Raw genomic sequence first — 144,179 nt, 5'->3', positions numbered from 1 at the left:
TGTAAGCTAACGTCAACAACAATGGCGTCGATACTTTTTCTAACAGGAGTGAGTGAAGGAGGAGGAGTGAAGCCTGAACATGATATCACAGGTTCACCCTTCTCATTGGTTGAACATGGCCTTCATGTTTGTACATCGCCATCTGTTGCTTTGGCATTGTACTGCATGTATATTATTACATCAGTGTTAAACCACTGTGAGCGGCCTGGAGTGGATTGGAGCGGAGGAGAACTCTCGCTCCGGACGTCGCGCCGACTCATTTTAAAACCCACTCCTCGCTCACGTCAAAACCGGCCGCTCCGCGCCCCGCGCCGCTCACGCTCCGATCCGCTCACATGCACTGATAGCGACCAAACAATTTTCAGAGAAAACTGCACTACTCCCTAAGCAAGAGCACAACCCCAGCAGTAGCTGAGGGTTTACACCGTATCCCCAAAAATATAGTGAATCAACACACGTTTTGTAAACAAAATCATATTTGAGGGGGGGGGGGGGGGGGGGGGGGTAGGGGCAAACCGGGGAATAATTTCACCCACCCCCTCACCACCTCACCCCTGATACGACGCCAAAAGAAAAACAGAGCCGTGACACCAGGTGCATGGCGCACCAGATGAGGCACATACTCACCTGTAGAGTAAAAGCTTTACATCATGCACGCCAGCCACAGCCTATAACCTCGTTTGAAAACAGGTTTTATCCACGACACTGCTTTTTTTTTAAACTCAATTTTTATTTGCATTTTTGTATTACAAGCATACAAACAACATCATATTTGAATATTATCCTCTCAGTCGGTCTTCCAGGTACATATTATATAGACATAATGTACAACACCGTTAAACAGACAAATTATAAAGAAAAAAAATAAAATCTTTTTTTTTAATACCCAAAAACAGAAATAATAAATACCGACTTAAGCAAAATTTCCACAGACATAAATAATAAATTGAAAAAACATAAAGCAATCGTCCTACCCAAATGATAGAGATCGAGAATACTAACTAAAGCAAAAATGTGTGACATGGGTTCAGAGACCCTCCTTGAACCTCTTTCCTCCTTTACCCTTCTCCCTCTTGTGTTGCATTTGTTTTTTCCTCTGTGATGTCGTTTTCGTTCCTCTTATAGTCCTCCCACTTTCCCCATCTTTCCCCAAATTTCTCTTCCTGTAACCTCAGCATGTGTGTTATCCTCTCCATATCCTGTATCTCTTCCACTATTCCTACCCATTGTGCTATTGTCGGTGGGTCTTCCTTGTACCACAGTCTCGTTATTGCTTTTCTGGCCGCTATCAACATTATCTTTATTAAATATTTGTCCCCCCCTTGTATTCCCTCGTGTGTCAGGTCTCCTAAGTAAAGCACCAGTCCTGTTTGTGGTAATCCGTATCCTAGTATTCTGATCATTGCCTCCCCTATCTCCTCCCAATACCCCTTCAGCTTCTGACATCCCCAGAATATGTGTGTGTGATTTGCCCCCTCCTTCCCACACATCCTCCAGCAAGCTCTTTGTGTTGGTGCATATTTTCCCTTCAGTTCTGGGGTTATAAAGAATCTGATTATGTTTTTCCATCCAAACTCTTTCCATATCCTCGATCCTGTTGTTGAATGTTGTACCTCGCATATGTTCCCCCATTCCTTCCCTGTTATTTCTATCTCTAGCTCTCTCTCCCATTTCTCCCTTATATAATCGGTCGTGTGTCCCTTGCTGTTCATTATAGCCCGGTATATTGCTGATATTACTCTTCCTTGCCCCCCTTCGTATGCCCATACTATCATCTTTATTATTCCATTCTGTTCTTCGTCTTTGGCCCCCCTTATTTCTTTGTTGTAGTAGTCTCTAACCTGTAGATATCTGAAGTGGTCCCTGTTTTCTAGTCTAAATTTCTCCTTTAATTTTTGTAGTGTCTGCATTTCCCCCTTCTCTATCATTTTGCATATCGCTGTTGCCCCCCCCCCCTCTCCCACCTTCTGAACCCATGGTCTAACCTCCCTGGTTTGAATCTCTTGTCATGTGCTACCCATCTCAGGACCCCTGACTGCTTCTCCAATTTGTGTGTTTTTATTACTCTGTTCCATATGGTCAAGGTGTATTTGGTGATTGGATCTAATAGTCCCTCTTTTTCTTTAAATAGTTCCCTATCTCCCACCAGAGCTTGTATCTTGTATCCCTCCCCTTCTTTTTCAATGTCTTTCCATCTTGCCTCATATCTGTCGTTACACCAGCATGTCACTGCTCTCAGTTGTGCTGCATAGTAATAATCTTGTAGGCTGGGTACTGCCATCCCTCCCTCTTCCTTTGGTAGTTGTAGTGTTTTATATCTAACCCGTGGTCTTCTCCCCGCCCATATGAACCTCGATATCAGTCTGTCCCACTCCCTGAATTGGTTCTGTGGTATTTGTATTGGTAGTGACTGGAATAGGTACAGTAACCTTGATAGTATGTTCATTTTAATGACCTCTATTCTTGAATTGAAGTCCAAGGGTATTACTGTCCATCTCTCTAAGTCTCTCTTGATGTTCTGATTTATCTGTGTATAGTTCGCCTCATATAGTTTCTCCACCCCTCTCGTGATGTTCACCCCTAAGTATTTAATCTTGTCCATGTCCCATCTTATCCCGTACTGTTCCCTAATTTCCGTCGTTGGGGTATAGTTCCATGCTAAGGTCTGTGTCTTTGTCACGTTTAGTTTGTAACCTGAGTAGTGGCCATATTCCTTCAGTAGATCCATCAGTGCCGGGAAGCTCTCGTCTGGTTGCCTCATGTATACTATCACGTCGTCCGCAAATAGGCCTAGTTTATATTCCGTTCCCTTTATCCTTACTCCCTTAATTTAAAAGACAGCTTAAAACCTATCTCTTTGCTCAGGCATTTCACTGATAGATATCTGCTACCACCTAGTGGCAAGAGGAAACATCAGGGATATCCTGACACAACTTGTATTTATTCTTACCCTGCCTACTCTTTTACACTGCCTATCAAATTCATGTGTCGGTTATTGCACTTTTTACTTCTTACTGATGACTATTTTTAAACTGAATCATTTTAAACTATTCTTATTTATTGCTAGATCCAAATGTGAAACACTGCGGGTTGTGACGCACACACACACAGTCACACACACACAGTCACACACACACACACACACACAATCACACACAAACACACACACACACCGACATACACACATACACACACACACACACACAGACACACACACCGACATACACACACACACACACACACACACACACACACACACACACACAGTCACACACAGACACACACACACCGAGTTGTAGTAGCGTTGTAGTTGTAGATCTAGGTTAACTGTGTCCTGGTAGATCTAGGTTAACTGTGTCCTGGGGTAGAGTAGTAGTAGATCTAGGTTAACTGTGTCCTGGAGTGGTAGTTGTAGCTGTAGTAGTAGTAGATCTAGGTTAACTGTGTCCTGGAGTGGTAGTTGTAGAGTAGCGTTGTAGTTGTAGATCTAGGTTAACTGTGTCCTGGAGTAGATCTAGGTTAACTGTGTCCTGGAGTGGTAGTTGTAGAGTAGTAGTAGCTGAAGTACAACCACACACACACACACACAACACAATAAACACACATACACACTAAACAACGATGCATACAGGATTATTTATGACTATTTTTAAACTGAATCATTTTATTCTTATTATTTGCTAGATCCAAATGTGAAACACTCTGATTATTTGTTCATGAACTACAGGAGTATTACTGAATAGAGAGCCTATTAGGATGCTAGATCCTAATGTGAAACACTGTGATTTGCCATATCTTGCTATGCTCGCTCATGCCTGTATTTTTTATGTCCGTTCTATTTTATAATTTTTTGACTATTTTTAAACTGAATCATTTTAAACTATTTTTACTATTTGTGTTACTGAAAACTGTAAGCGGAGAGCCTATTGGGATGCTAGATCCTAATGTGAAACACTGTGATTCTACCCGTCTATCTTTTTATGCTCGCTTATGCCTGTATTTTTTACTGTTGTGAAGCACTTTGAACTGCAACCTCTGTATGAAAAGTGCTATACAAATAAAGTTATTATTATTATTATTAATGTCCTCGGTCTGTCTGATCAGTTGTGCCAGTGGTTCTATGAAAACGGCGAAGAGCGTCGGTGAGAGACAACATCCCTGTCTGGTAGCCCTCTCTAATCTGATTCTATCTGTCAAGCTGCCATTCACCTTAACCCTTGCTGTCGGTTCTTGATATAGCGCCTTGATCATCTTCATCGCCCTCCCGTTCAGTCCGAACCTCATCAATGTTTTATATAAAAATGTCCAGCTCACACTGTCGAATGCTTTTTCTGCATCTAGGCTAATCAGTACCGCGCTACCTCCTTGTTTTTGTATCTCCTCTACTATGTGTAATGTCTTTCTCACGTTGTCCTGTGTCTGTCTCCCTTTAATAAATCCAGTTTGATCTTCATCTATAATGTCTGGCATAAACGTCTCAAATCTCTTTGATATTATCGATGTATACATCTTGTAATCCACGTTGAGTATGGACACAGGTCTGAAACTACTACATAATTCTCTATCCTTTCCTTCCTTCGGTATCGTGGTGATTATGGCTTCCTTCCACGAGGGGGGCATTTTCCCCTCTTCCATCGTGTGTCTGAACGCCGCCCCTAACATGGGTGCTAATTCAGTTCTAAATGTCTTGTAGAATTCCGATGGGAATCCGTCGCTCCCCGGAGACTTGTTGTTTTTAGCTCTACTAATTGCATCTTCCAGTTCTCGTTCCGTAATTATTTTATTTAATTCTTCATTCTGTTCTTTCCCTATCGATGGTAGCTCTAGCTTCTCCAGATATGCTTCTATTTCCTCTTCTCCCGCTGCTTTTGGCTGTGTGTATAGTTTCTCATAGTATTCTCTAAATGTCCTCTATATTTCCGCTGGGTCTCTCAATATTTCATTAGTCTTTGTATCCCTTATTGTGTGTATCGTGTTCAACTTCTGTTGCGTCCTAATTCTCCTAGCCAACAGTCTGGTCGCTTTTGGTCCCCCTTCATAGTACGTTTGTTTCATGAACCTCGCTTTCTTTTCTATTTCCGTCAATAATTCCCTATTTATCCTGGCCTTTACTTCTTTGATTTCTCCGAGCGTTCCCTGTTCTTTTGATATCTGGTGTCTCCCCTCTAGATCCTTCAGCTTCCCTATCAGATTGTGATATGTCTCCGTTCTGGCTTTCTTCAGCATTGCTGTCTTCTCCATCAATTTCCCCCTTATCACCACCTTCAGTGTGTCCCATAGAATGTTCGGGTCTACCGTCCCGTTGTCATTTTCCTCCTTATACCTGGCTATCTCCTCCTTGATCTGACTCACCACCCCCTTGTTATTTAGTATTCCTACATTTAGTCTCCAGATCGTGTTCCTCCGTCTCCCTTCTAGATCTACTGTCAGATATATGGCACTGTGATCCGATATGTCCGCTACTCCTATTCTGCTCTCCCTTACCCTGTAACTGTCCCCCATCGTCATCAAAAAATAGTCTATTCTCGCATATGTCACGTGTGGGTGTGAGTAATGTGTGTATTCCCTGTCCATGGCGTGCATCCCCCTCCACACATCTGTAATTCCCATTTCCATCATCTGAATATTCATATATCTACTGATGGGTGCTCGTCCTTTTCTAGTACTCGTGGTGTCTAGGTTGTGATTCAGTACTACATTAAAATCTCCCGCGCATATCAATATACCTTCTAGTTCCATCACTATCATATCAAAAATGGTCTCATATAAATCCCTCTCACTCTCTGGGGGTGCATAAACATTCACTAACGTAACCATTTGGCCCTCCATTTTCCCCTTCACCAGAACAAACCTTCCCTCCTTGTCTCTTACTTCCTTGATCAATTCAAATTTGACTGTGTTTTTGATTAACGTGATTACTCCTCTCCTCGGGTTCCGTTTAAAGGAACTATAGTATGCATTTTCATATCCAAATCTCTTCAGTTTCTCATGATCCTGTGCTACCAAATGTGTCTCCAGCAGAAAAATCACTTCCATCTCACTTTTTTTACATTTCAACATCACTTTGCCCCTCTTTATCGCATTATTCATTCCATTAACGTTTAACGACATCATTTTTATACCTTTAACCATTGTCATCTTTCTTCTTCTTTCATCTGTCAGTCCCCCCCATGTCACATTCATTCCCCCCTCCGGTTGGAGCCTCCGCTCTCTTCACCGAATACATATAATGATTAACATAAATAAAAAACATAAACTTTACATAAAGTGCTCCCAAGGCGTTCGGGGGGTCCCTGTGTCCCCCCCTATCCCCTGCTGGTGGGTGAGGAGTAATTGCTCTCCTAGTGAGAGGCCTCCTCCTGACGGCTTGGGGGTTTGAAGCCTTTACCCCCAACCGCTCGTCATATTTGTCCAGCTTTCTTACTGTTTTTTTTGCTGTCGAGCTCCTGGTCAAAAACGCTCTGTCCTTCATTCTGACCAAAGACCCTCATTTCCTAGGTCCCTCTCAATGTGTCTCATATGTTCCAATGTCCCTCCTTCCTCCCAAACCTGTGTGTGGTGTCTCCTGTGTACCCCTTTTTACTTTCTTTTCCTCCCCTCTATTTTCTATGTGATGTCCATGTATCCCCTTAATCCCTTCCAACTGTGTTACTCGCAGCGTGTGTCTATGTATTTGTTTCAGTATGTTCTGTGTCCCGTCTATCATACCTAGTTATATTTCCATTTATTTCCTCCATCAGCATGTGTATTATGTGTCCATGTATACGTTATGTTCATTCCTATATCCTGCCTCTACCTGGGAATGTGTGTTTATGCATATGTTATTTCAGTTTCTATATTTTGTCTCTATTTGGATAGTTTTTTCAATCTCTTGTGCGTGTACTCATCCGTTCGCCTCCTCCCGCCTCCTCTCCCCTCCTTCTCCGTCACTGGCCTCCTCGTCCGTCTCCGCCCTCGGTCTGTCACGTCTCACCTCGGCCTTCTCCTCTCTCCTCCCTCCTCTCCCTGGTTTCGGTCTCCTACTCTGGTCCATCTGCGTGCCCCCTCCAATCTCTGCTGCAGGCTCCGCGTCTGGTCCTCCTGTCTCCTTCCTTCTCCGTCCTCCGCCATCTGCATCCCCCGTCGTCTCATCTCCTGCGCCGCCTCCCGCGCCGTCGCGTACGTCACCGTCCCTTCCTCCCAGTGAATCCTTAGCGAGGTCATGGGTGATTGGAATCTCATTCCGTTTTCTTTCAGAATTCTCTTCAGTCGCGCGTAGGATCTGCGTGTTATTGCTACCGCTGTCAAGTAATCATGATCAAACGATAGTCTTTTCCCTTCGATTTCTATCTTCTTGTTCCACGCGGTTCTGAGTATCAGTTCCTTAATCTCAAATCTCAGAAAGTTAATAATCACCGCTCTCGGAGGTCTGTCCGGTTTCGGTCTCGGAGCCAACGCCCTGTGGGCCCTCTGAATCTCCATTTCTTCCAGTCCCGTCTCCTTCAATTGCTCTTTGATAAGCTTTTCTACATATTGGGTCACCAATTCCCCTTCGACTCCTTCTTTCAATCCCCATATTCTGATGTTATTTCTCCGTGACCTCCCCTCCATGTCCGATATCTTTGTCTCCATCTGTTCTTGTTTTTGTATCGCACATGTTAATACCTTGTGTATCTCTGTGTTCCATTCCTCCGCTTGCGCCGTTTTAGTCTGTAACTCGGTCACGTTTCTGTCCTGTTCCGCCATCTTCTCATCCACCCTTTTGAGTTCTGTATTCATTTCACCTCTGAAGTCCTCCTGTTCCTTCCTCAATTCCTCCCGTAACTTCCCAATATCATTCCTTATCGTGTCCGTGTTCAGTTTTATCGCCGCTGTTATGTTCTCCAATATCCCGGCCTGCATGACCACGGCCCATCCTGGCATTCCCGTGTCTGCCTCAGCGGGACCTCCCCCTTCTTCCGCCTGTCTCTTCTCGGCTTCGCTTCGGGGACTCTGTTTCTTCAAATTCTCCTCTTCTCGTGTGTTCTCCATTTCTCTTTCCTTCACAATCGTTGTCTCTTCCTTACTTCTTGTGTGCATTTTCATTTTTAATCACTTTTCGGGTCCTTTTTTATCCGTTTTTTTGCTCATTTGACCAGGAGCTCTCCCGTCTGCTCTCATACCGGAAGTCTCCACGACACTGCTTATGTGTGAAAACTTGCCACTCGTTATTTTTACCATTACCCTTAAGCAAAGAAAATAACAAGCTAAGAGAGGGACTCAGGCCCTTGATCACATGCCACTATGTACAGCGCTGTAGGTTAACACCCAGCCAGTTGTGGACTCAACCACGTTGTCTAAACGTTACATGAACAAACACACAACTTCTCATCATACAACAAAAAACCCCAGTTCATTTTTACTCACGTAAAAATAACGCTGTTTTTAGGTAGAGAGAAAGACATAAGCCTTGGCCAATGCTAGAACCTAAACTATACAAAATAACGACCAAGACAATTTTCACACAGCACACGCCGTATCTCCAAATGCAGTGAAGTAACATATGTTTTTTTTTTTTTTTTACTATCTTTTTCCCCCCTCCTTTTTTCCGATTTTTCTCCCATCCCACTGTTAGTCGTTATGCCAATTCCCAACCCCCTTTCTGGTTGTTGCGCACCCCCCCTACTGTTGGTTCGGGAGGCCGGAGACTGTCACATGCTTTCCTCCGACACATGTGAAGCCAGCTGGCAGCCAGCCTGGCAGTGCAGATTCTCACCGGGAGAGTGTAACGTGTGGAAGGTCACACTACCTTTCTCCAGATCCTACCCTCGCTGTGCAGGCGCCCCGACCAAACTGTAGGGGTCGCTGTCCACAACGCCCAGGACCCACCCATCAGCTTTCCCACCCCTAACACTGCCAATTGTGTTAGTATGAGCGACCAGCCAAGCTGATAGCAACGGCGAGAGCTGGGCTCGAACCCAGCGTCTCCAGCGTTGGTGGCGAGCGACTTGCCCACTACACCACCTAGCCACCCTAACATATGTTTTGTTAAACAAAGACATCGTTATTAACCAAAAACATTCAGGAGGGGGAGGAAGGAAGAGTGGGGCAATGTCCTTCGGACACCTACCTGCACCTCGTACGCAGGACGAAATGGCCGCAAACACAGGTTGGTCTACCACGTTGACGAGGCCTCTCGCTGGCGGGGCCAGAAGCGGCGACGGCTGGAGCCTTGCTCCGGCGCGACGCCCCCATCCTGCGGCCGGTCATGGCGCAGGCCCGACTACATCTTCTGCCAGAGATGATGCCGTAGTCAGAGTGCCAGGGCCCGCTACCTCCTCACGGCTAGCGCCAATGGTTGTAGCACAAGCTAACAGCTAACTCCAGGCTAACTGATAGCATCAAGCTAACGTTTCTAGCCGAGCGTAGCCGCCAGCTAACGACTTAGCCTAACAGCTAACTGGCTAACAGTTAGCTTCTATCGGCTATCGATAGCCACCAGCTAACGCAGTAGCAAGCTAAGCGGCTACTACTGAAGCTGTATAACGTGAGAAATAGCGATACAGGCCAACACTTCTGACAGCTTCTGTCTCTTCCTCTTTTTATCCAAAAGAAAAAGGGAAAAAGGCAACACACGTCCCTCTCACAGAACGGTGTTTACCAGACACAGCGGCATCGGCAGTAAGCCCCGTTGTACGCGGGCTGCAGCCGACTTGAGCTCGGAGATATTCTCATAATGAAACACCAAGCTCGCATCCTTCGTGCCAGGTATTTTCGTCTTGAAAAACGGGGCCAGCGCGGTGGCAGAGGGTATCCGTTTTTCAGAGACCCGGGGAATTGAACCGCAGACTCGGAGTCACGGCCCCAGGAAAACAAAGCTACGACTTCACTGAGGACTGTGTTATCGTGGGGCATCAAACTAGAACCCCCTCCACGCCGCTATGAGGGGCAACGAAGGGATTCTAGTCTGGAGCCGACCTTACGCAAGCTGCACAGTTGTCCCCTCACAACTGACACACGCAAAAACATCACCCGCCCAGGGAGACCGTCAGCTCTCACACAGCCGACCGCCTCCCGAGGCATAGTATCTGTTGAATCTTCTTACCACTACTCGATTATGGTGACTTACTCTACATGTATGCACCTGATCAGTACCTTAGAAAGCTTGATACTGTGTACCATTCTGCCTTACGCTTTGTCACGGGATGTGGAAATCGAGTGCACCATTGCACCCTATATACCATTGCAAGTTACCCATCTCTACAAATACGGCGATTTTCTCGATGGCTCTCTCTTGTGCACAAAGCTCTGCCTAAACTGGTTCCCTCGTACCTAAGTGTGCTTCTGTGCACAAAGCAATATAAGTATGCCCTTCGTTCTCAAGCTGCTCTAACACTGGAAGTTCCCCATATAAGAACTGAATTGGGAAAAAGGGCTTTTAAATATGCTGCTCCTTCATCTTGGAACAAGATACAGGAGGACCTAAAATTACCAGTACTGGTCGCGTCTATATTAAAGGCAGCACAAGAGTGCTTCCACATTGGCGTTTTTGCGCTCTGATTGGCGAGGACGAGCGCACGTCCGTGGGGTAGACGGCCGGTGAGAGAGCGTGCTCGTCCTCGGCATCGCCATCGGTCAACCGCCGCCGCCGCCACCGGAGCACCGCGCGCCCCAGCCCAGCCCCACCGTTCGCTGTAAACAATGATGCATGTAGTTACTAGTTACTGTGTGCGATTTTTTATTGGATTGTCATGACAAACCAATTCTCTAATCCAACATATATGTAAGGAAACAACATACTCCAGTTAACGGTATATTTTTTTAATGATTCGTTGCGGCGTAATCAATACTTAATTGCATTCGGGACCTCCATATTTTGGGGGTATTCATCAGAAAACTCGGATCCGGGATTCGGCTCCATCAGTGGGGCAAGAACTGTGGATTTTCAGCCTCGCTCTCTGGAGCTAAAACGGAGTTTTGATTCCTGGCTAGAGTTGCGCGTCGCGGCTCATGCGCATGCGCGCGCTCAGCCAATCAGAGCGCAAAGCGCCAATGCGGAAGCACTCTTGGGCTGCCTTTAATATAGACGCGGACTGGTCACCCTCGGAGAATTCAAAGCCATTTTAAAATCCTACGAACTCAGTTCCCTCGGACAGTGCAACTGTGTTTGATCATTTGCCTGTTTGATAACTTGCCTGAAATTGGAGCTTGATGTAAATGTTTTATCTGTATTTTATTGTGATGTTTTTTTTTATGTTGAAACTTTCTGCTGCCTTGCTTGGCCAGATCGCTCTTGAAAAAGAGATTTTAATCTCAATGATGCTTATCTGGTTAAATAAAGCATTTGATTGATTGATTGAAGACTTGGCTCCCTTCTACTTTGTCTTCTTCCCACAAATGCCTCTCCCGGAGAGGAGCACACATGAGCTGTTGTGGTATGAGTCAATGTGAATAAAACGCTGCCAGCAGAGCAAGGCCACAGACGGAAACCATGCCTCATGTACATATTATTGTCGCCCCATAGCCATTTCTGTTAACAGGTTATGGGCCCAGATCTCGCAGGGGCGAAATAATAAGGGTAGCTAGCTTAGCTGACGTGTAGGCCAGAGTAGCACCGGGAGTACCGCGTGGCTAGCGTACTAGGCCAACGAAGCTTAAGCTACACCAACCACCAACCACCAAGAAAGAGGATGGCGACCAAGGGAAGAAGCAAATGGCCCTCATTTAATGGGAAAGCGGAGGGATATGAGCTCTGGGAAGAGCGCATGCTATGTTGCATGCACGGCGCGGGACTCAAGGCGGTGATCTTGGCGGCCCCCGCGGGACCACTGACGGCGGAGGAACAAGCCCAAGACGACAAGCTTAATGCGGACGCATACTGTGAGTTGGCGCCGCTGCTCGACGATACAAGTTTGGGGCTGATATTCCGCGACACGAAGGCCAAAGGCCGAGAAAGCCTGGGAGTGTTGAGGGAGCATTACTGAGCAGATCATGACGGTGCTGTTAAGCACCGGTCGTAAACCGAGGTCAGATTGATTATCCCATAACTCATTAGTCCGAATCCCAGCTTCAAGCAGCGTCCCGCGAAGTGTGGGACATCTAGGACTCAATTTGTCTATAACGTTCAGGGCTTAAACTCAGCAGACCTCGGCTCACACACAGGCACCCCCCGTCCCCTCCAGTAATACAGTTGATTGATTGGAGTTGCGGGGTATATTTACTTTTCTTTATTTCACTTTAATCTACTCGGTTCGCCGTAGAGTTTACTGTATGGCATTACTTGATAAAACCAGGCTTGCCGAACCCACCTTTCTCCTTGATCACAATAATCCTATTTCTCCTCCTCCTCCTTAGGGATAAAGCCATACTTCTAAAGTTTTTACATCATTAATACTCCGTCTGGCTAAAGCCTTACTCAGGAGGTTTTTTACATCATAAATCAAGCACATTACAGGCACATTATTATTATTATTATTATTATTATTATTATTATTATTATTACTGGTAAAGTTACAATGCAAAAATACATCTTCATGCTTACCCGTCTTTTTAATCAAAATGCAAAGGGTGAGGTTACAAGGCAAAACACATTTCATGCTTACCCGGCCGTCCGGCCGTCTGGTGAGAAGAAAGGATACAAAGGATATTTATAAAGAGGTATTTTTAATTAGAAAAAGCTAGTTACAAGAAGAGACTGAAGTGGAAAGTGTCCATTTCAGTTAAAATATGCACAGAACAAAACATCTCATCTGGTTCGGCTTGTGCCCCGTGTCTGGCAGCAGGATCTCCATCTCTCAAAAAAGTCTGATCTGGCACGGCTTGTGCCTCTTCCTATCTCTCCAGCTTAGTGTAAAAATCTGCTTGTGATCTCGCCAGTTGGCCCTTATAAAGGGCCCCATGGTCTCTTCTGCTTATTGGTCCAAATACAGCGCTGTCACCGTGATGTCATTTCACCAGCCAGTCAATGCACGGCTCGTGGGGACTGGCTCTACTCCCATTTTACTCCACTAGGCCGTAACTCGAAAAAGTAATTGTAACGTTTTCGCTGGAACAGACTCCCTTTGTTCTCTGCTGTGGAAAGTCCCCTCCATCCCCATCTCACTCAGACCCCACAAAGGGTTAACCAGTTTAATGCGTCTGCCGGCCGGAGAGCTCCGGAAACTCCCTACTGCAGGCTCAGAGATTGCATTCCGAAGGGCCCCCCCCCCCCCCCCCCCCTTCGTTCTCACTCGCCCCAACTCAAGGGGATGCAGACGAGGGAGACTGCTGGCTATATTCTATGCAGACCGGACAGGGTTAAACTGTGCCGACTTGCTCTCAGCTCAGGCCCGCTCTTCACTCCGACTGCACATTAACTGTAACATAGTTTTATAAGTGTATAAAGAGTATACAGGTCATATACATAGCTCCAATCATATATAATAAACATAAGAATATTATACAAAGTGTCACTCGTTGACTTGTGGCACTTTAACATGTGTTTACACATAACGTGTTTCTATTCCATTGTCCAGGAAGAATCTACAGACATTCCCCATAATCATATATAAGATCAGGATGTCATACCACCCAGTGTTACTTAGTTGGCTGTGACACTTTACACCCCCTCTGTCATCCTGGTCGGTCATTTTCCATTGTCTTAATAGCGTCTGTACTGGGGGACGAGATGGCGATTGTGGGGTCACGTGGCTGTGACTCTCCACACCCCCTCTGCCATCTTGGTACCTTGTTACCCTGGTAGCCGGCGGGAAGACTTTGCATCTGTTGTTCCCTGGCTGGACGGCTCGACAGGATAGGGGTCACATTGTTGCTTGGTATCCGGTGGGAAGACTTGCATCTGTTGTTCCCGGCCGATGCACCCAGGTTGTTGTCGTCTTCGTCATCTTGGTCATCTTGGTCATCTTGGTCATCTTGGGGTCACCCCCTCTGACCTCTTGGATCTCTCCCATAGTTTGAGGTAGGTTGATTTGTCACTTCTCGGGCGACCCCCACGGGTTCCCGAGAATTGTAGCAGCAGTCCTCTATTGAAGTGTGGTTGGCCTGGTCGTGTGACCCTGTCCGTAGGCCTCGCAGGACATCACAGATACAGTCCACAGAGGACTCATTTCTTTTCTCTCTTTCAGGTCCATTCAGGGCTCTCGTCGCCCTGTAACCTGGGTCCAGGCCGATGTCTCTCTGTCTGGTCTGGGAGGTCTAGGAGGTCTGGGAGGTCTGGGAGGTCTAGATGAGGACCTTGAGGATGCTCTGGAGCTTGACCTATCGTGTGACCCTGTCCGTAGGCCTCGCAGGACATCACAGATACAGTCCACAGAGGACTCATTTCTTTTCTCTCTTTCAGGTCCATTCAGGGCTCTCGTCGCCCTGTAACCTGGGTCCAGGCCGATGTCTCTCTGTCCGGTCTGGGAGGTCTAGGAGGTCTGGGAGGTCTGGGAGGTCTGGGAGGTCTAGATGAGGACCCTGAGGATGCTCTGTAGCTTGACCTATCCCGGTCTTCCTCCATTTCCGATTTCTGACCTGAGTCAGTATATTCCTTCTTGCCATTCGCTGCGTCGTCCACTGACTCCGGGGGACAGCCCCCCCCCCCCCCCCCCGTCTAAGAGTGTGGAACTGGTTCAGGTTTTGTCCCCCTTACCAGCGCACATTGTTCACAGATCTTTCGGACTGTTGTTTCCGTCCACTTCCTTCTTGCACAGGGGGTCTACCCTGTGTTGTGCTTGTCTCGGTCCAGACTGGGTAGTTAGTTACTTTTTATGTCTGGTATTAGCTCCGGCTAGTTAGCCAGCTTGTAGATTCAGGCTATGTAGCCTCTTATAGACTCAGCTCCTGCTGATAACACCAGCCTGTGTTATTACGCCGGTTCCACTTCCGTCACAGTAGCAGGACTTATGCAGGACTTATTTTGAACTTATGTTCTTAGCCCCGGAACCTCCAATCCGTTTTGACAGACCTATAAACCAGTGACTTGGCCGCCCAAGCATCACAGCGTCCTGTGCCAGGTTGCACTTGCTTGAGTGTCATGTGTCAGGGCCCCAGAAGGTAATTTCTCCCTTTGTTGCCCTTATCTCTGCTTGCTGCTCGGGGGTCAGTTTCTCCACCATCTTATCCCCTGGATCTTGACCGGGGGTCCTTACTTCTCTTTCCATCATTTGGGCCATTGAAGCCCCTTTGGTGAGCTAGCGTCTCCTTGTGCTAGCTTCTCTTGAGCTATTACTCAATATGTTGAGTAATCAGAACTGTGTTCAGTTTCAGAGGTATTTAGCTCCCCATCTTGCTCAGACTCAGTTTCACCTAAGGGTGTCATCTGTGGCCTCGGGTTCTGATCCTTGATCTGAATGTCGCCATCCTCCTCTTCTGAGCCATAGAAAATGGAACAGTGCTCATAATTGATGTTTTTGGCCTTTAGGTACTCGTCTAGAGAGTTGAACGCCTCTATGTCAGTGGAGGGAGATACTCGTTTTGAGGTGGAGCCTGGCGCCTCATAAAGAGGAAGAATGACTACATCGTCTTCTTGGTTTTTTCCATTTCCACACTCGTCTTTGATAGTGCGTCGCAGTGTTCTTGAGCGAGACACATCACCCCTTACTGCCCCCGTTAAGCAGGTTGGCACCTTGCATGGCTGCCTCCGCCGTCTGTGTCTCTTAAGCCCTTGCAGGTTCCGGAAGCTCACGTAACACTGGTCACAGTAGTATGGTTTCTCTTGTGTGTGTACCATGTGGTGTAGTGTAAGGTTACGCTTCGCCTTGAAGCTCTTTCCACACTGGTCACAGCAGTAATGTTTCTCTTCTGTGTGTACCGTGTGGTGAATTTTAAGCTCTCCCTTCGTCTTGAAGGCCTTCTCACACTGGACGCAACCGTAAGGTTTATTTTCTGTGTGTACCACGTGGTGACGTCTAAGGTGATCCTTCGTCTTGAAGCTCCTTCCACACTGGTCACAGCAGTAAGGTTTCTCCTCTGTGTGTACCGTGTGGTGTTGTTTAAGTTCTGCCTTCGTCTTGAAGGTCTTCCCACACTGGTCACAGCAGTAAGGTTTCTCTTCTGTGTGTACCACGTGGTGTCGTTCAAGATCTGCCTTTCTCTTGAAGCTAATGTCACACTGGTTACAGCAGTAAGGTCTCTCTCCTGTGTGTACCACGTGGTGACTTTTAAGATCCCCCTTCGTTTTGAAGGTCTTTCCACACTGGGCACAGCAGTAAGGTTTCCCTTCTGTGTGTACCATGTGGTGTATTTTAAGATGTGTCTTCGTCTTGAAGCTCATGTCACACTGGTCACAACAGTAAGGTCTCTCTCCTGTGTGTACCATGTGGTGACGTTTAAGATCCGTCTTCGTCTTGAAGCTCATGTCACACTGGGCACAACAGTAAGGTTTCTCTCCTGTGTGTACCAAGTGGTGTCGTTTAAGCTCTCCCTTCGTCTTGAAGGTCTTCCCACACTGTGCACAGCAGTAAGGTTTCTCTCCTGTGTGTAACACGTGGTGACGTTTAAGGTGATCCTTCGTCTTGAAGCTCCTTCCACACTGGTCACAGCAGTAAGGTTTCCCTTCTGTGTGTATTAGGTGGTGATGTTTAAGGTAACGCTTCGCCTTGAAGCTCTTTCCACACTGGTCACAGCAGTAAGGTTTCTCTCCTGTGTGTACCATGTGGTGACCTTTACACTCCCTCTTCGTCTTGAAGCTCCTTTCACACTGGCCACAGCTGTAGGGTCTCTCTCGTGTGTGTACCGTACAGTGATTTTTAAGCTCTCCCTTCGTCTTGAAGGCCTTTCCACACTGGGCACAACAGTAAGGTTTCTCTCCTGTGTGTACCAAGTGGTGTCGTTTAAGCTCTCCCTTCGTCTTGAAGGTCTTCTTACACTGGGCACAACAGTAAGGTTTCTCTCCTGTGCCAATTACTGCTTGCTGTACAGCCGGCAGCTCTGGATATTGTGATTTGCTTGGTTCTGTGAATTCCTCACTTCCCGCAAACGTTTCAGGGGACTCTGGGTGTTCCTCCCGTTCTCCTAGGTAGTCTAGACCCAGGTCGGGTATGGACACTCCCAATCCCTCATCCGAGGGTGATTCCTCCTCTATGATGTGGGAATGATTGTGAGACATCGTGTTAGCACTGGTTTGTTAGCCGATGGTGAGCTAGTTAGCTTCCGTCTGGCTTCGTGTCACGTAGCCTCGGGCTAGGTAGCCATCGGGTTAGCATTCAGTTCACTCCTGGCTTGTTGGCGGATGGCGAGCTAGTTAGCTTCCGTCTGGCTAGGGCCAGCTCATGGGTGTTAGCACTGGCTTGTTAGCCGATGTCGTGCTAGTTAGCTTCCGTCTGGCTAGGGCCAGCTCATGGGTGTTAGCACTGGCTTGTTAGCCGATGGTGAGCTAGTTAGCTTGCAGTTCTGTGAACGGTCTTTTTGACTGCGCTTCACATCCAGTCTCTCCTCCTTACAAACAGTGTCTCTGGGCTAGGGAGCCCTCGCTTTTCTGTGAACGGTCGTTTTGACTTCGCTTCACATCCACACTCCCCTCCTTACAAACAGTGTCTCTGGGCTAGGGAGCCCTCGCTTTTCTGTGAACGGTCGTTTTGACTTCGCTTCACATCCACACTCCCCTCCTTACAAACAGTGTCTCTGGGCTAGGGAGCCCTCGCTTTTCTGTGAACGGTCGTTTTGACTTCGCTTCACATCCACACTCCCCTCCTTACAAACAGTGTCTCTGGGCTAGGGAGCCCTCGCTTTTCTGTGAACGGTCGTTTTGACTTCGCTTCATATCCACACTCCCCTCCTTACAAACAGTGTCTCTGGGCTAGGGAGCCCTCGCTTTTCTGTGAACGGTCGTTTTGACTTCGCTTCACATCCACACTCCCCTCCTTACAAACAGTGTCTCTGGGCTAGGGAGCCCTCGCTTTTCTGTGAACGGTCGTTTTGACTTCGCTTCACATCCACACTCCCCTCCTTACAAACAGTGTCTCTGGGCTAGGGAGCCCTCGCTTTTCTGTGAACGGTCGTTTTGACTTCGCTTCACATCCACACTCCCCTCCTTACAAACAGTGTCTCTGGGCTAGGGAGCCCTCGCTTTTCTGTGAACGGTCGTTTTGACTTCGCTTCACATCCACACTCCCCTCCTTACAAACAGTGTCTCTGGGCTAGGGAGCCCTCGCTTTTCTGTGAACGGTCGTTTTGACTTCGCTTCACATCCACACTCCCCTCCTTACAAACAGTGTCTCTGGGCTAGGGAGCCCTCGCTTTTCTGTGAACGGTCGTTTTGACTTCGCTTCACATCCACACTCCCCTCCTTACAAACAGTGTCTCTGGGCTAGGGAGCCCTCGCTTTTCTGTGAACGGTCGTTTTGACTTCGCTTCACATCCACACTCCCCTCCTTACAAACAGTGTCTCTGGGCTAGGGAGCCCTCGCTTTTCTGTGAACGGTCGTTTTGACTTCGCTTCACATCCACACTCCCCTCCTTACAAACAGTGTCTCTGGGCTAGGGAGCCCTCGCTTTTCTGTGAACGGTCGTTTTGACTTCGCTTCACATCCACACTCCCCTCCTTACAAACAGTGTCTCTGGGCTAGGGAGCCCTCGCTTTTCTGTGAACGGTCGTTTTGACTTCGCTTCACATCCACACTCCCCTCCTTACAAACAGTGTCTCTGGGCTAGGGAGCCCTCGCTTTTCTGTGAACGGTCGTTTTGACTTCGCTTCACATCCACACTCCCCTCCTTACAAACAGTGTCTCTGGGCTAGGGAGCCCTCGCTTTTCTGTGAACGGTCGTTTTGACTTCGCTTCACATCCACACTCCCCTCCTTACAAACAGTGTCTCTGGGCTAGGGAGCCCTCGCTTTTCTGTGAACGGTCGTTTTGACTTCGATTCACATCCACACTCCCCTCCTTACAAACAGTGTCTCTGGGCTAGGGAGCCCTCGCTTTTCTGTGAACGGTCGTTTTGACTTTGCTTCACATCCACACTCCCCTCCTTACAAACAGTGTCTCTGGGCTAGGGAGCCCTCGCTTTTCTGTGAACGGTCGTTTTGACTTCGCTTCACATCCACACTCCCCTCCTTACAAACAGTGTCTCTGGGCTAGGGAGCCCTCGCTTTTCTGTGAACGGTCGTTTTGACTTCGCTTCACATCCACACTCCCCTCCTTACAAACAGTGTCTCTGGGCTAGAGAGCCCTCGCTTTTCTGTGAACGGTCATTTTGACTTCGCTTCACATCCACACTCCCCTCCTTACAAACAGTGTCTCTGGGCTAGGGAGCCCTCGCTTTTCTGTGAACGGTCGTTTTGACTTCGCTTCACATCCACACTCCCCTCCTTACAAACAGTGTCTCTGGGCTAGGGAGCCCTCGCTTTTCTGTGAACGGTCGTTTTGACTTCGCTTCACATCCACACTCCCCACCTTACAAACAGTGTCTCTGGGCTAGGGAGCCCTCGCTTTTCTGTGAACAAAGCAGGAAAGTGATTTTTGCATTGCAACTTCACCCAGCAGAATTTTCACAGTAATCACAAATATATACTCTAAATGCGACTCTTTCTTCGAGTAGAACCTTCTACAATTTTGACTTTAAGAAAACATTACGTAACTTTTTAGTCATGAGTAAACCTTTTTACCGTAATCACAAAAATATACTTTAAGCGTGATCCTTTCTTTAAGTAGAACCTTCTACTTTTTTGACTGTAAGAAAACATTACGTAACTTTTTAGTCATGAGTAAACCTTTTTACCGTAATCACAAAAATATACTTTAAGCGTGATCCTTTCTTTAAGTAGAACCTTCTACTTTTTTGATTTTGCCAAATCTGTAATTTAATTTTACTCCAGAGGCTTTTGACAGTAGTCCTGTCTTCTTCGGCCGTTTAGCACCTATTTTGGTTAGTATAAATGCCCACCCAGGGACGCCATGTTAAGCACCGGTCGTAAACCGAGGTCAGATTGATTATCCCATAACTCATTAGTCCGAATCCCAGCTTCAAGCAGCGTCCCGCGAAGTGTGGGACATCTAGGACTCAATTTGTCTATAACGTTCAGGGCTTAAACTCAGCAGACCTCGGCTCACACACAGGCACCCCCCGTCCCCTCCAGTAATACAGTTGATTGATTGGAGTTGCGGGGTATATTTACTTTTCTTTATTTCGCTTTAATCTACTCGGTTCGCCGTAGAGTTTACTGTATGGCATTACTTGATAAAACCAGGCTTGCCGAACCCACCTTTCTCCTTGATCACAATAATCCTATTTCTCCTCCTCCTCCTTAGGGATAAAGCCATACTTCTAAAGTTTTTACATCATTAATACTCCGTCTGGCTAAAGCCTTACTCAGGAGGTTTTTTACATCATAAATCAAGCACATTACAGGCACATTATTATTATTATTATTATTATTATTATTATTATTATTATTATTATTACTGGTAAAGTTACAATGCAAAAATACATCTTCATGCTTACCCGTCTTTTTAATCAAAATGCAAAGGGTGAGGTTACAAGGCAAAACACATTTCATGCTTACCCGGCCGTCCGGCCGTCTGGTGAGAAGAAAGGATACAAAGGATATTTATAAAGAGGTATTTTTAATTAGAAAAAGCTAGTTACAAGAAGAGACTGAAGTGGAAAGTGTCCATTTCAGTTAAAATATGCACAGAACAAAACATCTCATCTGGTTCGGCTTGTGCCCCGTGTCTGGCAGCAGGATCTCCATCTCTCAAAAAAGTCTGATCTGGCACGGCTTGTGCCTCTTCCTATCTCTCCAGCTCAGTGTAAAAATCTGCTTGTGATCTCGCCAGTTGGCCCTTATAAAGGGCCCCATGGTCTCTTCTGCTTATTGGTCCAAATACAGCGCTGTCACCGTGATGTCATTTCACCAGCCAGTCAATGCACGGCTCGTGGGGACTGGCTCTACTCCCATTTTACTCCACTAGGCCGTAACTCGAAAAAGTAATTGTAACGTTTTCGCTGGAACAGACTCCCTTTATTCTCTGCTGTGGAAAGTCCCCTCCATCCCCATCTCACTCAGACCCCACAAAGGGTTAACCAGTTTAATGCGTCTGCCGGCCGGAGAGCTCCGGAAACTCCCTACTGCAGGCTCAGAGATTGCATTCCGAAGGGGCCCCCCCCCCCCCCCCCCCTTCGTTCTCACTCGCCCCAACTCAAGGGGATGCAGACGAGGGAGACTGCTGGCTATATTCTATGCAGACCGGACAGGGTTAAACTGTGCCGACTTGCTCTCAGCTCAGGCCCGCTCTTCACTCCGACTGCACATTAACTGTAACATAGTTTTATAAGTGTATAAAGAGTATACAGGTCATATACATAGCTCCAATCATATATAATAAACATAAGAATATTATACAAAGTGTCACTCGTTGACTTGTGGCACTTTAACATGTGTTTACACATAACGTGTTTCTATTCCATTGTCCAGGAAGAATCTACAGACATTCCCCATAATCATATATAAGATCAGGATGTCATACCACCCAGTGTTACTTAGTTGGCTGTGACACTTTACAGTGCTCAAGAGTGCGGGAGAGGCACCCGGCGAGGGGTTAGTGATGGCAATGGTGATGAGAGGACTACCGGAGTTGTACAGGCCGTTCACGCTACTGGTTACCCACGGTTCAACGGACATGACATTGGGGCAGTTCAAAGCCAAGCTGCGGAACTTTGAGGCCTCAGAGGATATCCACCCAGATGCCGCGGAAGCGGGGGGGATAGCACTGAAAGCCCGAGCGACACCGAGGGAGACGGCCAGGCCCGCGACGGAGGTGACGTGTTGGCGATGGGGAGAGAATGGGCATCGGAGGGATAACTGCAACAAGACGGTCTGGTGCAACTTCTGCAGATCATCGGGGCACACAGACAAAGAGTGCCCAAAGAAACGAGACCAGAGCGCCCAATACGCACATGGGCAAGATGTCGGCCAGAGACGAGGCGGCGCCTATGGACAAGATGGTGGCGACGGACGAGGTTGCGGCCACAAACAAGATGGCGGCGATGGACGAGATCGCGGCTATGGTCAAGATGGCGGCTGTGGACGAGATAACGACTACAGACAAGATGGCGGCAACGGTGACCGTGAGGCGAGTCGAGATGACGCCCGGAGAGCGGCAGGACGAGAGGACTTCGTTTTCGGGGCGCGGACTACGGGCGTCGCCCGGCCAACGCAGCACCAGCTGTTCCCGAGGAGGGGACTGATCGTGGACACAGGTGTGTCGTCCCACATCATCAACGACAGGAATAGTTTCAAGAACTTTGATAAGTCCTTCGAGCCGGAGGGAAACAGCATGGAGCTGGCGGACAGGAAACGCACCTACGGGTTGGCGCAGGGGAGAGGAGACGCACAGGTATGCCTCATAGACAGTGGGGGGCGCCGGTGTACAGTGACGTTAAAGAACGCTCTCTACATACCCTCGTTCCCACAATAACTATTCTCTGTAAAATCCGCTACTGCTAACGGTGCTGAAGTGTTCTTCAGTGAAGGTAAAGATGTTCTTGTAGAAAAAGATGGTACACGGTTTAACATTGACGTATATGGAAGAATGTATTACCTACAAACGGAGTGTAATAATAATGATAAATGTAATGTGACTGTTAGTCATGACATCCAGACGTGGCATGAAATTATGGGTCATTGTAATCACGAGGATTTACTAAAGCTACAAGCAGTAACAGACGGTATGCACATTAAGGGTGAAAAGCATAGACCTGACAAAGAATGTGAAGTTTGCATAAGGGTGAAGTTTACTCAAACAAGGAACAGGGACCCCACAGATAAGGTAAAGAGACCACTGGAGCTAGTTAACACCGACCTAGCCGGTCCAGTAAGGAACGAGTCCATAGGTGGCTTTAACTATGTACAGTCCATTACAGGCGTAGTGTTCGTCTATTTCCTTAAAGCAAAGAGTGATGCACTCCAAGCCACGGAGAAGTTCCTTGCCGATGTCTCCCCCTATGGGGACGTAAAATGTTTGAGGTCAGACAACGGGACCGAGTTTACAAACAGAGAGTTCCAATCACTGTTGAGAAAAAACAGGATCAGACACGAGACATCATGTCCCTACTCCCCACATCAAAATGGGGTAGCCGAGAGGGAATGGCGCACTCTTTTTGAAATGGCCAGGTGTAAGCTAGACGATAGTAACATACCGAAGAGCCTGTGGCATTATGCGGTACAAGAAGCTGTTTACACCAGAAACAGGTGTTTTAACAAACATACTGTGAGGTTCGCCTCTCCCTGGACCTTTAATTCCCTGTCTCCTCACTTCTCCAGCCCCCACCCTCGCGCTCGTTTAGCCTGGTCTGCTCTTCAGCAGCCCACACCCTTGGACTATCTGTCATTATCTGTTTGATTGGTTCGTGCCGAACACACTCTTCTAGTTCAAGTATCAATTACCTTCACGCACCTGATGTGTATTCTAATTAGCTCCCCTGTGGGCTTTAAGTACCTCGCTCTTCCCCTCTGTCCTTGTCGGGTCGTTCCGTATCATATCTCTATCACCAAACTCCTTCGGGAGGTTCTCTGTCTGTAGGCTCCTACGGGAGTTTCTGTTTCTGTCTGTATGCTGTTTTATCTCCGGCGTGAGACGAGGTGCAAGCTTTGGCCACCTGTCGCCATTTGCCTGGAGGGAGACATTGTACTGCGCTCTCTAATCCTCTACGGGAGGTATTCCAGTGTTCCACTCCAGACCTCCGCGCCAGATGCGCTCAAGCCTTCGCCACCTGTCGCCGTTTGCCTGGAGGGAGACACTGTACTGCGCTCTCTAATCCTCTACGGGAGGTATTCCAGTGTTCCACTCCAGACCTCCGCGCCAGATGCGCTCAAGCCTTCGCCACCTGTCGCCGTTTGCCTGGAGGGAGACACTGTACTGCGCTCTCTAATCCTCTACGGGAGGTATTCCAGTGTTCCACTTCAGACCTCCGCGCAGCAGACGCGCACCACTCAGACCTCCGCGCAGCAGACGCGCACCACTCAGACCTCCGCGCCAGATGCGCTCTCCGTACCGGCGCGTACTCCAAGCAGACGCGCACCACTCAGACCTCCGCGCCAGATGCGCTCTCCGTACCGGCGCGTACTCCAAGCAGACGCGCACCACTCAGACCTCCGCGCCAGATGCGTTCTCCGTACCGGCGCGTACTCCAAGCAGACGCGCACCACTCAGACCTCCGCGCCAGATGCGCTCTCCGTACCGGCGCGTACTCCAAGCAGACGTGCACCACTCAGACCTCCGCGCCAGATGCGCTCTCCGTACCGGCGCGTACTCCAAGCAGACGCGCACCACTCAGACCTCCGCGCCAGATGCGCTCTCCGTACCGGCGCGTACTCCAAGCAGACGCGCACCACTCAGACCTCCGCGCCAGATGCGCCCTCCGTACCGGCGCGTACTCCAAGCAGACGCGCACCACTCAGACCTCCGCGCCAGATGCGCTCTCCGTACCGGCGCGTACTCCAAGCAGACGCGCACCACTCAGACCTCCGCGCCAGATGCGCCCTCCGTACCGGCGCGTACTCCAAGCAGACGCGCACCACTCAGACCTCCGCGCCAGATGCGCTATCCTCCAGACGTCTAGCCTGCGCGCTCCTACTCCATCCCTGTAAGCAGCTCTGACCCTCGCCCAGTTCCAAGGCCCGAACCCTGTTTTCGCTGTCCCTGTTTCCCCTCTCTAGTCCTCCTAGTCCTCCCTGTCCAGTCCTTCTAGTCCTCCTAGTCCTACCTGTCCCCAGCCCGCCTCCGCGAGCCTCTGTCCCTGTTTCCCCTCTCTAGTCCTCCTAGTCCTCCCTGTCCAGTCCTTCTAGTCCTCCTAGTCCTCCTTGTCCAGTCCTCCTAGTCCTCCCTGTCCAGTCCTTCTAGTCCTCCTAGTCCTACCTGTCCCCAGCCCGCCTCCGCGAGCCTCTGTCCCTGTTTCCCCTCTCTAGTCCTCCTAGTCCTCCCTGTCCAGTCCTTCTAGTCCTCCTAGTCCTCCTTGTCCAGTCCTCCTAGTCCTCCCTGTCCAGTCCTTCTAGTCCTCCTAGTCCTCCCTGTCCCCAGCCCGCCTCCGCGAGCCTCTGTCCCTGTTTCCCCTCCCTTGTCCTCCTAGTCCTCCCTGTCCAGTCCTTCTAGTCCTCCTAGTCCTCCCTGTCCAGTCCTTCTAGTCCTCCTAGTCCTACCTGTCCCCAGCCCGCCTCCGCGAGCCTCTGTCCCTGTTTCCCCTCTCTAGTCCTCCTAGTCCTCCCTGTCCAGTCCTTCTAGTCCTCCTAGTCCTCCTTGTCCAGTCCTCCTAGTCCTCCCTGTCCAGTCATCCTAGTCCTCCTAGTCATCCCTTTCCAGTCCTCCTAGTCCTCCCTGTTCCTGCCCTGTTCCCTTGCCCTGGCCCTGTCCATTAGCCTTTCCCTTAGCCTTCCCCTTAGCCAGCTCGCCTCTTAAAGGCACTGGCCTTTTTCCCAATTCTTGTTTTCCTGTGATTTGTGTTCTCCCTTAAAGGGACAGTGCCATTTTCTGTTGTTTTCAATAAATGCCCAGTTCTTGGCTTACTCTCATACCTGTCTTGTGTTGTGTGATTGGGGTCGGTTACAAACCATAACACATACAGTCCTTTACAGGCGTAGTGTTCGTCTATTTCCTTAAAGCAAAGAGTGATGCACTCCAAGCCACGGAGAAGTTCCTTGCCGATGTCGCCCCCTATGGGGACATAAAATGTTTGAGGTCAGACAACGGGACCAAGTTTACAGAGAGTTCCAATCACTTGTTGAGAAAAAACAGGATCAGACACGAGACATCATGTCCCTACTCCCCACATCAGAATGGGGTAGCCGAGAGGGAATGGCGCACTCTTTTTGAAATGGCCAGGTGTAAGCTAGACGATAGTAACATACCGAAGAGCCTGTGGCATTATGCGGTACAAGAAGCCGTTTACACCAGAAACAGGTGTTTTAACAAACATACGGGCACCACCCCATATACAGCAATGACAGGGAAAAGATGTAATCCAGCCAGAATGCACAAATTCGGATCAGTGTGCTATGCTTACCAGCAGGACAGAGGCAAGCTTGAGTCCAGATGTGAAAAAGGACTCTTTGTAGGACACGACAGAGGGAGCCCCGCACTCCTAGTCTACTATCCCGGTAAAGGGAAGGTGCAAAAGCACAGACTAGTGAAATTTGTCACCAAGACAACGTGCGAAATCGAGACACAGACAGAGGAGCCATGGCTGGACTCCGGGGTAAGGTATGGAGGGACAGAGACACCACAGCCTAGTGTACTGAGCACAGGCGTGCAGGCAGACCTCCAGACACCCCCAGAGGGCGATGACGAGGAGCACCCGAGGGTGACGTCAAGTGCCCCATGCAGTGGGAGATATCCCTCAAGGGAACACAATCCACCAAGATATCTGAAAGATTATGCCCGGAGGGGTAGTGACGAGGATGACAGTACACTCGCCAGTATTGAATACTGCTACAGAGCGGTGTGTGGCGTGCCTCAGTCCTTTAAGGAAGCCATAGTGTCCCCAGAGTCGAGTAAGTGGGAGAGAGCGATGGACGAGGAGATGAGGTCCTTAGAGGACAACCACACCTTTACCCTCACAAAATTGCCAGAGGGCAGACAGACAGTGGGAGGGAAGTGGGTGTACTCAATCAAGGAAGGGATCGAAGGCCACGAAAAGTACAAAGCGAGATTTGTAGCGAAGGGTTTCAGTCAGAGGGAGGGGATAGACTATGGTGAAACATTCTCCCCCACAGCCAACCTGACCAGTGTAAGGGTAGTGGTTCAGAAAGCAGCTGAGGACAATCTGATTTTACATCAGATGGATGTGAAGACAGCCTATCTGCATGCACCCATAGATAGGGAGATATATATGGAACAACCTGAAGGTTTACGAAAAGAAAGGGGGAAAGCTAGAAAAATCCATTTACGGCCTGACACAGTCTGGGCGAAATTGGAACGAGATGCTTCACACATGCCTCATCGAGGATCACTTCCTACAGAATCCAGTAGACCCCTGTGTTTACTCAAGGGAGTCAAAAGAGTCAGGCAAAGTGATAATAGTCATTTGGGTAGATGATTTGATCATCGCAGCAGACAACTCTAGGAACCTAGATCAGGTGAAAGGTATGCTCTCCACCAGATTCAAAATGAAAGACCTTGGCAGGTTAAAGCATTTCCTAGGCATGGACTTTGAGCAGTCAGAAAATTGTGTAACAGTATCCCAGAAGAGATATGCGAAAAAGATCCTGAAACGTTTTGACATGCAGGAATGTAGAACACCATGTGATCAGAAACTTCAATATCAGGAGGATGCTCAGAAACTGACAGATGTAAAAATTTACAGGGAAGCCGTGGGTAGCCTCATCTACTTAACAACATGTACCCGCCCTGACCTATGTTTTGTAGTGAGTAAGTTGTCACAGCACTTTGCTGATCCCACAGAGGAACACTGGATCACGGTAAAACATGTTTTTCGTTATCTCAAAGGTACAGTAGATAAACTACTTTGTTTCAGAAAGAGCAGCGGAGGCTTAGGGCTTAAAGCCTACAGTGATGCAGACTGGGCTGCTGACATCACAGATAGAAGGAGTACGACTGGATACTGTGTTAGTTTAAACACAAACAGCTCACTGGTTTCATGGAAAACAAAGAAGCAGCCCACAGTGGCACTGTCAACTTGTGAAGCCGAATACATGGCCCTGGCCATGACGATACAGGAGTGTATTTATCTAGAACAACTGCTCGGAGGGATGGATAACTATGTATATAAGAAAACTGTTGTTTATGAGGACAACCAGGGTACTATTGCCATTGCGAGAAACCCTGTATGTCGACAGAGGTGTAAGCATATGGATATAAAGTACCATTTCATCAGATCTGTCATCAGAGAAGAAAGGATGACACTGGTTTATTGTCCAACAGATGACATGGTAGCAGACGCTATGACGAAGCCTGCTTCAAAATTGAAACTGAGGAGATTTGTAGAGGTCATGTTTGGTGTGTAAATATTGACTGGCATACTCTTTTTGATGTTCTAAGACTGTATTATTTTCTTTGTAAATTGTTTTGAAGAGTTCATACAGTGTACTAAGTAACCATAAGTGGGAGTGTTGAATCTAGAGGGTGTATGTATGGTTGTAACTAACTGTAACTGTCCTCTACTGCTCCCATGACTGCATATATATCTGTGTCCACTGGAGGGCACTATAGGCAGAGCTTCTACAGTCTACGCCAGGTTGGGAGTATATAAGACTTGGCTCCCTCCTACTTTTTCTTCTTCCCACAAATGCCTCTCCCGGAGAGGAGCACACATGAGCTGCTGTGGTATGAGTCAATGTGAATAAAACACTGCCAGCAGAGCAAGGCCACAGACGGAAACCATGCCTCATGTACATATTATTGTCGCCCCATAGCCATTTCTGTTAACAGTATCCAGCTGCAGAGCCGGAGACAATGCCGGGGGGATTGCTCAGCGACGCGCGCCCCAATGCGAAGCGCCGGTGGAGGTCAGAATGATCATCATCTTCTAGACTCTCCGGTGGTGAAGACATTATCGCTTTATTTTCTCGAAAAATAGTGAGAGAGAAAAAACAAAGATACAATGTCAACGCAGCTCCTTTTCTCTTCTTTCCTTTACTAACTAACTACTTTTGGCACTAAACTTAAAGTGGTGTATACAGACACGTTCAGTGGTGAAAGTAGGGAAGGAGCTGATTGTGTGGCCACGACCTCGCTTATATAGGAGCGGATGTGGGTGTGGCCAGGCGGAGGTAAATAGGTGTTTTTTGATTGATTGATTGAATACTTTATTTTGACACAATCGTAGGACAAACATTTAAAAGACAAACAATAACAGTGTCAACACGCTGGTCAAAAATGGATAAAACACAATAAAGCCAAGGCTTGTTTCCATTGTGGTCCATACATGGAACATAAAAGGCACAAAAACACAAATGGACATGTACACTAGACAGGACACATCCTAAAAATGTGTATAAAAACACCTAACCTGACAACTCATACAGTCAACTAATGTTAAAAGAAAATCCGCAAACCCTTAAAAGCAACTCATGATAAAGAGAAATAAAAGCCAAGTTAAGATAAAAGAGATAAAAAACATATTAAGACCAATTTGAGTTGCTGCTGAGCCATGTTTTTAGGGCGGATTTAAATCCGAGAGGGGAGTTCAGGAGTTTTATGAATGTTGGCAGGGCATTCCACATTACCGTAGCAGAGTAAAAAAATCTTTCCCATGCATGTCCTGACTCTCGGCGGGACCAGGTCCGTGGGACTTCCTCTTGTGGCGTGTTTGTGGACATCTCCTACTTTATTAAAATAATTTACTAGGTACTTGGGGACCGTTTCTTGCAGTACTTTAAAAACCAGTAGCATTTTAAGCTGGTGTACCCTTTCCTCAACCCTAAGCCATCCCAGACTGCTAAAGTGGGCTGGCGTTAGGTGAGTCCTAAAGTGAAGGTTGTGCAGGAGTCTCACTAGTTTGTTTTGGGAGGTCTGGAGCTTTGTCTTCATTTGTTTGGATATGTTGCTGTACCATGAAGTGCAAGCATAGTCAAAGTGACCTTGGATGAGGGCTCCAGCTAGGGTCCTCAGAGCTTTCCTATTTATGAACGAGGAAATTCTAAATAAAAATCTGTTTTGTCACTGAGCCAAGAGCAGATCTTTTTCATTTCACTGCTCAGGACACTTTCCACTTTAGACTTATCCCTGTCAGAGACCAGGAGTGCAGAGTCGTCAGCAAACAGGAACAGGTTGCAATCGCATGCCGATTTCATATCATTGATATATATTAAAAACAGTTGAGGCCCCAAAATGCTTCCCTGGGGGACCCCACATGTCACTGGAAGGGACGAGGACAAGGTGCCATTGATGTCTACCACCTGTTCTCTTCCCTCCAGGTAGGACTTGACCCATTTGGCTGACTTGCTATCAAAGCCTATCGCTCTCAATTTTTCTAGTAGGATGGAGTGGTTGACTGTGTCAAACGCCTTTTGCAGGTCCAACACAACCATCCCGCAGTAGTTCCCCTTGTCCATCTCACGTTTTATATAATCGGTCAGGTACAGTAAACAGGTGTCAGGGGAGTGTGATTTTCTGAAACCTGATTGGCACTGGTACAGCAGTCTATGTTCAGTCAGGTAGTTGTCTATCTGCTCATATACCAGCCTCTCAATTACCTTTGATATGGAACAAAGAATAGAAACGGGGCGGTAGTTACCTGGATCCAGTTTGCTTCCTTTTTTAAATAGAGGGGTTACCCTAGCAAGCTTGAGTTCTTGCGGGATGTGACCCTGGTTGATGGAGAGGTTGGTGATATGGGCTACAATGGGAGCTATGATGGAAGCAGAGTCTCTGAGAAATCTGGTGGGAATATTGTCTTGGCCTGTGGCTTTTGTTGGCTGCAGCATACTGAGCTTTTTCATAACCTGTGTACATGTGGAGAAAGTTTTTCATTGTTAGAATGGATAAAGGGATAGTTCCAATAGAGCAGAGCGTAAAGCTATACGATCTGTAACTGAAATTCAGTTGGATCTGGTGGTCAGATGGTTTGAAAAAATCAAATATTGTTAAATGATTGTGCATATTGTATTGTGTGAGATGATGACTGAATAAACTACTACTAAGTGAGATTAAGTGTCCACCAAAGTTTGAATGAAAAGTTATAGGTCTATTTTAAGGTGAGAAGACTAACAGTCTAACAGTTCCGACAGTCACTGAATTAAGTAATCTGTCCTCGACCATATCCTGTCCCTGGAAACGTCCCAGATTTGTTCTTCTTACAGTAAAAGAAAACCTTATAATGGCGTTTTAGAAGGCAGAAAGGGAAATGTAGATTGTAAATGAATCATACTCGGTGCAATGGTTGCCATGTCGGATACAAATAACTAACCAGCTCTTCTGGGAATGTGTGTGTGGCAGAACAAGTATGTGTCTATTAACACAATGGGGACCGACCACGTAAAAGGCTTTCGGTGCCATGCGTTGTGGACCAGAGGCACGTATATAGCCGTGGCAAGTTGTTATTGTTTTATTCCATATTAATAACCGGATCAAGATCCCAGATCGACTCTGCAGATCTACCCTCCTCTGTGGAATCGGCAACATGCAATACCGGCCAGATCCTCTTAGGGGCGCCATCGCGCCACTGCAGTATCATTGTGGGCGAATGGATTTTTTTACCCTCCAACGGAGTATCATATTACTCTGATCCCAAACAAACAGCATGCACCGTGTATCACGTTTCGAAGCGGAGATTTCACCATGGAATAAGGGGATTTATCATCAACCAATGGACATATCGATCTACCAGATGCCGATCAATAACGGGGAAATGCTGCCGGTTATCACACGGGCTGACGGTAAGACATTTATCACCTAATTTATAGCCGGATCGGAGCTTGCTGTGCAACGCAAGCAATCGATCTGTGAATGTGGCTACTTACACGGACACTGTATTGGTAATCAATAATACTAATTGACGTCCCCCGCTGCCCCCCTTTCATCCATAGATGCTCTGGGATAGTCCGGATAAAAAGCAGTTTGTGTTATTTCATTAGCATATATAAAACGGAAATGCCGTTTAATATATAACGTTAGTAGCCTTTAGCTCTATAACTAGCTTTCCAGAAAATAGATGATACGAAATCTGCGATAAAGCTTATATTCACGGCGCTATAAAATGACAACCTACCGATGGATTTTTTTTCTTTCTTTAAGCCATTTTGAAGGGACGGTTTATGCACTCAATTGACAATGAGAATGGACAGATAGCAACACTATAAAGTATAGATATAGCTGTTAGAAAACCCACATGTTTGTTTACATTCCCCGGTCCTCTAGCCACTAATTAGACTAAGCCCATCGTCGTCAAAGTGTTAAAGATCAAAATATGTCAACGTTATGTCATCCCCATAACGCTGATGCTTTTATCCAAAGCGACTTACAAGTTCTGTATGACAAGTCAACAGTCAACAACTCTTTCAGCTGAGTAATAATGTTCATCAAACAGTGTTGAAACTTGGGTGCTGCAGTGTTGAGTGCATAGTAGTAAAGACATATTAGTATTACTGTATGTAGTAATATAGACAAGGACGATTAATTAGTGGAAGAGTGCATGATAGTAGAAGACAGTAAGAAGGTTATTTTTTATTTTCCTTGCTATAGATTATTAGAACAAACTGCAAGTAACACATCACTTCCTGTTTACCATGTCTTACATAACTGAAATTCAGTTGGATCTGGTGGTCAGATGGTTTGAAAAAATCAAATATTGTTAAATGATTGTGCATATTGTATTGTGTGAGATGATGACTGAATAAACTACTACTACTACTACTACTACTACTACTACTACTACTACTACTACTACTACTACTACTACTACTACTACTACTACTACTACTACTACACAGTGGTGTAGACTAGCCTTTTGTTGGGGGTACAGTACACTGTGATTATTGTGGGACTTAAATCCCTTGTGTCTAATAATATAATAATAATAATAATAATAATAATAATAATAATAATAATAATAATAATAATAATAATAATAATAATAATAATAATAATAATAATAATAATAATAATAATAAAATCCCTTTATTCGCCAAGGACGAGTTTCCACGTCATTCTCCGCCATGCGTAATCTGCCAATGACGCCGTAAGGCGTCTTTGAGATCAATATTTAAAAAATCTGTGATGGCAATCATATTTTACCCACGGAGACTTGGGATCTCCTATTGATCTCCTCTCAACTCTCCAACGGTTCAAGAGCGCCATCTGGTGGCCGATCGGCGGATCGCCCAAACCGGAAGTGACGCGCCGGAAGTGGTGCTCATCCATATTTGGTCCGGGCACTCGCTATCGTTAGCGGGACTCTAGCTCGACACACTGGACAGCGATCAGTTGCCAATAACTCGATAAACAACATGATTTGGACGTATTATACAACCTGGAAATGGATCGCATATATCAACATCCCATAATCGAGAACTTTATGCGCCACGCTGACCACCCAACGGTCAGAGGAAGATGCGGTAAGTTTCAGCTTGTTTGATTATTATTAAACGTATAATCTGCTCTGATATATATATCGCCCATACTAAATAAATGATTTAACGTCGGCCACGGATTTATAAACCCCCCCCCCCCCTCCGGTCACCAGCAGATGATGAGGCAGGACGTTTAGGACCTTGTACAATTGAAAGTTTTAATATGACGTCAATCGGTATCAAACTACATTTGATGATGTAATATATGTATTTATAGCTATAATTCGCGTTCTGCAGAATGCTGCAGAAAACGATAAAAACATATTTATACTTTAGACCGTATTTTAGTATGAATATGTGAATGAAAAAGTAGAACGTTGCTACATCCTAAACGATAGATACTTGACGTTGAATGGGCCATAGTAGTAATGTCAATTTAGCAATACAATTTAAAAAGTTATAGCCCTGCAAAGAAGGGGAACATCTCCATAGACTTATAGTGGTGGCAAAGAGGGGATTAAGATCAGAATAATCCCTGGCAGATAAAGGGCAATAATAATAATAACAATAATAATTATATTATATATATATATATATATATATATATATATATATATATATATATATATATATATATATATATATATATATATATATATATATATATATATATATATAATCTCAATATAATAATATCCACACATAACTGAGCACATTCAGTAATGGGTATATGAAAGACATTTACATTTACAACTTTTACAGCTGGGGAGATTTAAATGCTTTGGACTGATTTCTTATTTAACTTTCAATGAAAGGCATTGATTATTATGATTTAATAGTGCAAGTATTGTTAGAAATAAATGCTGATTATGCTTATCAGTTAGAATAGCAGTATTAACAGTGAACATTCTTGAAGTTCTGTCACAATTCAAGCACTCATTTATTACAGAATATTATGAACTTGGCAGTGAAGATACAAACAGGATGAATCTATTACAGAATATTATGAATTTGGCAGTGAGACACAAACAGGATTAATCTATTACATAATATTATGAACTTGGCAGTGAGACACAAACAGGATTAATATATTACAGAATAGTATGAACTTTTTCGTTTGTTTATTAAAAAAATTCGAAAAATGATTTGTTTATGTTTATTTATTTGTATGTGTAAACATTTGAAATAAAATAATTCATTCATTCATCAGTCATTAACCAATCAAAAATTGTGTCTAACTATTGCATCCCTTATTGCACTGTCCAGTCAGTCCCTCATTCTGACAAAACGCCGGAGGTTGGTAAGAGTCTCCAACGCCGTCCAACGGGCTCAGGTGCATCACAAATGTCATTTGTCAATGTCAAAGAAAAAAGTTGCGCTTGGCCTGGGAAATCTGGTCATCCTTTATAAATTAAACAAATTCATTGACATTCCTAATAGATAGTGTGTATATAAATCAAAATGTATGTGTCTGATATAAAGAGATAGGGATATACGTAGATGAAAAGGTATGTGTCTGATATATATTATTAGAAGATTGTATAATTGTTGGTATGAACATAGATAATGTACAGTATGTAAAAGCTAAATAGTATTCTTACATATCTCGATGTGATTTATCAAGAAATATCTACAGCAAGAATTTTGGGTCTCAATGAATCCAAAATGACAATGTGGTTAGAAGTGGTGGAGAGAATAAAAGCTAGCATATAATGGTAGTGTATGGTTAGGAACAAGTTATAATGGTTGGATTATCCAATGGGGGGTCCGGGAGGGGGGGGGGGGGGGGGGGGGGTACGAGCTAGAGCATATGTGTATAGGTTTTTAGATAACAGGTATTAGGGGTATATCCTGTATAAGACAATTAACTAAATGGTGATTTCATTGGATGTGCACTGTCAACTAATGCTTGTATATCTTATCGTGTGTTGTCATGTTTGTTTATGTGTTTGTTTAAAAAATAATAAAAAAATAAAATACAAAAAAGCTAAATAGTATATTATAGTAGGTATTGTTGTATTGTATTATGAATTTATTAGGAGTATGTATTGTTGTATTGTATTATGAATTTGATTAGGAGTATTTATTGTTGTTTTAATTGTCTGTATGACATGTGAATGTTGTGAGTGTATAAAGTCTGTAACTGTATTTTACGTGTTATGGACCCCAGGAAGAATAGCCACAGCACTGCTGTTGCTAATGGGGATCCAAATAAACTTAAACTTAAACCAGGCTGGCCAGTGTGATTGACACAGCTTTCACCACATCACACACAGTTGATTTTTCCACTCCCATAGTCACCAACAACTTGGTAGAAAGTCCCACATGCATAGAAGCGTAGAGCAATGAGGACCTGTTCTTCCACAAACAGACCGTGACTTCTTCGGGTTCTGTGTTGAAGTTTTGGCCTGAGAAGGTCCACAATGTACTTAAAGGGGAACTATCTTATAAATGGCCTTTTTCAGTGTTTAGCATTGTTTCCTAGCTATGTGGACTTATATTAATATGATCTATGTCTCTAATTCTCATATTGGCGCATTCTGCCAATTCTCCTCTCACAATATTCACCCTCACTGAACTGAGTCATCTGAAAATGTGCTGATTTGTGATGTCAGAGAGACACCGCTGCATGATAATGTGGCTGTGTGGCATCCGGTACATGATGAGCTGCACACAGTGGTTGGAGCCCAGGCTCAAAACGGCTTAAGATCTTGAGGTAGAAAAATGCTGTTTTTGAGTACTTGATTAGAAATACAAAACAATGAATTAAAAAAAAAAAAAATTACAGAGGTGTTCCATAAACTCACAGGAATTGTGTAAAAGTGCCCAAATAGTGAAAGAAATAGTAAAATAGTTCTCCTTTAATATCAGCCTTCCCAAAGAGAAACCGTGCATACAGCTCCTCAGTGGTGTATTTCTCCAGTGGTTTGGTATGCTCAACATATACACCCTTTGATGGTATCCTCTCCTACCAAAATGGTGGTGGCGGTGGACAACACCTGCCATGTCACAGCCTCTCTGTGACCTGTGAGTCCTCTGAGAAAGGATGAATAAGATGGCTGTGTAATTGGTCTTTTCAAACACACCCATTATAGCTCATTTACTTTGGCTTGTGTTAAATTTTAAGGCAATCATACCCAATGCCTATAAATGATGAACTATGTTCACTACACCAAAGCAATGGTACCATGGACTCAAAAGGCCCTAATTTCACTGTTGCCGAAACCTGTGCGCTATTAGATGGTGTTAGGTGCCATTTAGGCTCAATAGGAGGGAGTTTTAGTTCTGCTAAGGGTGGAGAACTTACCAACAAAAATAAAAATTATATTTGGGTTGAAATCACCCAGAATGTGAATGCCATGGGGTCTGGCCAGAAGACGACCACAGAGCAAGTGACATTTATGGAAAAAGGACCATGCTTGAAAGAACCGAGGCATGGTCATTGATTGCTGCAACGGTGGACAAAGGTTGAATACACACACAGGTGGTTAGATATAATTATAAGATTGAGATGAAGTCAGATTTCAGAATATAACAATAGATGAGTTCATTCTAAGTCACACAAGTAAGGGATTCCACTGCAAGTGGTCTCACGCAGGAGGTCCACAGATGGAATAATGAGCCGTGACTGACAGCAGATTTTAAACACGTAAAACTCCTCCCATAAAGTAGTTTTACCTTTGATACGTACTGCCTGGTGATTGATCAATAAAGTGGTGAGGTAATAGTTCACGCGCTAAGAGGGTGGGGACGTAGCGGTTGAGTATATTACAGAGTACAGATTACAAAGTACTCTAGTATAAGAGTACGAGTCCTTCTTGTTCTGGTATTTACGCTACATTTAATAATGTCGTCATGTCTTTAAACAATGGTGCTTTATAGGATATCAGCTTATCAGCAATAGGAGATGTTTCTGCACTCCCTGCGAGAATACACATAGATAACGTGTTCTCAGCAGAGTTCCAATGAATGGGATTTGTCCAACAAGCACTATGAGTTCTGTACAACAAGCACTATGAGTTCTGTACAACAAGCACTATGAGTTCTGTACAACAAGGCCTTCACTCCTTGGCACAATGGATACTTTACTTGGTTAGATTCACTCAAGAGGTGCTTTTAAACAATGGCATGCCACTAGGCATATAATTTTATACCAATACCTTCATGCTGAAGCCAAAAACTGTACTGTGGTCCTTGACATTATTGGATTATGTTACAAACCGTAACATTCAAGATTTGAAGTCTCCCCTGCTGTCAAGAATATAAATACATTTAAAGATGTTTTTTCCCTACATGCCACACGGAAAGTATCGTGAGAGTCAGGTGAATAACCCAGGAGCAGTAGGGAAGAAAGTTATTAGCAAAAAACCTAATGGTAGAAAAGAGGGCGGGGTTTGATGACAGTGGTTGGAAACAGCACACGATTTGTTTTATTTACACCCATTGCATGCAAAATGCTGGCGAGGGGGTGTCGGCATGGACTCCTGTCACACATTTTAAACAACAAGTATTTCATTTGAATTAATTTCCACCGTTGTCCATTGAAATCAATATAGCTGACGTCACCCAGGTGGGCGAGAGCAACACTTGCAGGCTTTGCCCCCTCATGCACAGTGACATTCTTGTTTTGTTTTACACTGCGTAGTATTCCTGACCTGTGGCCGAGATTAACTCTTTTAGTAAAATATAGATCCATAATATCTGTCATGAAGGCAGTGTTGAACTGTCCCTTTAATTCCCCTCCGTGGTGAGACCATCTACAGTAAGTGCTGAACAACAGTAATAATTACGTGTAAATAAGTAGGTAAGTACAGAGAAACTACAGCTGAAATACAAAGAAAAACCTCCACTATTACCCATCAACTCAACGAAGTACTGTGTAGTTCTGACCAGTTTATTTTGGTAATAACTCAGATAATTGTGTACTTCCTGGGAAAGTAGGCAACCAATTATATTACCCATCAATTCAAGTTACAGTTGTAATTATCCAAGGTGTATGACTCTATTCTTGTTTTGTACTTGTGTTTGGCAGAACAAGTATGTGTCTATTAAAGATCAAAATATGTGAACATTATGTCATCTCCATAGGAGGGGTTAAAAGGCTGTTATTCTGCCATTATAAGACACTATAAAAAAGAAAACTATAGATACCATCAGTAGGACGTCACAAAATGACATAGATGGAAATGAACTTCTTGCTAAACCTGCTGCACCCATCTTCTTATTTACCACAAATGATTAATGTAAATTCACACACTGTCCTTTTCATAAACCAAACAAACAAATAAACATTATCAGTATTGTCACTCAGAGATACTTTTGTAGTCTGGCACTGAGGTGACTGATTGTATATGATGTTATGAAAAATAATATATAGTTATTATTTCTTTTCAGGTTAAGCTGAGACTCTCCAAATCCAAAATCCAAATCTTACCCCAAAAACAAAAGAAGCTGAGCTCATTATTTCCATATGCGTTCGCTAGAGCTGGAGATTCCCGGAGTAAGTGATCCATCGTGTAACTTTCCTATTCCATGTAATGTGCTACGTCATGTATTTGTGCTGCTTGTGTTTAGCCACTTCCGTCTTATTGATTTCGTCTCTGTTAAGTAATCGATGTGTGTGTGTGTGTGCATGCCTTCACAAGGTTGGGTAGTAACAACATTCACATTTACATTTAGTAATTTACCATTTAACAAGTTCTATACAACAAGTCAGCAGGAAGGGTACAACTCTGGCAGCTAAAGGTCAGTAACATTGTGTTGAACTTGAGGTCTACACTCTTGAATGCATAGTAGTATAGACGTATTAGCATAGTAGGTGGTAATATACCGCAGGCACGTGCACACATAGAGGCCAAGGGGTGCCTGAGCACCTGCCTTTTTGAGCATCATCAAAAAAGTGCCATTTTTGAAGAAAAAAAACGTTTTATTTTTATTTTTTTATTTTTTTTATCGTTACGCATATAGACTGCCCTTCCAACTGAAAAATTTCAGGATAGAATCAAAATATTAGGTAAAGAGAGAGAGATGCCCCATATTCCATTGCAGTTTGCACGGCCTCCTCAGCGTGCCTCTCCGCGGACCTATATATTTTATGCATAGCGTGGGTGGTGATGATGATGATGATGATAGAAACCGCTGTTGAATGCTGGTATTACACTCATTGAGGGACACGAAGAAGTCAAGTCCGATGGGATTTGGGAATCTCAAATACAAATCGGGATTGGAATAAAAAATGCATTTATATTAAACAATACAGAATATACAGCACTTCTTGGGGTCTGTAGGGTAAGCACTTATTCCCTCCCCCCTGAACATTTATGGAGATATATGGGCCTTTTAAGTCAGTGATAAAAGTGTCTTTCAAGGATAAGTGAGCTCCTGCACTGATTATTATAGTTCAATATTCAATATTTGATCACCAAAACCCCCCAAAAAGCATAAAAAGGGGGCCCCCCACCAGAAAAGGGCCCTTAAAAATTGCGCTCGCGCGCTACGCGCGCTCGGTTGTTATATACACACAAGTGTAGTGCCCTTTTTAGCCTTTGAGCACCTGCCCCTCTAAAGTCCTGTGCACGTCCCTGATATACCGTATAGGCAAGGTAGTGTGATGGTAATTGTTATATGTTACATCATTTGTACAGCTTATTGGACATTTCCTAGCTCTGTGTTAAAATACATATTCTCTTACAGACTAGTTTAATATGGGTCAACTAGTATATAAACACTCAAGACACTAGGGCGACAGTCTGGCAGATGTTCTTAAAACAACCTCAAGGGCCAGGACAGATTGACTTAGATAGACATTTCCAAGTAAATCACATCTTGTTCTTTTCTTGTTTAATCTTGACTCCAGTCTGGGGCGCCCTCGTGGCGCACCGCATAGTGCCTTGCACACCTACGAGGCCGTCCAGGGTTCGCCTCCCGCATTTGTCGCATGTCTTCCCCGCCTCTTCTCCCGTTCATCCTCTCCTCCTCTGTCGGTCATGTCTGACCATGAAAAAGCAATAAATGCTAAAAAATACACCTAAAAAAACTCTGTCAGGGACGACAAACCCCTAGACCCATCTTTTGTTTTTTATTTTCTCTTCTATGTTTACCTGTCTTGTCATCATGTTCAGTTATGTATTTAATTGTAAGTCTGACCAGGGTTCTTTCTCCTGGTCAGACGCTTGTGTACACTTGTCTCTGATTTGTAACTGAGAACTTTTCTGTGATCACAGAAATAAATCTACGTACATTTTTACAACACGACTCATCTGAATTCCTACAGCTCATCGTCTCGACTCTTAGAATGATTCCACAACAGTTCATTCCTTAGTGGCAGAGTGCATAATAGTAAAACACAGTACAAAGGTTAGTAATTTTTTTAATTTCAGATATTGATTGAAGAAGTGTGTTTTTAGTCGAAGATGTAATAATAATAATAATAACTTTATTTGTATAGCACTTTTCATACAGAGGTTGCAGTTCAAAGTGCTTCACAACAGTAAAAAATACAGGCATAAGCGAGCATAAAAAGATAGACGGGTAGAATCACAGTGTTTCACATTAGGATCTAGCATCCCAATAGGCTCTCCGCTTACAGTTTTCAGTAACACAAATAGTAAAAATAGTTTAAAATGATTCAGTTTAAAAATAGTCAAAAAATTATAAAATAGAACGGACATAAAAAATACAGGCATGAGCGAGCATAGCAAGATATGGCAAATCACAGTGTTTCACATTAGGATCTAGCATCCTAATAGGCTCTCTATTCAGTAATACTCCTGTAGTTCATGAACAAATAATCACAGTGTTTCACATTTGGATCTAGCAAATAATAAGAATAAAATGATTCAGTTTAAAAATAGTCATAAATAATCAGTGTTTCACATTTGGATCTAGCAAATAATAAGAATAGTTTAAAATGATTCAGTTTAAAAATAGTCATCAGTAAGAAGTAAAAAGTGCAATAACCGACACATGAATTTGATAGGCAGTGTAAAAGAGTAGGCAGGGTAAGAATAAATACAAGTTGTGTCAGGATATCCCTGATGTTTCCTCTTGCCACTAGGTGGTAGCAGATATCTATCAGTGAAATGCCTGAGCAAAGAGATAGGTTTTAAGCTGTCTTTTAAAGATGTCTAGCGAGTTGGCTTCCCTGATGTTTTGGGGTAGTTTGTTCCATAGTTTTGGGGCATAGTTGATAAAGGCTGCATTACCGATCCTCTTTTGACTGCTTCTGGGAGCCTCTAGTAGTCCAGCAGCTGATGATCGCAGTGTTCTTGCTGGTGTGTAATTTATTAGAGTGTTGGCGATGTAGCTAGGTCCCTGTCCATTTAGAGCTTTGTATGTAAGGAGAAGGACCTTAAAGTCAATTCTAAATGTTACAGGAAGCCAGTGTAAAGCGGCTAGGACTGGACTAATGTGCTCTCTCCTTTTGGTTCTAGTTAGCAGTCGGGCTGCAGAGTTTTGGATTAGCTGAAGCCTCTCTGTGGTTTTCTTAGGGAGACCTGTGAAAAGTGCATTACAGTAGTCTAACCGGCTAGATATGAATGCATGAATTCGCTTCTCAGCATCGTTCTGATTAATAAATGGTCGTACTTTTGCTATATTTCTGAGATGGAAGAACGATGTTTTCGTCACTTTGCTAATATGAGAATTGAAGTTCAGTTCTGAATCTATGATAACCCCAAGACTAGTGACCTCAGATTTGATCCAAGGGGTTAGTCCCCCCAGGTTCTTTATTAATGTTTCTTTTTTAGTTTTGGAGCCGATAATTAGAATTTCAGTTTTGTTCTCGTTTAGTTTCAGGAAGTTCTTACTCATCCATTTATTTATTGCCAGTAAGCAGTCTGTAATGGAGCTAATCGCTGTATCATTTGGTTCAGCAGATATGTACAGTTGTGTATCATCCGCATAGCTATGGAAATCTACATTATGTTCTCTGATGATATCACCCAGCGGTAACATGTAAAGGGAGAAGAGTAAAGGACCTAAGCAACTCCCTTGTGCAACTCCATAGTTGTTGTCGTATATATCAGACATGTGATCTCCTAGTTTAACATAGAATTTCCTCCCTCTGATGTATGTTTTAAACCAGCCCAGCACATGGTCTGAGAAACCGACATGGTTTTCAAGACGATCGATTAGAATATCGTGATCGATTGTATCAAATGCTGCACTGAGATCTAACAGGATAAGGATGGAGATCTTATTCTCGTCAGAGTTTAGTCTGAGGTCACTGATTATTTTGGTGAGGGCAGTTTCAGTGCTGTGATATTTTCTGAATCCTGACTGAAATTCTTCTAAGATGTTGTTTTCTTCAAGAAAGGAATTTATTTGAACTGAAACTATCTTTTCAAGTACTTTACTAATGAATGGTAGGTTGGATATTGGACGATAATTTGCCATTTCATTACTATCCAAGTTAGGTTTTTTTAGTAATGGCTTTACAACTGCTGTTTTAAAGGCATCCGGGAAAATACCAGTCCTAAGGGAAGTGTTTATGATATCTAGCACAGGGCTTGAAACACTATTAAATACCCGTTTGAAGAAAGCTGTAGGTATAGGGTCAATGTCTGAGGTGGAGGAGTTACATTCTGAGACAGTTTTGCAGAGTACATCTAATGTGATGCATGTGAAACTTCTCATGGTTACATTGTACGGTTTGCCGCAATCAACTTTATTTCCATCATGAGTAATGCTGGCCCTGATCAAGGTTATTTTGTTGTTAAAGAATAGTGCAAGTTCTTCACACCGTTGATGACTGAGGAGGTGTAGGGGCAGTGTTGAGTAGTACATTAATAGTGGAAAAGAGGATTCTGGAGTTTCCAGCATTTTCTGTAATGATTTTAGAGAAGTAATCTTTCCTTGCTAAGACAGATGTAGAGCGTAGGGGTTTTGGAGGGGTGTATTAGAGACCATTGACCGGAGGTAGGAGGGAGCAGTTCCCCTTGCTGCACGGTATGCCAGGTCAAGGACCTTTAAGCGGATTCGTGTGGCAACGGGAAGCCAGTGCAGCTCTCTGAGAAGTGGGGTGACGCAGGCTGACTTTGGTAAATTGGAGATTGTGTAACTGGATGACAGTAATTAAATTACAACTATTTGCTAATTGTAATCAGATTACAGAAACATTTAAAAAAACTAGTCATTACTTGTGTCTGCGGATTACTCAGATGCAAGTGGAAAAGGCCTTCTGATGGTGAGATTAAGGACACAAACATTGTTTTACACCATTAATAATGTTAATCATAGACGATAATATAATCCAAATGATGTCTGTAAACTGGACTAAATCTTTTTTTAAATTGTCCTCCAATTAAAGTAATCCTGAAGTAAGCTAATGTAATCACTAATCAGGTTATAGGTACAGTACATTTCGCTGAGTAAATTTTACTCAAACTGAGTAAAATTTTACTCACTTGGGCTCATTTGTGTAAAATTTACTCTGCGAAATTTACTATAGTTACTTCAATCTGTAACGTCCATGCATGTGTGTTGTTGCTGTTGTTGTATGTGTGTGTGTGTGTGTGTGTGTGTGTGTGTGTGTGTGTGTATGTGTGTGTGTGTGCGTGTGTGTGTGTGTGTGTGCGTGTGTGTGTGGTTCCTTGTTATTTTTTATGTTGAATTTTTTTTTTGAAGTTTCTCTATTCGCCATGCAATGTTATAAGAGGACCTTGAGGAGGAACTCTGAGTCACTCTGCCCTTCTACTGCATGGGAGGCGAGTGACATGGAGACACCTATGGACACTCTGAGCGATCGGGTCTCCTACAGCCAGACAAACCCCCTGTTTGACATGTCACTCAGCAGGAGCGACAGATACAGTTTCCAGAATGACGGTAAGTTGTGTATAGAGGCTTGAAATAAGGGCTGTCACAAACCAAACTCTTTGGTTGTAGCTATACATGTCTTATTTTAGTCTCATCTTGACTTTACTTATTTGTCTTTATTTATTTATCTATTTATTTATTTATTTATTTATTTAGGTAATTATTTATTTACTTATTTATTGTTATTTAACCTTTACAGACAATTAAGACAGACAATTAAGAACACATTCTGATTCACAATGACAGTCTAAAGGTACAAAATACCTCTTGGAGGACGAGGGGAAAGGGGTTGAAATAAAATAAAATTTTAGTATAAACACGAACAACAACAGAGAGGGCCAGTGACATCAAATGTTCAGTTGCTATCGCTATCAGCTCTATCTTTAATCTTTCAAAATTTTCAGTTGCTATTGCATGCACTCATCTGTGTTTCACTACACACTTGAGTGCATGCTTACCAACTGTTAGTCTGCAACACTACTATCACCGACATCTAAGAAGGGAGATCCCCCCTTGAATGGCCCTTCTAAGGTTTCTCTCCTCCACACTGCCTGTGGAGCATTATTCCCTATTGTTAGGTTTTAGTGAGTTTTTCCTTACCTTCGCGTGGGGTATGTCTGGGAGTGCTTGCATTCATTTATTTATTTGCATTTATTTTAAATGTATTGGACCTTATGGTGTTCTTGTTCTGTTCTTGACTTATTGTTATGTTTCTTCTTGACTTGTTTAAAGAAGACGTGTACGGCCCATGGGGACATTAACGTGTGTTGTCGGGCCTTACAAATACATTTGATTTGATCATCATCATCATTAGAATGTTCTCTAAATTTTAATCTCACACGGGAGATCTTGCGGTGCACCTGAAAGGGTTAAACAACCGACTTGGGCAGTAGGTGGCAGCCATGTTTCAGGATAACCCTTCCATGAAGCTGTAGGAAAACGATTAGGCATGAGTCCACAGCAGGCTTTCAGCAACACTGCTATGGATATGGGTTGCCTATAAGATCCAGGTCAAACTACATATTATAATAATAATAATAATAATAATAATTATTATTATTATTATTATTATTATTATTATTATTATTATTATTATTATTATTATTATTATTATTATTATTATTATTATTATTATTATTATTATTATTATTATTATTATTATTATTATTATTATTATTATTATTATTATTATTATTATTATTATTATTATTATTATTATTATTATTATTATTATTATTATTATTATTATTATTATTATTATTATTATTATTATTATTATTATTATTATTATTATTATTATTATTATTATTATTATTATTATTATTATTATTATTATTATTATTATTATTATTATTATTATTATTAATAATAATAATAATAATAATAATAATAATAATAATAATAATAATAATAATAATAATAATAATAATAATAATAATAATAATAATAATAATAATAATAATAATAATAATAATAATAATAATAATAATAATAATAATAATAATAATAATAATAATATCTGATTGCCCAACGTCTTTTAGACTTTGAGAAACCACAGAAAAGGTCCCCCAGCCTGGGACCACTAAGTAATTTCTGACCTCCTGAAGATCTTTCTTTTCTTTTCATTTTGACATATAGCAACATCAGTATGACACGAAAGATGCAAAGATTTGAATCTGCTTCAATTATTGTTATATATTTAACAGAATACTGACAGAAAGACTCTAAATTATCACATGAGCTGCATACACACAAAAGCACCTTAAGTGACTTACAGACCACAGTACTTACACTGTATAATTGATTGTTTATATTTTATCTACAGTTTTTTTTTTTTTTTACCTTGTACTGTATCATTGGGCCTCATTCACGAAGCATTATAAGAACAGATTTCCTCTTATTTTGTTCTTAATTAGCATTTTTTCTTATTTTGTTCTTACCTGGGATTCAGCAATGTTTTCTTATTTTTGCTTTTCTCTTAGGCAAGAGTGGTTGAGAGCACTCTTACCCAGATAAGAAACTCTTACCCAAAAAATAAAGCCTACCATTGGTCAATTGACCCCAAATCCGAAAAAGAAAAAAAACAGAACTTATTGCGTTAACGCTTATTGCGTTATTGTGCTGTCTGCTTCTGAAATGGATTATATATTGCTGTTAGAACAGTTAGATGCTCTGGCCGGCCCAGGCCGTACGCATAGAACGCATATTTAGAGATCTTCTAGATCTATTTGCAGAGCCAGATTAGTGGCTGCTTAGCCATTTCAGATTCCCAGGAGCGGTTCTTTTAGATGCAATACTCTGGAGCCTCAACTCAGACACAACACACGCCGGTCAAATCCTGTGCCTCCAGACCTACAAGTTCTGAGCGCACTCAGGGTTTTAGCCACAGGGACCTTTCAGAGAGATAGGTGACAGGTCCGGTATTTCCCAATCTACTGCACAATTGGCTCGTGACAAGCGGTCGTTCAGTATTGACAAAGCCTACTTTGCTGGAACGATTAATTTCGCACGTATACAGTACGTGTGTGTGTGTGTGCGCTCATGTGCTGAGAGGCTGTCTCACTAAGTTGTTTTTATTTATTTATTTATATTTATTTATTTATGGAGCATTTATTTATCCACTCTGGTTGGATGGTGTATTGTACTTGTGCTGTATAATAACAACATTTGAATCTAATCTCATTTCGAGATCAGTCGCAAATCGCTTCCTGTTGAATGGATCGGCATGCACACCGCCCTCACCGTTTTGCACACGCCTCATTCACCTTATAAGGAGCAGGCGGGGCATGTCTGTATGCAAATGTTTTGACGGGAACGTGCATTTTAGTTTAAGAATGAGTGGGATTCATCATTCAACACACCTGGGTAAGAACAGATTTGGACGTTAAGAACGGGTTGATGAATGAATGGGTGGCTTTTCTTATTTTTCTCTTAACAGACAGTTAAGAACAAATATAAGAAAAATAAAGAAGAAGGGCGGCTAGGTGGCGCAATGGGCAAGGCGCTCGCCACCAACGCAGGAGATGCTGGGTTCGAGCCCAGCTCTTGGCGTTGCTACCAGCTTGGCTGGTCGTTCATACAAATACAATTGGCAGTATTAGGGGGTGGGAAGCTGGTGGGTGGGGATTGGACGTTGTGGACAGCGACTCCTACAGGTCGGTTGGTGCGCCTGCGCAGTGGAATCAGGAAGCGACGAGGGCGGCGTGTCCATCCCACGCAGACCCTCGCCGCTGAGAGATCGCGCTGTGCAGGTGAAAAGATGCGACGGCTGCCTCCTCGAGTACCGGAGGGGACACGTGATGCAAGGCTTCGTCCACATTGCAGCCGGCTTGTGGGAGGCATGGCCTAACAGCATTCGAGACAGGGGGAAAAATGGGGAGAAAAAGTAGACACAAAAAAAAATATATATATAGAAGAGAGTATTGGTGAATGAGGCCCATTGTGTATTGTTGTCTACAAAACTACTATGGTTGAGGAGCCGGGGGAAACAACATCTCACGTTTTTCTGAATGTATGTAATAAAATAATCTGAATCTGAAAAATCTTAATCTGAATCTATATCTACAGTATTAGGACCACAGGAAATCAATATCCAATCAAAACACAACAGATATTGAATCAATCACCTCTGGTTTGCAGCGTCTCGTGTTTCATGTCCCAGTATTTATTTTGCCTGCATTTGCCTTCATCTCCTCATCTTTGAAAGCTGTGTGTCTAATGTCATTGCTGTGATGTTTCAGATGTGAGGCCAGCTAAGCCCAGAGCGCCGTGGTGTTTGAACGTGATTATTGTTTATCTCATCTTGCTGACTGGAGTCAACGCCTTCCTCCTCTACAAAGGTAGGTCACCTAACCACCAACCAACAGAACACCTGTCTCTATTCAGCTCCTCCCATGTTTTGATTCAGTCAAATAGTACTCAAATGTACACACATCAAATCAAATTGATTTATTTTCATAAAGATACACTTCGATTTATGTGAAAAAAAAGTTAATTCAAGTTGTCCATTCTTGTCTTGTCTTGTCTTGTCTTGTCTTCTCCTCTCCTCTCTTCTCTTCTCTTCTATTCTCTTCTCTTCTCTTCTCTTCTCTTCTCTTCTCTTCTCTTCTCTTCTCTTCTCTTCTCTTCTCTTCTCTTCTCTTCTCTTCTCTTCTCTTCTCTTCTCTTCTCTTCTCTTCTCTTCTCTTCTCCGTCCGAAGTCTTCACTCTGGAGTCCTCGTCTTCTGATTCCAAGTCAGAGAAACAATCATCGTCCAATCACATTCCCCTTGGTGATGACGGCGACCTGCCCACGCTGATAAGGAACAACAGCCAGGAGACCAAGTCACTGAGGGGCCGTCTAGGGACACTGCAGAGTCAGGTCTTTATGAATTTTATATAATCAGGTCCAATTTGTTTGTTTGTTTAGCCTGTTATTTCAGTTCCCCTGGACTTCATAGGCCCACATTATGATGGAACGATTACAAACACCCCTGAGCTGAACTCTCATTGAGATAAGGAATCACTACCACAGTTATTGGGGGGGGGGGGGGGGGGGGGGGGGGGGGGGGTGGAACAAACCCCAGGGGCAAATCAAACAATGATCCACCCTTATCAAGATGGTCACACATGCAATTGACCAATCTCAAACCTTGCCCTCCTTCCTTGATCCTCCAATCACAACTGTAGCTTTCCTCAGACAACGTTCGAGGGTGGAGCTTGAGATGGGACAATAGGTGCTGAGGTACTGATGATTAGCAACAACAATATATGGAGAAGTACAGACATGACATGCAGTAAGCAGAGGAAACGGAGCACCAGTGACATCATTTCATTGAGCCTTTATGTGTCTTGTGCTATAATCTTCTATCACATTGACCCCCCCTCTTTATACATTTATAGTTATACTTGAAAGGAGGAGGAGGACAGGTGTTTTTTGTATTTGAATTTTTTGGCTTTTAACTTTTTCTCCAATTTAGTCGTTATGCCAATTATCTTCCTGGCCGTGAAGGGGGTAGACTATCACATGTTGCCCTACTGTCATTCTGGGGAGGGTGTAGACTATCACTGCCCTACTGTCATTCTGGGGAGGGTGTAGACTACCACATGCTGCCCTAGTGTCATTCTGGGGAGGGTGTAGACTACCACATGCTGCCCTAGTGTCGTTCTGGTTAGGGTGTAGACTACCACATGCTGCCTTTGTGTCGTTCTGGTGAGGGTGTAGACTATACCACATGCTGCCCTACTGTCATTCTGGGGAGGGTGTAGACCAGGGGTTCCCAAAGTTTTCAGGCCGCGACCCCCAAAATAACGGTGTCAGAGAGCCGCGACCCCCACTATTATAGGAGGAAAAAATAATAATAAAAAAAAAAAAATGTATAATATTAATTTTTTTTATTTTTATGGAAATGTATGGTTGAAACATGCAAACGTTCAAACGCACACACACTAATAAGCATTGGAGGCTTTTAACCAGGGCCGGACTGGGGAAATCATTCAGGCCAGGAAATATAGTGCGAAATATAGCCCCAGTCAGGCCACTTTTTAAGCTGGGGGTCCCCCACCAGGAAATTGTTTGTTACAAAGACTTAATTTCCTGCATTCTGGTGCAAGGATTTTTTTATTTGTACCCTTTAAATGCCAGTGTTTGTGATGGCATCACAAATTATTGTTAAAAAACAGGCTAGCATATATGATTAGCAATAATGGATGTTCTGTTTTTTTGTAATGTCAGATTGAAAATAATACAACCTTTTATTCAACTTCAGCCATGATCATAACACCACATATTCATTTTATAATTCTAACCCTTTACCTGTTCCAGCCCAGGTGAAAATCCGCATAAAATGTATACCTAGGTAAATGGAATATTGCTCCACTTCTACAAGGGCTATTTGCATATTCTTGGTATCTAGGTACATCTATGGACCTCAGTGAATGTATTCAGTGTCAGAAATATTGTGTCTATTACTAGGCTTGCTTAAATTGTGATGAAACAAAAGGAAAATATGAATTATGATTTTTCTTTGGATCTTTGACAGTGAATAACACCATGATAATAATGACCAAACTTAAAAAACTGCCACTGACCTCGTTCAGTACCCTCTTGAGATCATGTGTACAAAAAATCTAAGGAAATTAATAAAGGGAAGATGATAAAACCAAAGGTTCTGTAGATACAGTACTGAATTCTCCCATCCGGACCAATGCAATTTGAAATATTATTATAGAATATAGAATATATGCTTATACATTACCTTATTATAGCCAATTCGCACATTTATATATATATACATATAGTATCTTTCAAATGCCCGAGTTCAATTTGGATTTAGTATCACCAGGCGTGCATAATAACAGATAATGATATCTACTGTAATTTACTGTATTTTTTTCCCCCTCACAGTGCAACCATTTTGAAACTAATTTCAGATCTAATTGTTCCTACATGCTAACAATAGGGAGGAGAAACTAACTGCGTTTCAATATTTGTCAAAAACGTTACCTTTTGTGGCTTATTATCGCGAATTATTATCGTTATTGACATATTCATAATTCAACTCTGAACTTTGAACCCCCATAGAACTTGAAGGGAAATGTAGTTCGGAAAAATGTCAACGCTGATCCACAGCTATGCATGCGCTCGACAAAAAACTACAATTCCCATGGTTCAACATTTTCAAAATGATCGCCGTCTCGGATTATACTTCAGCAAATAGAGAAGGTAAAACGATATAATGACACTAACCTATTGCTAAACTAACGTATTGATGATAATATACATTCTACATGCTTTTGTGACATGTTAGTGATGTTAATACTTGAAAACGTTTGATTTTAAAATCGCAAATTTATTGCATCACTAAATATGAATATATGATCATAATGTCAAAAGGGGTCGGTACCGACCCCGTCGGGGGGAACAGGTTAAATGCCAGTGTGTGTGATGGTATATATTTGCAATAATATCAAATGCAAAGTAGATTTTTCTGGGGGGGGTTATTACAGGCTAGCATGTGTCAATGATTAGCAATAACACTGATTTTGATGGATTTTTTGTTTTTTGTAAGGGTCCCGCCTCCACCAATCACATGTATAATTTAGGACCTGCTCCGAGGTCATCAATTGGCACACATGCGATGCATGCATGCAATTCGTATCTGCGATTAACCCATCCCGTCGTCCTTCCCCCCCAAGGGCAGCCGGGAGCAGACAGGCGTCAACGTGAGCCGCGCCAGGGGACCAATCCATGTGCTCCTGTCCGTCTTCGTCAAGGACGCCACAGCGTTAGCGATCTTGTTGTTGTGCATGTTTTTCCATTGGGTTTATCTTATCGGGGGGAAACCCTTGCGAGCACGGGGAGAACATGCAAACTCCACACAGAAAGGCCTGGGAGATACCCCACCTGGGTAACTGGCATCATGGAAACCTGGTCCCCAAGCGGGAATCAAACCCTGGACCTTCTTGCTGTGAGGCGACAGTGTTAACCACTACACCACCGTGCCGCTAATATGTGGCTCCCTTTGTGTGCGTGTGTGAGCAAGAGAGAGAGATAGTTCTCCAACTTGTGTGAGTTGCAGTGATCTCCTGGTTGTTCCCCACCTAGGTTATCTAACTATTGCGCCGCTGCAACTAGAAACACTGGCCTGGCCTGCTTGGGATCATCCGTTCCCCGGGTCCTATGTTCCCCGGGTTCTATGTTCCCCGCTTTGATTGATTAATAGATTGAACATTTTATAAATTTTTATTATTTTATTAATTATTAATGTCCGCCTTGTTTCGAACGGTTAAGCTTAGGCCCTCTTTCGAACTGGTTATGGTTAGAGTTTGGAATCAGGGCTGGTGGTCTTACATTTTCAATCAATCAATCAACATAGGACCCGGGGAACATAGGGATGATCCCAAGCAGGCCAGTCCAGCTCCCGCCTGCTTCTAAGTTCAGTGGCCTGACTGCAAAATGTTTTTTTTTGGGGGCATTTTTTTTTCTTCTTTTTTTGAAAACATCTGGCGACCCCCCTGCGGCGGCCAGTGGTTCCCCCACTTTGGGAACCACTGGTGTAGACTACCTATGCCTCCTCCGATACATGTGGATTCGCTAGCCGCTTCTTTTCACCTGATAGCGAGGGGTTTCACTGGGAGAGGTTCACACTATCTCCCCCAGATCCCCTCCCTGCTGAACAGGTATCCCGATCAACCAGTAGGAGTCACTGTTTGCTCACCTCACCGGCTTTCTACCGGCGAACACTGACAATAATATTGTGTTGGTAGAGGCGGCTGACCAAGCCAGAGGTACCGCTGCTGGGAATTGAACCCTAGACTCTGTGGTGGTAGGTGAGTGCTTAGACCTCTACAGGACCTCTGCAGACAACGTGAACACCCACAAAAGCCGCTCATTCGTGATCCAATTTTTGGTTGGAATTGATCAGTATGGAGAAAGACACATACTATTCATCAATATCTGTACAGGTCATCAGCCTCTGTGGGGAGGAAGGCCAGCTGACTAGGCTGAAGGCTGATCTGGGGCTGGTCAATGCCAGCACCTACTTCCTGGAGGGCAAGCTGGCAACTATCAGTCTCACACCAGGTAAGATACAGCAGAGGTCATGGTTGAGAGGACTCTTTCTGTGTGTGTGTGTGTGTGTGTGTGTGTGTGTGTGTGTGTGTGTGTGTGTGTGTGTGTGTGTGTGTGTGTGTGTGTGTGTGTGTGTGCGTGTGTGCGTGCGTGCGTGCGTGCGTGCGTGCGTGCGTGCGTGCGTGCGTGCGTGCGTGCGTGCGTGCGTGCGTGCGTGTGTGTGTGTGTGTGTGTGTGTGTGCGTGCGTGCATGTCCTAATTTCCCAGCAGCTTTTGTAAGGGAAATAGGTGTGTATGTCATGCAAATAACTCTGTTGAACATTGTTCTCTGCAGGTCCTCCTGGTCAGCCTGGGATGAAAGGAACCTCAGGTGAGTAGAGAAGCCATCACCCACGTAGAACATTTAGAAGAAATCTACCATGGGTTCTCCTATGCCAGGGGTGGCCAACCCGCGGCTCGCGAGCCGCATGCGGCTCTTTGCCTGTCAATGTGCGGCTCTTCCATCCAAAAAAATATTATAATATTATAATTTTTTTTTTTTTTTTACTTTTTTTTTTTTTTTTTTTATGTTACTCATTCCACAAGGACGTAGAATAAACATTTAGTTTCTTTTTTAAATGGTCCATTTGCATGTTCTTGGTATCTGAATCTAGGGAATTTCTCCACCATTTTTCATCATATTGCAACACCGTTTTTTGCAAGACGTTCACAGAAAGGTAGAGAAACTAACTGCGTTCTGTTTTATGGCAATAATGTTCAGGTTTGTGGGAGATAATCCCAAAAAATAAGAGAAATAAAAAAGTTAATCCAGAAGTCAGATGATTGACAGGGGCTGGTGTGAGCTGGGTAGGGTCGTTTTTCAAAATTTGAAAGCCCTGAGTCTCTTCCTTCAAAAGACTACACTCACTTTTGGATGTGCCACTTCCTCCTGTCAATATGCGCCGGTTTCCGACTCAATGCCCTGAGATTTCTATAATCTTATATTTCACTAATAACAGTTAAAATAATTGGTAAACAAACGTAATGCTGAAAATATACACTTTTACTGTATATCTCGGGCTTAAGAGGTTAACCCTGTGAGGCCCAAATTAAAAAGACATTAGCAACTTCAGAGGCCAGAGGGTGGGACATATAAACACATTTACTATCAAATAGCATTGGGAGGCTGAACAACAGGACCAATTGACTATACATGTGCTTAAATGGGAACTATCTTATAAATGGCCTTTTTCAGTGTTTACCATTGTTTCTTAGCTATGTGGATTTATATTAATAGGATCTATGTCTCTAATTCTCATATTGGCGCATTCTTCCAATTCTCCTCTCACAATATTCACCCTCACTGAACTGAGTCATCTGAAAATGTGCATATCTGTGATGTCAGAGATTTCTCAGCTGCATAATAATGTGGCAGTTGATGTGGCAGTTGGCACCAGGCCACACAGTGGTTGGAGCCCAGCCTCAAAACGGCTTAAGATCTTGAGATAGAAAAATGCGGTTTTTTAGTACTTGATTAGAAATACAAACCGTACGTTAAATCTAGAGGAAGGAAGGACGTGGTACTTACCTCACCATTTGAAAAAAACCTAGGTGTTCCATAGACTCACAGGAATTGTGTAAAAGTGCCCAAATAGTGAAAGAAATAGTAAAATAGTTCCCCTTTAAACATTTTTAAATAAGCATTATTTTTTTAAATGGCTAAAAGTGATTTTGTAATTTTGCAACCGTGGGTCTCACAGGGTACTTTTAACCCCGTGAGGCCCAAATAAAAAAGACATTAGCAACTTCAGAGGCCAGAGGGTGAGACCTATAAACACATGAAGGGTGCCGTGACTGAAAAAAAAGGTTGAGAAACGCTGGTATATGGTGTGGCTCTTTGTGGTACCACAGTAATTTTTGTGGCTCTTAGTCTCTGACTGGTTGGCCACCCCTGTCCTATGCCTTCTATAGTAATTATAAGTCAGTTGATAGGCCTGTCATGTCATATACCAGAGCTGCTTTTAAAGAGTAAACTAAACACCTGGTCATTTTGCTGACCACTCTGTCCCGCCCCAATCTGTGATGTCAGATATGTCAACTACTGTATATTTTTAAGTTGATAAAAAAACAACAACAGTGCAAGACCCCAGAATAATATGGATGTCGGTAAAGGGAATGATCAAAGACTTCACGGATAGCTTTTCCTCCAAAATGCGCAAGAATCAAAGCACAAAACTGGATGAGCTGGAAACGCTTTACTCAACGTTATTTAATTCTCTGAAATACAACAACTCAACTCGACTAGAAAATCAAGTTAACGTACTAAAAATAGAGATCAATGCCATATACAGACAACAATCGGAAATACAAATACGCAGCACAAGACAACAGCAGTACTCCCATGGTTCCAAACCCAGCCACCTATTAGCCATGCGATTAAGAATTAATGCAACATTTGCAGATATAACTACCATTAGAGCACAACAAGTACTTGTAACAGATCCTGTAAAAATAAACGATACATTCAAAGTATTCTACTCCGACTTATATAAATCAGAAATGACCTTCGATCAAAACAAAATGGACACATTTCTTAATCAAATTATTCTCCCTAAACTTTCAGAGGATGACGCTAAACAGTTAGAAATACCGATCACACTAGAGGAACTCAAGAAGGCCATAACCGCAATGAAAAGTGGTAAGGCTCCAGGAAGAGACGGTTTCCCATCAGAAATGTACCTTTCTTGTTGGGACATAATTGGCCCCTTATTACTAAATATGATCTTATACTCAGTCAAGGAGGGGAACTTCCATAAAATTGACAATATTGCACTCATAACAGTCCTCCTTAAAAAAGACAAAGACCCCAACGAGTGCGGTAGTTATAGACCTTTAAGCCTCCTCGGAACAGATATCAAACTGTACTCTAAGGTATTAGCCATCAGATTACAAAAGCATATGACGTCTTTAGTTCACCCGGACCAAACTGGCTTCATAGGAGGCCGCCTGATCACTGAGAACATAAGACGTATACTGCACGTACTTGATGCCGACAAGGAGGACACCATACCTAAGGCGATGCTGTCCCTGGATGCTATGAAGGCCTTTGACAGGCTGGAATGGTCGTATCTGTGGGCAGTGCTAGAAAGGATGGGGTTAGGAAAAGGATTCATCGATATGATTAAAGTATTATACAAAGACCCATCGGCCATGATTACAACAGGCACAATCATCTCTGAAATATTTCCGGTATCACGCTCTGCCAGACAGGGTTGTCCTCTTAGTCCCGGACTGTTCAATCTATCATTAGAGCCTTTAGCACAATATATAAGACAATCCCAATCCATAGAACCTATCGTAATCAAGGGCACACAACAAAAAATTTGTTTATATGCGGACGATGTAATATTGTTCATGAAAAACCCCAACACCACATTGCCTCATCTGCTCAAGTTGATTGAGGACTTTGGTGATTTATCGGGATTTAAGATAAATTGGCCGAAGTCGGCTTTCCTTCCACTTAACACCCCTGCAAAAAAAGATACAACCCTCCCAGGACAGATACCGATGGTAAAACATTTCAGATGCTTGGGAGTGGAAATATTCCCTACCATAAGACAAACGGTGAAGCACAACTACACAAAAATCCAAAACAAAATCAAAGACGACCTTGATAGATGGGCAAAACTTAAAAACACAGTACAAGCACGGATATCAATAGTTAAGATGGATGTACTACCTAAAATCAACTTCTTCTGTTCAATGCTACCGTTACCCCCTCCAGAGGGTTACTGGAAAAGATTACACTCCTCCACATACAAATTTATTTGGAATAACAAACCACCACGTATAAAAAGATCCACCGCACAGAGAAATAAAGCAGATGGTGGCATGGCATTTCCAGATTTTTTCCTATATTTTAAGGCGTACTCATTAAGTCCATTGACAACATGGTTTGACTCCCAAGCATTAGCATCTTGGAGAAAAATAGAAGAAAACATAGTAGCCCCACATAGACTGAAGGACATAGCATACACTAAACTACCAATCAAGCACTGTGAACGAAAATTTGGCCCCATAATTACTCATGCGATCCGGATATGGCGTGAATCACAAAAAAAAATCCTAACCCACAAGAATGGCACAATCATACTCCCTTATTCAATAACAATGCTCTCTTAATTGGAAAACGACCTATAAGATTCCCTATATGGGAAGAGCAAGGCATACACTCATTAGGGGATGTTTTTAACAAACAGGGTTTTTGTAGTGATAAAGAAATACGCAAAAAATTTAATCTCACCAAGTCCACATGGCTTTTTCACAAACAGTTAGAGCTATGTTTGAAGTCTCACGGTGTTCCATTAGACAGACCAATTGAACACCACAGATACCACAAATTCTTCTACTCAAGAGAGACATCGAGAGGTTTTGTTTCAGAATTGTATCATCAATTACTAACGTCCTCGTATGAAACCCTCCAACTTGACTCTGTCTGGAGGAGGGATATACCAGACCTGGAAAATGACTTTGATTGGCAAGGAGCCTGGGCAAATGTCCGACTTACATCAAGGAACCCGGATCATCAACAAATCAATCTTAACTATATTCACAGGACATACTTGACTCCTATAAGACTGTGCCGAATGGGGCTCAAACAAGATTCCAAATGCACCCAATGTACAAATGGGGACGAAGGGACATTTATGCACATGTATTGGGACTGCTCACCAGTTAAGGCATTCTGGAAAGATGTGACCCAACAAATATCAAAACTCGTATCTTGGAATATACCTGTACACCCCTCCGTATTGCTGTTGAATGATGTTTTTGAGTTTGCAGTGAATCCACAGCTAAAGAGATTGGTTTTATCGGGTATCACAGTAGCCAAAAAGCTGATCGCATCACGCTGGTTTCAACCGGAAAAAATTTGCCGTAAAGTTTGGTTTCTTACATATCTCGATGTAATTTACCATGAAATATCTACAGCAAGAATTCTGGGTCTCAATGAATCCAAAATGTCAATGTGGTTAGAAGTGGTGGAGAGAATAAAAGCTAGCTTATAATGGTAGTGTCTGGTTAGGTGTGAGGGATAGTGGAGGTACTTCTCAAGGTGGGGTCCGGGAGGGGGGGGTTCGAGCTGAGCATATGTGTGTAGGTTTTTTTTTTAGATAACAGGTATTATGGGTATATCTTATATAAAACAACTAACTAAAAGGTGATCTCATTGGATGTGCCCTGACAATTAATGCTTGTATATCTTATCGTGTGTTGTCTTGTTTGTTTATATGTTTGTTTAAAAAATAATAAAAAAATAAAATACAAAAAAAAAAAACAACAGTATGTTCCACCCCACGGGGACGGTACCGACCCCTTTTTGACATTATTATCATATATTAATATTTTTATGAGTGATGCAATAAATTAACGTTTTTAAAATCAAACGTTTTCAAGTATTATTATCACTACTATGTCACAAATACATGTAGAATGTAAAACGTTAGGTTGGCAATAGTTTAGCAATAGGTTAAAAGTGAGTTTATATCATTTTAAGTTTTAATTTTTCACTCGCGTTTTTGACGCGGAAGCGGAAATGGAAATGTTGAACCATGGGAATTGTAGTTTTTTTGCGGCCATTTTGAATTTCTCAAAACTACACTTCCTGTGGTCCGCTATGGTCGTTCAAAGTTCGGCGTTCTGAATGAATCATATCAATAATTGTTATGATTCGCGATAATAAGCTACAAAAGGTAACATTTTTGACAAATATTGAAACACAGTCAGTTTCTCCACACTATTGTAATCATGTAGGAATAATTAGATCTGAAATTAGTTACAAAATGATTACACTGTGGGAGAAATAAAAAAGTACAGTCGATTACATTAAATATCTGTATATGTTATTATGCATGCCTGGTGATACTATATCCAAATTGAACTTGGCCATTTGAAAGATACTATATGTATATATATATAAATGTGCGAATTGGCTATAATAAGGTAATGTATAAGCATATATTCTATATTCTATAATAATATTTCAAATTGCATTGGTCCGGATGGGAGAATTCAGTACTGTATATACAAAACCTTCAATTTTATCATCTTCCCTTTATTAATTTCCTTAGATATTTTGTACACATGATCTCAAGAGGGTACTGAATTAGCTCAGTGGCAGTTTTTTAAGTTTGGTCATTATTATCATGGTTTTATTCACTGTCAAAGATGAAAAGAAAAATCATAATTCATATTTTCCTTTGTTTCATCAGAATTTAAGCAAGCCTAGTAATAGACACAATATTTCTGACACTGAGAATACATTCATTGAGGTCCATAAATGTTCCTAGATACCAAGAATATGCAAATAGCCCTTGTAGAAGTGGAGCAATATTCCATTTACCTAGGTATACATTTTATGCAGATTTCACCTGGGGTGGAACAGGTTTGAATTATGACAACCTCAGTCAGGATTTCCCCCCCATGTGTTATCATTGCTCTTGGAGCATGAAAAACAAGATTTTTCATGCATTTATAGTTTTCAACTGAAAATATACTGCATTAATAATGATATGGTATAACATAGTAATACTGTGTGTATTAACAAAACCAATCAAGAAAATTATATAAAATGAAAAGTCCATTGTGATTCACATATTTACAACAGATGTACAGTATACATACAGACATACAGTATACACACAGACGTACAGTATACACACACATACAGTATACACACATACATACAGTATACACACATACATACAGTATACACACAGACATACAGTATACACACAGCCGTACAGTATACACACATACATACAGTATACACACAGATGTACAGTATACACACACATACAGTATACACACATACATACAGTATACACACATACATACAGTATACACACAGACATACAGTATACACACAGACGTACAGTATACACACACATACAGTATACACACATACATACAGTATACACACATACATACAGTATACACACAGACATACAGTATACACACAGCCGTACAGTATACACACAGACATCCAGTATACACACATACATACAGTATACACACAGATGTACAGTATACACACAGACATACAGTATACACACAGATGTACAGTATACACACAGCACACAGTCGTACAGTATACACACAGCACACAGATATAAAGTATACACACAGACGTGCAGTATACACACAGGCGTACAGTATACATACAGACGTACAATATACACAGAAATACAGTATACACACAGCTCAGACGTACAGTATACACACATACGTACAGTATAAACAGAAATACAGTATACACACAGACATACAACAGTCACAGTAATAAGTATGTATGGTAGTCAAAATATAGCTAGTGACGCATGATGTCCACTTGAGTGGACAGATGATTAATTGTGATTTCCTCCCAATCTAAAATCAATACGTAGAAGATTTAACAATGACATGACTCCTTAGATGTTACTTGATGCAACATGCAAGGTATTCCTAGAATAGAAGGAATTAGTTGATACTCAGTCAGCCATCATGGTTTGAAGGGGGGGGGAATTCAGATACAATGGCTTGCCACTAGATGACAGTGTAAATAACATTGCACTAGTAGTAGTGTCTACTGTAGTGGATTATGTGCAGAGCTGTATGCCAACAAAACCCATGCATATTCAAGAGAATGGCTTTTGAATAGCGGTCTACTGTAGTATCCTCTATGCGTGAGAAAGTTAAATATTTTGAAAAACATATAATAAAAGGTATATTAAAAAGTACATTATCTTTTATATAAAAAATATTATAAAGTCAAATAACAAAGTTTAAAAATTATATACAATTTTTAATGAAATAAGACCATGATAATTGTATTTCTAGATATAAAGACATAACAAAAAGATGTCATATCACATTGTAATTTGTACTGGAAAACTATGCTGTCACATATCGTTATACCATCAAACTATGGTGATATGATATTTTGGGCATATTGCCCAAGAAGGGGGTAAGAGCACGTGAGACTAGCGTCCAAGCAGCCTTTTCCACCTAAGCAAATAATGCACTGGCAAGAAAAACAATTCTACTGTATGTTGATTATTTTGGGCAAATCTTTCCTAATTACAATCTAACCCGTGTGTCATCTCATTTTATATTCATAAATGTTGTGTCCTCAGGTTTTCATGGTGAAACAGGCAAGCCAGGCAACAAGGGTGACAACGGTGAGTGGACTTGAAACAATTGAACAATTTAAATAGTATCTTGACACCAGAATTCTTTAGGACTAGGACTTTTGTACACGTCTCCCTTTCCTGTTCTATTGGTGTTTGTAATTGTTTGTCTGTTGTTTGTTTTGAAGAATACGGGTTGCCCTCAAACTAATTGCCGCCATGGGGTATTATAATAAAGTTGTATTGTATTTTACTGTGTGTTATGTTATGATGGGCCAGGGGTTTCAAAGCTTCTTCAAGAACCCAAATAGACCCTCATTTGATATGTTTTGGTCCTAGTCATTAGATTGTATGTAACGAAAATACATTTGTCATCCAATCAGGGTGCAATAGTAATATACAATGTATAGGTGATTAAACTGGATATAAAATATATAAATGAGTACTATTGAGTAATAGTGCTAATCAGATGTATGTACAGTGTTATAGTATTGGTATGTATAATGATACAGGTATAAAGACATTATGGTAGTAAGTCATATTGGCCAGCGGTATAACTAGTAAGAGTAAGTAAGGGATATATACAGCTATAGATATAGTATCTACAGATATGTAAAAAGGATTATATGCAGGTATATATAGACATAGTAGATACTATATCTATATCTGATATGTCTAGATACCTTGAACTATTTTTGGAATTGCATAACTATTATACTAGGTGGATAAATGATTGGCTAGAATTGATGATCAGCATTCATACACATTCTCTCACATGCTACCTTCTTTAATGATAGTGAAATCAAACTTCTAATTTGACTGTGAAGTGCCTGAAACCACCGTAAGGATACGTCGGGCCCCCCAGAGCCTTCTAGTAGAATAACTGGTCTAGGGGCCCCCCAGAGCCTTCTAGTAGAATAACTGGGCTAGTGGGGGCCCCCCAGAGCCTTCTAGAGTCTAGAAGAACCAATGGGCTAGTGGGCCCCCCAGAGCCTTCTAGAAGAATAACTGGTCTAGTGGGGGCCCCCCAGAGCCTTCTAGAATAATAACTGGTCTAGTGGGGGCCCTCCAGAGCCTTCTAGAAGAATAACTGGTCTAGTGGGGGCCCCCCAGAGCCTTCTAGAATAATAACTGGTCTAGTGGGGGCCCCCCAGAGCCTTCTAGAATAATAACTGGTCTAGTGGGGGCCCTCCAGAGCCTTCTAGAAGAATAACTGGGCTAGTGGGGGCCCTCCAGAGCCTTCTAGTAGAATAACTGGGCTAGTGGCCCCCCCCCCAGAGCCTTCTAGTAGAATAACTGGGCTAGTGGGGGCCCTCCAGAGCCCTCTAGAGTCTAGAAGAACCAATGGGCTAGTGGGGGCCCTCCAGAGCCTTCTAGTAGAATAACTGGGCTAGTGGGGGCCCCCCAGAGCCTTCTAGTAGAATAACTGGGCTAGTGGGGCCCCCCAGAGCCTTCTAGTAGAATAACTGGGCTAGTGGGGGCCCCCCAGAGCCTTCTAGAATAATAACTGGTCTAGTGGGGGCCCTCCAGAGCCTTCTAGAATAATAACTGGTCTAGTGGGCCCCCCCCCAGAGCCTTCTAGAATAATAACTGGGCTAGTGGGGGCCCTCCAGAGCCTTCTAGAATAATAACTGGTCTAGTGGCCCCCCCCCCAGAGCCTTCTAGAATAATAACTGGGCTAGTGGGGGCCCTCCAGAGCCTTCTAGAATAATAACTGGTCTAGTGGGCCCCCCCCCAGAGCCTTCTAGTAGAATAACTGGGCTAGTGGGGGCCCTCCAGAGCCTTCTAGAATAATAACTGGTCTAGTGGCCCCCCCCCCAGAGCCTTCTAGTAGAATAACTGGGCTAGTGGGGGCCCTCCAGAGCCCTCTAGAGTCTAGAAGAACCAATGGGCTAGTGGGCCCCCCAGAGCCTTCTAGAAGAATAACTGGGCTAGTGGGCCCCCCCCCCCCAGAGCCTTCTAGAAGAATAACTGGGCTAGTGGGGCCCCCCCAGAGCCTTCTAGAAGAATAACTGGGCTAGTGGGGGCCCCCCAGAGCCTTCTAGAAGAATAACTGGGCTAGTGGGCCCCCCCAGAGCCTTCTAGAAGAATAACTGGGCTAGTGGGCCCCCCCAGAGCCTTCTAGAAGAATAACTGGGCTAGTGGCCCCCCCCCCCAGAGCCTTCTAGAATAATACCTGGTCTAGTGGCCCCCCCCCCAGAGCCTTCTAGAAGAATAACTGGGCTAGTGGGCCCCCCCCCCCCAGAGCCTTCTAGAAGAATAACTGGGCTAGTGGGCCCCCCCCCAGAGCCCTCTAGAATAATAACTGGTCTAGTGGCCCCCCCCCCAGAGCCTTCTAGAAGAATAACTGGGCTAGTGGGGCCCCCCAGAGCCTTCTAGAAGAATAACTGGGCTAGTGGGGGCCCCCCAGAGCCTTCTAGAAGAATAACTGGGCTAGTGGCCCCCCCCCCAGAGCCTTCTAGAATAATACCTGGTCTAGTGGGCCCCCCCCCCCAGAGCCTTCTAGAAGAATAACTGGGCTAGTGGCCCCCCCCCCAGAGCCTTCTAGAAGAATAACTGGGCTAGTGGCCCCCCCCCAGAGCCTTCTAGAAGAATAACTGGGCTAGTGGCCCCCCCCCAGAGCCTTCTAGAAGAATAACGATAGGTTATGTATATAACCTAGTTATATTAGTATTGGCTGAGCGTCCCGCTCTTAGCCTTATGAGATATCCCTTATCTCCTAGTACCTAATGTACTCCAATACGAACAACTTTAATGCACCCCACCTGATCGGGCCCCGCCCCTATGGAGGCGTAGCCTATATAACCATAGCTATGGTCACCAACACACTCTTCCTCGCCAAATCTCGTTCCAGCAAAAGATCCCTCAAAAGGGAACTCAGGGCCGCGTAGAGCGGGACGCTCAGCCAATACTAATATAACTAGGTTATATACATAACCTATCGTTATATGATGTATGGCTATCGTGTCCCGCTCTTAGCCTTATGAGATATGGGTTGGAGCGGACGCGAGACCCGACAGATGTACCCCCTGAGGACCCGTAAGCCCACATCAAGGGGTGCGGGGAGCCCTGTCACCCCATCCTTCCTAATGAAGGGGGGGCGCAGTCAACTCCACCTGAATGCGAACAAGAGGAAACTAGAACCCCTTGAACACACCGCACAGGCGGAACCACGTGTGACTCAACACACCGTGGCCCATACCCACACACTCCTGCTACCCTACCAAAGGACGGGAAGCAGGAAAGGCCACAGACCCCAGAACCGCCTGGGAGACAGAACCCCCGGTCATGTCCATGAGGTAAAACCTTACAAAGGGGCCCGGGGAGGACCATGAAGCTGCAGCACAGATGTCCTCCACCGAGGCCCCACCCAGGAGAGCGGCAGAGGCAGCCACCCCACGAGTGGAATGCGCCCTGACGCCCCCAGGGGGATCCTGCCCAGCCAACGTGTAGCAGAGGGCAATGCCCTCGCACAACCAATGGGACAGGCGCTGTTCGATAGTGCCGGCATGAGAATCACCATGACAGACAAAAAGCTGAACGGTGACCCCGAGGTCCTGAGTACGGCTGAGGCAATTCCCAAAGCACGGACCGGACATGACAGGTGAAGGCCCGCATCTAACTCACCACCGTGAGGAGGCGGATGAAACGCCTGAACCACAATATCCCTGGAGCGGAAGAACTCCGGATATTTACAGGCACGAAGGCAGGATTAGGCCGCAGAGTGGCACCGCAATCGGAACGAAAGACAGGCACTCTGGTCGTACCGAGAGAGCACAAAGCACACCCACGCGTCAGCGGAGGCGACGGCCAGCAAGAATGCGGTCTTGAACGACAGCTGTTCCAACGGCGCCTGCTCGAGCGGCTCAAACGGGGCCAAGGACAACCGACCGAGGACCAGTTGAAGATCCCAAGTCGGAGCCCAGGAGCGTTGCACCGGCTTAACGCGTCGAGCGCCAAGCAGGAAACGCTTCACAAGAGGGTGGCTGAACAAGACATCCCCTCAAACCCCTCATGATAGGAGGATATAGCTGCTGCATATACCCTCACCGTCGAAGCCGACAGTCTATCAAGGAGAGACTGGAGGTAACTAAGGACAGCATCCAGGGGGCAGGAGACTGAGTCCCGGCCCCCTGCCTTACACCACACTTGGAACATACGTCATCTGCCCGCGTAAGCGCGACAGTGGAGGGAGCATGCGCATTCCGGATGGTAACACCATCAGGATCAAGAACCTGCGCCCCTCAACGTACCCATCCCAACAACTGACCTAACAGATGTATGGGGAAGAATCCCAGGCGGCACGGCATCGGTCCCAGACCTGCCTGGCTATGTCCAGACGTAATCCCCACCCGTCAGGATGAGGACCGCCCCGCGACAGTACACCTGCACCCACATTCTCCCTGCCGGGGATGTGGGGAGCCCTCAGGCCGCGCAGATGGAGGATGCCCATAGCCAGCCGCCCGCCGCCTGGTGCGGACAGGGGGAACGTACTCCTCCCTGTCTGTCGATACACGCCACTGACGTCGTATCGTCCGTCCTGATCAACACCATTTGTGGACCAGAAGGACCGCTTTCAACACCAACACATTGAACGTAGCGCAGACCGGGCAGCATGGTTTGCCAGCTGCCCCCTACTGCGTTGGCCCGACGCGTCACCAGCGAGGGAGGCGTTGGTGAAAACGCGACGTGAGACAGCGCCGTAACCGTCCTAGGACGGAACCTCCCGAGCGTGTTGACAACACGCTCTGAGAGGGATGCCCATAGCCCTCCACCCGTTGACTGGGAAGAGGAGTACTCTACATCCAGTCTACAGCAACCCCAGGCTGGTAGAGACCTGCCTGGTACGAGACCTGACGATCCACCTTGACCGCGAAGGACCAGAACGTCGTCAGGGCAGAACACTCCAGAGAAAACCGAACGGCAGCCTCTGGTACTCATACGCTAACCCTGCAAGGGAAGCGTAGGTAAGCCCTAGGATGGAAAATCGGAGATGCGCATACGCATCCTACAGGTCTATGGAGGAGAACCAGACCCCCACCTGACAGTGTTCAACAGGCAGGAGACAATCCAAAAAATGCTGAACCTTCCCGTGGGACAGGTCCAGCCTGGGACTGACACCCCCCCTCCCGATTTCTCAGGCAGAGAACACCGGGAGGAGAGCGCCACGACGATGGCTTGCTTCGTCCACAGAGATTGGATCTCGTTGACCAGAGCTGTCACTGCTGGAGACCCTGACAATAGGGTCTGTACCAAACCTGAAAACGGGTGGGGTTGTGTAAACACAAGTCCCCGCCTCAGCGTTCTCTCCATCCACCTCGACATATGGTACTGCCGTAGTCATATGTGATGACACTCCCAACGCACCCGCCGCCATGTGGCGCAGGTCCGCCAGGAACTGTAGATAGTTGGCCCGGTCCCCCCGCTGTGCGTAGCCAACCCTGGAACCGTGCGAGCAGAGCGTTCCGTGTCGGGACATCTGACCCTGACACCACCCACGAGGCAATCGCACCCAAGGGGGGACCCCGACAGAAAGGGCCGGTTTGATACGGGGGGCTTCCTAGGTGAAAAAAGCCCCCCCACTGAACACCCCTCCAGAACATGCTGAGGAGTTGTTCTGCAGCCGGACATGCAAGGTGTAAGGACCCCATGGGTTCCTACACACCGTAGCCCTGCAGTGATATTACTACCACCCCAAATCACGCGTGCCTGCGAGACCACTGCCAATATTTCAGGAGTGGGAGGCACCAACATGATACCTGGCCTGGCGAAGGCAAGGCCGGGGAAGCCCGCACTGTGTGCCTCAAAAGGTTTCGAGCCCCCCTGCTGACAACACTTAAGTTGACAGACGTAACACCAGGCTCAACCAACACAGCTTATGGTGTGGGAGCCGCTTGACAGCACAACATTCTCACGGACAGACCCAGGCTCAGCCATCAACTGGGTGTCAGCCCCTGTCCCCATGAGAAGCGAAAGTGGGGCCGCCCGCGCTTCAACGAAGGCACGTGGCCCGCAGCCAAAGGAAACAATCAGAGCCCACTTTTTCCGCTGGTGTTGGGGAAGGGAGTGATCGGAGAGCGGGCTGCTCGCGGCAGGACGGTGACGGCTTGTTTGTTCAAGCCGAACCCATCCTACATGGCCGATCCCTCGGCCGCCAAGGCTGTCGGCCTTGTGGACACCTGTCGAATCAACGCCCAGGATACCTCCGGCGGGGGAAAACATGGCTGCCTGTCGAGGGCCTCGTCATCGCCGCTGACGAGGCCGTGCTCTCTCTTCTTCTGGCTGCGCGGTGTGAGGCGGTGTGGGGCCAAGGACAATACCGCCCACGCTCCAGCAGAAGACCAAAATCCCCTGCGGAGCGGGGAACCCTGAGCGGTTATAGCTTGCGGCTGGGTCAAAGCTAATAACGTCAACAACCTCGCGCGATGTGTCGACGTCGGCTGGCCCTCAAAGCCCCGCCACCAGACACCATTTTTTTAATAGAAAAAAACAGCAATTCGAACACAGTTCTAATCGCTGCCAATTCCATACCGTGGCGGTACAGGCTTTAGCAGCCCACCAGCCACTCGCCAGGCCGACCCACCCATGGCGTCGGCCGGGCGGGGCACTGTTTCAATATGTCAAAAACAAAGAACTGATGTTAACATGGAGCACCAGTGGTGGTTGCAAACAGCAACCTCCACTGTGGTGTGCACCATGAAAGGGTTAAATGAATAAAAGAACTAACCCACAAAATACTGTAGAATGAGCAAACCCATATACACAACATTAAGGGGAGGCGGACCAGAGCGAACTAGTCCTGCCTTCATTCAAAATATTCACAACAGCACACCAGCCCTAGCTTAGCCCATTTACCAAAAAAGGTAAACAAAGCCCCCCCCCGCACTACTCCCCCAGTAGACACCGATTGACCGTCAGCATAAATGGTTGAGAGGAGAGAAAGCTGTAGCAAAGACAGACCTTCTCATAGGGCCTCACATTTCTCCCAGGCGGCCCTGCCCCTACACTACTACAGCCTAGCGTGAGGCGATGTGGGACCCAGATCAACAACCGCCTGCGCACAGACACGCAACATGTTTACCATGTCGGCTGGACCCATAGCCCCACTACCCGATGCCAATGTGGATAGGAACTAGCCAGCTGAGCCATAACCCGCCGTTAAGTCCCATCCTGCAGTAGTATAGCTCTACTGCTACACCGCCGAGCTCACGCATCGGCCCCATGGGGACACCGTTCCACAGACCCCGCCGGAACACAAAGGTAACGTATCTGGCTAGGCTACCTAGCCACGGCCTACCCTGTTGTCAACCCATTTACCCGTAAAAAAGGTAATAGGACTCAGCAAAAAAAAAACACAACAGCTACCGACTGACCTTCATTGATGAACCGGGCAAGAGGAGGGAGAAGTGACAACATCTCACGGCGGAGACATTAGAACAGCGTAGCAGTTAGCATGTAGCAGTAGTGGTAGCATGTAGCATTAGCGATAGCATGTAGCATAGCATTAGATGTTTAACAGCACGTCCAAGACCGTTTGGAAACCGTTCACTGCAGTGAAACGTTCACCAAACCATCCTGCCCCCGGTGCCAACACACAACATGGTTGTGTAACAAAACAAACCAGCATTACTAACACTAATACCCATGCCTGAAGACACAGGGCCTACCTGGGTACAAGCTGGCCCGACAGCCAATCTTGCACAGCTGAACCTTGGTCTGCTGCCATCAGACGAGGAACATCAACATAGGCCCGTCGTGTCGCTGAAAACATGCTTCGAAGATGCCAGGGGCCAGCAACCTCCGGTAAGCTTCCAACATTATGAATCTTCTCTGATCTTTTCATCCTACTAGTTACATACGGTGCACGCAGCCGTTATGATGGAACGAAAATAGAGGAAGAGTGTGTTGGTGACCATAGCTATGGTTATATAGGCTACGCCTCCATAGGGGCGGGGCCCCGATCAGGTGGGGTGCATTAAAGTTGTTCGTATTGGAGTACATTAGGTACTAGGAGATAAGGGATATCTCATAAGGCTAAGAGCGGGACGCGATAGCCATACGTCATATAACTGGGCTAGTGGGCCCCCCCCCCCCCCAGAGCCTTCTAGAAGAATAACTGGGCTAGTGGGGCCCCCCAGAGCCTTCTAGAAGAATAACTGGGCTAGTGGGGCCCCCCAGAGCCTTCTAGAAGAATAACTGGGCTAGTGGGCTCCCCAGAGCCTTCTAGAATAATAACTGGGCTAGTGGGCCCCCCCAGAGCCTTCTAGAAGAATAACTGGGCTAGTAGGGTCCCCTGAGCCCTCTAGTCTAGAAGAACCAATAGTCCTGCATGTGTATCTCAGATGAGATTAATTGTATTGTTGAGTAGTTGGTATTTTTTTATAGTTGTGATATAATTCCCTCAGTCAAGTGAACAAAACTAAACTAAACAAAACTAAACTGATTGTATTACCAAACATAGCTTCACAATACTGACACGTTAATCTGTCAGTTTGTCACCTAAAACAAAGGATTTGATGGAATAGCAGCATGAATCCATAGTGGGGGAGGGTTTAATTTTCTCCATGGGGCAGAAAGAGGTGTGTCTAGTAGCATTAGCTTTCAGTTGGGGGTCCAGAGATGATCCCCTCACTGATGACCTGTCATCTCCTGTCAAAGGCAGATGAAAAGCAGGATGGATAGGCCGCAGCCATTCTCTCTCATCCTCGCGCCGCTTAGTCAATGCACTGACATTTTCCTGTATGAAATCTCAATCAGGGATGGACTTTTACACAAGCTAACAAATTACCCGGTGACTCCGGCTCAGGCGTTTTCCAATAGGTCACCCCCCCCCCCAACCCCCCCTCCTCTCGTGAAAATATCATCCTTCATCACATTACCATCTGACCGCTAGTGTTAGCTGTTTTAGTCTGCTAATATGGATGAGTGTCCACTATCAAGGTGATAATTGCCCTAAGAACATGATTATCCATCAAAAGGAAAACAGTTGATTCCAACTCCTACTTGCTGAATGTCTGTACTGCCTTGTGGTGTCCTCCTCAGTTAATTACTTTCTATTTCAGTGCATGTGTGTGTGTGTGTGTGTGTGTGTGTGTGTGTGTGTGTGTTGTAGTAGTAGTAGTAGTGTGCATACCTTATATTTTTATTTATTTATTTAACCTTTATGGGTGTTAACAGAATTCGGCTATAGGGCGACAATAATGTGGTCAAGAGGCATGGTTTCCAGTCTTTGGCCTTTAACTGGCTTGATGTGTTTATTCACAGAGTGGGAGCATTTACACATGAGTCCTCTCTTACTGAGGGAATGGGGGAAGAGAGAGAAAGGGGGAGGATACACAAATACTTATACTCGTCATCTAGTAGTACCCCAGAGTACCTCCGCCTAGAACGCCCTCCAGTGGACACAGATATGCATGCAGTTAGATAGGCACTAGTGTGAACAGTTACATATGCAGTTAGACATTTACTAACAATCCCACACAGAGTCTCTAGCTTCAACACTCCCACTTTTTAGTATACTGGCTGACTTCTTGGAAAAACATTTTACAAAGGAAATAATATAATCACAAAAACATCAGCAGAACATGTCATTCAACATCTACACACCAAACATGGCATTTGCAAATCTCTTCAATTTTAATTTGGAGGTAGGTTTCGTCATTGCATCTGCCACCATGTCGTCCGTGGGACAATATATCAGTGTCATCCTTTCTTCCCTGATGACAGATCTAATGAAATTATATTTTATATCGACATGTTTGCATCTCTGCCGACACACAGGGTTTCTAGCAATCGCAATGGTTCCCTGGTTGTCCTCATAAACAACAGTCTTCTGGTATACATAGGTGTCTATCCCTTCAAGCAGTTGTTCCAGGTAGATGCACTCCTGTATGGTCATAGCTAGAGCCATATATTCGGCTTCACAAGTTGATAAAGCCACGGTGGGCTGTTCTTTGTTTTCCACGAAACCAATGAGCTGTTTGGGTTCAAACTCACACAGTATCCGGTCGTACTCCTTCTATCTGTGGTGTCCGCTGCCCAGTCTGCATCACTGTAGGCTTTAAGCCCCAGGCCCTCGCTGCTCTTTCTGAAACACAGTTGTCTGTCGGTTGTACCTTTAAGATAATGGAAAACATGTTTTACCGTAATCCAGTGCTCCTCTGTGGGATCAGCAAAATGCTGTGACAACTTACTCACTACAAAACATAGGTCAGGGCGAGTACATGTCGTCAAGTAAATGAGGCTACCCACTGCTTCCCTGTACATTTTCACATCTGTCAGTTTTTGAGCATCTTCCTGGTAGTCCAGCTTTTGATCACATGGTGTGTCCCTTGTCCTACATTCCTGCATGTCAAAACGTTTCAGAATCTTTTCCACATATACCTTCTGGGATACTGTCACACAATTGGCAGCCTGCTCAAAATCCATACCTAGAAAGTGTTTTAACCTCCCAAGGTCTTTCATCTTAAATCTATTGGAAAGCATCTCCTTCACCTGAGCTAGGCTCCAGGGCCCTCATGTATCAACGTGGCGTACGCACAGATATGTGCGTAACCCGTGCGTACGACCATTTCTAAGCAAAGTGTGGGATTTATCAATTTGAACGTGAACTTGACTTTGTGCTTATATTTACGCACAACTCGGAGCATGCTTAGCTGACGCCCCGTGGTAGAAGATCGTTACTGCAGACGGACGGCATATGAGCTCCTCAGTTCATGCATTAGTTTCAACGCGGAAATAAGCTTTCGTGCATTACTCCCGACACTTGGGCGTGTTCTGTATGAACCGTAATTCATTATAGTTCATTGTAAAATAGCGACAGTAGTGTAATTATAACGGGCTCATGCGGGAACAAGAGGTTGGCTTGCTTGTTTGGCACGGGGGGCAGACGCAGAACACCCACCTCCAAACGCCATTAAATATTGTTTAAAATAAAAAGCGACATACTATTATTTTGTGTCATGTTTCCAAATAAGATTGGCCACAACAGAATGCTTTCTACTTCAATTTATTGGTTAGAATAGATTACCTCGCTCAGTTGAAACTTCACTGAGCTCCACACACAGACATGATAATAATAATAACAACAACAATAATAACAATAGCTTCATTTTATATAGCGCCTTTCAAGAGACCCATGCAAGGTCGCTTTACATAGGGGGGGGGGGGATAACAAAGTAATAAACATAGTGGACAGACTATGTAAATATGATGATGGGATTCAAGTTCGCGTTTTTATTGATCACATAGGCATGCTGTCAGAGTATGATGTCATAATCAAACATTCTAGAACATTTGTCGTCACAGATCATGTCATAATAGAACATAGGCTACATGGCATGGTCCATCGCGATATTGTAGACTGTTATTACTGTACCACCCATTGTGACAACAGCCTTGTGAGCTCCCGCACACAAACATGATGGAATTCAAGTTCATGTTTGTATTGATCACATAGGCATGCTACACATGGCGTATAGGCTACATCATACATGGCAGTGAGATTCCTTGTTCTTGTATATGCTCTCATATTATTGTTTATATAGGCTACCCAATACTGACATAAAAATAGATTGTATGCCTCTATAAATCATATGCAGCAGGTAGAAAATTTACGGAAAATCCGTCGCGATTTGGAATAAAATTGAGGAGAACTTTAATCCCTGGGTATTAATCGAACAAAACGGAAAAAGGCAGTCATTCCAGCACGGTCTTTATTAGTGTTTGTGCTGCCCAGGCAGCAATGGTTAATAGATATCATATCCGACATCACCGTACGTGTACATGTCTGTCAACCTGTCTCATATTTCTCCATAGCACGCTTCCCTCGGCTTAGTCCATTTTTCCACATTTCATGGGGGTGTTCCATTACCGTATATGGTTAATCGTGGCGGTTTTGGTATGCAAATACGTGAAAGTGTGCACGAGCCTCAGCGTAGGAGCAAGGTGATATTTATCATGACAGGTGTGCGTAGGACCTGTGTACGCACGTGTGATAAATCCCGTTTTTTTTGTGCGTGCACACATTCTAAATTCTGTGCTTGTGGAAATAGAACATTTTCTAAGAAAACTTGATAAATGAGGGCCCTGGTGTTGTCTGCCGCTATGATCAAATCGTCTACCCAGATGACGATGATCACTTTCCCTGACTCCTTCGATTCCCTCGAGTAAACACAGGGGTCTACTGGGTTCTGCAGGAAGTGATCTTTGATAAGGCACGTGTGAAGCATCTCGTTCCAATTTCGCCCAGGCTGTTTTAGGCCGTAAATGGACTTTTCCAGCTTACACACCAACTTCTCTCCTTCCTTTTCGTAACCCTCGGGTTGTTCCATATAGATCTCCCTATCTATGGGTGCGTGCAGATAGGCAGTCTTCACAGCCATCTGATGTAAAATCAGATTGTCCTCAGCTGCTTTCTGAACCACTACCCTTACACTGGTCAGATTGGCTGTGGGGGAGAATGTTTCACCATAGTCTATCCCCTCCCTCTGGCTGAAACCCTTAGCTACAAACCTAGCTTTGTATTTATCGTGGCCTTCAATTCCCTCCTTGATTGAATACACCCATTTTCCTCCCACTGTCTGTCTGCCCTCTGGTAATTTGGTGAGAGTGAAGGTGTGGTTGTCCTCTAGGGACCTTATCTCCTCGTCCATCGCCCTCTCCCATTTACTTGCTTCAGGGGACATTATTGCCTCTTTAAAGGTCTGCAGGACCCCACTGACTACCCTGTAGCAGTAATCAACGGTGATGGGTGTACTGTCCTCCTTGTCACTCCCTTTCCGAGCATAGTCTGTCAGATACTTTGGGGGTCTGTGTTCCCTCGAGGGATACCTCCCACTGCTTGGGGCACTCGGCGCCACCCTCGGGTGCTCCTCGTCACCGCCCTCTGGGGGTGGCTGACTGTCTGCCTGCACGCCCGTGTCAAGTACACTGGGCTGATGTGTCTCGGTTTCTACACACCTTACTCTGGAGTCCAGCTCTGGCTCCTCCGTCTGTGTCTCGCCCTCACATGTTGTCTTTGTGACAAATTTGACCAGCCTGTGTTTCTGCACTATCCCTTTACCGGGATAATAGACCAGGAAAGCAGGGCTTCCCTTGTCGTGCCCTACAAAGAGCCCTTTCACACACCTGGGCCCTCATTTATCAATTTTTCTTAGAAAGTATTCTATTTTCATACGTAAGCACAGAATTTAGAATGTGTGCACGCACAAAAAAAACGGGATTTATCAACCGTGTGTACACAGGTCCTACGCTCCTCTGCGTTGATAAATACCTCTTTGTTCTACCGTCAATGCTCGTGCATGATTATCCATATAATGGTCATGAAAGTGATGAAACACCCCCCATGGGATGTGAAATAATGGACTGACCCGAGCGGAACTCTGAGAAACTTCACGGGAGATTGTTCACTGAGGCGCTGCCGAACCAAGAAGACACAACGCGTGTTATGGGATAAATAAAAGGCTGACTTGTAAATGGTGATGTCAGATATCAACGGCTCCCTAAGACCATTGCTGCAATTCTGCCTGGACGCGTGTTGCTTTTTAACAGCGGAGGAGTGCAAGAATGTGACAATGTGACCATGTGACCGCGGCAGCGCGAGAGAGCGGCAGTGCGGAAATAGGCTGTCTATTGCCATTCTCTAAGACAAACGCTAACCTTAACCAGCTCCTTAACAGCGCCTAAACGTAACCCTTCTAACCTTAACCAACTCCGAAACAATGCCTAACCTTAACCTTAACCATGCCTAACCTTAACCTTAACCATAGAAAGAATATTGCCATTCTCTAAGACAAACTCTAACCTTAACCAGCTCCTTAACAGCGCCTAAACTTAACCCTTCTAACCTTAACCAACTCCGAAACAATGCCTAACCTTAACCTTAACCTTAACCATGCCTAACCTTAACCGGCGAAAGAATACACGTAAAAAAAAAAAAAAAAAAAATTGATGGGATACGAACTTGTCACCAACAGACCGCAGGATCACAGGACAGCAGCGCTGCCAGGTGAGCTAAGCTTCGAATGAAAATCGTGGCGGATTACGGCTACATAATGCCGCAAGCTCTGCCGCTCCGCTCTGCGGCTGCCGCGCCTGCCGCAGGGCGTGTCGCAGCCAATCAGGGAAAACGCGGAAGCACTCGGCAGCACTCCGCTGTTAATAAGCAATAGGCTGCCTGGACAGCTCAAAATACTAATAAAGACCGTTCGTTGACCACTGTTTGGCGTTGGTGGTTTGATTGATTGATTGATTGATTGAAAAGTTTATTAACAGATTGCAGAATGGGTACAACAATACAGTACAGCTCAATACATACAATTGTTAAGGGGATGCAGACCAGAGAAAGACTTTCGTCTTGTTTACATCAGGGTCCCCCATTTTCAATTCATCATGTGTGTGTCATTATAACCGTGCTGTAATATGAATGCCTTTATTAGTTGTGTTCGATTGGCTATAATATGATTTTTAGAGGCATCTATTTTGAATGAATGAATGAATGAAAACTTTATTTAACAGATTACAGAATGGGTACAATACAGTACGGCTCAATACACACAATTGTTAAGGGGATGCAGACCAGAGAAAGACGTTTGTCTTGTTTACATCAGGGTCCCCCCCATGTTGTTGTCGGTATTAGCCTAATACCGACAACAAAATAGATGCCTCTAAAAATCATATACTATTAGGTAGCCTATATGAATTACATATAATAGCAGCCATAGCCTACATTATGCAACAGTAACTTGCGCATACCAGTGTATGCGACGGACCAGTGTATACCTTACATCATATCATAATCATATTTATATAATAGTTTACTCTATCAGCATACCAGCATGTAATAGGTTCTGAGTGTGTATCTACCTCAACTCCTTATTATTTTGCGCATAGATTGCAGAAATACGGGAACGTTTTGATTTATATTAAAATATATATATTCTCATATTGGCGCATTCTTCCAATTCTCCTCTCACAATATTCACCCTCACTGAACTGAGTCATTTGAAAATGTGATGATTTGTGATGTCAGAGAGACACCGCTGCATGTTAATGTTGAGATACAAGATGAGCTGCACACAGTGGCTGGACCTGGACCTGGAGCCCAGGCTCAAAACGGCTCGAGATCTTGAGGTAGAAAAATGCTGTTTTTGAGGACTTGATTAGAAATACAAAACAATGAATAAAAAAAAATATATATATTACAGAGGTGTTCCATAGACTCACAGGAATTGTGTAAAAGTGCCCAAATAGTGAAAGAAATAGTAAAATAGTTCCCCTTTAAGACACATTATTGCAAGGGTTTTGTAATACACATATACACCCTGGTCTCATTGCAATGCGTTTTTTTATTCTTTCTTATACAGTAGGAAGGGGGAAGAAGAACACTATATCGTGGGTGTTCATATGACTTGTATTCTGCTTACAGCTTCGAAATTCCACTTGTTTCGTTTAAGTAAAGCCTTTTAAATATAATCAAAATGTTCCAGTGTTTCTGCGGTCTGTGCGCAAAATAATAACGAGTGCAGTCAGTCAGTACACCCCGTATATTCCGATAACGCTATATAAACCATGCTGCATTCATTCTGAGAGAAAATACCTATTATTCCAAATGCTATTTATAGGGTTTTGACCATAATTACACTACTGTTGCTATTTTACAATGAACTATAATGAATTATGGTTCATACAGAACATGCCAGTGTTGAAACTAATGCACAGAAGCTTATTTCCTTGTTGTAATAATATATTCTACCAACGGGCGCCAGCTACGCATGGTCCGACCTGTGCTTAAATATACGCACAAAGTCAAGCACAAGTTCAAATTGATAAATCCCACACTTTGCTTAGAAATGATCGTACGCATGGGTTACGCACATATCTGTGCTTACGCCACGTTGATAAATGAGGGCCCTGGACTCTAGCTTTCCTCTGTCCTGCAGGTACGCATAACACTCTGATCCAAAACGGTGCATTCTGGCTAGACTACACTTCTTTCCTGTCAGTGCTGTGTATGGGGTGGTGCCCGTGTGCTTATTGAAGCACTTATTTCTGGTGTAGGCGGCTTCTTGTACCGCATAGTGCCATAGGCTCTTAGGTAAGTTACTGCCTACTGGCTTACACCTAGCCATCTCGAAAAGGGTGCGCCATTCTCTCTCTGCCACTCCGTTCTGGTGTGGGGAGTATGGGCATGACGTCTCGTGTCTTATCCTGTTCTTCCTCAACAGTGATTGAAACTCTCTGTTTGTGAATTCGGTCCCGTTGTCAGACCTCAAACATCGTACTGTTCCATAAGGGGCTATGTCCGCCAGGAATTTTTCCGTGGCCTGGAGTGTGTAACTTTTTGCTTTAAGGAAGTAAACAAACACTGCCCCTGTGCACACGTCTGTAAAAGACTGTACATATCTAAAACCTCCTATGGACTCGCTCCTTACTGGACCGGCAAGGTCTGTGTTGACCAACGCAAGTGGTACTTTTACTTTTTCCGTGGAGTTCCTGTTTCTCGATTGAGTAAACTTCCCCTTTATGCACACGATACATTCTTTATCAGGTCTACGCTTATCGCCTTCAATGTGCATGCCTTCTGTCACCGTTTGCAGTTTCAGTAAATCCTCGTAATTACAATGACCCATAATCTCATGCCACGTCTGAATATCGTGGCTGACGGTTACTTTACACATGTTATTGTCATTACATTCTGTTTTCAGGTAATACATTCTCTGATACACGTCTATGTCAAATTGTATACCGTTGGGCTCTACAAGAACGTTTTTACCTTCCATGAAGGACACTCTGGCTCCGTTCACAGAAGCAGCCATTACAGAGAATAGTCCTTGTGGGAACGATGGCACATAGAGAGCGTTTCTTCAACGTCACTGTACGTCGACGCCCCCCGCTGTCCGTGAGGTATACCCGTGCGTCCCCTCTTCCTCTCGCCAACCCGTGGATGCGCCTTCCGTCTGCCAGCTCCATGCTGTGTCCCTCCGGGCGGAAGGTTCTGTCAAAGTTCTTGAACAGACTCCTGTCGTTGATGACGTGGCACGACGCACCTGTGTCCACGATCAGTCCCCTCCTTTGGGCCTGTTGTAGCTGCGTTGGCCTAGTGACGTACGCCGTCTGCGCCCTGGGGATGAGGTTCTCTCGTTCCGCTACTCTCCAGTCGTCGCCTCGATCCGTCTCACGCCGACCATCGCCGCCATCTTGTCCATGCGCGTGTCGTGCGCCCTGGTCGTGTTTCTTCCTGCACGCTCTGTCTGTGTGCCGCATGGATCTGTGCAAGCCGCACCAGACAGCCCTCGTGCAGTTCCTTTTCCGATGGCCTTTCTCTCCACATCGGCAACACGCCTGCTCCGTCGTGGTCCTGGTCCTCTTCCTTGGTGTCGCTCGGACCTTTAGCGCCCTCTCTCTCGCCTCCGCAGTGGCTGGTTGGGTATCTTCTGAGGCCTCGAAGTTCCTTAGCTTAGCCTTGAACTGTCCCAACGTCATGTTTCAAGTTCAAGTTTCTTTAATAGTTGTCATACAGAAGTACAGAATACTTTTATACAAAATGCTTCTTACTGTTACGCTCCAGAGACTGTGCAAGACAAGATAAGTATGAAATAAAATAACATAGTATAGCATGTAATTTAGAAGTAAAAAATGAGGTCACAGTGTTCAGTATAGACATATGTACAATGTTCGATGCATAATAGATGTAACTGAGTTACCATATAACAATATACTATGCAGTGTACTAATATACAATACTATATAGTGCAAAGCAGAAATGGGATGAGGTACAATTTAGGTACAATTTACAGTAGGTGTACGAGTTGTAGTGCAAATCCTTTATCAATAAATATAAAGTGTGTTTGTGTGATCTAAAGTGTGGAGAGTGGGTGCTGCAGTGTGTTGTTTGTTTAAGTGAGTGTGTGCGTGTGGGTGTGTGTGCTATGTGCAATTGATGGTTGTTGCATAGTGTTTATTGTTCGTTGAGCAGCCTGATGGCCTGGGGATAGAAGCTTCTTCTGAGTCTTTCTGTGCTCGCCTTAAGACTCCGGTATCGCTTGCCTGACCGCAGCAGTTCAAAGAGGCAGTTGTTCGGGTGGCTGGGGTCCTTGATGATTCTCTTCGCCTTCCCCCTGCACCGCTTGTTGTAAATGTTCTGGAGGGTGGGAAGCCCCCCTCCAATTGTGCGTTCGGCTGAACGTGTCACTCTTTGTAGTCTGCTACGGTCTTGTGCAGTGCTATTCCCAAACCAGGAGGTGATGTTGCCAGTCAGGATGCTCTCTATTGTACATGAGTAGAAGTTCCTAAGGATCTTCTGACTGACTTGGAACTTCCTTAGGCGCCTGAGGAAGTAGAGGCGTTGTCGTGCCTTCTTCACAACACTGTCAATGTGTGTGGTCCATGTCAAGTCCTCGGATATGTGGGCTCCGAGGTACTTGAAACTGTTCACTCTCTCAACCGGTGCCCCATCGATGCTGAGGGGGCTGTAGTCCTTGACCCCCGACCTCCTGAAGTCCACAATCATCTCTTTTGTTTTGCTGACGTTCAGGGAGAGGCAGTTCTCCTGACACCGTGTCACCGTGTCCGTTGAACCGTGTGTTACCATGAGTGTGAACGGTTTGTACAGCTCTGGTAGTCCTCTCATCATCATCGCCATCATTTGCCCATCGCTCAGTGCTTCTCCGGCACCCCTCAATGACGTCGTGATTCGCTCCGCTCTGTTGACGTATTCGGTCACAGTCTCGGTTGGTCCCTTCCTCAGGGTCGTCAGTGCTATGTAGAGGGCCATGACTCTGGGTCTTCCTCGCCCGATGAAATGCCCTCTCAGTACCGCCAGGCTTTCTCGGCCTCTGTCTTTAGTGTCGCGGAATATCAGCCGCAGGCTGGTGTCGTCGAGCATCAACGCTAACTCACAGTACGCGCTGGCATTCCGTTGGCCATCCAGGGCTTGCTCTTCGCAGTCAGTTCTCCCATGGGGGCCGTCAGGATCGTCTCCTTCAACCCTGTACCATGCATGTAGCATAGCATGCGCTCTACCCAGAGTTCATAGTTCTCTGCTTTTCCATTGAATGGTGGCCCTTTGTTCCTCCCTCTGGCCGCCACGCGTTCCAAGGTGGGGTTCTCCCCCTCGCCTCCGCCGTGCTCAGCATGCTCCGTCTCCCCCGGTGCCTCCTCCTCGGGGCTCTGCTCACTGCTCTCCGGGCGGGTACGCTTGTGCTCCAGCAGCTCGTCGGCGGGGTCGATGTCCATCATGCCCCGCTTCCTCTTGATGCGCAGGATCATCATGTTGGATTCCATGTTGCTCTTGTTGGCCTAGCGTCTAGCCGCGCGGTGCTCCCGGCGCTAACCTAGCCTATTCTTATTATTTCGCCCCGGCGTTATCTGGGCCCATAACCGGTTAACAGAATTTGGCTATAGGGCGACAATAATGTGGTCAAGAGGCATGGTTTCCAGTCTTTGGCCTTTAACTGGCTTGATGTGTTTATTCACAGAGTGGGAGCATTTACACATGAGTCCTCTCTTACTGAGGGAATGGGGGAAGAGAGAGAAAGGGGGAGGATACACAAATACTTATACTCGTCATCTAGTAGTACCCCAGAGTACCTCCGCCTAGAACGCCCTCCAGTGGACACAGATATACATGCAGTTAGATAGGCACTAGTGTGAACAGTATGCAGTTAGACATTTACTAACAATCCCACACAGAGTCTCTAGCTTCAACAATGGGTAACAGGGAAAAGGGACAAAACGCAGTTAAAATAATAACAAATTAATCAACTAAAATGAACAATCCAGATGAGACTATATATTGAGATGAGACTATTGGACACAGATGATACATACATCACAAAGGTAAGGGAAATAATTAAAACACAAACCAATCAAACAACCAAATAAAATTACAAGGTATGTAATACATGAAGCAGAACAGACAGATTACATGTCAGTTAAGAGGCTGGGTGACAGTTGCAGGTGTGTGTAAACAGTAGTGTGTGTGTGTGTGTGTGTGTGTGTGTGTTGTTGTTAGTTGTTGCTGTTGTAGTAGTAGTAGTAGTAGTGTAGTTGTAGTAGTAGTAGTAGTAGTAGTAGTAGTAGTAGTAGTAGTAGTAGTAGTAGTAGTAGTAGTAGTAGTAGTAGTAGTAATAGCAGTAGTAGTAGTACACACCGCTCTTAAAGAGCACCTACGGGAGGCTGCCATTTGAAACTGGCCACCGTAAATGTCCAAACCCCCCCACACCCACCCCCTCCTAATAGACAGTCTCCTCCCCACCGTATGTATATATTCTCTCCCCACCGTATGTATATTTCTCTCCCACCCACCCACACCCTCCTAATGTACAGTCTCCTCCCCACCGTATGTATATATTCTCTCCCCACCGTATGTATATTTCTCTCCCACCCACCCACACCCTCCTAATGTACAGTCTCCTCCCCACCGTATGTATATATTCTCTCCCCACCGTATGTATATTTCTCTCCCACCCACCCACCCCCTCCAAATGTACAGTCTCCTCCCCACCGTATGTATATTTCTCTCCCACCCACCCACACCCTCCTAATGTACAGTCTCCTCCCCACCGTATGTATATATTCTCTCCCCACCGTATGTATATTTCTCTCCCACCCACCCACCCCCTCCTAATGTACAGTCTCCTCCCCATCATATGTATATACTCTGTCAGGATCTATGGGTAACAGTACTGTAACTGAGGGGTACAATTCCCTGACTGTATTGTTAGATATGATATTTAATACCACTACCTCTTGTACTTTAACTTCTGGCCATCCAGTACATGATATAAGTATGATGAACACTTTCCCACCTGATGAAACGAATCCACACAAATGTACCAAATCGAAGGTTTAATATAGCAAAAGGTATATACAACGTTCACTTAATTACATTTATGATTTGAAATATGAAATATGCACTTTTATGGCAAATGAGTATTCGTAGGTAAATCAACATTGAATGTCCAATCTCTGGTTACGCAGGGAGTAAGTATACAACCTGGAATATTTAGGAAACGATAGCGATGGTACTTAAATGATTATAGCTGGATACACTAAAGGGGGGGGGGGGGTCCCGCTGGTTGTAAGACAGTAGGAGGGGGGGGTTAGAGAAGCCGCTGGCGGTATCCCATCTGGCCGACGGTGTCTTGGGAGAATTCAAAGTCTTGAACACGGTGCCCACAGAACCTCGGTCCGCAGACGAATACAGCTGGACCCTCTGTGGACGGTAGCTGCCGGTCCACAACGGAGAGACGTGAGGCGACCTCACTGGTGTAGAGCGCCGTCTCACCTGGAGTCCTCTCCGGGGGGTAGTTCCAACACTCCGCAGTGTTGGCCTTTATCCATGGAATAATCAAAGCACCCAAAGCATAATCCAAGCCGTGGAAGGCTCGCCGTCGTCCGGGTAGAGTAATCCAATATACAGGTCCGGTCGCCCTGGCCCGGAGCTCCTCGGATGCAAGCACCACTAGGGGTCTGCCCAGCCTGGTTAAGCGTCCAGATAACGTCAGGAACGATGGGGGTACTGATAACTTTAGAACTCTAACCGAACGATGCACCATACATAAATAGACTATTATTAGCTTAATAGAATACGTCCAACTCAACGGTATAGTGCCAAACTATGACTATTCAACTATTAATCTACACGATATCTCAATGCCTATTCTGGGCCAAGTAGGCCTTACTACACCACACGTGCGTCGTGGGGAGGCTTCGCGTCTGTCACTCTGTTGGAGGGTAAAGAACTGGACTAAAAGAAAGTTCTACTTTACTTGCGCCATATATATATGCGCTATGAACAAATAGTACCATTCGTATTTCGCCCGACATATTCCTGCGCGGAACCGGGGCTTGCCACGACATGTTGGGCGGCACGATTGAACTTGGACCTAGGCAACCTGGCGCCAGGTTCTCGTCCAATGGTAGAATGAAACTATTATGGGCTGTTTAGTAGACTAAAGGGATATTCAGTGCATATTGTACAAGGAATATACAGGGGATATCAAACGATATACAAATACAATTAAATATATATATATAAATAAATATATATATTCGGTTTAATCTGATCCTTCACAACAGCCGCCCCCTAATTAGTCCCACCTAATTAGCTAAGCAGAGACAGATTAACCGCACTGTCTACCACTCAAGGTCCGCTGGAAGGGTCAGTCAACTCACAAAGTCATGGGGTCATGGTCATCATCGATAGTATCTGGGAGTCGGGGCAGTTCTATGAGCCTCGCCACGGGACGTGTGTAAGTGCGCCCTTGGACGAGTACTTCAGCTGCTCGGACCTTGCCATCGGCACCGGTGATCACTTTGCTTACGCGGCCAGCCGGCCACATAGCTCTGGGTAGTGACTGGTCAATAATCATGACGACTGTTCCTTCTGTCAAATTGTCTCTCTCTTTTACCCACTTCTGGCGGGTCTGTAGAGACGGTAGGTAGTGAAGTAGGAAGCTGCTCCAAAACTTGTCAGCTAGTACTTGGCTGTACCTCCACATTCTTCGGCCGTTCGCTTCTTCAGGCCTGTACATTGTCTGGGGTAGCGCGGGGTCCAGCCGCCCCATTAGGAGTGTGTTGGGGGTGACTGGGTCGACATCTGCTACATCACTGGAGACGTAACCGAGGGGCTTTGAGTTCAATACTCCCTCGATCTCCGTGAGGACTGTCATTAGGACTTCCTCCGCCACAGTGGACCCCAGGAAGAATAGCCCCAGCACTGCTGTGGCTAATGGGGATCCAAATAAACTTAAACTTAAACAGTCTGGGCCCCAAGTACGGCGTACAGGGCTGTCTTTATAGAACGTACTTCTCGTTCCCAGGTTCCACCGAAGTGGGGTGTGTTCGGGGGATTAAACTGGAAGTCAATCTGGGCTGGAGCGAGGTGGGTCTTAAGTTCTGGGCCCATAGCTTGGAAGCTCTCTCTCAGCTCTCTTTCTCCGCCTTTGAAGTTGGTCCCGTGATCAGACAACAATGTAGACGGTTTTCCTTTCCGTGATGTGAATCTTCGGAAGGCCATAAGGAATGAGTCTGTGCTCATGGTCGGAAGGAGCTCGATGTGTATCGCTCTGGTGGTCATGCATTTGAATACAATACCCCACCGCTTCTCGGTGCCTCTTCCTCTCTTTATATACAACGGGCCAAAGCAGTCCATGCCTGTGGAGTGGAATGGCTTGTCGCCGATTCGGAGGCGACAGGGGGGTAAGTCAGCCATCCGTGGTATGCTGGGCTGCGCGCGCCACTTACGGCAGTCTAGACAGGTTCGCTGGAAGCGCCGTACTGCTTCTCTCCCTTGCAATATCCAATAACGACGTCTGATCTCCGCGAAGACTCTCTCTGCTCCTGCGTGGTGTACATCCTCGTCGTATTTCTTTATGATCAGCTCTGTGACCTTGTGTCGGCTGTTCAAGACGATCGGGTACTTAATGTCATCTGGTAGATCGGGGGCTCTCCGCAGGCGACCACCCACTCTGATGAGATTATGGGCGTCACTCTCTGGTGCCAGGTGAATCAGTCTGCTGTCTGATGGGACGGGGTTTCCTCCCTGTAGACAGTCTAGCTCATCGGGGAACGAGTCTCTCTGGGCTCCTTGTAGTAGAAGAAGTTCTGCTTCTTCGTAGTCAGCTGCTGACATGTCAGTGGTGGACTGAATCTCTGGGTGGTGCCGCAGGAATGTTCTTTGCTGCGCACTCTCTAGGGTAATGCAGTCATCTATGTTGGGGTCTGTGGAGGCGACAGTGCTCAGTCCACAGAACATAGGTTTCTTGTTCTCAGCCTCCTCGTTACTTGCTTCCCGCGGGGTGGGCGTAGGCCAATCTCCTTCCGGGAGCTTGAGGAATTCTGGTCCGTCGCTGTAGATGTTGCGACGGGTTAGGTCATCCAGAGACATTCCCCGGGTGATGACGTCAGCTGGGTTGTGTTTGGTGTCCACATACCGCCAGCTCGCTTCTTCTGTTAACTCTTGAATCTCGGTGACTCTGACTCCCACGAAGACTTTGTATCTGCATGAATCAGACTTGATCCATGTGAGTACTGTCGTGGAATCTGACCACAAGATTGTTCTGTGCACCGGAATGGTGAGTTCACGTTGGATTAACGTGGCTAGGTGCGCTCCTGCTAGGGCTGCGCAGAGCTCTAGACGTGGGATAGATTGTTGCTTACGTGGGGCTATTCTTGAGCGGGCCAGGATGAAAGCAGTGTGTATCTTTCCTCCCTTCTCTTGGGCACGCAGGTAGGCCACCGATCCGTAGGCTCCTTCGGAGGCGTCGCTGAAGACGTGTAGGTCAATCTCGCATGTCTCTGGCCTCACTGTGGATGGGAAGTAGCTGCGGCGTATATTGACGCCTGGGAGTGAGCGGAGTTCCGTCTCCCACTCTCTCCATGTTGAGGCAAGGTGTGCGGGTATTGGGTCGTCCCAGCCCTGGTCCTTGTCCCATAGTGCTCGTACAATCATCTTTGCCCTGGTGGTGTAAGGTAGAATACATCCCAACGGGTCATATTGTCTGGCGAGTGTTCTGTACACACTCCGTCTGGTGGTCGGTATCGCCGTCGACCTTCCCTGCTCTGGAGCCAAGGGTTTGTGTCTATAGTGGAGCGAGTCTGTTTTGAAGTGCCAGACTAGTCCTAGTGTCATTTCTTGGGCTTCTCCCGGGATTGTCGCCATCCAGGTCTCGCTGCTGGCAGCCTTGTCCGCGGGGGAGAGGCTGCGCAATACGTGCGGGTCACTGCTGGCCCACTGCCTGAGATCAAAGCCGCCTTTGATCAGGGAGGCGCGTAACTTGATTAGGAGAGCCTCGGCTTCTTCTTGAGTCGAAACGCTTTGTAAACAGTTGTCCACGTAGAAACTGTTCTTCACACTGTGTTGGACCTCTTCATCTGCTGTTGGGTCCTCTGTGACGTGTTTCTGTAGTGCAAATGTAGCACAGCACGGGCTGCATGTGGTTCCGAAGGGGAGTACTTCCCACTGGTAGATGGCTGGGTTCTCATCTCCGATCTTCTCTCTCCATAGGAACCGCAGCAGAGGCTTGTCCTCCTCTACTAGTCTCACCTGCAAGAACATCCCTTTGATATCCCCGCTGATAGCCACCTTGTCCTGGCGGAAGCGCAGTAGCACGCCTAGTAGGGAGGGGCCGAGTGTGGGGCCGGGCAAGAGCTCTTTATTCAGATTTTGGGATCCGATCTGGTAGCTGCAGTTAAACACAATGCGATCCTTGCCGTTGTGATGGACCTTGTGATGCGGCACGTACCATGATTCGGTCGTCTGATCGGCCTCTTTAATGTCAATCTTTGTTACGTGTCCCGCTGTGATTAGCTTCTCAATCTCAGCGCGGTACACACTCTCTTGAGCGGGGTCTTTGGCTAGGCGCCGCTCCGTGTTCAATAGATAGCGCTCCGTGGCGTCTTTCTTTGCGTGAAAGGTTGGCATTCCCTCTCGCCTCAGGAGTGGAGTTGCGTATCTCATCACTCCGCCGACTGTGACTCTCTTTGTCCCCTGCTCGAGTAGGTTGATGGCGTAAATGTCTTCTTTAGAACGAATATCTTTCTTTTCGTTCTTAAAGGGCATTGTCTCCAGTGTCCATAGCCTCTCGACATGCTGCAGGAGAGTGGTGTCTTCTTCTGTCGTTCTGGAGTGGAAGCAGCTAGTGGCTGCTGTTCGGTTGAGAGATTTAGTGAGGGGGCCTTGTAGGGTCCACCCTAGGCGGGTCTCGACTGCTGCAGGACAGCCTCGGGGGCCTGTATGGACCCGGTCAATCGGGACTATGAGTTCTGCATGGTCGGAGCCTATCAGCAGGGTCGGGGTAGCGCCGTCTATGAGCGGGATAGGTAATTGGCGCAGGTGCACATATTTATCCATCAACTTGGTGACAGGGTAGGTGTACTGCGATAGTCCTATTTCTTGGCTGGTGAAAGCATTTGTAATCTTGTACCGTCGCTCTGGCTGCCCGTTTGCTGCGATGGTGAAGGAGACATTCTCGCCCTTTATCGTCTTTAAATCTCTTCTTATTGTCCGAATCGTCATTTCGTTCTTGCTCCCCCGCAGTCCCAGCTGGGCCGCAGCGGACGCGAGCAGAAGGGTCTTCTCTGACCCGTCATCAAGGACGGCGTAAGTGTCCATGACTTTATCTTGGTAGCTCAATGTCACACGGACTACCTTTAAGAGCACTTGGGCTCCGCTGCTGCTGGCGGAGTTCAGTTCCCACGCTTCCCGATCCCGCACCTCGGGAACCCCGTCTCTCCATCCCACGGCTGTTCGACGGCAATCCCGAGGAGTGTGCCACATTCATCATGCAATGTGAGTTGGTTTTCCGTCATCAACCCAGTCGATTCACTTCTAGAGGAGCCCAAGTGGCCTATATGACAAACTTGCTTTCAGGCCGGGCTGCCCAGTGGGTCACTTCCTCCTGGGCAATGGATGCAGATTTTTGTTTCTCCTATCCAGACTTCGTGGCTGAGCTCCGCAGGGTGTTCCACCATCCAGCCCGTGGTCTGGACCCTGGAGCCCGGTTGGGTACCTTCCGACAGGGGAGCAGCGGGGTAACTGACTACGTCCTGGAGTTTCGACTGGCGGCGGTGGAGAGTGGATGGAACGACCCTGCACTTCGCCTAACCTTCTTGAGGGGGCTCAGTGACGGAGTCAGGGACCAGCTCGCTACCCGGGAGGAGCCTGACTCCCTCGAGGACCTGTTTAGCCTCGCCATCCGCATCGACGGACGCCTCCAGGAGAAAAGGCGTGAGAGGACCCGACTGTTACCTCCTGAGGGACCCTGGACCCCCCGTACTCATGACGTTACTGCTGGTCGCCCTGCCCTCAACACGACTGGTGGTAGCGTACCCTCCCGTTCGGTTCGCGAGGAGGAACCCATGCAGCTGGGACGCTCTCATCTGAGCCAGGCTGAACGTGAGGCGAGGTTCAGGTCCGGTCTCTGCCTCTACTGCGGAAGGGAGGGACACCGAATCGCCAACTGCCCCACCCGGCCAAAAGACCAGGCTCGCCGAGACCCCGGGAAATCCTGGTGAGCCGTTTTTCCCATTCCCAGAGCCGCGCACCACCGGGCCATCTGATGAGCGTCACCCTGGCCTGGGCGGACCAACGAGCCACGGTGGAGGCACTCATCGACTCTGGGGCAGACGAGAATTTCCTCGACTTCGAGTTTGCTACCCGAGCCAACATTCCACTTGAGGACCTTGTGAGGCCTTTGGAGATCTTTGCATTGGACCAACACCGCCTGGCCGACATCTCTCAACGCACCTGCCCAGTCGTGCTGACCATCGCTGGGAACCACGTTGAGAGAATCCAGTTCCTTATCACCCGATCCCCTCTGGTCCCGGTGGTCCTGGGTAGACCCTGGCTCGCGCTGCACAAGCCCCACATCGCCTGGTCCTCCGGTACCATCAAGGGCTGGAGCTCCTCCTGTCACGCCCTGTGTCTGCAGGCGGCGTCCTGTCCCCCGCCCCGGAGGCCCGCTGGTGAGTCGCCTCCGGACTCTTCATCCATACCTCCCGAGTACCACGACCTCTTGGAGATTTTTAGTAAGTCCAGGGCTCAGGCCCTTCCACCCCATCGCCCTTACGACTGCGCCATCGACCTCCGCCAAGGGGCTCCCCTTCCCGGCAGCCGCCTTTACAGTCTGACCGTTCCGGAGAAGAAGGCGATGGATCAGTACATCTCTGAGTCATTGGAAGCAGGACTCATTCGGCCTTCCTCCTCCCTGGTGGCGGCCGGGTTCTTCTTTGTTGGGAAGAAGGACGGGGACCTTCGACCCTGCATCGACTATCGCCAGCTCAACGAGATCACCATCAAGAACAAGTACCCTCTTCCTCTGATGAACTCCACCTTCGAGCCACTCACCCAGGCTACCGTCTTTACCAAACTGGACCTCCGGAGTGCCTACCATCTTGTCCGTATCCGTGAGGGCGATGAATGGAAGACCGCCTTCAAGACCCCCAGGGGCCACTACGAGTACCTGGTGATGCCGTTCGGCCTCACCAACGCCCCGGCGGTATTCCAGGCACTCATGAACGACGTCCTTCGTGACATGCTGGAGGTGTTCGTGGTGGTGTACCTGGACGACATCCTCATCTTCTCCAGGACCCTCAAGGAGCACATCCAGCATGTCCGCCGTGTGCTGGAGCGCCTCCTCCACAATCGGCTCTTCGTCAAGGCGGAGAAGTGCCGTTTCCACTCCGACTCCGTCGACTACCTGGGCTTCATCGTTGAGAAGGGCTTGACCCAAGCGGATCCTCGCAAGATCCAAGCTGTGGAGGATTGGCCTGAACCCACCACTCGGAAGGAGTTACAGAGTTTCCTCGGGTTCGCCAACTTCTACCAAAGGTTCATCCGGAACTACAGTCAGGTGGCGGAGCCACTTACCAGACTGACCTCTCCCGCTCTGCCGTTCGACTGGTCCCCAGCGGCATGTGCTGCGTTCCGCTCCCTCAAGAAGAGGTTCACTTCCGCCCCTATCTTGCTCCACCCTGACCCCAAGAGACAGTTCATTGTAGAGGTGGACGCCTCGGATACTGGACTGGGGGCTGTCTTATCCCAGCGTTCGCCTACGGACCAGAAGGTACATCCTTGCGCCTTCTACTCGCGTCGGTTCCTCCCTGCCGAGAGGAACTACGACACCGGCAATCGGGAGCTGCTGGCGGTCGTGGCTGCGTTGGAGGAGTGGCGTCATTGGCTTGAGGGGGCCGAGGTGCCTTTTACCATCTGGACGGACCACAAGAACCTGATGTTCATCCGGGCTTCCAAGCACCTCAACGGTCGGCAGGCGAGATGGGCCAGTTTCCTCAGCCGGTTCGACTTCTCGCTGACTTTCCGTCCTGGTTCCCGCAACACGAAGGCCGACTCCCTGTCCCGGTTACACTCCAAGGGGGCTCCACCCTCTGAGGACCCGACTCCCATCCTCCCGGAGGCCAGGGTGGTTGGAGCCATCACCTTGGGCATCGAGGGGGTGGTTAGACGTGCCCTACGCTTCCAGCGTGCTCCAAGCAACGTTCCGATTCATCGTCTCTTCGTCCCCGACTCTGTCCGGTCCCGGGTGCTGCTATGGGGCCATACCAGCCGGTTCGCCTGCCACCCGGGCGTCCATCGCACGTTCTCCTTCCTGGCTCGTCGTTTCTGGTGGCCCACCATGCGGAACGACGTCAAGGAGTTCGTATTGGCCTGCGCGGTCTGTGCCCGCAGTAAGGCCTCGCACCAGGCACCCTCCGGGCTTTTACAGCCACTTCCCGTTCCTAGCCGTCCTTGGTCACATGTGGCGCTAGACTTCGTCACAGGTCTTCCCTCCTCCCAGGGGAACACTTGCCTTCTGACCGTGGTGGATCGATTCAGCAAGGGGGTTCACCTCGTGGCCCTTTCCAAGCTTCCCTCGGCGGCCGAGACGGCGGACCTCATGACTCACCACGTGTTCCGCCTTCATGGTTTTCCCCAGGACATCGTCTCTGACCGGGGGCCCCAGTTCACCTCCCAGGTATGGCGGGCTTTTTGCAAGGGATTGGGGGCGACGGTCAGTCTTTCCTCTGGTTATCATCCCCAGACTAACGGACAAACGGAGAGGATGAACCAGAGCGTGGAGTCTGCTCTTCGGTTTGTGGCAGCCGAGAGACCAGCTTCCTGGAGCCGTTTCCTTCCCTGGGTTGAGTACTCCATCAATTCCATGGTCAGTTCCGCCACCGGCCTCTCACCATTTGAAGTTTCCCTGGGCTACCAACCCCCTCTTTTCCACGCACAGGAGACGGAAGTGGCAGTTCCCTCCGTGCAGGTCCACCTCGACCGCTGCCGACGGGTCTGGGAGATCACCAGGACCGCGCTGCTCCGGGTTCCTGCGCCGATTTACCACCCTGGGCAGAGGGTGTGGCTCTCCGCGAAGGACCTCCCGCTTCGGTCCTCGGCCAAGAAGCTTAACCCCCGTTTCGTCTGACCTTTCGAGGTCCTGAAGGTACTCAGTCCGGCGGCCCTGCGTCTGAAACTTCCTGCGTCCATGCACATTCACCCCGTTTTCCATGTCTCCCGGGTTAAGCCCGTCTCCCTCAGTCCCCTGATGCCTCCAGCTCCTGATCCTCCGCCTCCCGAGATGGTGGATGGTCACCCCCAGTGGCAGGTCCGCCGGTTGATGGGCGTTCGACGGCGGGGTCGGGGGTTCCAGTACCTAGTGGACTGGGAGGGTTACGGCCCTGAGGAGCGGAGCTGGGTCTCCCGACAGCTCATCGTGGATCCCGGCTTGATCACTGACTTCCATCGTGCCCATCCTGACGAGCCGGGTCGGCCTGGTCGCCGGGTGGCTCCCGTGGAGGGGGGGGTACTGTGACGTTTTTGTCCGTTGCTCACCTACTCGCTCTGTTCCTTTAAGCCTACTCGCTCTGTTCTTTTAATTTTCTGGTAATCAATTGCATTCCCCTATTCACACGCTTCTTCCCATAGACGCTGTTTGATTGGTGCTTCCCCAACCACACGCTTGTCAATCTCATCCCGTAGCTGTCACAGCTTGTCAATTAAGCATTCCTTTGATTATTTATACCCCGTTTCCCCATTCAAGTTTTGTTGGATCGTTTTGATATTTCATTAGCATTCGCCGTTCCTTCCTTGCCTGCTGTTTTTCCCTGTGCTTTGCCTCCAGGATATTCAAGCAGTATTCCGCTTGGACAACCAGTTCCCCGTGGCGACGCGCTCGCCCCTTTTGATCCTACTCTCTTTACGCACAGCGCCTGGGTGAGTTTTATGACTGTCTTTGCTCCTATTCGTTTTTCGTGTGTTTAAAGACACTGAAGATATCCTGCTTTTTATCAGACTGTCACTCACCCAGTGTCAGCTTTTTTGGATTGTTCATTGGGATAATATTTGGCCTTAACATCGCTCTCTGTGTGTATTCACACCGAAGATATTATCACTTGGAATTGTATTGGGACTTCGCTCACTGTGTGTATTCACACCGAAGATATTGTCACTTGGATAATTATTGGGACTTCGCTCACAGTGTTTATTTGCACCGAAGATTCAATCACGTGGATTTGTGTTTGGGACGTTACTCACAGTGTGTATATACACCGAAGATTCAGTCACTTGGATTACTCTGTTTTTGGGACAAGTCACTTCTCATGTCACCTGCTTTGTTCCCAACTGTACTCTGAGCTAACCCGCTCCCTCTCTCCCTCTCGGTCCCGTTTACCACCTCGGAGATCTGCCGAGAGAAATCTGCAGAGCGGCTCTGACGTCACCATCTGCTTCCCCAGACGAACCATCCCGGGAGAAGCTGCAGAGCAGCAACATTCATCTATGCTTGTATCCCAGTCTTTGTTTGTTCTCTACCAAGTTTATGCTGTTTATTTAGTGTAAATAAACAAGCCCTTGTTTTTGGCAACTCTGAATCAACTCTCTTGTGTCGTTGCGTTTGGGGTCGGTGTCAAACCATAACACTAATGGGGATAAATAAACAAACAAATAAACATTGTTTTTCATATTATGATCTAACATCTTATTGGGCCTCTTGCTTGATTATCACTAATACACATCCTTTTAACTTTAGCGACTCATGATAGTAGTAGTAGTAGTTGTGTATGTACTTGTGTAAGTGTATCTATGTGTTGAGCAGTAGATGACACAATCCAACTGTATCATCATGTTTCATTCCAGGTGTCATTGGTCAGACGGGGCCTGCCGGGGCCGAGGGCCCCATGGGAGAGAAGGGGGACACAGGCACCCAGGGACCCCCTGGAGAGCAAGGACCACCTGGTCTCTCAGGTAGGATTATTATTATGATTATTATACTAGTTGTTTTTAAGATGTGAAGCACCTCATAGACAAGCAATATTACTCACTCACTCACTCACTCACTCACTCACTCACTCACTCACTCACTCACTCACTCACTCACTCACTCACTCACTCACTCACTCACTCACTCACTCACTCACTCACTCACTCACCCACTCACTGGTTCACTTAGTCACTGGCTCACTCGCTCACTCTCATTAATTGTTAATAATAATAATAATAATAATAATAATAATAATAATAATAATAATAATAATAATAATAATAATAATAATAATAATAATAATAATAATAATAATAATAATAATAATAATAATAATAATAATAATAAAAATTCATTACATTTATATAGCGCTTTTCTCAGACTCAAAGCGCTCCCCACAATGTATGGTGGAAATTGCCTCCTTCACCACCACTGGTAGCACCCAACCTTTGGCTACACAGGCTCAATGGCTGCCATACACTGGCACCAGGCACACATCACACTACACAATGGCTGAACAGCTCAGGAGACAGGGATTGATATCAGCCAATTAAGGGGAAGGGATGATTAGGTGGCCTTGATGTCAGAGACCTGATTGGGAACCCGTCGGGGAACCCCCTACTCTTTGCGATAGGCACCCTGGGTTTTTTAACGACCAAATTCAGTCAGGACCTCACTTTAGCATCTCATCCGAAGGACGGCACTCGCAGCTGTATGGTGTCCCTATCACCGTAACAGGGGCAATGTTACTGACAAGTCCAGTGCTCCCTGCTGGACAACAACACCACTTTTGGACAACGGCCTTGACCGGGGCTCGAACCGGTGATCTTCCGATCATGAGTCCGGAGCTCTATTCATGTACCCACGCTGCCGGACATTGTTCAACTCCACCCTCCGCTCTGCCTCCATCTGCATGCTAGTGAAGTTACAAATAGTCTGTGACTTTGTAAACGACAAAGGCAAATTACCAATTCACGGCAAGAAAGTAGGTACGCTGGATACAGGTTGAAATGTAATGGTTTTCAGATTTCTCCAGTTGATTTATTCAGCATAGCAGTCGTGGTAGAATCGGTTCACAGGATATAAAGAATCTCTCAGTGACACACACAGCTCGATCTCCTGTCGTATGTGTCCTAATGTCGAGACAGTTCGGTATATAAGCATTTTCTCGACCCCCGTACCTAGTACCGGAGTCGACTGGCCCACATACTGTAACATAATCACAATACATTTCTTTGATAACAAAATAATGACTTTCGTCCCAGACATTAACATGGTAATTCAATCAGTCTGGCTCGGTGTAGGGGGTGATCTAGTCCAACCAGTGTGTGAATGTGTAGTTGTGATCTCAATCTCAGGAGGGTCAAACACAACCATGTACTTCACTATAATGTACATGTACCTTATGTGACAAATGAAACAAAACTAAAAACACACACAAACACCTCTTTGCAGTTAGGGGTTAGGTGTGAAGTTGGGAGCAGCCTTAACCAAACTAGATTTAACCAGACGACCGCTCTGCCTCCTGTTTAAAGCTAATAATGATGTCTGCAGGTAAGTGGTTGCCATGGTAACTAAGGACTATGTCCTGGCAGAAACTAGTGGAAGTGTGTGTAGAAAGGGTGAGGTCTCGTGAGTCTTACTGGCTGCCGTTATCAAGATGGCTTCTCTTGAGAGAGACTTTGGTTTAAAACGGTTTCAATGTTTCAGGTCCATCTGGGGCCAACGGAACTATGGGCCATCCTGGACCGGCTGGTAAGTCCTAGTAATTGTGTGTGTGTGCGTGCGTGCATGCGTGAGTGCGTGTGCGTACACGTGCATATGTGTGCTTGCCTGTGTGTGTGAGTGTGTGTGTGCTTGCCTGTGTGTGTGTGTGAGTGCGTGTGTGCATACATTTAGAGAACAAGGAACATACACTGCTCACATTTAACATTAAAGGGATCGTTTATTTTATATTTTTTCCTTAAGTCATATGAAATACTTGCCTGTAGTGTAGTCGATGCATAAACATTAGCTTACTTACCGAGTACCATGGTCTGAGTTCTAGGGCCCGTTCCAAACAGACACGTCATGGGCACTGCACTATACTTACTTTAGGACTGTGAGAAGGCTACTATATCAGAGCCACACAGTATGTGAAATTGGTTTAAAGAAATACAAACAAGTCAGAGTGTTTTTTTCCCCTATAGAGGAATGATAATAGGTTCAGCCAGACCTCTCTCCAGCACTAACATAGTGTGGAGAGAGGTATGGCAATGCGAGGCTAGGGTTGAAATGACACAGAGAGCACCCAGAGGAATATTTTGAGTACATGGGTGCATTTCCTGTTTCAGAACTGATAACACTGTCTAGAATAAAGCACTATATATTATATATCATTAGATATAAAAACTTAAACATTCTGTAGGTCTGAAAAATCACCACTTGCTAGTTCATCGTCAGTGTAGCAGCTCCACTTTATACCTGATACCAAATACTTGTGTTCAGTCGATGAAAAGAGAAAAGAGAGTTCTGTATACTTCTATAATTTCAGATGATGCTTTATTTCAAAATAGGTTCAGTTGACAAAAGTTAAGTCACGCTTGGCTCCAGTCCTTCTAACACACACACAATGTCAGTTCATCAAGTAGAAGAGCAAAAGCAAGAGCAGGAGCAAAGAGAGGCCCTCTCTCTGAAATAACTGTTCTTATATACTAACTAGAATATAACCACTCCTATTCTCTACTGATTGGTCTAATTACTAATACTTCCCTGTATTTTTGTCCACTCAGGGCTCACGTCCAGCCTTCTCTAATTTGCATCTAATTACATTTGAACCAACTAACGTTAGGTTATGGCTATAACCAAGTTCTGTTAGTTAGGGGTGACGCTTGGCATCACTACTGCACTAGGGCGGGCCATACTTTTTTTTTTTTGAAAAATCAATCGAGTGGGGTGTCTAAAATATGTGTTTTTTTGTGGGGAATTCAAATATGGGATTATTTTTCTAATCGGATAACACCTACCTACATCATTTTGGATTTCAAAATGGCCGATTTGACCATTTTTCACCCCTTGGCCATACATGGATGCCAACATGTATCTGAAGGAAATCCTAACATGCAAGGTGTCTAAATGATGTGTTTCTTAATGGGGAATTCAAATATGAGGTCATTTTTGGGATAGGATAAATATAACCTGCATAATTTTGGATTTCAAAATGGCTGATTTTACCATTTGAACCCATTGGTATTGTATTACAAAATTGCAAAGATAAAAAATATATGGGATATCATTTATAATGACAAAGCCATCAAATGTATTAACAATTGAACTGTATATAACTGGATACAACTCCAAAGATCAATAATAATAATACTAACAATAATAAATTGTATTTGTAATGCACACAAACACCTAAGTGCTAAATCTCGATCTCCTGACTTCTTGAACTTTGCCAGGTTCCAATATCTTGATTGGACTCATTCTTGGATGGCAAGATCTCCTACTGTACTGCTTTAGCCACCAACCTACAAACACAAACTTAAAGTCAACGTCAGCCATAAATAGGTGAGCTCTTTCCAGAACTACTCAGCAGAAACCTCTGTAACCATTTTAACAAACGTCTCAATGTATTGAGAAAATCCATGGGGCTCCATCAATCCTCTATCTTCTTAAAACATTGGAAAGGCAGGGGATGGAGCCCCATGGATTTTCTCAATACATTGAGACGTTTGTTTAAATGGTTACAGAGGTTTCTGTTGAGTAGTTCTGGAAAGAGCTCACCTATTTATGGCTGACGTTGACTTTAAGTTTGTGTTTGTAGGTTGGTGGCTAAAGCAGTACAGTAGGAGATCTTGCCATCCAAGAATGAGTCCAATCAAGATATTGGAACCTGGCAAAGTTCAAGAAGTCAGGAGATCGAGATTTAGCACTTAGGTGTTTGTGTGCATTACAAATACAATTTATTATTGTTAGTATTATTATTATTGATCTTTGGAGTTGTATCCAGTTATATACAGTTCACTTGTTAATACATTTGATGGCTTTGTCATTATAAATGATTTCCCATATATTTTTTGTCTTTGCAATTTTGTAATACAATACCAATGGGTTCAAATGGTAAAATCAGCCATTTTGAAATCCAAAATTATGCAGGTTATATTTATCCTATCCCAAAGATTACCTCATATTTGAATTCCCCATTAAGAAACACATCATTTAGACACCTTGCATGTTAGGATTTCCTTCAGATTCATGTTGGCATCCATGTATGGCCAAGGGGTGAAAAATGGTAAAATCGGCCATTTTGAAATCCAAAATGATGTAGGTTAGAGTTATCCTATCCCAAAAATGAACTCACATTTGAATTCCCCATTAAGAAACACATCATTTAGATACCTTGCATGTTAGGATTTCCTTCAGATTCATGTTGGCATCCATGCATGGCCAAGGGGTGAAAAATGGTCAAATCGGCCATTTTGAAATCCAAAACAATGTAGGTAGGAGTTATCCGATTAGAAAAAGAATCCCATATTTGAATTCCCCACAAAAAAACACATATTTTAGACACCCCACTCGATTGATTTTCCAAAAAAATAAAAGTATGGCCCGCCCTACTACTGCACTCCCTCGCGTACGTGCACGCGTACTGAATAAACTTCCACAAATATACCTTTAATACCAGTATTAGTCTGACCACACCCCTCATCAGCTTACCTTCATAAGCAGGTGTGTGGTCACCTGCTCTCCTCCTACCCAAGCTTTCACCACAAGGTGAGGTCAAGGGCTGCAGCGGCCGTCTGATGCCAAGCGTCACCCCTAACTAACAGAACTTGGTTATAGCCATAACCTAACGTTCTGTTCCGTTAGGGGCTCTGCTTGGCATCACTACTGCACAAAGGGAGGCCAAGCGGAGCCGCTGGCTGACAAATACACCCCGCTGACAGCCCCCCACAACCATCAGAACAGGGAGGGCCGAGCCCCCCCGACCCCCCCTAATGGAGGGCATCCCCCCTATTAGGGGCTTCACGGGAGGGCGACGGACCCGACCGTGCGAAGAGGCACTCAAGCAGCCCAACGCACAGGGTGAGCAGACCGTGGCTTGACCCCACGACTACACCCACGCACAACCCGCATGCCACCCGGGAACGAACGTAGGAAACAACCTCGTCACTGGCCCCAGAATCACGGGGTCAAGGGCAAACCCAACCCCGTGGCAAGGCCGTAGCAGCGGAGCGCGAAGGAAGACCCAGACCCACCAAAAGGACTGGACTCCCTGGAATGGGGGCCCGGAGAAGTCCATGATGCCAGCATCAAGACCCCACCAGGTGGGCACCTAGTGACCCCGCCCCCCACATCGCCAGCGCATTCGGACAAAGGCCCCTCAGCCGAGCGGGCCCTGTCCTCCCCAACAGCACACCGCCTGAAACACAGGCCCTGCAACAGGCAGACAGCATGGTCATAACACACAAGAGTTAACCAAGGAAGCAGGCAGCGCACCAGGGAAAAAGACCAGGCAACAGGCTGTCAACCCAAGCCTGGAAACTGCGGACGAGGCAGGCGCCAGAAAGGACAGCTGAAAACAGCCGCCCCGGCGGAAGGGGCGTAAACTGGCGTTGTCGCATAACTAAGCCTTTAAACAGCATGTCAGAAGTGGGATCCTTAGACCACTCGACCCCTGACAGCTGCCCACAGAAAAAACCCATACGATCGGCAGACGTCATGAACGTGCAGGGGCACCCTCAACCGGAGAACCGGGAGTTGACACTGCAGCAACACACCAGAGAACCAACCACCCAGGCATTACCCCATGCAATGGTTGGTCCCATAACCCCTCAGGAAAGAAACCCCAAAACACATCTGCGGCACCGCCGCAGCCCGCGTTCTGGTTTCCAACAGGGCTATCCCGGGCCTACGGGTCAACGAGCATCACCCCGGACCGGGCCCGGTGATACGGGGAGCACAGGGTCCCCCGAGGAGGTAAAAACCACCCCAACAGGCCCCTCAGCGCCAAACGCAAGAGAAGAGCGTAAAAATGGAAGACCAGCCCCAGCACCCCGCACTCGGTATTCCCAGGAGGTCACCCAACCAAGTACCAACCAAGACCAACCCGCACAGCGGCCGAGATCCGACGAGATCGGACGCGTACAGGTCGGCACGGCATCACCCGTATAAACCGGGCGCAGCAGGCCTGTGAGCCCTGCGCCCAACCTCGACATCTTTAAGACACCAGCCCATGGAAGGCGTCGCCATAGCAACAATGCTACAACGGGCGGGGAAAACCTACCGGATCCTGTCATGTAACAGGAGTCGGTAGAATACCCCTCCCCCCCCCCCCCCCCCCCCCCCCCTGTCAAGCACTGGCTTGGCCCTGACTGGCTCAGCAGAAAAGATCAAAAATCCCCTAAACCAATCAAGTGGGGAAGGAGGGGTTTATTCGACACCCCCTCCCGAAAACACACCCTTTATCCCTACACACAGAAAAACAACCGTAGCCATCTTGAAAAACAAAGCATAGCGAAGCTAATACAATGCCCGCTACCCACAAAAAGTGTAAAAGGTTTTACAACAAAACACAAGTCGCCTGTGCGTGAATCCTATACCCGTTGCCTATGTCATACATAGGAAAAAACGCTGAACGAGAGTAAGCGGCTATGCCGTGAAATGTGTGCGTACGAGTATTACTGCAACTAAACAACACAGCATTGTGAAAACACATATACTTAGTCAAAGCAATGGAATAACACCAGTTCTAGCTGCATGTGGAGCATCAAGCTAAATAGAACCTATTACCGAGTGTACGTTGCAGACCTTGCTTAACCTCGTAATCACAACACAACTCACCCCACAACGTAAAAAAGGGCAGATTCATATATACACAGCCCCACCATATGATTTGTTTGAAGAAACACACAGTTTGTTCGGCCAAAACACAGTCCCCCTCCGTCGGGGAACTTTTTTTATTATTACTAATTAAATAATGTCAAGGCACAAAATCACAGAGGGGCCGGGGAGGGTGTAGGAGAGGGGACACAGAGGGGAAAAAGTCACTCCTAACGGCGTCTGCCACCTCGCGCCGCTCGAGTCTTGCCACCCCGGGGAGCCCCGGAGGGACGGTAGGTTACAGTCTGCTGGACACAACGTTCCCTACCGTCTCCTCCGGTCTGGGATGGGCCGGCAGTGGCAGAAGCGCCGTTTCGTCCCCTGGCCCTCTTGGCAGGGCCAGCAGCGGCGGCGGAGGCAGTGGTAGCAGCGACGGAGACAGCTCGACGTCGCGGAAGCCTTCTGCCTCCACCGGCAAGGACGGGAGGCGGAAAATGGGGTTGGAGGATGGATCTCTCCTCTGCCATCTCTCTGCACGTTGAGGTCATCAACCGCAGGGCCTTCCCGAACAGGCCAGCGTCGGAGAGGGCGGCCGTCAGAAGAGGAGCTCTCTTCCTCTCTGGCACACGGGCCTGCTCCAGCCAAATGTGACGCTGGCCCAGGGTGGCCAGGGCGCGCACTTTCCCCATGGCTATGGCCAGCACCTGGGAAAGATGCAGGACAGCTCCCGCAGCCTGGGTGATCTGATCGCATTTCACCTCGGTCAGATCCGTGCCGCCCGTCATTATCCCCGATACAAATCTAGCCAGGTGGGCGATGTTAGACGCCGCAGCCAGCGATTGTGTACCAGCGATAAATGACTGGTCACCCCAATAAGCCAATCGCCTAGCCGATTTCCCCTGGAGGACCGGCTTGCACAGTGGCTCCCACACCATATCCGGACAGAGGAGCGCGGCCATCGGACTGTCAAGCCGAGGCACGCCCTCCCCCATACCTTTGACCAACCCTGCTACCTGCGTAACTGGTACGTAGGTAGGAGTTAGTCCCATGATGTTGGCCACCGCCTGACCCCGACGAACATAGGCCCCCATCGATGGGAAAAATGGGTAGACAATGTCCACCCCTCTCACTGGGGGACGCTGCCAGGGATGGCCTATGAGGTCATCAGGGACAGGTGCAGGCAATGGCAGCGGCAGCGGCACACCGTTTGCGGCGGCGGCTACCGCCATGAGCTCGGGAAACAAGGCCCGCAGTTCCCCCTGCGAACCTTCCTCCACCGACCCCGCATCCCTCACATACAGCAGGCTGCGACTGGTCAAGGAGCCACAATCCGATGCGGCCGACAATAGGGCATCCTGCCGCTGAGGCCAAGGTGGTTCCTCGACATCCCCGAACAGGGCGCCCCATGGAGCCATTTCCCCCCCCTCCGGGGTCTCCTGAGGAGGGATACTCTCCTCCACGGGGCCTTCAAACAAAAATCCGTCCGCCTCGTCCATGAAGTCCTCAGTCTCCATCGGAAATCCCGAGCCGGACGCATCTTCGCTGGTCTCCAGCAGCTCCCCAAACCCAGGCCGTTCGCGTCTGCACGCCACCATCTTGCGACGCGAGCGAGCAGACGCGAAAAGTTTGCGTCGCAAATCCTCCGGCTCCAGAACAACCCCCCGTTCACCAACGGGCGATTCCCCAGAACCAGAGGAACCAGAGTCGAGATCAGGCCATCGCCGGAGCGACGGCACCGACCCCTCGGCTCTTCGGTGAGGAAAACTATCCACCGGCAGTCTCCCGGGCTGGGTCGGCAACCACGAGAGTGGCAACAGCCCAGCACCGAGGCGCACAACGGAGGTGGGAATGGAGAACCGGTGGTGAAGAGTAGGTCTAGCGGGTCTACTCTCCGCGGAATACATTATGACCCAAACCTTTTCTTGTACAACGAATGTGAGAGAAGAAAAGATTAAGCACAATGTAAACCAGTCACAACTCTTTTCAACTAACAACACGTCAAGTGGGGTACTACCGAGGCACTTCCTTGTGGTGAAAGCGAGAAGGAGGAGAGCAGGTGACCACACACCTGCTTATGAAGGTAAGCTGATGAGGGGTGTGTTCAGACTAATACTGGTATTAAAGGTATATTTGTGGAAGTTTATTCAGTACGCGTGCACGTACGCGAGGGAGTGCAGTAGTGATGCCAAGCAGAGCCCCTAACGGAACAGAACTATACTGAGCTAACTTACCTCTTGTTAAGGTAACTTACCTCAGCTCGGAACTAGGCAGAATCTGCATATGGCTCGCTGATAACAAACTATCATTACACATGGGCAAAACAGAGTCCATTCTCTTCGGTTCAAATAACAAACTCAGCAAGACCGACGGCTTCTCAGTTACAGTGGGTGACAATATTGTAACAAGGAAAGATGAAATTACCTACCTGGGTTCCATCCTAGAGGCTAATCTCTCCTGTGACAAAATGGCATCCAATGTAATAAAAAAAGTCAACCAACGAACTCGATTCTTGTACCGGATCTCCTCTCTCAAGAATACCCTGAAGACTCTGGCAGGAGCACTCATTCAGGGGTACTACGACTATGCTTGCACCTCATGGTACCAAAGCACCTCAAAGGCGCTAAAAACAAAATTACAAACATCTCAAAACAAACTGGTCAGACTACTGCTTGACCTTACTCCTAGAACCCACCTCACCCCTGCCCACTTTGACAACCTAGGATGGCTTAGAGTAGACGACAGAGTACAGCAACTTGCAATGGGCCTGGTCTACAAGATACACTACACGACCAAGGTACCCATGTACATGTCAAAATACTTCCCAAAGGTCAGTGAATACCATGATCACAACACCAGAGGGAGCTCCACAAATCATGTTAAACCCAGATTCGGCTCAAATAAGGGACTAAACACGTTTCGCAATTATGCCACATCAATGTGGAACGCCCTACCCAAAGCTGTAAAGTAATGTGGATCACTACCCACTTTCAACACCTCTCTCAAGGGACACCTACGGGAGACTGCAATTCAACACTGGCCCCTGTAAATATCCTAACCCAACCCCCTCCAATGTACAGTCATTTACCTAGTATGGTTTTGTCAATAGTCCAATGTACAATTTTGTTTGTTTGTACAGTGTCTCCCCCCCCCCCCCTCAATGTACAGTTTTGCTTGTTTATACAGTGTGCCCCCCCCCCCCCCCCCCAACCACCTCCAATGTAAATTACCCAGTATGGTTGTCAATATCCCAACGTACCCAACCCCCCCCCACCCAACCTCCTCCAATGTACAGTTTCTACGTCAAATGTATATACTCCCTTTTCTTGACTCCTTCTGTATCACAAACAGTACTGTATTTGCAAATCTGGTATGTCATAAATGTATAGATGTAGCAGTACTGACTATCTGTATGTCATGTATGTCATATATGTCCTGATGAATTGAAAATGGGGGACCCTGATGTAAACAAGACGAAAGTCTTTCTCTGGTCTGCATCCCCTTAACAATTGTGTGTATTGAGCTGTACTGTATTGTACCCATTCTGCAATCTGTTAATAAAGTTTTCAATCAATCAATCAATCAATTGTCTCTAAACTTAGGTTTATGGCTCCCTGCTACCTTAAAAGGAAAGAGCTGAGGCCCATACATTCTTGTCCTGACACTAAAATAACAAGATGGACTCTCAGCTGTGTTCTTTTGTCTCCACATGGCCCTTTCTCACTGACACAGACACACTATCTCTATTGCATACTGTAGTATATTAACCATTAAAGTAACTCTGACATTAACATTCTCACTGTATTAACTTATAATTCCTTATAAACAGATTCAAATATACCTCACTTGTCTGGTTTCTGGCTTTAAACATATTATTTTTTAATGTATTTATTTTTTCAAAAGAAGATATTCAATGAATGGCTTGGCCACATCATGTCTGTGTGTTGCCTCTTCATCTGTGACAGACACTGTCAGACACTGCTTCTATTAAGGACACAGTCAAGTCACAGAAGCCAGTTTTACAAGCGGAGACAGGCTATTAAGTGTGAAGGACATTGAATATTGGTTTCCTTTCATTCCGAATATATATATACACCACTTTCACCTGGTCCTTTACAGAAGGTACATCTGGCTTGCCCCTGCCACAACAGGATAAAATATGCCCTTGCTTCATATTTGATGGCTGCTGGACCTGCTACCAAACTTAGCATTTTTCACTGCTAGAAGAAAACGAGCACCGACTCCTTGAATAGACTCTAGAATAGACAGTTTATTCCCCCACAGCGTGCAGATTTACCGCAGGCCAAGTACGCACAGCTAAATTGTTGTCGCTCATCGATTGACTCACTCACTGACTCACAGTCACGGACGATCCAACAGGGATGCTTTGCCAGCCGCTTGCACAGGCAGAGCCGTGGGTCTACGCAGCTTGGTGCTCCTTAAGATCTCTGTGATACGTTGTAAAGCTGCTACTTCCTGCTGCTTCGCTTGTTAGATATCCCGTCTTTTCGCCATGAAGTGAAATTAATTCATTTACCCCAATACTTCTACCATTAAAGAGCTATGCTGGAGCCCCCCCCCCCCCCCCCCCCCCCAAGGCTGAATGTCACATTTAAAGGTGCTGGTAACTGTGTTAAAATATGTGTTAAATAGTTCTACATTCTGACAGCCATCACTGATATACTTTTTCTAGTATTCCGTTCCCACTTCATCCAATCAGATGAGAAAACTGTATATATTCTTACTAGGGCTGTCAGTTTATCGCGTTAATTAGATTAATTAATTAGACAGCAAATTATCGCGTTATGAAAATTAACTCAAAATTAATTTAAAAAAAAAGAAAATATTTTTTAATCGCATTCATTCCATAAGAACGTAGAATACACATTTACAGACTTTTTTTAAATGTCCATTTGCATGTTCTTGGTATCTGATTCTAGGGACATCTATGGATCTCAGGGAATGTATTCCCAGTGTCAGAAATACTGTGTCTGTTACTAGGCTTGAGTAAATTGTAATGAACCAAATGAGAATATCAATTAATTTTTTTTTTGACTGTGAATAACACCATGCTCAAATTGACCAGACCTGAAAAATCCAAGCAAATGAATAAATGGAAGATGATTAAACAGAAGGTTTTGTAGATACAGTACTGAATTTTGCCATCCGGACACATGCCATTTGAAATATGATTATAGAATATAGAATATCAGGCCTAAAATGGTTATTCGATTAAAATGCGATTAATTAGATTAATTAATTACAAATCCTGTAATTAATTAGATTAATTGTTTTAATCGCCTGACAGCACACATTTTTACTTATCTTACCAAGCCAAATTAGCTTACTGCACTGGTAGATTATTTTACTTGTTTCAAGGACACATTTGCTTAACATTTTCTTATTTCTTACTTTTGTCAGACCATTTTTGCAGTGAGAGTTCTCACTGGTTGGATAAAGTTTGAACGGGATTCTATAACATTTATTTTGTGTTTACTGCAGAGCGGAGGGACTGGGAGACCCATGTTACTGACCAGACACTCTATACCATTGCTGTTGGAATGTAGAGCTATTATTTTAACATGTAGACCGATATTTAACCGATATCAACCGATACCGATATATGCAGGGTCCCCCCCCCCCCCCCCCCCCCCAAAAAAAAGGAATAATTTCAGGTAACCTGTTCCACACGATGTGAAAATCTTCATAAAATATATACCTAGGTAAATGGAATATTGCTCCACTTAAGGGCTATTTGCATATTCTTGGTATCTAGGTACATCTATGGACCTCAGGGAATGTATTCACAGTGTCAGAAATATTGTGTCTATTACTATGCTTGCTTAAATTGTGATGAAACAAAGGAGAATATGAATTATGATTTTCTTTGCATATTTGACAGTGAATAACACCATGATAATAATGACCAAACTTAAAAAACTGCCACTGATCTCGTTCAGTACCTTCTTGAGATCATGTGTACAAAGAATCTAAGGAAATTAATAAAGGGAAGATGATAAAACCGAAGGTTCTGTAGATACCATCCGGACCAATGCAATTTGAAATATTATTATAGAACATAGAATATGATGCATACATTACCTTATTATAGCCAATTCGCACATTTATATATATATATACATATATTATCTTTCAAATGCCCGAATTCAATTTGGATTTAGTATCACCAGGCGTGCATAAGAACAGATAATGAATGATATCTACTGTAATCTAGTGTACTTTTTTATTTTCCCCACAGTGCAACCGTTTTGAAACTAATTTCAGATCTAATTGTTCCTACATGCTAACAATAGGGAGGAGAAACTAACTGCGTTTCAATATTTGTCAAAAACGTTACCTTTTGTGGCTTATTATTGCGAATCATAACAATTATTGATATGATTCATTCAGAACGCTGAACTTTGAACCCCCCCAGTCTCTGACAGGAAGTGTAGTTCGGAAGAATTCCAACGCTGGTCGACAGCTATGCATGTCCTCTACAAAATGGCCACAAAAAGACTACAATTCCCATGGTTCAAAATGTCCATTTTCGTTTCAGGCTTGGAATAGACGATCGAAAATCGAAAACTTAAAACTATCTTTTAACACTTTTAACCTATTGCTAAACTAACGTATTGATGATAATATACATTCTACATGCTTTTGTGACATGTTAGTGATGTTAATACTTGAAAACGTTTGATTTTAAAATCGCAAATTTTTTGCATCACTCTGAAAAATATGGATCTATGATCATAATGTCATTTAGGGGTCGGTACCGACCCCGGGGGGTGGAACAACATTACATATATCTTGTTGTGTAATTAACACAACATTATGCATACTTTGACAATAAATAAAATAATAATTTGTTCTTACTTGCTTGCCTGGGTAAATAAAGGTTAAATAAAAAAAATTAAAATAAAAAAATAAAATTAAAAAGATTTAAACCGATACCGATATTTTTCGATATCAAATTTGTATGCCAATATCGGCCGATAATATCGGTAGGCTGATAATATCGGACATCCCTACCACTTACACTTACTGACAATATAAACCACAGAGCAAGGCTATGGAGTTACACTTTCTATTCTAGTATTATGTACCTGTCGTGCACCAGTTAAACCTTTCCAGCACACACATGACCCTAAAAGGAATAATTTTGCATGACTCTGGGACAATCAAAACTGTTAGTCTTGCCAAGTGCGGACCCTCCAGAGACAGAGCTGTGAGTGATCTATTTTGCATCTAGAGTAGACACAGAATGAACCCAGAAACTCACGTGGGTCAAATGACACTAACTGTAACTGAGTTGTGAAATAGTTTCTTGTTTCACTTCCTTTGGCAAACGTCACAGTGTTGGAAAATGCTAATTCTGATGCACTTCCTTGCTGCTTCAAAAGCATCAGCAGATCATAATTGTGAAATGAGTCTGTTTCATTTCCATCAAGTCACTGTCAGTATTGCTGATGACGCACAATAATTACAATGTTTATATGCCCGATTGAATAACCAAATAACATTTTTTGTTTTGTTTTATAAAGATTGAATATATACCAGATGCACACTTGATTCAACCGAATTACATTTTTGCCATTTAAAATCGTCTGTTACCTTTTATTTTAAGCACCAATTCTTTATTTGGGCAGGAAAAAGTGCAGTAAAGGGAAGCAGTTGGTGAAATGCATTGTGAGTTTAAAGCTGCACCATGAAATTTGTTTACGTTTATTTAGCTATAAATCATAGAGTTGGGCTGAGTTAGTAGACAATAGAAAACACTCCCAACAACAATGCATGGAATACAGTGAAATTCCCAATAATAGCTCTTCTGGTTGGGTACGACCAATGCTGCGAAATCCATAATCAAATCAAATCAAATCAAATGTATTTGTATAGGCCGAAATCACAACAAATTGCCTCAATGGGCTTCACAGATCAACAAGTAAACATCACAAAAGATCCACAATAAAATCCACAATTTTGCAATAAAAGGCTAGAATTTCCTTTCTAGATCATAAAATGTGAACGACACACATTTAGCAACAGGCCCAAAGTACCTTTAATTTCTCCGTACCTAAGTAAAGGAATGTATTTTTCATTGCTGTTTTCTCTCATCGGCCATGTATTTTCTTTTACATGAGGCAGTCACACATGGCAACATATTTTCATCAATATATCAAATGCAAAGTAGATTTTTCTGGGGGGGATTATTACAGGCTAGATTGATTGATTGATTGATTGATTGATTGATTGATTGATTGATTGATTGATTGATTGATTGATTGATTGACAACTTTATTAACAGATTGCAGAATGGGTACAATACAGTACGGCTCAATACACACAATTGTTAAGGGGATGCAGACCAGAGAAAGACTTTCGTCTTGTTTACATCAGGGTCCCCCATTTTCAATTCATCAGTAGCATGTGTCAATGATTAGCAACAACACTGATTTGGATGGATTTAGTTTTTTTGTGAAGCTTTAAGTCTATACGAAGATTTCAGATCTAGAGTAAATGGACTGCATTATAGCACTTTTATCCAAAGCGCTTTACAACTTATGCCTCACATTCACCCATTCACTCACACATTCACACACCGACGGTAGAGGCGACCAAAGTACCAACCTGCTCATCGAGAGCAGTTAGGGGTTAAGTGTCTTGCTCAAGGATGCTTTGATACACTGCCGGGAGGAGCTGGAATTGAAGGTCAAGGTCTTCAGCTGTGTTTTAAAACTCTGTAGGGTCAAGGCAGACCTAATTTGCAGTGGAAGACTGTTCCATAATTTAGGGGCAGCCACCGCAAAAGCTCGATCGCCTTTAGTCTTTAGCCTAGACCTCGGGACATCTAAGAGTAGTTTATTTGGTGACCTCAGTGCTCTAGCAGAGGTACACAGATGGAGGAGGGGCCAGACCATTTAACTCTTTGACGGCCAAACACGTAATATTACGTGTTTCACCGCCAACGTTTGAGCGCCAAAAACGTAATAATACGTTTTTAGATCCTTTGATCTTTTTCCTTTGATCCCCGTTCTAAACGGTCATCCGGATCATTCTAGATATCCCTGGCTCATTTGCCTATGTTGGAATTGCAATGCCGATCGAATCTCACCAGGTGGCAGTATCGGGACAATCAAAGGACGCTATAGGTGTGTCGCCTACCTTTTGAACTCTGATAGAAAGGGATCAGTAGAGACAATGTCTGAACTGGATTGTCAAGACTCGCTCTGAGGGGGAGGAGCTCTTGCAGAGCAATCATTAGGAGATCTGCTCGCCTCAAAACCTATAGCTTCCCGTAAACACGAGTAATTACATATAAACTAGTAATCGTGATCGCCTATGGGATCATTGGAATTATTCTTTTTGGAGTACCTTCTGGCTAAGGTAAGGACCCCCTATGTCTATTTTACCGAACCTGAAACATGTTTCTGTAATCACAGTGTCTTATGTTACCGGACCTAAACCAAGCTTTTTCTAACAGTCACATTTTCGGGGTAAGACTACCCCGAATTTGTGAAGGCACATGTGTACATGGTATATACCTTTGATTTGGGAGTATTTGGGGTTTCAGGGGATCAACCAGAACGATTTGGGCTTATTGCATATAACGCGTCTTATCTCGCTGGAAAAAGACTGGATTATTACTGGGATGCCTCTTAGTGCCAGTCAAGAGGCGTGCAGCAGCGTTCTGCACTAGCTGCAGGTGTCGCAGGGAGAGCTGGTCTAGACCCACATACAGGGCATTACAATAGTCCAGCCTAGATGATATAAAAGCATGGAGAATGACCCTCGCAGGTCATTGGGAGAGAGGTAGGGCTTTACCTTTGCCAAGAGCCTCAGCTGAAAAAAGGAGCATTTTCAGACCCAATTGAACCAGGAACCTTCTGATTACCAGACGACTGATCTATTTCCTGAGCCACTGTTGCCCACATGGTATATATGCATATAAATATATATATAAATACATGCTTGTGTGTGTGTGTGTGTGTGTGTGTGTGTGTGTGTGTGTGTGTGTGTGTGTGTGTGTGTGTGTGTGTGTGTGTGTGTGTGTGTGTGTGTGCGTGCGTGTGTGCGTGTGTGTGTGTGTGTGTGTGTGTGTGTGTGAAGGTGCCAAGGGCCGGTCTGGACCCCCTGGAGCCCCCGGTGACGAAGGACCAGGTGCACGGGGTGAAAAGGGAGACCCTGGAATTGCGGGTAAACAATCCATCCATGTAAAACTTTGAGCGGCGTCCTGTAACATTACATACCTATAGTGTCCTGTAATATTACACACCTATAGAGTCCTGTAACATTACACACCTATAGCGTCCTGTAACATTACACACCTATAGCGTCCTGTAACATTACATACCTATAGCATCCTGTATCATTACATACCTATAGCGTCCTGTAACATTAAACACCTATAGAGTCCTGTAACATTACACACCTATAGCGTCCTGTAACATTACACACCTATAGAGTCCTGTAACATTACAAACCTATAGCATCCTGTAACATTACACACCTATAGTGTCCTGTAACATTACACACCTATAGCGTCCTGTAACATTACATACCTATAGCGTCCTGTAACATTACATACCTATAGCGTCCTGTAACATTACACACCTATAGAGTCCTGTAACATTACACACCTATAGCGTCCTGTAACATTACATACCTATAGTGTCCTGTAACATTACACACCTATAGCATCCTGTAACATTACACACCTATAGAGTCCTGTAACATTACACACCTATAGTGTCCTGTAACATTACACACCTATAGCGTCCTGTAACATTACACACCTATAGAGTCCTGTAACATTACAAACCTATAGTGTACTGTAACATTACACACCTATAGCATCCTGTAACATTACACACCTATAGAGTCCTGTAACATTACACACCTATAGCATCCTGTAACATTACATACATATAGCGTCCTGTAACATTACACACCTATAGAGTCCTGTAACATTACATACCTATAGCGTCCTGTAACATTACACACCTATAGCGTCCTGTAACATTACACACCTATAGCGTCCTGTAACATTACATACCTATAGCATCCTGTAACATTACACACCTATAGCGTCCTGTAACATTACATACCTATAGCGTCCTGTAACATTACACACCTATAGCGTCCTGTAACATTACATACCTATAGTGTCCTGTAACATTACACACCTATAGCGTCCTGTAACATTACACACCTATAGCGTCCTGTAACATTACATACCTATAGCGTCCTGTAACATTACACACCTATAGAGTCCTGTAACATTACACACCTATAGCGCCATGTAACATTACACACATATAGCGTCCTGTAACATTACATACCTATAGTGTCCTGTAACATTACATACCTATAGTGTCCTGTAACATTACACACCTATAGCATCCTGTAACATTACATACCTATAGTGTCCTGTAACATTACACACCTATAGCGTCCTGTAACATTACACACCTATAGAGTCCTGTAACATTACACACCTATAGCGTCCTGTAACATTACAAACATATAGTGTCCTGTAACATTACACACCTATAGCATCCTGTAACATTACACACCTATAGAGTCCTGTAACATTACACACCTATAGTGTCCTGTAACATTACATACCTATAGTGTCCTGTAACATTACACACCTATAGCATCCTGTAACATTACATACCTATAGCGTCCTGTAACATTACACACCTATAGAGTCCTGTAACAATACATACATATAGCGTCCTGTAACATTACACACCTATAGCGTCCTGTAACATTACACACCTATAGTGTCCTGTAACATTACCTATCTATAGCATCCTGTAACATTATATATCTATAGCGTCCTGTAACATTACACACTTATAGTGTCCTGTAACATTACACACCTATAGTGTCCTGTAACATTACACACCTATAGTGTCCTGTAACATTACACACCTGTAGTGTCCTGTAACATTGCATACCTATAGTGTCCTGTAACATTACACACCTATAGAGTCCTGTAACATTACACACCTATAGCGTCATGTAACATTACACACATATAGCGTCCTGTAACATTACATACCTATAGTGTCCTGTAACATTACATACCTAGTGTCCTGTAACATTACACACCTATAGCATCCTGTAACATTACATACCTATAGTGTCCTGTAACATTACACACCTATAGCGTCCTGTAACATTACACACCTATAGAGTCCTGTAACATTACACACCTATAGCGTCCTGTAACATTACAAACCTATAGTGTCCTGTAACATTACACACCTATAGCATCCTGTAACATTACACACCTATAGAGTCCTGTAACATTACACACCTATAGTGTCCTGTAACATTACATACCTATAGTGTCCTGTAACATTACACACCTATAGCATCCTGTAACATTACATGCCAATAGCGTCCTGTAACATTACACACCTATAGAGTCCTGTAACATTACATACCTATAGCGTCCTGTAACATTACACACCTATAGCGTCCTGTAACATTACACACCTATAGCGTCCTGTAACATTACACACCTATAGCGTCCTGTAACATTACACACCTATAGCATCCTGTAACATTACATACCTATAGCGTCCTGTAACATTACACACCTATAGAGTCCTGTAACATTACACAACTATAGCGTCATGTAACATTACACACATATAGCGTCCTGTAACATTACATACCTATAGCGTCCTGTAACATTACATACCTATAGTGTCCTGTAACATTACACACCTATAGCGTCCTGTAACATTACATACCTATAGCGTCCTGTAACATTACACACCTATAGAGTCCTGTAACATTACACACCTATAGCGTCATGTAACATTACACACATATAGCGTCCTGTAACATTACATACCTATAGCGTCCTGTAACATTACATACCTATAGTGTCCTGTAACATTACACACCTATAGCATCCTGTAACATTACATACCTATAGTGTCCTGTAACATTACACACCTATAGCGTCCTGTAACATTACACACCTATAGAGTCCTGTAACATTACACACCTATAGTGTCCTGTAACATTACACAACTATAGCATCCTGTAACATTTCACACCTATAGAGTCCTGTAACATTACACACCTATAGTGTCCTGTAACATTACATACCTATAGTGTCATGTAACATTACACACCTATAGTGTCCTGTAACATTACACACTTATAGAGTCCTGTAACATTACACACCTATAGTGTCCTGTAACATTACACACCTATAGTGTCCTGTAACATTACACACCTATAGCATCCTGTAACATTACATACCTATAGCGTCCTGTAACATTACACACCTATAGAGTCCTGTAACATTACATACCTATAGCGTCCTGTAACATTACACACCTATAGCGTCCTGTAACATTACACACCTATAGCGTCCTGTAACATTACATACATATAGTGTCCTGTAACATTACACACCTATAGCATCCTGTAACATTACACACCTATAACATCCTGTAACATTACATACCTATAGCGTCCTGTAACATTACATACCTATAGTGTCCTGTAACATTACATACCTATAGCGTCCTGTAACATTACACACATATAGCGTCCTGTAACATTACACACATATAGCGTCCTGTAACATTACACACCTATAGCATCCTGTAACATTACATATCTATAGTGTCCTGTAACATTACACACCTATAGCATCCTGTAACATTACAAACCTATAGTGTACTGTAACATTACACACCTATAGCATCCTGTAACATTACAAACCTATAGTGTCCTGTAACATTACACAACTATAGCATCCTGTAACATTACACACCTATAGAGTCCTGTAACATTACACACGTATAGTGTCCTGTAACATTACATACCTATAGTGTCATTTAACATTACACACCTATAGTGTCCTGTAACATTACACACTTATAGAGTCCTGTAACATTACACACCTATAGTGTCCTGTAACATTACACACCTATAGTGTCCTGTAACATTACACACCTATAGCATCCTGTAACATTACATACCTATAGCGTCCTGTAACATTACACACCTATAGAGTCCTGTAACATTACATACCTATAGCGTCCTGTAACATTACACACCTATAGCGTCCTGTAACATTACACACCTATAGCGTCCTGTAACATTACATACATATAGTGTCCTGTAACATTACACACCTATAGCGTCCTGTAACATTACACACCTATAGCGTCCTGTAACATTACATACCTATAGCGTCCTGTAACATTACACACCTATAGAGTCCTGTAACATTACACACCTATAGCGTCATGTAACATTACACACATATAGCGTCCTGTAACATTACATACCTATAGCGTCCTGTAACATTACATACCTATAGTGTCCTGTAACATTACATACCTATAGTGTCCTGTAACATTACACACCTATAGCGTCCTGTAACATTACATACCTATAGTGTCCTGTAACATTACACACCTATAGCGTCCTGTAACATTACACACCTATAGTGTCCTGTAACATTACACACCTATAGCATCCTGTAACATTACATATCTATAGTGTCCTGTAACATTACACACCTATAGCATCCTGTAACATTACACACCTATAGCGTCCTGTAACATTACATACCTATAGCATCCTGTAACATTACACACCTATAGTGTCCTGTAATATTACACACCTATATAATCCTGTAACATTACATACCTATAGAGTCCTGTAACATTACATACCTATAGTGTCCTGTAACATTACACACCTATAGCGTCCTGTAACATTTCACACCTATAGAGTCCTGTAACATTACACACCTATAGTGTCCTGTAAAATTACACACCTATAGCATCCTGTAACATTACATACATATAGTGTCATGTAACATTACACACCTATAGTGTCCTGTAACATTACACACCTATAGCATCCTGTAACATTACACACCTATAGCATCATGTAACATTACCTATCTATAGCGTCCTGTAACATTACACACCTATAGCGTCCTGTAACATTACATACCTATAGCGTCCTGTAACATTACATACCTATAGTGTCCTGTAACATTACACACCTATAGTGTCCTGTAACATTACCTATCTATAGCGTCCTGTAACATTACACACTTATAGTGTCCTGTAACATTATATATCTATAGCGTCCTGTAACATTACACACTTATAGTGTCCTGTAACATTATATATCTATAGCGTCCTGTAACATTACACACTTATAGTGTCCTGTAACATTACACACCTATAGTGTCCTGCAACATTACACACCTATAGTGTCCTGTAACATTACACACCTATAGTGTCCTGTAACATTGCATACCTATAGTGTCCTGTAACATTACACACCTATAGTATCCTGTAACATTACACACCTATAGCGTCCTGTAACATTACATACCTATAGTGTCCTGTAAAATTACACACCTATAGCATCCTGTAACATTACATACATATAGCGTCATGTAACATTACACACCTATAGTGTCCTGTAACATTACACACCTATAGTGTCCTGTAACATTACACACCTATAGCATCCTGTAACATTACACACCTATAGCATCCTGTAACATTACACACCTATAGCATCCTGTAACATTACCTATCTATAGCGTCCTGTAACATTACACACCTATAGCGTCCTATAACATTACATACCTATAGCGTCCTGTAACATTACATACCTATAGTGTCCTGTAACATTACACACCTATAGTGTCCTGTAACATTACCTATCTATAGCATCCTGTAACATTATATACCTATAGCGTCCTGTAACATTGCATACCTATAGTGTTCTGTAACATTACACACCTATAGTATCCTGTAACATTACACACCTATAGCGTCCTGTAACATTACATACCTATAGCATCCTGTAACATTACACACCTATAGCATCCTGTAACATTACACACCTATAGCGTCCTGTAACATTACCTATCTATAGCGTCCTGTAACATTACATACCTATAGCGTCCTGTAACATTACATACCTATAGTGTCCTTTAACATTACACACCTATAGCCTGCTGTAACATTACACACCTATAGCGTCCTGTAACATTACACACCTATAGAGTCCTGTAACATTACATACCTATATCGTCCTGTAACATTACACACCTATAGCGTCCTGTAACATTACACACCTATAGCATCCTGTAACATTACACACCTATAGTGTCCTGTAACATTACACACCTATAGCATCCTGTAACATTACATACCTATAGTGTCCTGTAACATTACACACCTATAGCATCCTGTAACATTACATACCTATATCGTCCTGTAACATTACACACCTATAGCGTCCTGTAACATTGCATACCTATAGCGTCCTGTAACATTACACACCTATAGTGTCCTATAACATTACATACCTATAGCGTCCTGTAACATTACACACCTATAGAGTCATGTAACATTACACACATATAGTGTCCTGTAACATTACACACTTATAGAGTCCTGTAACATTACACACCTATAGTGTCCTGTAACATTACATATCTATAGTGTCCTGTAACATTACACACCTATAGCATCCTGTAACATTACACACCTATAGCGTCCTGTAACATTACATACCTATAGCATCCTGTAACATTACACACCTATAGTGTCCTGTAACATTACACACCTATATCATCCTGTAACATTACACACCTATAGTGTCCTGTAACATTACATACCTATAGTGTCCTGTAACATTACACACCTATAGTGTCCTGTAACATTACACACCTATAGCGTCCTGTAACATTACACACCTATAGAGTCCTGTAACATTACACACCTATAGAGTCCTGTAACATTACACACCTATAGCGTCATGTAACATTACACACCTATAGCGTCCTGTAACATTACATACCTATAGTGTCCTGTAAAATTACACACCTATAGCATCCTGTAACATTACATACATATAGCGTCATGTAACATTACACACCTATAGTGTCCTGTAACATTACACACCTATAGCATCCTGTAACATTACACACCTATAGCATCCTGTAACATTACCTATCTATAGCGTCCTGTAACATTACACACCTATAGCGTCCTGTAACATTACATACCTATAGCGTCCTGTAACATTACATACCTATAGTGTCCTGTAACATTACACACCTATAGTGTCCTGTAACATTGCATACCTATAGTGTCCTGTAACATTACACACCTATAGTATCCTGTAACATTACACACCTATAGCGTCCTGTAACATTACATACCTATAGCATCCTGTAACATTACACACCTATAGCATCCTGTAACATTACACACCTATAGCGTCCTGTAACATTACCTATCTATAGCGTCCTGTAACATTACATACCTATAGCGTCCTGTAACATTACATACCTATAGTGTCCTTTAACATTACACACCTATAGCATGCTGTAACATTACACACCTATAGCGTCCTGTAACATTACACACCTATAGAGTCCTGTAACATTACATACCTATATCGCCCTGTAACATTACACACCTATAGCGTCCTGTAACATTACACACCTATAGCATCCTGTAACATTACACACCTATAGTGTCCTGTAACATTACACACATATAGCATCCTGTAACATTACATACCTATAGTGTCCTGTAACATTACACACCTATAGCATCCTGTAACATTGCATACCTATAGCGTCCTGTAACATTACACACCTATAGAGTCATGTAACATTACACACCTATAGTGTCCTGTAACATTACACACTTATAGAGTCCTGTAACATTACACACCTATAGTGTCCTGTAACATTACATATCTATAGTGTCCTGTAACATTACACACCTATAGCATCCTGTAACATTACACACCTATAGCGCCCTGTAACATTACATACCTATAGCATCCTGTAACATTACACACCTATAGTGTCCTGTAACATTACATACCTATAGTGTCCTGTAACATTACACACCTATAGTGTCCTGTAACATTACACACATATAGCGTCCTGTAACATTACACACCTATAGAGTCCTGTAACATTACACACCTATAGTGTCCTGTAAAATTACACACCTATAGCATCCTGTAACATTACATACCTATAGCGTCATGTAACATTACACACCTATAGTGTCCTGTAACATTACACACCTATAGCATCCTGTAACATTACACACCTATAGCATCCTGTAACATTACCTATCTATAGCGTCCTGTAACATTACATACCTATAGCGTCCTGTAACATTACATACCTATAGTGTCCTGTAACATTACACACCTATAGTGTCCTGTAACATTACCTATCTATAGCATCCTGTAACATTATATACCTATAGCGTCCTGTAACATTACACACTTATAGTGTCCTGTAACATTACACACCTATAGTGTCCTGTAACATTACACACCTATAGTGTCCTATAACATTACACACATATAGTGTCCTGTAACATTGCATACCTATAGTGTCCTGTAACATTGCATACCTATAGTGTCCTGTAACATTACACACCTATAGTATCCTGTAACATTACACACCTATAGCATCCTGTAACATTACATACCTATAGCATCCTGTAACATTACACACCTATAGCATCCTGTAACATTACACACCTATAGCGTCCTGTAACATTACCTATCTATAGCGTCCTGTAACATTACACACCTATAGCATGCTGTAACATTACACACCTATAGCGTCCTGTAACATTACACACCTATAGAGTCCTGTAACATTACATACCTATATCGTCCTGTAACGTTACACACCTATAGCGTCCTGTAACATTACACACCTATAGCATCCTGTAACATTACACACCTATAGTGTCCTGTAACATTACACACCTATAGCATCCTGTAACATTACATACCTATAGTGTCCTGTAACATTACACACCTATAGCATCATGTAACATTACATACCTATATTGTCCTGTAACATTACACACCTATAGCGTCCTGTAACATTACATACCTATAGTGTCCTGTAATATTACACACCTATAGTGTCCTGTAACATTACACAACTATAGTGTCCTGTAACATTACACACCTATATCATCCTGTAACATTACCTATCTATAGTGTCCTGTAACATTACACACCTATATCATCCTGTAACATTACACACATATAGCGTCCTGTAACATTACATACCTATAGCATCCTGTAACATTACACACCTATAATGTCCTGTAACATTACACACCTATAGCATCCTGTAACATTACACACCTATATTGTCCTGTAACATTACATACCTATAGTGTCCTGTAACATTACACACCTATAGTGTCCTGTAACATTACACACCTATAGCGTCCTGTAACATTATACACCTATAGAGTCCTGTAACATTACACACCTATAGTGTCCTGTAACATTACATTCCTATAGCGTCCTGTAACATTACACACCTATAGCGTCCTGTAACATTACACACCTATAGCATCCTGTAACATTACACACCTATAGCATCCTGTAACATTACACACCTATAGCGTCCTGTAACATTACACACCTATAGCGTCCTGTAACATTACATACCTATAGTGTCCTGTAACATTACACACCTATAGCGTCCTGTAACATTATATACCTATAGCGTCCTGTAACATTACACACTTATAGTGTCCTGTAACATTACACACCTATAGTGTCCTGTAACATTACACACCTATAGTGTCCTGTAACATTGCATACCTATAGTGTCCTGTAACATTACATACCTATAGTGTCCTGTAACATTACATACCTATAGCATCCTGTAACATTACACACCTATAGCATCCTGTAACATTACACACCTATAGCGTCCTGTAACATTACACACCTATAGCGTCCCATAACATTACACACCTATAGCATCCTGTAACATTACACACCTATAGCATCCTGTAACATTACACACCTATAGCGTCCTGTAACATTACATACCTATAGCGTCCTGTAACATTACACACCTATAGCGTCCTGTAACATTACACACCTATAGTGTCCTGTAACATTACATACCTATAGTGTCCTGTAACATTACACACCTATAGTGTCCTGTAACATTACACACCTATAGCGTCCTGTAACATTACATACCTATAGCGTCCTGTAACATTACACACCTATAGCATCCTGTAACATTACACACCTATAGCGTCCTGTAACATTACATACCTATAGCGTCCTGTAACATTACACACCTATAGCGTCCTGTAACATTACATACCTATAGCGTCCTGTAACATTACATACCTATAGCGTCCTGTAACATTACACACCTATAGTGTCCTGTAACATTACATACCTATAGTGTTCTGTAACATTACATACCCATAGTGTTCTGTAACATTACATACCTATAGCGTCCTGTAACATTACATACCTATAGCATCCTGTAACATTACACACCTATAGCATCCTGTAATATTACATACCTATAGCGTCCTGTAACATTACACACCTATAGTGTCCTGTAACATTACATACCTATAGTGTCCTGTAACATTACACACCTATAGCATCCTGTAACATTACACACCTATAGTGTCCTGTAACATTACACACCTATAGTGTCCTGTAACATTACACACCTATAGCATCCTGTAACATTACACACCTATAGCATCCTGTAACATTACACACCTATAGTGTCCTGTAACATTACATACCTATAACGTCCTGTAACATTACATACCTATAGCGTCATGTAACATTACATACATATAGTGTCCTGTAACATTACATACCTATAGCGTCCTGTAACATTACACACCTATAGTGTCCTGTAACATTACACACCTATAACGTCCTGTAACATTACATACCTATAGTGTCCTGTAACATTACATACCTATAGTGTCCTGTAACATTACACACCTATAGCGTCCTGTAACATTACACACCTATAGCGTCCTGTAACATTACATACCTATAGCGTCCTGTAACATTACACACCTATAGTGTCCTGTAACATTACATACCTATAGCGTCCTGTAACATTACACACCTATAGTGTCCTATAACATTACACACCTATAGCATCCTGTAACATTACATACCTATAGAGTCCTGTAACATTACACACCTATAGTGTCCTGTAACATTACATACCTATAGCGTCCTGTAACATTACACACCTATAGCGTCCTGTAACATTACATACCTATAGCGTCCTGTAACATTACATACCTATAGTGTCCTGTAACATTACACACCTATAGCGTCCTGTAACATTACATACCTATAGCGTCCTGTAACATTACACACCTATAGTGTCCTGTAACATTACATACCTATAGCGTCCTGTAACATTACACACCTATAGTGTCCTATAACATTACACACCTATAGCATCCTGTAACATTACATACCTATAGAGTCCTGTAACATTACACACCTATAGTGTCCTGTAACATTACATACCTATAGCGTCCTGTAACATTACACACCTATAGCGTCCTGTAACATTACACACCTATAGTGTCCTGTAACATTACATACCTATAGTGTCCTGTAACATTACACACCTATAGCGTCCTGTAACATTACATACCTATAGTGTCCTGTAACATTACATACCTATAGTGTCCTGTAACATTACACACCTATAGCATCCTGTAACGTTACATACCTATAGTATCCTGTAACATTACACACCTATAGCGTCCTGTAACATTACACACCTATAGCGTCCTGTAACATTACATACCTATAGCGTCCTGTAACATTACACACCTATAGTGTCCTGTAACATTACATACCTATAGTGTCCTGTAACATTACACACCTATAGTGTCCTGTAACATTACATACCTATAGTGTCCTGTAACATTACATACCTATAGCGTCCTGTAACATTACACACCTATAGCGTCCTGTAACATTACATACCTATAGCGTCCTGTAACATTACACACCTATAGCGGCCTGTAACATTACATACCTATAGTGACCTGTAACATTACACACCTATAGTGTCCTGTAACATTACACACCTATAGCGTCCTGTAACATTACATACCTATAGCATCCTGTAACATTACCTATCTATAGCGTCAAACACCTTTCTTGATCCTCCTGTCACAACTGTCGCTTCCCTGATAGGTCAATTCGCCTTATCGACTTTGCCGCCATCTTTATCTTCTCAGATCACTAGGAAGGCGCTTCAATGAGCAAGCGACTAATTCACTTCATAAAAAATATTAAATATTAAAACATGAAAAGTATGGCAGTGGAGAAAAACCTGTGTCAGGCAATCTGTTTGTAATTCCAATAGTGTATTCTGCCTGTTGTTGTGATTATTTTGTTTCTCGATCTGGCGTTTTTAAAGTTCTAACATTGAGGTGAACGGACACGTCAACATTTGCAGCCCCAGCGCATCAAAGTCAAACATCATGGCGGTCAGGAGAATATGGCTAATACTCAGAGATTTTAAAATCATACAAATACAAATTAAAATATCATATTCTGTCATATATTCTCAAGAATCTCAATCTTGAAAAGTCCAGCAGCTATTTCTAGAAAAAAAGAAATACGATAATCATTTTAGTTTATTTATCTTATTCTGTTAATAAATAGATAGATAGGGAGGCTCCTCTGCATAGTGAGGAGTCAAGTTCTTATCTTTTATATTCTTGTCTTGGTTCATTGTTGTCCCCAAAAATAAGACAAAAACCACAAAAACAACACAAATAGAATCATATATATTGTTTTTTTTAACAGTTAAAAAGAAACAGTTTACAAAATTATACATACAAGGAAGTGTTGCAGGTATTTGCACAAATGCATGTGTAAAGGATTATCAATGAGAGTGTGACATATTCTGTGACCTCTAACCCTGTATGACTTCGTCACAGGTCCTCCGGGAGTCACAGGCAGGGAGGGACTGAAGGGAGACAAGGGGGACACTGGGGACGCTGGGATGACAGGTATGCATTCATGTCTCACTTCATAAAACACACCCTACGTGTGTGTGTGTGTGTGTGTGTGCGTGTGCGTGTGCGTGTGTGTGTGTGTGTGTGTGTGTGTGTGTGTGTGTGTGTGTGTGTGTGTGTGTGTGTGTGTGTATGTGTGTGTGTGTATCCTTGTGTCCTACCAGGATCAAATGTCCTCACACGTGAGACAAGAAAAGGGCATAACCATGGTAATTTAAAGAGGAAACCAATATTGGAGGTTTGTCAATTAAATCAACTCATCGATTAGTTTACAAAGTCCTATGACTCTTAGTCGACTGAGGGCAGGGGTTAAAGTGGGCCGGAACGATCTGGAACTGGGTTCCGGCACCTTCGATTGGCCAAAGAAATGAATAAAATAAGATATTTTATCCAGGCGAGGTGGTAAGTCAGTTTGTTTCACATAACATATCACATATCACATAACATTCACTCTTTACACAGATGATCTCTACAGCAGGGTGTCCTCTTTACACAGATGATGACCAGGTGGCTGTTCTGAGTCGCCCCCAAAAAGGTTCAGTTGATAGTCTTTCAAAGGTTGGGAAATATGAAATAACTAGTGGTGGGACTCGATAAAAAAATTTGGACAGGGATATCAGGAACAAACACACAGGGACGGGGAGAGGCAGAGTAGGGGAGATTAGTCCATGAACGTGACAGTAACAATTGCATTCCCAATGAATATTAGGTTAGAAAATACATTTGCTGGATTAACGTGACTTCCTCTAATGTTAATTTGTTAATTTGATTACATATGTTCCCATCTTGTTGTGTACAATAATTGCCCCCCCCCCCCCCCCCCCCCCAACTAGGTATTGGCTGAATATAGGTTTCAGCCAAAGCACCCATACTGTTCCAATGTGTGTCAAATCCCACTTTAACTCTTGACTGAGGGGTACTACACGTCGTAAAGGACAGCCCTAATGTACGTCTGTGTTGCTCATATCCTTATGCGTGACATTATTGTTCCATTGTTGCCACATTTCCAGGACCAAGTGGTGCTCCAGGTCAGAATGGAACAAGCGATGGTTTCAGTCATGATGGCATCGGAATCCAAGGTCAGTCTCAGCTAGGGAAAGCACAGACAATGGGATGGACACAAATATCTTTATTACACAGATATTAATATTGTGTATATATATATATATATATATATATGTTCCCATCTTGTTGTGTACAATAATTGTTGCAAAAAAAAGATAGCGAGGCGTTACACTCACTTTATTAGATACATCTATACAACTAAGTGTAGGTTTCAGAGAAAGCCAATACTGTTCCAATATGCTTTTATATAAAGCAAATGTGAATGAACTGTGGATTTCGTACCATTTTATCTTTTTCAGGACCAAAAGGACTTCCTGGTTTCAACGGTACTACAGGTTAGCGTGTAATAATGATTATTGTTGTTGTTGATGTTTGCATCTCTCTCTCTCTCTCTCTCTCTCTCTCTCTCTCTCTCTCTCTCTCTCTCTCTCTCTCTCTCTCTCTCTCTCTCTCTCTCTCTCTCTCAGACTAGTTGTCCCTTGTTTAATTTATGTTTCTTTCCCCCCCAAGGTCCCAGTGGGGCCCCCGGACCCAAAGGTGATGTTGGCCCTGAGGGTCCGAAGGGAGCGATGGCAAGCCAAGAGAGTGAGTTTGCTCATCATGTCATGTCGCTGCATTTCAACCACACCCAAACACACAGGGCGGGATCCACTAACAATGGATTGCGCTGTGGGAATTGCACCCTTAACTGCGCTGGGTTTGCACACAGGTTCTGCTCCGTCTTTGCGAGCTATCCACTAAGGACATTGCACGGATGAGATACCAGCGCAGACACGCCCATTATGTGTGGAGTTTTCCCCTGATCTGATCTCTATTCCAATTACATTTGTCACTTATAATTGTATTCAATTGTGCTATATTTAATTTCGTTTATATCCCATTTAATTGTATTCAATCTCTTTATTAAAGGGAACTATCTTATAAATGGCCTTTTTCAGTGTTTAGCATTGTTTCCTAGCTATGTGGACTTATATTAATAGGATCTATGTCTCTAATTCTCATATTGGCGCATTCTTCCAATTCTCCTCTCACAATATTCACCCTCACTGAACTGAGTCATCTGAACATGTGCTGATCTGTGATGTCAGAGATGTCTCAGCTGCATAATAATGTGGCAGTTGATGTGGCAGGGTTAGGGTTAGGGTTACAGTGGTTGGAGCCCAGCCTCAAAACGGCTTAAGATCTTGAGGTAGAAGAATGCTGTTTTTGAGTACTTGATTAGAAATACAAAACAATGAATAAAAAATAAAAATTACAGAGGTGTTCCATAGACTCACAGGAATTGTGTAAAAGTGCCCAAATAGTGAAATAAATAGTAAAATAGTTCCCCTTTAAGTTGTAAAGCCCTGGCCTATATTTGATTTCATAATTATATTATATTTATACTAGGGCTGTCAGTTTATCGCGTTAATTAGATTAATTAATTACACAGCTAATTATCGCGTTATGAAAATTAACTCAAAATGTATTTCCATTTTTTTTTCTTTTTTTTATAATCTTTTTTTTGTATCTCATTCATTCCATATACATGTAGAATACACATTTACAGACTTTTTTTTTAATATGGTCTATGAATCTATGAATCTCAGGGAATGTATTCCCAGTGTCAGAAATACTGTGGGCTAGATCCACAAAGAATGGATTGCACGGTGCAAGTTGCACCCTTACAATTCACTATGAATTGAAAATGGAGGACCCTGATGTAAACAAGACGAAAGTCTTTCTCTGGTCTGCATCCCCTTAACAATTGTGTGTATTGAGCCGTACTGTATTGTACCCATTCTGCAATCTGTTAATAACATTTTCATTCAATCAATCAATCTGGGCGGTGATTGATTGAATGAACATTTTATTTTGAGTAAATTGTAATGAACCAAATGAGAATATAAATACATTTTTTTTTATCTTTGACTGTGAATAACACCATGCTCAAATTGACCAGACCTGACAAATCTAAGCAAATTAATAGATGGAAGATGATTAAACAGAAGGTTTGTAGATTACAGTACAGTACTGAATTCTGCCATCCGGACACATGCAATTTTATATATGATTATAGAATATCAGGCATAAAATGGTTATGCGATTAAAATGCGATTAATTAGATTAATTCATTACAAATCCTGTAATTAATTAGATACATTTTTTTAATCGCCTGACAGCACTAATTTATACGCCACTTTGCGAAGGCTATCTCGGCCTGTGGCTTTCTATTTCTCGAACAAATCATATACTGTTTATAAGATCTATTCTCTAGTGTTCCAACGAAACCTCAATCAACAAAATCCGTCCATAGATTCTGGCTGTACAGGACGAAATGTAAGGTGGCATAGTCAGTCACTTATATAGCCATATTTTTCACAGCCAGACATGGAGCAAATCACGCCATGTTGCGAAGGCTATCTCGGCCTGTAGCTTTATATTTCTCGAACCAATCATATACTGTTATAAGATCTATTCTCTAGTGTTCCAACGAAACCTCAATCAACTAAATCCGTCCATAGATTCTGGCTGTACAGGACGAAATGTAAGGGAGCGTCCTTATTGCATAATTACTGTACTACTACTGTAACTTGTCCCGCAACACCCCTCTTGACAATTTAGGCACTGTGCCAGTGAAGATATTTTATAATTGACGAATATTTTGAGGGAGCAAGTTGCATTTAATGTTTAGTTAGGATAATATAACCTCAGCATTATCCTCCAGAATAAACATTTCATTGGCCTGCTTCCAGGGTCTATACTCCTCAATGTCTCCGGATGATTTCGGTCTCAATTAAATAAAAAAGGTGATATTCTCCTTCGAAATATTCTTTCACAGGCACGCCTGCGTCTGGCAACAATTACTGCTGCCATGATCACCTGTGACGCTGGCAGTGACACTGGCATGATGCCTCTTTATAGTGATTAGGGATCGGTTCTTATTTACCACCATGTCTGTGAAGACGGTTGGTGCGTCGCGTTAACTGGTCGGTGCAATTGACGCCGGCCTTTCTACCAAGCAGATTCCGACGAGGCTCATTTGCATAGAAAGGGGACATGTTCCGCCCATATTACCTCATTTAAATACGCGCCAATTGCACCGGATGCAATGCTGACGGAACGCATGAGCCACCTCATTTCACCCGTTGCGCGTTCTCTGTGGATACCAAACAGAGTTTTAGAGCGATATGCACTGGCTTTCCGTCAGAAAAAGCCGCGCAAACCTTTGTGGATCCCGCCCACAGTATCCTACAGTCAGAGTTATGCTCCCTCTTCATCCATTCATCAGTTTGGTCTCCGTATTTCACATTTATGGAATGAAAATAATCAAAATCATTCATTCAACCATTCAATCTCATGTCACAGGTATTGTGCGTCTAGCCGGAGGGACGAGATCTAGGGGTAGAGTGGAAGTGAAGCAAGAGGGCGCCTGGGGAACCGTGTGTGATGATAACTTTGACGCTAATGACGGCAAGGTCATCTGTAGGATGTTGGGGTTCCAACAAGCCGCTTCAGTCTTCACTGCACCCCCAGGTAAGGATACTTTAGATCAGGGGCTCCAACAAGCCACTTCAGTCTTCACTGCACACACACGCACGCACGCACGCACGCACGCACGCACGCACGCACGCACGCACGCACGCACGCACGCACGCACGCACGCACGCACGCACACACACACACACACACACACACACACACACACACACACACACACACACACACACACACACACACACACACACACACACACACATGAAAAAGTTATTAAAAAAAGTCTGTTCAAATGTCCTGAACAGGTCCCATCCACCTCCAAGGTCTGAGGCCCCACTTGTATTAGGTGCAGCAATATAAAAGCAGTGCATACAGTGCAGACATGGAATGAGTATAAAAATAGACAATAAAATAAACTTACATGAGCATAATATTAGCATAAAATAGAAATAGTAAAATAGTGCAATAGTGCACTGCAATAAAAAAAATCTCATCTACAGTCACACACAGTCTGGATGCAATGAGTCCAACCAGCAGAGTGTATTAAACGGCTACAGTGAAGAGCTACGTTTTTAGCTTACTTTTGAACATATTTAGTCTCAACCTCTTATTGTTTACAGCTGAAAAACCTACGTAGTAAAGAGATATGAAAATTTAACCAACCATATGCCTTTTTTAAAACATGAAAAGTTCAGTCTCTCATCTCTTCAATCCATTCACCAACAGTCGGTGAGTCCGGTTAATATCCCTGAGAGCGCGGAAGTCTTACGGTCTGCCCACATGTACACCTCTCTGTCAGGTGGTAACCAGGGGCGTTTTTTGGGTTAGAAAACATTGGGGGCTTCAGCCCGGGGGGGGTGGAGGGCCCCCCCCCCCTTTTTTTTCTTTTTTTAAACACAGAAATACGCAATTTTAGAGTAATTAGAGATGAATACTGAATAACTAGAATCATTAGAGGTTCTCAAAGTGAGGTCCGTCCATGTCCATGAGAGGGATCTGGGCAGTCCCCATAGAGAATTCAAAGTTAACAGGACCAAATCATCAGTTTCTTATTTATTTATTTAACCTTTATTTAACCAGATAAAACATTGATCTGGTCCAAGAGGCCCCAACAGGAGTACAAATATACATATATACACATATATATATAATATATATACATATACTGTACATACATACACACATATATACCAATAACAAAATAAAAACACAGTCAAGAATCATACACATAAGCAAATAAACAAACAAACAAACATATGCACAGCCTATGTACAAAAGAAATAAACAGTTAATCTCTAGTCTTTACAGTTTTCTTCAAATGCATAAACACGCAAATCAAAAGTATTACACAATTATCAAAACCTTACACTCAAGGAGCAAAACATAGGCCCAGATTTGCACCCCTATAAGCACAATGTCAGCCTCACACTTTTTGCATATTTTCATCAGTCTCTACAGCATTGGCACATTCTCTGCGTACTTCACTTACAGTACTCTAATCACTGAGAAGTAGAATTGCTAAATGTGTTTTAGGTTAAGCACAGCAGTGTGTGTAACTGGTTCAAACAGAATTAAGTCATATGAAACGTGTGTTTCATATGGTAACAAAATGTAGTTTTTATAAATTAGTGTATGGTTTTGACAAGTGTTTAATTTAGCAAAGGGTCTGAGGTGTTCTGATAATTGTGTGTGGTTGTGCTAATTGTGTGTTTTGAAACACCGGGCCTCGTTTTCAAAATCATGCTTAAGCAATCGAAAAAAAACTGTATTGTGTGTTTCATTATATACATATTCCCAGTCGTCGACAGAATGCTGCAAGAGCTTGAGAGCAGGTTCTCATGAGTTGGAGAATAACTTATGAGAGGCATACAGGCATGTTATCCAGCCTCAGACCAGTTTCTCTCAGTGGAATTGCTGCAACCCCTCGCCACACATTACAATATCCAACTATTGCCAGAGGAGATCACAGTTGCAAAGTGTTTCCTGGTCAGGACAGGCAGAGATGCAGTCCATACTATCCTACTAAGTGTCTTTTCCCTCCTGGATGATAATAATAATAATAATAATAATAATAATAATAATAATAATAATAATAATAATAATAATAATAATAATAATAATAATAATAATAATAATAATAATAATAATAATAATAATAATAATAATAATAATAATAATAATAATAATAATAATAATAATAATAATAATAATAATAATAATAATTGTAACTGAGGGGTACAATTCCCTGACTGTATTGATAAGTATGGTATTATTAAACCACTACCTCTTGTACTTTAACTTCTGGCCATCCAGTACATGATATAGATATGATGAACACTTTCCCACCTGATGAAACGAAGTCCACACAAATGTACAAATCGAATATTTTATATAGCAAAGGGTATATACAACGTTCACTTGATGACATTTATGATTTGAAATGCACTTGTATGGCAAATGAGTATTCGTAGGTAAATCAACATTGAATGTCCAATCTCTGGTTACGCAGGGAGTAAGTATACAACCCGGTTCTTTAGGGAACTATAGCGATGGTACTTAAATGATTATAGCTGGATACACTAAGGGGGGGGGGGGGGGGGTCCCGCTGGTTGTAAGACAGTAGGAGGGGGGGTTAGAAGAGCCGCTGGCGGTATCCCATCTGGCCGACGATTTCTTGGGAGAATTCAGAGTCCTGAACACGATGCCCACAGAACCTCGGTCCGCAGATGAATACAGCTGGACCCTCTGGTGGACGGTAGCTGCCGGTCCACAACGGAGAGACGTGAGGCGACCTCACTGGTGTAGAATATATATTCGGTTTAATCTGATCCTTCACAACAGCCGCCCCCTAATTAGTCCCACCTAATTAGTTAAGCAGAGACAGATTAACCGCACTGTCTACCACTCAAGGTCCGCTGTAAGGTCAGTCAACTCACAAAGTCATGGGGTCATGGTCATCATCGATAGTATCTGGGAGTCGGGGCAGTTCTATTAGCCTCGCCACGGGTCGTGTGTAAGTTCGCCCTTGGACGAGTACTTCAGCTGCTCGGACCTTGCCATCGGCACCGGTGATCACTTTGCTTACGCGGCCAGCCGGCCACATAGCTCTGGGTAGTGACTGGTCGATAATCATGACGACTGTTCCTTCTGTCAAATTGTCTCTCTCTTTTACCCACTTCTGGCGGGTCTGTAGAGACGGTAGGTAGTGGAGTAGGAAGCTGCTCCAAAACTTGTCAGCTAGTACTTGACTGTACCTCCACATTCTTCGGCCGTTCGCTTCTTCAGGCCTGTACATTGTCTGGGGTAGCGCGGGGTCCAGCCGCCCCATTAAGAGTGTGTTGGGGGTGACTGGGTCGACATCTGCTACATCACTGGAGACGTAACCGAGGGGTTTTGAGTTCAATACTCCCTCGATCTCCGTGAGGACTGTCATTAGGACTTCCTCCGCCACAGTCTGGGCCCCAAGCACGGCGTACAGGGCTGTCTTTATAGAACGTACTTCTCGTTCCCAGGTTCCACCGAAGTGGGGTGCGTTCGGGGGATTAAACTGGAAGTCAATCTGGGATGGAGCTAGGTGGGTCTTAAGTTCTGGGCCCATAGCTTGGAAGCTCTCTCTCAGCTCTCTTTCTCCGCCTTTGAAGTTTGTCCCGTGATCAGACAACAATGTAGACGGTTTTCCTTTCCGTGATGTGAATCTTCGGAAGGCCATAAGGAATGAGTCTGTGCTCATGGTCGGAAGGAGCTCGATATGTATCGCTCTGGTGGTCATGCATTTGAATACAATACCCCACCGCTTCTCGGTTCCTCTTCCTCTCTTTATATACAACGGGCCAAAACAGTCCATGCCTGTGGAGTGGAATGGCTTGTCGCCGAGTCGGAGGCGACAGGGGGGTAAGTCAGCCATCCGTGGTATGCTGGGCTGCGCGCGCCACTTTCGGCAGTCTAGACAGGTTCGCTGGAAGCGTCGCACCGCTTCTCTTCCTTGAAGTATCCAATAGCGACGTCTGATCTCCGCGAAGACTCTCTCTGCTCCTGCGTGGTGTACATCCTCGTCGTATTTCTTTATGATCAGCTCTGTGACCTTGTGTCGGCTGTTCAAGACCATCGGGTACTTAATGTCATCCGGTAGATCGGGGGCTCTCCGCAGGCGACCACCCACTCTGATGAGATTATGGGCGTCACTCTCGGGTGCCAGGTGGAGCAGTCTGCTGTCTGATGGGACGGGCTTTCCTCCCTGTAGACAGTCTAGCTCATCGGGGAACGAGTCTCTCTGGGCTCGTTGTAGTAGAAGAAGTTCTGCTTCTTCGTAGTCAGCTGCTGAAATGTCAGTGGTGGACTGAATCTCTGGGTGGTGCCACAGGAATGTCTTTTGCTGCGCACTCTCTAGGGTAATGCAGTCATCTATGTTGGGGTCTGTGGAGGCGACTGTGCTCAGTCCACAGAACATAGGTTTCTTGTTCTCAGCCTCCTCGTTACTTGCTTCCCGTGGGGTGGGCGTAGGCCACTCTTCTTCCGGGAGCTTGAGGAATTCTGGTCCGTCACTGTAGATGTTGCGACGGGTGAGGTCATCCAGAGACATTCCCCGGGTGATGACATCAGCTGGGTTGTGTTTGGTGTCCACATACCGCCAGCTCGCTGCTTCTGTTAACTCTTGAATCTCGGTGACTCTGACTCCCACGAAGACTTTGTATCTGCATGAATCAGACTTGATCCATGTGAGTACTGTCGTGGAATCTGACCACAAGATTGTTCTGTGCACCGGAATGGTGAGTTCACGTTGGATTAACGTGGCTAGATGCGCTCCTGCTAGGGCTGCGCAGAGCTCTAGACGCGGGATAGATTGTTGCTTTCGTGGGGCTATTCTTGAGCGAGCCAGGATGAAAGCAGTGTGTATCTTTCCTCCCTTCTCTTGGGCACGCAAGTAGGCCACCGATCCATAGGCTACTTCGGAGGCGTCGCTGAAGACGTGTAGATCAATCTTGCATGTCTCTGGCCTCACTGTGGATGGGAAGTAGCTGCGGCGTATATTGACGCCTGGGAGTGAGCGGAGTTCCGTCTCCCACTCTCTCCATGTTGAGGCAAGGTGTGCGGGTATGGGGTCGTCCCAGCCCTGGTCCTTGTCCCATAGTGCTCGTACAATCATCTTTGCCCTGGTGGTGTAAGGTAGAATACATCCCAACGGGTCATATTGTCTGGCGAGTGTTCTGTACACACTCCGTCTGGTGGTCGGTGTCGCCGTCGACCTTCCCTGCTCTGGAGTCAGGGGTTTGTGTCTATAGTGGAGCGAGTCTGTTTTGAAGCGCCAGACTAGTCCTAGTGTCATTTCTTGGGCTTCTCCTGGGATGGTCGCCATCCAGGTCTCGCTGCTGGCAGCCTTGTCCGCGGGGGAGAGGCTGCGCAATACGTGCGGGTCACTGCTGGCCCACTGCCTGAGATCAAAGCCGCCTTTGATCAGGGAGGCGCGTAGCTTGATTAGGAGAGCCTCGGCTTCTTCTTGAGTCGAAACGCTTTGTAAACAGTTGTCCACGTAGAAACTGTTCTTCACACTGTGTCGGACCTCTTCATCTGCTGCTGGGTCCTCTGCGACGTGTTTCTGTAGTGCAAATGTAGCACAGCACGGGCTGCATGTGGTTCCGAAGGGGAGTACTTCCCACTGGTAGATGGCTGGGTTCTCATCTCCGATCCTCTCTCTCCATAGGAACCGCAGCAGGGGCTTGTCCTCCTCCACTAGTCTCACCTGCAGGAACATCCCTTTGATATCCCCGCTGATAGCCACCTTGTCCTGGCGGAAGCGCAGTAGCACGCCTAGTAGGGAGGGGCCGAGTGTGGGGCCGGGCAAGAGCTCTTTATTCAGATTTTGGGATCCGATCTGGTAGCTGCAGTTAAACACAATGCGATCCTTGCCGTTGTGGTGGACCTTGTGATGCGGCACGTACCTCTTTAATGTCAATCTTTGTCACGTGTCCCGCTGTGATTAGCTTCTCAATCTCAGCGCGGTACACACCCTCTTGAGCGGGGTCTTTGGCTAGGCGCCGCTCCGTGTTCAATAGATAGCGCTACGTGGCGTCTTTCTTTGCGTGAAAGGTGGGCATTCCCTCTCGCCTCAGGAGTGGAGTTGCGTATCTCATCACTCCGCCGACTGTGACTCTCTTTGTCCCTTGCTCGAGTAGGTTGATGGCGTAAATGTCTTCTTTAGAACGAATATCTTTCTTTTCGTTCTTAAAGGGCATTGTCTCTAGTGTCCATAGCCTCTCGACATGCTGCAGGAGAGTGGTGTCTTCTTCTGTCGTTCTGGAGTGGAGGCAGCTAGTGGCTGCTGTTCGGTTGAGAGATTTAGCGAGGGGGCCTTGTAGTGTCCACCCTAGGCGGGTCTCGACTGCTGCAGGACAGCCTCGGGGTCCTGTATGGACCCGGTCAATCGGGACTATGAGTTCTGCATGGTCGGAGCCTATCAGCAGGGTCGGGGTAGCGCCGTCTATGAGCGGGATAGGTAGTTGACGCAGGTGCACATATTTATCCATCAACTTGGCGATAGGGTAGGTGTACTGCGATAGTCCTATTTCTTGGCTGGTGAAAGCATTTGTAATCCTATACCGTCGCTCTGGCTGCCCGTTTGCTGCGATAGTGAAGGAGACATTCTCGCCCTTTATCGTCTTTAAATCTCTTCTTATTGTCCGAATCGTCATTTGGTTCTCGCTCCCCCGCAGTCCCAGCTGGGCCGCAGCGGACGCGAGCAGAAGGGTCTTCTCTGACCCGTCATCAAGGACGGCGTAAGTGTCCATGACTTTATCTTGGTAGCTCAATGTCACACGGACTACCTTTAAGAGCACTTGGGCGCCGCTGCTGCTGGCGGGGTCAATGTACATGACACTTGCCTTGGTGCCGCTCGATGGTGCAGGTGAAGGCCGTCTTCTGTTATTGTCGTGTAGTATATCTAGATGGGCTCCGTCGCACCGACTGCACCTTTTCTTTAGGCGGCATTCGGCTGCCATGTGACTGCGCGCACATCGGTAACAGCGCCTGTTGGACTTTATCCATTGACTCACTTCTTCTGCATTCATCTCTGTGAACAGGTCACATTGTGACAGCCAGTGTTCTTTCTCACAGTAGGGGCACACCATCTTCCACTTCTCTTTTCTCGAGGGGGTACTGTGGCTCTTACTGCTCGGTACTGACTCTGATTGGTGCATGACAGTCACCGATCTTCTTCCATCATTTATTCTCCTGGGTCCCTCTCTGGAGCTTGGCGTGCTCCGCCCGAACGTATCCAGTCGTAAGCTGCTGACTTCTCTCGCCAGGAAGTCGGCTAGATCAAGGAGGGATGGTTCGGGGCCGTTAGGATCCCGGTAGTCCCTCTGCCGCCTAAAACGCTCTTGTCTTGCGGGTGGCAGCTTCTCCAAAATCCTCTCGACGTTAGAGTTGGCGTATAGCTCATGCATGCCCTTTTCCCGTTGCGCTCCCAGCATCCCTACCAGGGACTGCACTTTGATTGACAGGTCGTCTAATGAGCGATTGTCTGTTGCTGGGGGTAGGCGATCAATATGCCTTATCTCTTGGATTACGTAATCCCATATACGTCCATATCTCTGGTCCAGCGCTGCTAGGGCCGCGGTGTATGGGGTCGTAGAGGTGGCATAGGCTAGCGCTATATTGTGCGCTCGCGGTACTTTCAGGTGCTTCAGTAATATTGCATACTTGTGGCGTTCATCAGCGACATCCACCATCATTGTCTCTAAGCACATCCGGAGCTCCGTGTACTGTGCTCGATTCTCATAGGTGAAGTCTGGAAACGACGGCGTGGCAATGTATGACGCCGTGGATGGCTGATACATCGGCGAGCGTTGGGGGAGAGACCTCCTAGGCGAGTCCCCTCTTGCGCCTCTCTGTGGGCTGGTACAGACAGGGTACCATGGCCCGCTGGTCCAGGTGCTATTCTTCGGGGCTGGTCGTGCGTCGTGCTCACCCGTGAATAGAGTCGGGGGTCTGTAGCGCAGCGCCGTGGGGGTATAGCCTGGGCTGTACTGGACCTCCTGGTCCGGTGGAGTACTGTGCTGTCGTCGGGCTTGGTTCTCCTCCTCTCCCTCTTCTTCCTCTATCAGGTCTTCCAGATCCTGTAGTCGTTTATTTAGCTTCTCCGCAGTGTATGCCGCTCCTTCCTTGTAGCTGGGTCTCGCTTGGACCGGTCTGGGAAGGGGGTCTGCGGGGGGTATAGGCTTGGTCTGTTGGTCAAGTTCAGGGTCGCTTGCTCGATTAGGAGACGCTGCCCTTGACTGTTGTCTCGACGAGTTCCTTGAACCCCTGGCGGAGGGAGAGGGTGTTGCCTTGAGGATCAGCTGCTCCATTAGCTGCGCTTGTAACTTGTCGCGCTCGGCTTGTAGTCTGTCGCGCTCGGCTTCGCGCTGGATGAGAGCGAGTTCGCGCTCTGCGTCTCTTTGGGCACCGGCAGCGGCACGCTGGGTGTCTGCTCGGCCTCTTGCCATATTCTCTTCCGTCTGGAGGCGTCTCATCTCCAGGCGTATGCGCTCTTCTTCGCTCCGTTGTTGCGCTTGGAGTTGTTCGCGCTCGCTAAGCGTCTGTGCTTGGAGTCGATCGCGTTCACCCTGAAGTCGATCGCGTTCGGTAGAGGCTGTCAGGCTGACGAGGAACGCCTGTTGTAGCATCATCTCCGCTTCGCTGGGGGAAGGCGGTTGTGGAGGTGAGCCGCTCCTGGGTGAGCCGCTCCTGGGTGTACTCGTTGGGGAGTCCTGGAGCTCTATTTCCTCTGCGGTCTCCTCCTCTTCTTCCGTGCAGAGTTCTCTCTCTGTAGGGTTGTCTTCCTCCCGGGGCTGGTCGGGGACTACTTCTTTGGTATTGGCGGGGGGTAAAGGCATGTCAGCTCCCTCCTGGTCCCCACCGTGAGCTTGGTCAGTTACATTAGAACCTACTAGGGCCTCTGTGGTCGGGGAAACCTGGTCGTTAAGGTCAGACATAATTTTACTTTCTACTTTTACCGCGTTTACCGTTTGTCGAAGGCTAGGTAGTTGACTGACAGCGTAATCCTCTAAGTACTGAGGTGGCTGTCGTCTGCGCTGCGGGCGTTCTACGTTAGGAGGACCGTTTCGTGGAGTGTTCATCATAGGCCATTTTAATATTAATAACACTATATTAATATTACACTAGTTACCATCCGGCTCGAAGGACCAATTGTAACTGAGGGGTACAATTCCCTGACTGTATTGATAAGTATGGTATTATTAAACCACTACCTCTTGTACTTTAACTTCTGGCCATCCAGTACATGATATAGATATGATGAACACTTTCCCACCTGATGAAACGAAGTCCACACAAATGTACAAATCGAATATTTTATATAGCAAAGGGTATATACAACGTTCACTTGATGACATTTATGATTTGAAATGCACTTGTATGGCAAATGAGTATTCGTAGGTAAATCAACATTGAATGTCCAATCTCTGGTTACGCAGGGAGTAAGTATACAACCCGGTTCTTTAGGGAACTATAGCGATGGTACTTAAATGATTATAGCTGGATACACTAAGGGGGGGGGGGGGGGTCCCGCTGGTTGTAAGACAGTAGGAGGGGGGGTTAGAAGAGCCGCTGGCGGTATCCCATCTGGCCGACGATTTCTTGGGAGAATTCAGAGTCCTGAACACGATGCCCACAGAACCTCGGTCCGCAGATGAATACAGCTGGACCCTCTGGTGGACGGTAGCTGCCGGTCCACAACGGAGAGACGTGAGGCGACCTCACTGGTGTAGAGCGCCGTCTCACCTGGACTCCTCTCCGGGGGGTAGTTCCAACACTCAGCAGTGTTGGCCGTTATCCATGGAATAATCAAAGCACCCAAAGCATGTAGATAATCCAAGCCGTGGAAGGCTCGCCGTCGTCCGGGTAAAGTAATCCAATGTACAGGTCCACTCGTCCTGGCCCGGAGCTCCTCGGATGCAAGCACCACAAGTGGTCTGCCCAGCCTGGTTAAGACTCCAGATAACGTCAGGAACGATGGGGGTGCTGCTCACTTTATAACTCTAACCGAACGATGCACCATACATAATAGACTATTATTAGCTTAATAGAAATACGTCCAACTCGACGGTATAGTGCCAAACTATGACAATTCAACTATTAATCCACACGATATCTCAATGCCTATTCTGAAGCCAAGTAGGCCATACTGCACCACACGTGCGTCGTGGGTGAGGCTTTGCGTCTGTTACTAGGTTGGAGGGTAAAGAACTAATGGACTAAAAGAAAGTTCTACTTTACTTGCGCCATATATATATGCGCTGTGAACAAATAGTACCATTCGTATTTCGCCAGACGTATTCCTACGCGGAACCGGGCTTGCCACGACATGTTGGTCGGCACGATTGAACTTGAACCTAGGGGTATGGCTGCTGGCGCCAGGTTCTCGTCCAATGGTAGAATGAAACTATTATGGGCTGTTTAGTAGACTAAAGGGATATTCAGTGCATATTGTACAAGGAATATACAGGGGATATCAAACGATATACAAATACTATTAAATATATATCCATAAATAAATATATATATTCGGTTTAATCTGATCCTTCACAACAATAATAATAATAATAATAATAATAATAATAATAATAATAATAATAATAATAATAATAATAATAATAATAATAATAATAATAATAATAATAATAATAATAATAATAATAATAATAATATTAATATTAATATTAATATTAATAATAATAATAATAATAATAATAATAATAATAATAATAATAATAATAATAATAATAATAATAATAATAATAATAATAATAATAATAATAAAATAATAAAATAAAATAAAATAAAATAATAATAATAATAATAATAATAATAATAATAATAATAATAATAATAATAATAATAATAATAATAATAATAATAATAATAATAATAATAATAATAATAATAATAATAATGCATTTGATTTATAAGGTGCCTTTCAGGACACTAAAAAAAAAGTCCACAAATTGGTAAATTTAAAAGTACTAAAAACCAACAAAAAATACCAAACACTAACAAACATTCAGCACAGACAATGGGGATGATGACATCTAAAAAAAAAAAAAAAAAAGGAAAAAAGGGAGAAAATGTAAAAAAAAAAAAATTGTTTTTTTAATGTCCGGGGCTAGGAGAAAAACATCCGGGGCTAAAGCACTGGAAGCCCAGGGCTAACGACGCCACTGGCCGACACCCCTCTCTCCCGTCCCCCCTGTTGAGGGCCCAGGTCTCCCTGTGGAGGACCCTGGTCTCCCTGCCAAGGGCCCTGGTCTCCCTGTTGAGGGCCCTGGTCTCCCTGTGGAGGGCCCTGGTCTCCCTGTTGAGGGCCCTGGTCTCCCTGTCGAAGGCCCAGGTCTCCCTGTGGAGGGCCCTGGTCTCCCTGTGGAGGGCCCTGGTCTCCCTGTTGAGGGCCCTGGTCTCCCTGTCGAAGGCCCTGGTCTCCCTGTCGAAGGCCCAGGTCTCCCTGTGGAGGGCCCTGGTCTCCCTGTCAAGGGCCCTGGTCTCCCTGTTAAGGGCCCAGGTCTCCCTGTCGAGGGCAGAGGTCTCCCTGTTGAGGGCCCTGGTCTCCCTGTCGAGGGCCCAGGTCTCCCTGTCGAGGGCCCAGGTCTCCCTGTTGAGGGCCCAGGTCTCCCTGTTAAGGGCCCAGGTCTCCCTGTCGAGGGCCCAGGTCTTTATGTTGTTCCGTCTCGCACTCCTTCTTGTCCATGTTTCCCCCGGCTGCTCTAATATAACAAAGAAAAGAGAGAGATCTGCACCCTCTCCTTCATGTGTCAACCTTATTAATCCAACCTTGGCACCAGATGGAAGATGGGGATCCTACCAACTGCTAAAATGTTAACTATGGCGTTTTATGACGACCCCTATTTATTGATATCCAGTCTATTATAAGACATTAATACATATCCTGAAAACCGATTTACAAAATGAATGGCAAGGTTTATTGCAATAGATGTAAAAGGTACAATTCCAACCCTTATTCAATTGCTATATTCCTGTCTGTATTCTGAGTGTAATGTACTGGAGATTAACCTGTCAACCGTGATAACAATACACACTATGATACCAGCACACACACACACACACACACACACACACACACACACACACACACACACACACACACACACACACACACACACACACACACACACACACACACACACACACACACACACACACACACACACACACACACACACATACAACAACAGCAACAACACACATGCATGGATGTTACAGATTGAACACACACTCTACTGAGCTCAACTGACTCTCTACTGACCCTTTACTGACTCTCTACTGACTCTCTACTGACCGTCTACTGACTCTCTACTGACCCTCTGCTGACTCTCTGCTGACTCTCTGCTGACTCTCTACTGACCCTCTGCTGACTCTCTACTGACTCTCTACTGACTCTCTACTGACTCTCTACTGACCCTCTTCTGACTCTCTACTGACCCTCTGCTGACTCTCTACTGACTCTCTACTGACCCTTTACTGACTCTCTGCTGACTCTCTACTGACTCTCTACTGACTCTCTACTGACTCTCTACTGACTCTCTACTGACTCTCTACTGACTCTCTACTGACTCTCTGCTGACTCTCTGCTGACTCTCTACTGACTCTCTACTGACTCTCTACTGACTCTCTACTGACTCTCTACTGACTCTCTACTGACTCTCTGCTGACACTCTGCTGACTCTCTACTGACCCTCTACTGACTCTCTACTGACCCTTTACTGACTCTCTGCTGACTCTCTACTGACTCTCTACTGACTCTCTGCTGACTCTCTGCTGACTCTCTACTGACTCTCTGCTGACTCTCTACTGACCCTCTACTGACTCTCTACTGACTCTCTACTGACCCTCTACTGACTCTCTACTGACTCTCTACTGACCCTCTACTGACTCTCTACTGACTCTCTACTGACTCTCTACTGACTCTCTACTGACTCTCTGCTGACTCTCTACTGACTCTCTACTGACTCTCTACTGACTCTCTACTGACTCTCTACTGACTCTGCTGACTCTCTGCTGACTCTCTACTGACCCTCTACTGACTCTCTACTGACTCTCTACTGACCCTCTACTGACTCTCTACTGACTCTCTACTGACTCTACTGACTCTCTACTGTTCTCTACTGACTCTCTACTGATCCTCTACTGACCCTCTACTGACTCTCTACTGACTCTCTACTGACTCTACTGACTCTCTACTGACTCTCTACTGACTCTACTGACTCTCTACTGACCCTCTACTGACTCTCTACTGACCCTCTACTGACTCTCTACTGACTCTCTGCTGATCCTCTACTGACCCTCTACTGACTCTCTACTGACTCTCTACTGACCCTTTACTGACTCTCTACTGACTCTCTACTGACCCTCTACTGACTCTACTGACCCTTTACTGACCCTCTACTGACTCTCTACTGACTCTCTACTGACCCTCTACTGACCCTCTACTGACTCTCTACTGACCCTCTGCTGACTCTCTACTGACACTCTACTGACTCTCTACTGACCCTCTACTGACTCTCTACTGACTCTCTACTGACCCTCTACTGACCCTCTACTGACTCTCTACTGACCCTCTGCTGACCCTCTACTGACTCTCTACTGACCCTCTACTGACTCTCTACTGACTCTCTACTGACCCTCTACTGACCCTCTACTGACTCTCTACTGACCCTCTACTGACTCTCTACTGACCCTCTACTGACTCTCTACTGACCCTCTACTGACTCTCTCTACTGACTCTCTACTGACTCTCTACTGACCCTCTACTGACCCTCTACTGACTCTCTACTGACCCTCTACTGACCCTCTACTGACTCTCTACTGAGCTCTCTACTGACCCTCTACTGACTGCTGGAAAACAAATATTCATTAGCAAGAGAGAATATTGTTTAGAGAATATTGCCCCAGCTGTGATGCGCCCGCAGCCACGAGAGCGATGCTCGAGTGGCGTAGGAATCACAGAGTGTATTATTGCTTTTATACAGCAAGTTACACCGTCAGGAAAAATATAGGATGAATACAGACAATTCTAGGGTCTTTTATATTGGTTTCAGTGAACTTGGCGTAGAAAATTTTTTCCTAAAGATGTATCGTTGCTATGGAATTTCAAATGGAGTAGGCTATCAACCAGCTTGGCAACGCAAACAACTTACGTATTATTCTAATTTATACAACAGGTAGGTCCGACCACCTATTTACCGAGGTGGAACGCTGTTTTAATGTACGACCTAGGACCATTATTTTTATTATTATTATAAAAATCAAGCGAGAATGTACCCATTTAGATTCCAAATATGTAGTCAGTTCGTCTAAATGAGAATTTGCTCCAACGTTTTCGGAGATTGGGCGGCTGCGACAGGACTGGTTGATGCATGCCCAGTTTAACAATGTGAGGTTTGATTGATTGATTGAAAACTTTATTAACAGATTGCAGAATGGGTACAATACAGCACAGCTCAATACAAACAACTGCTAAGAGGATGAAGACCAGAAAAAGACCTTCGTCTTGTTTACATAAGGGTCCTCCATTTTCAATTCATCAAGAATGAACTACTAAGGTTAACTATCGTAATTGATCGTCCCGCTATATTCCTTTATCCGTAATTGATCAGTCTGCCCAGTTAGTAGCTAGATTAATATATTTAGTGAAAGTGTCAATAATCAAATAGTCTGGACAAAGCCATCGCTTTTATCCATCTGATTCAGATGACTCTAACAGACATTTTGAACCGCTCTTGGTCCATATATGGGCATAATGCATGCTGTGACGCGGGGGATTCCCCAATCTCCTCCGTAGAACAGACCGTCTCATTTAACAAGAGGCTTGTTTGAGATTCAAATAGCTCCTACAGGTACGTTAAATCAAACGTAACGTTGTCCGCGGAGTAGGTCATGTAATGTTTACAGTTTCCGTTTGATGAATGGCAGTTGAAACATTCTAAAACATTCTAAAGCCAGCGCAGTGGTATATTCATGGTGATTTAACCGTGAGTGTACTCACGGCTTAGAATGCTCTCGACCAATCACAATGTGTGGTCGGACCTACCTGTTGTATAAAATTTTATAAACATAATTTTAATTCAACATATTACTTTTTAAACATATTAAAAGACTGTTCCTGCATTTCTCACTACAAAAGCCAGACAGATACAAAACTAATACCTGATGGATCATTATGCACTCCCTCAGTTAAAAACACCACAGGCTTTAATCACAAGAAAACTATGACTCTTCAGTTAAAAACATCACAGGCTTTAATCACAAGACAACTATGACTCTTCAGTTAAAAACATCACAGGCTTTAATCACAAGACAACTATGACTCTTCAGTTAAAAACATCACAGGCTTTAATCACAAGACAACTATGACTCTTCAGTTAAAAACACCACAGGCTTTAATCAAAAGAAAACTATGACGCTTCAGTTAAAAACATCACAGGCTTTAATCACAAGACAACTATGACTCTTCAGTTAAAAACATCACAGGCTTTAATCACAAGACAACTATGACTCTTCAGTTAAAAACATCACAGGCTTTAATCACAAGACAACTATGACTCTTCAGTTAAAAACATCACAGGATTTAATCACAAGACAACTATGACTCTTCAGTTAAAAACATCACAGGCTTTAATCACAAGAAAACTATGACTCTTTAGTTAAAAACATCACAGGCTTTAATCACAAGAAAACTATGACTCTTCAGTTAAAAACATCACAGGCTTTAATCACAAGAAAACTATGACTCTTCAGTTAAAAACATCACAGGCTTTAATCACAAGAAAACTATGACTCTTCAGTTAAAAACATCACAGGATTTAATCACAAGACAACTATGACTCTTCAGTTACGGTAGAATGCTTAAACTCTCCAAACTCTCCAATACTCACTCCCCCCTCTCTTACCAAACACTCCAATACCCCCCCCCCCCCAGAAACCAGGAAACCAAATACATTCTCAGTCACCGTTGGCTACACATATTTGATGTTTTAATACATTTAATTGTGCTTCTTCAGGGACTGGAAGAATCTGGCTTGATGAGGTACGATGCACCGGCACAGAGACCAGTATCTTCGACTGCCCCGCGCGCGGTGTTGGAATTCACGACTGTTCACATAACGAGGACGCTGGAGTGCAATGTACCTAGAACTGACAGACAACAGGCCAGATGGGAAGACATGCTATTTGAATGTCAGATGCACACGCACGCACGCACGCACGCACGCACGCACGCACGCACGCACGCACGCACGCACGCACGCACACACACACACACACACACACACACACACACACACACACACACACACACACACACACACACACACACACACACACACACACACACACACACACACTCTACCTCACCCCCACCCAGGAACCAGTTTTGTTGTAAGCCTGATTAAGTTGGCAGACACACACACACGAAACTAAAACTAATTGAGGACCCACATACCGGTGGAACAAGATTACCCTCCACACAGGAGCCAGAATGAGTGAATTACCATGTTAATGTCTAGGACGAAAGTCAGCCTTTGTTTTCAAAGAAATGTATTGTAATTATGCTATGTGGACTAGTCGACTCCAGTACTAGGTACGGAGTCAGAAAGTGTTTAAATACCGAGCAGTCTCGACATTAAGAGACACACATGTCAGGAGACCCAGCTGGATGTGTCATTGAGAGATTTTGATATCATCTGAATGCTTTGGAAAACTACCTTGCTGCTGTTTGTCAATAAAACAAACTTTCACTCCCGGACCATTGCTCCACAAACCACTTGTTTCCAGCCTTTTTCTGCTCCTCCGAGCGGACACAGAATCAAGCGTGCCAAATTAAGTCACGTTAAAGTGGCGCCGAAAACCAGGGAACGACAAACCAGGGGAACCGAATCGACAGAGAATCAAGCAACTTTTGGACCTCGCCAGCAGAACTAAGTTATTTTCTTCAAACAACTGAGGAGGACATCGCTAGGAACAGAAGTTATTTTCTTCAAACAACTGAGGAGGACATCGCTAGGAACAGAAGTAAATTTTCTTCAAACACTGAGAACCTCACTAAGTTTCTTTTCTTCTAAACAAGGAGGTGAGTAAACTGCAACATGTTAACAAAACGTGAAATTGTGTGCCACTGTCAGAACCGGGGGGAAATGACTGATTCGGGGAACAAAGTAACATGTTGGCAGACGCAACAAAGTTTACAGAGAATCACAGGATAAAAATAATCAATGTGACAATTATAATCTTACTATTGATAAAGAGAGAACATTGTGGTAAAATAGTGCCAGAGGTGGAAATGCGCGAACTCAGCGTTGGGGACGATGAGTTTTTTTATCAAGAGCGATTTGCATGATTCACTAGGAATAGATGTTTAAAAAACCACTAACTTGCCAAATCGTTTGAAATCCATGGTTGCGCCTGGGTGGGGAACGGAAAAAGGCCTGTTAGGAGGTGGGGTTCTCAAAGTTATGGTTACTGAATACTCTGAATAATATAGAATTATTTAATTGAAGTCCCGCATTGTAAAAAATTATAATCCTAGGTTGATTGGCTAGACCCCGCACTGATTAACAGGTAACGAAGTACAAATTATTACTAATAGGCTGAATTGACTAGAACCTGTGCTGTTAAAAAGTGGACAAAGACAAGTTATTATAAGAAAATAGATATATGTATATTCAGAGTCCCAGAAACGATGACGTTGAC

General features: G+C 44.8%; 1 protein-coding gene across 1 annotated transcript; it reads left to right on the top strand.

Moving 5' to 3' along the window:
• The first annotated feature begins 43,600 nt into the window (after positions 1-43,600).
• Positions 43,601-143,229, top strand: marco (macrophage receptor with collagenous structure). Its single transcript, XM_084314799.1, has 15 exons — positions 43,601-43,723; positions 47,455-47,553; positions 47,914-48,074; positions 52,160-52,277; positions 52,600-52,635; positions 60,416-60,460; positions 92,046-92,153; positions 93,880-93,924; positions 109,081-109,167; positions 121,806-121,877; positions 122,894-122,962; positions 123,248-123,283; positions 123,459-123,533; positions 126,297-126,464; positions 142,493-143,229. The coding sequence occupies exons 1-15, from the start codon at positions 43,615-43,617 to the stop codon at positions 142,621-142,623; spliced, it is 1,359 nt and encodes a 452-aa protein (XP_084170925.1). The 5' UTR covers positions 43,601-43,614; the 3' UTR covers positions 142,624-143,229.
• Positions 143,230-144,179: the final 950 nt, after the last annotated feature.

The sequence above is a fragment of the Notolepis coatsorum genome (assembly GCF_963971535.1).
Source record: "Notolepis coatsorum genome assembly, chromosome: 5".
NCBI classification, from domain to species: Eukaryota; Metazoa; Chordata; class Actinopteri; order Aulopiformes; family Paralepididae; genus Notolepis; species Notolepis coatsorum.
The sequence above is the reverse complement of the archived record's forward strand: the minus strand, read 5'-3'. Positions and strand labels throughout refer to the sequence as shown.

Coding starts and splice junctions, on each gene's coding strand:
- marco (XM_084314799.1), top strand. CDS start 43,615: ATGGAGACACCTATGGACACTCTGAGCGATCGGGTCTCCTACAGCCAG. Junction 43,724..47,454: donor ATACAGTTTCCAGAATGACG/GTAAGTTGTGTA, acceptor GTGATGTTTCAG/ATGTGAGGCCAGCTAAGCCC. Junction 123,284..123,458: donor TGGTTTCAACGGTACTACAG/GTTAGCGTGTAA, acceptor TTCCCCCCCAAG/GTCCCAGTGGGGCCCCCGGA.